At 40.5% G+C, this 144,179-nt stretch overlaps 1 protein-coding gene across 1 annotated transcript; it reads right to left on the reverse strand.

The window, feature by feature from the left end:
• Positions 1-36,366: 36,366 nt before the first annotated feature.
• HHIP (hedgehog interacting protein) lies at positions 36,367-120,609 on the reverse strand (the record flags this gene model as incomplete). The annotated part of the gene is made up of 13 exons (XM_084245707.1): positions 36,367-36,560; positions 38,996-39,144; positions 52,454-52,535; positions 56,088-56,218; positions 57,141-57,264; positions 59,394-59,515; positions 63,065-63,208; positions 63,920-64,093; positions 64,475-64,626; positions 107,340-107,541; positions 108,216-108,372; positions 114,477-114,669; positions 120,331-120,609. The coding sequence occupies 13 exons, from the start codon at positions 120,607-120,609 to the stop codon at positions 36,367-36,369; spliced, it is 2,103 nt and encodes a 700-aa protein (XP_084101833.1).
• Positions 120,610-144,179: the final 23,570 nt, after the last annotated feature.

A 144,179-nucleotide genomic window follows, 5' to 3' on the forward strand; every position in this document is an offset into this window, starting at 1 on the left:
AGACTTTTACACAATAGTCAGCCCGAACCTCAACAGCATCTGGCTGTCAGCTGGGAGCTCACTCAGAAGGGGCATCTCCAGTAGACCAATCATTCCTTTAGCCTTTAGAGCTGGGGCACACTCAGCTGGGACATGGATGAGCCAAGGAAATTTGGTGTAATTGCAGCAGGTTTCTGGATTTCATCTGGATTGGATGGAGGAGGGGCAGGAAGGTGGCATGGAAGGGAATTATGCAGAAGTTCAGGAAAGGATAAAATGTGCTGGAAATAAAAGGAATAAGCAACATCTGGAAATTGATTGAAAAAAGGCAACAACTGAAAGTGCATCTGGGAAAAGAAAACAGGACCCAGATTGCCACAGATCCAGGAAGACCAGGAGGGAAAGTTCTGCTTAAGGGGGGGTAGGCGGGAAGACCCTACAGCCTGGTGACAGGCACCAGGAAGCAAACACACTTGGCTTGGCTCCCCCACCAAGATCTCTCTATCTGTGTTTCAGCATACTTTCTGAGCCATGACATCTGTGTGGGAAGGAAGCCCAGAAGACCCAGAGATCCCAGTGGTAAGGAAAGATGGCATTGCTGGCAAGAAAACCTGAAAGGTGCAGCGTTAAGTGAAGATGCCTTCTGAAACTGATGGGCCACTTGTGAGAAGGCTATAAACTGACTACATGGCCTCTCTGATCGCTGCGTTTATGTCGTCACAGGCATCCATCTCCTCAAGGCAATATTTTCTTGAGTCCTGGCTCACACTGTCACCAGACTGCTCGGATATGGAAAAGAGCATCTTTTCGGTGTATTTATGGCATAACACTGAATTGCAGCTGCATCAGCACCACTACTTGTAAATCATGCTATCATCACCTTCTCCAATCGTGCAGAGTCAATCGTGACTTCCCCTCTGAATGGTCAGGCTGAAGAAGGCTTTGTACTACCCACTGTCCCTTGCTGTCCCCATTAGTCATGGAGGATGAATGTGTAATGCATCTTAAGATACCAAGTGATTTATCATATCAAATCTCTAGGGGTGCTGAGGCGAAGACCACCAGAATGGCTGGCTGGTGTTCCTTGTGGAGACCACAAGTAGTCTGGATTGCCCGTCGTGTTGGGGCTGTGGGGAAGGCCTGGTCATGTTCCTCAGGAGGCTCATAGCCTTCTTCCTGTTTAAGGACCTCAGTTGTTCTTTGGTTCTGATGACCCTTTCTTTTAATTCTTTTGGGAGAGGCATGTGGCCCACTCTGTAATGCCAAGCCTTCACATTTAAAGAAAGGACACTCTTTTACTGTACGTATCATACAAATCTGCGAAGAGGAGGCTGGTAGGGAAATCTATTTCCAAGGCATTTTTCCTCTAAAATGGCACAAGACACAGACGCTCACCATTATGATTTGGATCCCCCTGAAATGCATGTATTGAAGTCCTAAGCCCAGGACCTCGGTATGTAATGATATTTGGAGATAGGGCCTTTAAAGAAGTAATTACGTTAAAATGAAACCCTAGGGTGGGTTCTAAGCCAATATGATTGGTGTCCTTATAAAATTAGATTAGGACCACGTAGACACAGAGGAAGGCCACAGTGAAGACACAGAGAGGCGGCGGCCATCTATAAGCAGGGAGAGAGGATTCTGAAGAACCCAGCTCTGTCGACACCTTGATCTCAGAGGTCTAGCCTGCAGTCCTGTCGATGATAAATTTCTTCCGCTGAAGCCCCCAGTTTTGCAGTACTTTGTTATGGCAGACCTGAGAAGCTAATGGACTCACATACACCTGGATATATTTTTTTTGGATAAAGAAATACGTTCTCCCTGTGTAAGTGGGATATTAGGCAAATACTGAGTGTTGTAAAGAAAACAGAAATGGAACCAAAAGCCCCTCCAAGTTTTTCACATGACATAGGCAAGCAGCAGTGTGAATTCACCGGCCGTCACGTACATGTCGTCTTTATTTGAGTTCCCATAGAATCAGAACCCCAGACTGGGGTTGGAGTATATGTAGATATGGGAAGTGACTCCAGGAGGTCATGCAAGGGAGTGGAGAGGTGGAACAGAAAACCTGGGTTTAAAAGCAGGCTACGATGATAGGCGTCAGGGGCTCAGTCCCATTGGTGGACAGAGGCTGTGTCTCTGACCATCCCCCTTGAAGAGTGAGGCAGTTGGATTATTTACCGACCAACCCCCTTCATTATTGGTTGAGAGCTGCACCTGTGGCCTCCACCTCTCTGGTAGCCCTACTTTTCCTGCTCTGGCGGCCAGAGAGAATCTTCCAGCGGAGACTCTCACCAGCTTCCAGTCAATACTCAGCTTGCCTTGGACGAGGAGGGTCAGAGGATCTGAGCAGGGGGCTGGTGTGACATTAAACATGGGCTTTCTGTGTGCTAGTGTCCCTGGGCGAAGCTGTCCCTCATTCTTAGTCTGTGACTTTCAGCTGGTACAGACCCACCCTGTAGCTCCAGTAAGCCTGTGATGTACATCTACAGAGCTGGCCTGAGCTAACCAACCAGCTTGATTCCTCCCCATAGCCACCATCTTTGGCTCACAAATACCAGGCAGGCCAATAGAGTCTTCTCCAGAACCTCTGTAAGCACAGAATATCCTCTTTACCTCGGGATTTCTAGCTCCAAAGCCCAAGGAGCTGTAAGCTACCAGAGCAATCTCTCACCTCAGGTGAGGATCCTGAGGTTGAAGTAGTCATCCAGGAAAGCTGAGCACGAGAGGGCACATGGGACAAGGTGTATGCTTTTCATGCCCAGAACCCAGGCTGGAGTTGCATAGTGAGATGTGTCCATCAGTTCCCTTTGTTTGCTGAAATTATTTGATTGGGGTTTTTGTTATTTTTAACTGTAAGGGCTCAACTTTTTACCAATAAAGATATTTGTAAATCATGTTTTATGTTCATTTTTCTCCCTCATATTTTAAAGATATTAATTCTTATTTTTAAGTTATGGTAAAATATACATAACATAGAAGTTATCATTTGTTTTAACCTAGGTTGCCATGATAGAATACTATACATTGGATACCTTATATAACAGAAATTTATTTCTACGTTATGTGCTGACCCACATTTTGTTTATCCACTCATCAGGCAATAGAATTTTGTGTTGTTTCCATTTTTTGGCTTTTATGAATAGTCATCCTAAAATTTATATCTGCAATTTATATTCACTGCATGCTGTGAATATTTGTGTCCATGTTTCTGTGTGAGCATATATGTTTTCAGTTGTCTTGGGTCACTATCTAAGAGGTGCATTGCTAGGGCATATGGTAATCTATGTTTAACTTTTTGAGTAAGTGCCGAGCAGTTTTCCACAGAGGTTGCACTATTTTACATACCTACCAGCCATGTTCATGAATTTTTTAATAGTCTACATCCTCATTAACACTTGTATTGTCAGCCTCTTTAATTACAGTTATCCTAGTGAGTGTTAAGTGGTATCTTATGTTAAGTGGTATCTCAAATGATAGTTTTTATTTGCACATTTCTAATGACTGATGATGTTGATCATCTTTCAATAATGTATTTGGAGAAGTATCTATTCAAATCTTTTCTTTATTTTCAGTAGGATTATTTGCCTATTTACCGTTTATTATGAGTTTTTTTTTTAAAGTATTCCAGATACTATTGTTAAAAAGATTATTATTTTCCCACACTGAATGGTCTTGACACCTTTGTCTAAATCAATTGACTGTAGACATGTGAGTTTATTTCTGGACTCCCATTTTTATCATTGATCTCTATACCGTCTTATGCTAGTATCACACCGTCTCCTGGTTACTGTAGCTTTATAATAATTTTGAAATTGGGAAGGGTGAGTCCTTGATCTTTGTTTTTTTACACAATTATTTTGGCTGTTCTGAGTCCCTGGCATTTTAATATAAATTTTAGGATAGGATTGTTATTGTCACAAAAAAAAATGGAGACTTTCTTTGCCCTCAATTTTTTATTCTTAAGGTAGAAGTATAGATTGTTGATTTGAGGTCTATCTTCTTAACTCAGGCATTTAGAGCTATACATTTCCCTTTAACTGCATGCCATAAGTTTTGGTATGTTGTGTTTTAAGTTTATTCATCTCAAGGCATTTTCTAATTCTTCTGTGATAGTTTCTCTGAAACATTGATTTTTTTAAAAAATGTGTTATTTAATTTTTACATATTTGTGTGTTTTTCAAGTGTCCTTCTGTTTTTGATTTCTGACTTCATTCCTGTGGCTGGAAAAATATTTTGCATGATTTCAATCCTTTTAAATTTACTGATATTTGTATTGTGTCCTAATGCAAAATCTACCCTGGAGAATCACATACACTTGAGGACAAGGCATATTCTACTGTAGTTGTATAGAATGTTCCATAGATCTCTGTTAGGTGTAGTGAATTACAGTCGTGTTGAAGTCTTCTATTTAATTGTTGATCTTCTGTCTAGTTGTTCTATTATTGAAAGTAGAGTATATTGAAGCTCCAAGTTTTGTTGGTGTTCCCTACTATTGTTGTCAAATTGTCAGTGTCTCCCTTTAATCCTGCTTGTTGTTGCTTCATGTATTTTGATGCCCTGTTGTTTGATGCCATTGTCTTTTAAATCAGCAGGAAAAAATGAGTTACAAACAAAATTTTATTTATCCTGACTCTTACACAGTTACCTTTACATTTTTCTTCATGTAGATTTGAGTTACTGCCTAGCATCCTTTAATTTTACACTGAAGGACTCTCCTTCATATTTTTTGTAGAGTACATGATGGATTCTATATAAGCATATGAGTGACTATGAAAGTCACTAGAAATTGCCGATAAAATAATAGAACAATAATTGCTCCTTGTTACAAAAAAATTTCACATTCTTTTATTTTTGAACCAGTTTTAAAGGTTCTCTTGTTTTTAAAACTGAAAAAAAATTAATTCTTTTCTGTAAGAATGATGGAGAGCCGTTCCTGAATATAGCAATACTAATAATCAAATTATGAAAAGCACTTCAGTCTTAAATTATGAAATAAATTCTTTTTTAGATCAAATCTGGGTCTGTAAACAATGATGTTTATTTTAAAACTGAACAAATATTGTAAAGTTTGGAAAAAGTCAGAGAACATAATTCTCGAATATAAAGTGGGTAAGATTGTCTTTCATAACTCCTCTTCAAGTATTTTATACAAATTAATTTAAACTTCACTAGTGTTCCCTGGTAGATCATTTATCCACAGTGTTTGCCAGTAGATCACTTATCCCAGAGATAGGAGATAGAATTAAAGATGTAACTAATGGAGTCTAGAATCATAATTTTCTTACTAAAAGCAAACATTTCCCTCTGAATAGTCCTGGACCTTTAGAAGGCACTATAGGTGTTTGCCTGATAGCATTTGCATCAAATCATGGACAAAGAAGAATCTAAACTAGGCCTGGCACATGGGACGTGGCTGTCACAGAGTGGCTGTCACAGAGGCTTGTCTGTTGCAGTGTGCATTCATCTCACACTATTTCTGATCTTGCTCAGCACAGAGCTCCTGTGTCTTTGCCAGGAAGGTAGGAGGGCAAGTTCACCCCTTTAAGTCACTGAGGAAGTGGTTGCTGTCATAGCACATCTGTTGATATTGCTGGGCAAGCTTGCTTTGTAGATCTTACTCAGGAATAGTGCTTTGCTCAAAGCCTTTCTGGAGGGTTCCTTTTCAGCATGACTCATCAGGAAGTTTTCTCAGAAACTTAGTGGCTATCTGTGAGGTCTGGCCACTAATGATCTACCTTCCTGTTCAGGCAGGATATTTTCCCTTAGCCAACTGAAGAAATCCCTTTTATAAAGAGTCCTCCTGCTGAGCTTTTGGAGGATTAAATGCCTCGTGGAGTACCCTCCACCAGGGAAAGCTGGAATGGATTTGGTTTATTTCTTAACCCTGTGGAATCCATTTTGAAAACTGTCAACCAAAGCAGATTAACAGAACGATTACCAAAAGCTATTTGTAGACTCCACCTATGGTTCTGAGGCTGGAACTCATGTCTTTCCAGTTTTGAATGTGATGCATTTGGACAAGGAAAAATAAAACAACCCATTCTGGTGAATCTGGACACTTTATGAAAAGCAGGCCTAAAGCCAACACAGTATGATTTTTTTAAGTGAAGTGCTGTTGATAGAGTGCTACTTTTCTCCAGATCTCTCCATCCTGTAGGTTACCTGGTCTAGTTTATTTACTTCTTCCACTAGGTGGCAGGACTTTTAAGCAGTGTTAAAAATGTGTCCCAGAAAGTTCTCTGGGAACAGAGAAGTTAGAATTGTCAACATTTGATGCAGGTCAAGGAGTTTAACTGGATTATGCCTCGGGGTTTCTGTGATTACCTTGCTCTACATTCCTCCCTGTAATGCAGTTTATTTTTCCAGGCAAACAATGCATTAAGAATGTGTTTTTGCTTTTGGCATCATGTCTCAATTGCAGAAATGATTTTAATCACAGATCTTTGACTGAAACATCTGTGGTTTCTTGTTTTCAAGAAGAAAAAGGAATGTACTCTGGACTTGGAAAAGACAAAGGATCGAATCTTTCATTTCCATCAGAAATGGCAAGGGAGAGAGGATCGAGTGGTGGTGTTGGTGGAGTGTTAGTGCTTGAGCCTAAGTATGATGAAAATACATAAAAAGAAATGATCTTGAGCTGCAGCAGACACTACAAATGGAATAGAAAGTCAATTGCTTCTGTGAGCTCAGATTATGTGCATTATTGGGTACAAATTATGTTTGATTTAAATTTCGTCACTGAATAATGGCCTATTTGGCTCATGATTCAATGTGAGTGGCATTTGGGGTGAACCTGGCTAATAGAGAAATTAGTCGAGATGCTTTTGAAATCTTGTCCTCAAATGCAAGTGGAAAATATTTCCCCAGCTATCTGAAAATAAACTGGTGAAAAATGAAAAGGTCAAATGGTCATAAACTGCCTTGGCTTTATGTTACGGGCAGTTGTGAATAGCATCACTCACTCTCAGATAACTGGAGCTTGAGTTGCATGAAATAAGCCTTTGGAATTAAGTTGATGGGTGGTCTTTACTTGAGTTTGTTACTCTGGCACTTGGGTACCAATGCTTAATATTCATGATTAAATCCAAGGAGGAAAATGCTTGAAATTACAACCTCCTTTTGTGTTTGGAGAAGAATCTAGTTTCAGCCCAACTTTTCATTTAACCAGCATGTTTTAACCTTCCTTAACAGAGAAGGGGGTAGCTTTCCAAGTCCTAGTCAATGTTTACCTTCGGTTCACTTGCTATAGAATGTGACAGGTTTGCAGATGTGTTTCCAATACAAAGACAAGAACCTGTTTCTTTCCCTGTCCTGCAACACAAACCCTCACAAAAGCCTCTCTGGTCCAGATACAGCTGTTAGGAAAGTTCAGGCACAAAAACTCTCCAAACATGTAATCTATTGTCTCCTGGGAGCTCCTGTGAACGCCTGACTTTCACAGACAGGTGCCCTTATTTATAAACACCTCCCATGGAGGCAGCCAAAGGGGCAAGGTGTGCCTGTCAGCGTGAGTGATGGGCGCAGTCTGAAGGGGTAATGGGCGGGCTGGTGGGGAACTGAAACCCGAGCTGGCTAATCCCTGCGCGCGCGGGAGCCTGGAAGCACCCCGTGCCCTGCCCTGACTTTGTCAGAGAGGGAGGGGGTAGCTTGTGTATGTGGAGGGGGCTGGGATGAGGGGATATTTGGGGAGCTTAATCCCAGCCAGTGAACTTCAAAAAGCCCCTCGTGTCTCAAAACAAAGCTCCCAGGGCGGGGCTCTAATTTTCACGTCGGTGGGTGGCCCAGACCCACGACCAGGAATGCCTGCCATGCCTCTCCTTCCTGTTTCTTTTGCCTCTTGAATCGCTTTGGGTTGAAGCCAGGGGCAAGTAGCGAAAGATTTGTTGAAAAGATGGTGGTGTGAGTCTTCTCGGCCTGCTGGGTGGGATCCTTTGGTGGCTCTGGAGACAGGGTCTCAGTGTGTCCACACCGGTTCCAGCGGGACCGTCGTATGTTGGTTTCTGTCTTTGTACAAAAGAATTTTCTTTTCTCCTTTACTGAGAATTTAGGTTAGCATCCACAAAAGCCAGGCCTCTGGGCCTGATGTGTAAATAAAGTGTTCTGATGCCGTGACTTGGGCCTCGATTCCACTGATAAGCTGGTGGTCTGAGAGAGGAGCACAGCGCGAATGGGCTCCTCTGCTGTGGAGGAAAGGCTTTGGGCCTAGACACGCTGGTTTAAGTCTCTGCTCCAGCATTTATAATGTATAAAGGACCTATGTCAGAGAGGAAACTTCTTTGTGCCCTAGTTTTCTACCTAAGACAGGATATTAATGTCTCTTTTCAAGGGCTGTGCTGCGTGGTGAGGCCTGTGCTGTGTGGTGAGGCCTGTGCTGCGTGGTGAGGCCTGTGCTGCGTGGTGAGGCCTGTGCTGCATAGTGACTGGGTATGAAGGTGAAGGATTCTGGTCAGCCTGGGCATGTGCTCCCTGCTTTGGGCATTCTCTGTTGAAAGAAAACTAACTCAGAATGAGAAGGACACAGGTGTTACTTCTATGTGGAAGATAGAGAAACAGAACAAGGGTCAGATAAAGTCAAGCCATCCATATATCTCAGTGATCTGACTATAGCATTCAGGCTACAGAGGGGGAGGCGGGTGGGGAGCACACAGTGGGAGGGGGCCCAGTGGACTGTGGTGGAGGGCTACGGCGCCTTGGTGCCAGGCGTGGTATATGGCAGTGGACACTGAAGGGTGTGATGCTTGCCCTCTAACTCATACCACTGCTGTTAACCAATGTTATTATCGCAATAATTTTTTTTAATAAAAATGAAATGATGATGAACCACGAAGCAATGCTTCCAACGTGTCGACTGCTTGGCCGATTTTTCATCACTGTAGAAAAAGTTTCCTGGATGCATTTGAGTTTTCTGCTACTTTCACTCTCTTCTGGATGAAACACTCTGTACAGAAAGCAGCAGTTAAAGACAATGTTTGGTGGATGGGAAAGAAATAGAAATCTGAGTGGTGTCTTAATGAGGAAGAATTTTTTCCAGCTGTAGAACTTTTGCTTTCCCCCATTTATACCCATCTCTGAAGACAGAAGCTTATACCTTTCTCTGCAGAATTTTTCAAGATTTTGGTGTATGCTTCCCTATTTGATAGAAATCTAACTCTAGGGGTAATGGAATAAGAATAGTAGAGCTGGAATAAACTAAACTATTAATAAAAATAAACTATTCTTAGTATTAACATAGAATTTAGAAGGACTTTGAGAACCTAGCGATGACACACAGTTGGTTATGGCAGGGATTAAAATCCAGGTTATGTGACTTTTCATCTAAAACCCTGTATTTCAGGGCCTCCCCAGTGGCGCAGTGGTTGAGCGCTGGGTTGCGAAGCTGCCTGCGGCCTCTGCAGCTGGACACTGAAGGGTGTGATGCTTGCCCTCTAACTCATACCACTGCTGTTAACCAATGTTAACAGCAATGTTTGATCCCCGGCTGCTCCCCGGCCACCGGAGGAGGGTCCCGCATGGCGCGCAGACCTCTCCTGCCGCCCGCTGCTCCCCTCAGCAGTGTCCTTCGGTCCTTCTGCCTGCTCTGCTCCCCGCTCTGGCTCTGGTGAATTCTCTCGCCCTCCCGCGCTTCTGACTGTACCCAGTGCTTGTATGTATAAATAAATAAACAAACAAACAAACAAATAAATAAATCTTTTTTAAAAAAATAAATAAATAAAACCCTGTATTTCAGAAAAGGTGTTTCATCATAAGTGTTCGTTCCTTTGTTTCTTCTCTTAGTTGGTACTCTAGGTTGTCTGCAAAGATGAAAGGCAATCTTTTTCACTGGTCTTTAAATGGTCCTCTAGAGAGGAGGCTGGTGGGTTCAAGTTGGAAAAAAGAAGGAATCAAAAATGGTCTTTCCAATCTGGGATTCCCACGGCATTTTCTGTTTAGGGGCAAATAGCAGAATATTGCTTCTTGAGTTTGTCGTTTCTTAAATTTGGTGTTTATTCTACCAATTCATGAGACGCACAGCCTCACTGGTTAAGGGAGCAAGGAGCTATTCATCCAGGTTGTGGGAAATCAGAAGTGGTAGTTCTTGAAGCTGTGTAGGGAACTAGCTCTGATATGGATCTTTTATGATTGTTGCATGAAACTAAAGCAGGGAGATTTCTCGGGCTTTACAACTGCAAATTGAAGGTTGACAACCAGCCTCTGGCCAAAACCTTCTCTCTAACCTGTGTCCCGCCTCTCGGTCTCCAGCAGATGGGACAGCACATCTGCAGCACCGCTCGGAAAGGAGAATTTTGCCCCGAGTTTGTAGGTGTTACTTTTCCCATGGTTTGATTTGCCTGGCATTCTGTGTCTGACATTTTTTCCCGCTTTTCCTTTGCTAGGAAAGGAAGAAATAAGGAGCGTTAGTTGCTGACGAAGTCAAGAGGGCGCTGAGGCTGGCGGGTTTATTACTTTTGGCAGATGAGTGGTGTGATGTGGTTTTACTTCCTATTTGCCTTTCTAGAAACCTGGCCTCTGTTCTTCAATGAGTCTTCCTGGTCGGCTTATATTTACTAAAACAGAGTGAGTGAAAATCCAAAAGAAGGAAAGGAATTTTAAAAAGCAGATCCTGGAAGAGGCTAGGGAACCTATGGATAGCACAGAATAGAAGGGAGCCAGCAGGCAGGGACGCAGCCTTCCTGCCGGGACAGTGGCTGCAGGATCAGCCACCTCCTGTGCGGGTCACTGCACCTTGTCTGTGACGGTGACGACACACGCCAGTCGCACATGGTGGTGCGAGACGTCCCTGGGTATAGTGACTTGCTGCACACGTGATTTCATTGAAATGAGGACGGCGAGGAACACAGGCCCTAGTTTCTGAGCATTCACGTTCGCTGCCCAGAGCCGGGCCCCACAGTGGCACAGGCAGCCGGGGGCTCTGCTCGTCTGAGACCCTTGCTTTGAGCTCAGGTCCCAGGCCTCAATTTTTCTCATCTTTCCTAAGATAAAAGTGTGTCAGATGATCTCTGAGACTTCTCGGGGCACGTGTGTGTGTGCACATGCAAGTAAACTAGGGAAGGTGCAATGACGGTCTGTGACCCATTTCTGTGGAGGGGCTGATACATCGTCCCCCAAGGGAGGCCCCGGGGAGCGCCAAGGCTGGCTGGGCTCCTCAAGGAAGCCCCCGGGTGCAGCAGGCCCTTGGTGCCCGGCTCACACTTGGTTTTCAAAACCATTATCTTTGCAAGCATACAGCTAGCCAAAAAAAAAAAAAAAAAAAAATACTGCTTTCATCACCCCCATTTCTATTTTGAAACAGAAAATTCTCCCGGAAAAGATTTAAACGGGCGTGTGCGTGGCACATATTGGGTGGCGGCACCATGCGAGGCAAGTCTAACAAAAACAAGGACCCCTTATGGGGCGCCAGCAGCCGAGTCTTCTTGAATGTCATCCGAAGCCAGGAATATCTTCAATCTGCACGCATAGATGCTCGATATGTTACTTCAGAAAGCTTCTCCACGATGGCAAATACAGGCCGATGAGGAGCGTGTGTGCAGACAGGAGTGGGCGGCTAGCTGGGCTCAGGCGTGCACGGGCGTGGACCAGGGAAGGCCGTGGTGATCGAAAGGGCAAGTTGTGTAAATGCAAAGAGTAAAAAAAGAAAAAAAAAATGCAATGATAGGAAGTCTGCTTCTTGAGCTTGAGATATTTGAGATATTTGTTCACTTGACATACGCTTCAAGGATCTGAAACACCGGAGAGAGCGAACGTGAGGTGTCAGGGGAGACCGGTGTGGGGGCGACAGTGAGAATATTGGCTTTGGGAGAATATCAGTTTCTGAGCTTTGGGTTTCTAGATATATCTCTTCTTCAAGAAAAATCTGTAGCTTGTCATGGAGAGCTGCCTCTTGTTCCCATGCCTACTACCTGTTTTTATTTATTTCATTTTTAAATTATTCATCTTAAGGATACTGTTACAGAGCAATGTTTTTAAAATAAATTTTTTATTTTGGAGTTGTTTTAGAATTATAGAAAAGCGGCTGTGCCAGTATGGAAAGTTCCTAAATATCCCTTACTCTTTTTCCCTGGTGTTAAATGATCTTGGCAGATGAGACGAAACCAAGGAACCAGGACTGATATATTGCTATTGACTTGAACTAAACTCCAAATTTTGTATAGATTTCACCTGTTTTTCCACTGATGTCCTTTTTTGGTTTCAGAATCCAACCCAGAATTGAGCCTTTTTTTTTTTTTTCATTTTGGATACATTTTTATTATTTTATACCAGTTCATTTACATTTTAAGTGATACTAAGCAGCTGTCACCTCCACACTCTTCGTATCCGTACCGTCAGCCCCACAATACCCCTTTGCGTGAACTGACTGACCTTCCCCTTCCCCACCTCCCCTCACTCAGGGATGTCACTGCTGGAATTTTTTTGTGGGTCTTTCCGAAGATTCCAAGTGCTTCAGATCCCTTCTGCCGGCGCAGGAGGAGGCAGACTCTGTGCTAGCCCGAGTAGTTCCCAGGTGATCCCATTAAAATTTCACTGGAAGCCAACTCTTCATCAGGAAGGAATACTAAAAAAAGCCAAAAAAAAAAAAGGAAAAAGAAAGTAAATGCCACTTCTTAAAGACTCACCCTCCCTTTGCCCTGGAGTTAAAGAGAAGACCTGCCCTCCGCTTAATTTTTCATTTGGAATGATATTTAATCGGTCAGAATCTCACCTTGGGCAAGACCTTCATAAAGGAGCAAAGTGATTCGTTAATATCCTACATGCTGTCTATAATAGAACAAAAAGAATGAGAAAGAATAAAATTAAAGTGAGCCTCAGACGTGTTGCAGCGCCTTCTTTTTAGTTTCCCTTCCTTTCACTCCATGTTCTCCATGGGGACAGAGGGGCGGGGGAGCCCACGGGGTCCTGAAGTGGCAGGAGGTCCCATGTTGTCCTGGAGTTGAGTCACGTAGGGATTAGCTGGCCTCAGTTTTTCTGGCCCAGCCCTGATGGCCACCAGGCGTCGCCTGCCCCTCCCAAGAGCCGATCTCTGTCAGAGTCTGGTCTCACCACAGGAGCCTGGGCTGCCTCTGGGTCCGAGAAGAGGCGCAGGTGCAGGCAGTTGTCTCACTTGGTTTGGTGGTGGTGAGTGAAGGGGTCTTGAGGCCTTTGTTTATCGCCAGGCCCGAGGGACAAGGTCTCCTCTGCTCCTGTCACGAAGGCCTTTCTGGGCCGGCTTGGTGCTGACTCCAGCGGGCTCTTACTGTGTGATTGTTGAACGAATGAATACGTGAAAAGACAAGATGGCGTAGACTGTAGGAACACCGGCGGAGACAGGGAACACCTCTGCTGGCAGAGGAAGAGCGTTTGGCCCTCTAGGTCCCCCACCCAGGTGGCCTTGGCACTGGAAAGGAAGGAATCTTCCCCATGGCGGGGGGGCGGGGAGGGTTGGAGTTCTTCAGCTGTTCTTCTTTGGAAGGTTCCCTTCACTACCTCACACCTGGCTGTATTTCAAAGATTAATGAACAGCATCTTGTCAGGTTTAATATATTGCACTTGAGGAGTTTACTTTGACGATGTAATCATAAATTCCCTGAGCTGCGAATTACATCTTAAGGACTCAAATGAAGTTCTAGTGAGAACCGAAGAAACAGGAATCACCGTAAAATGTAAAAAGTGCCAGTTTTGAGAGAAAACTGTAAATTTTCTAGGACATTAGGTTTCAAAAGAAGGATTACATGCAGACTAAACAAAGTAGAAGTCATAAAAATTTAAAGACACCACAAAACATAACAAAAATAAGGTCCTTTTCAGTTATGACAGAATTCTAAAAGGAAACTTACACCACATTATGCCACCCAAGCAGAGCCATTAATTAACCTAATGAGAAAATATGTTCCATTTCCATGGCCAAAGCATGTCAGGAAGCCTTTGACATTTTAAAATAGGAAAGAGAAAAGACAGAAAGAAAGGCCATTGCACCATTCTAAAAAGCTTTAAATATTAACTTATCAGTTCAGGAAATCTGAGGTACTTTTGATAATATTCTCAATGACCCCTTGGGGAAATTTTTGCAATTGTTGCATAAATAAAATGTGGATTACAAAAGCAGTATTGGGAAAAAGAAGTTGGAGTTGAGGGAACCGGCAGGAAACGAAGGATCAGCATGTTAAGTGTGAGCTTAGCCACTGACCTTTGGGCAGAACTTCCCAAGTTGAGCTTGAGCAATGTGGAGAGATAAAGCCACGATCTCTCTCCCCCACCTCTACCCTTCTCTCCAATCCCAAAGTGACCTGAGGAAAGACCAGAGCAAAGCAGGGAGACATAAAAAATGTGTATTCTGAAACAAAACAACAAAAGTTCCAAAAGTCAGCCTTCTCTCTGTTCTCAGCATTTCTCTAAGTTCCCTGATTGGCGTTGCCGACATCCAAACCCAAGTCTGTCCTCTCTGCATGGCTCTCCTACCCCCTACTTTCTGAGCTTCAGTGCTGCAAATCGCTCAGCCCTGGTTAGTGAACCTTGAGTCTTGCCAGGAACTGGAAGTCAGTTTTTTCCTTCTGAGAAATGGAGATAATGGTATTTCCCATGTATTTCATGCAGGTTGTTTCAAGGATTAGTGAGGTCATGCGAGCTGAGTGCTTTGAGGTCTTCAGATGAAAAGGCTAAGGAGCCTAATATATCATTAGTCAGCACAGTCGGTTGCTGTGTAGTCTTGCACTAGCGCAGTTATAGTCAAGCAGTATTAGTCAGGGGTTTATGTATTTCTCCCCAAGATTACTCTTAAAACTGAAATTGCAAAGTGGTCCCAGTTGTGAAAGCTGACACCAAAGCAGGTATGAGGTGCTGGCCTGCTTCACGGCGTCCCCGCGGTGCTTTGTGGCCTGGATGGGCTCCAGCTACCACCTTCTCTGCTGACCTGTGGGGTAACCTGCCCCTTTGCACGTTCAAAGGTGTCAGTTAACAGAGTCCTGGAAGTCCTAGCAGTTTTGCCTCAAGGTCTGAGGTCAGAGATGTTTTTCCAGCCCACTTTGGGAAGGCGTCTAATTCTCAGCAGTCTGTGAAACTTGCCAATCATGGGGCGTCACCCATGAGGAGAAGAAATTGATGCTCTAGTTCACCATTTTCCAGTCTGAGATGGCATGTGATGACTCCACCCGGGAGACCCACGGGCACCTGAAATAGTCAAGGATGAACCCAGATGTCAGTGATTCCAGTGTCCCTTGGCCTATATGCACAGCTGGCCATGAGGAGCCCCAGCTTGCAGGATTGGGGACTTTCTCCAAGGTCATATCATCAAATCAGAAGATTTTTATAAGAGGATTGATGAGACTAATCTTTTCAAATATAAAGAAAATGCTCAAGAATTCATCTAGAAGTCCTATCTCGTGGTGAGGATGAAACATCTTGAAATGAATTTAAACTTTAAACTTTAGATTTGTGTTAAATATTATCACACTCGACTCTAGAGTTAGTGGTTAGTAGAGACCAAATTCCAGAGACAGTGGTTAAAGCTCTTTGGTTCAGCCAAGTGAGTACATTTTGATAGTATCTTGGTTCTCAAATTTCAGAGCCCATCAGAATCCCATGGAGGGTCCATGAAGCAGAGTAGGGAGCCTCTAGAATTTCTGAACAGGTCAGTCTGGAGTGACGTCTGAGAATGAGCACTTTTTAGCAAGTACCCAGGTGATGCTGCTGCTGCTGGCTGGTCTGGGGCCCATGTTCTGAGAACCACTATTCTAGGGGCACAGGGTATAAAACCTAGAGTCCAAACTGGACTCTAACTACACTGAAGGAGGTCCTGGACCAGGGCATGGGCATCACGTAGACACTTGTTGGAAATGCAGATTCCCAGGCCCCGCTCCACACTGTTGTATCTGAATCTGCTTTGCACAGACAACCAGGTGATTATTAGGGACATAAAGTTAGAGGTGTGACTCTGACCCTCCTGTATAATTATCATCCAGTCACCTGTGAATTTTTCTGGATTCTCAGGATGTCTTTCTCTCTGACTCATCTAAGAGCTCTGATTGAACCTGGCCAAAGACTCTCTGAAATCAGCTTAGCCCAAGAGTCTACGTTTGTCTTCTTCTTTATGTCCCATCAAAGTGAACTGAGACCTATAAAAATCAAATGACTTAAGTCAGTGGTTTTCCTAGAGGAGCCAAAGGCCCAAGGAGAGACCCCAGTGCTTCTGTGGTCGTGAGCCGCGGCGCTCCTTTGGAGCAAGAAGCCCACGGTCAGACAGTGCGTGGGAGTCTGCCTCCAAGCCCTGATGAACAATTCTCTAGAGTAGAAACGTCAGCTGCTCAGTGGGCTGGCTGCAGCTCTCTCCAGAGGCAGGTGTTCAACATCAAATAACACTGCCCTGGACCTGAGCGACACAGAGAGAAATGTAAATGAAACTAAACAGTTATGATAAGAACCAGTCGACCAGCAGATCCACCCTGCTCGGACTCATCCCCTCCCTGCACCCACCTACTTATTTGCTCACAGAACCGACATGCCTGGGAGTGGCTTTAGAATTTCAAATGCTGTTTTAACACCTCCCCACCCCAAATCTCAGAAATCAGGGCAAATTTTTTGACGGCCCGAGCTCAAAGGACTTTATCCAAAAAGCCCAGCAGATACACAGTTAAGGACAGTGTTTACGGTTCACTAAATGTGCAGATTTGCTACTAAATCAGAGATTTGGTGCACCTTTCCATTTATTCGACAAGTGTATAGTCCATGGGCAAATTACAAAATGAGTCTCCTTGTAGGGGGAATAAACGTGGAGGTAGAAAATTGGGCGGTAGGCTGGAGAGGATTGATGATCACATATCTTGGTCACCAGGAAACCCGGTAGAAAGTGGGTTGCTGACCTCTGAGATAGAAGAGACCGGGGCCACTGCCACGGCGGCAGAAGTGGTGATGGTGCCTGTGGTTCTGCTGTCTCTTGATGACCCTTGATTTCAGTTTCTGATGGACACTGAGGTCTGTTATTTGGAAAATGATCATCTACCAAGGGAGCCGTAGCCTGCAGGGAGAACCTTGGAACCAAGGCGGCTGGAGAAGTGTGCATGGGCTGGTGTTAGTGGCTTTCAGTCGCCTAAAGGCTTTCCATTGTGCTTAAAATAAAACCCATACTTGTCAGTGCCGCAAGACCTGGTAATACTTACCTCCTGCCTACGTCACCTCCTTCTTCCCTTGGCTTCCGGCACTCAGACAGCCTGGTCTCCATCTCCATGACCATCGCCAGTTCTGTCCTGCTCTCAGGCCTTGGTTTTTGCTTCTGCCTGAGATGCCCTTTTTCACACTGTCGCCATCCTGCTCCTGACATGGGATTTCTGTGGCCTCCCTGTTTAAAGTAGCTCTTGCTGCCAGCCACTCTCTGTGACATCATCCTGTTCATTCCCTTCTTAACTGTTCTGTTTATCAATTACTATGAAGCAGTTCACTCTCAAGCATGGTGGTTTAAAGCAAAAGCAGTCATTTCATCTCAGCTTGCAGTTCCTTGGGGTAGGAATCCAGGGAGGGCTTGTCTGGGTGGCTCCAACTCAGAGTCTCACACACTTGCGCTCAGGAGGTGACTGGAGCTAAAAGAGCTGAACGGCCACAGCAGCTGGCCTGGCCGGACATCATCTCTCCTGAGAAGCCTCCTGGTCTCCTGGACAGCTTCCTGGCATGGAGGCCTCAGGGTAGTCAGTTCAGAGCCCCTTACAACTATTAGCAAGGCTGAGTTTCTCCTGTAAGGAGGAGAGAAGCAAATTGCATCACGAAGTAAGATGGGCAGTATAAGATTCTAGTTTTGAAAAGCTACATATTCCTGATTCTCTTCTGAGGCAATAGTTAGGTTGTATCTTTTCGGGAGGGAATTTTGCTCTAGAAAGTTAACTGAACACATTATGCTTGGATCAGTATGACAGCGCCATTCTGTCATGGGCCCAGGCCACCTGCCTGCAGCTTTTCTGAATCTGGGTGTATTTTGGGTTATTTCGCCTGCAGTGATGTAGCTCTTCAACACCATAGTGAAAAGAGCAGAAATCTAGAACTGAACTGGCCCCCAGGTCCAGCACAGAGGGTGAAGTCAGGAGCTCATGACACAGACGGTCACGGCAGGAAGCCGCTGCTGGGCTGGTCAGGAATGCAGAGGCCTGGATGTGGGGTACGGGGTGTGGGAGTAGAGGGCGTCTTAGCAGTGCCAGGGAGACCAGTGCTGATGGGTGCCTGTAATAGACTAAGTGTAAAGTTCACCTGGACTCTGGAATCTCATCTCTTTCCCGGCGCCCCATGATCAAGAGGAGTGATCGAAGCCAAACGCTTGCTTTCCCTGGTAAGTGCTTTTAGCCACAGAGAGTATCGTCTTCTGTCTGGGTATTGGTTCTACTCCCACGTCATCAGCATTTTTTTTTAACATATTATAGATTTTAAAATTTTATTGCAAAAACAAAATCACACAAATACAAAATAATATATGAATAATACCATACAATAATGTAAGAAATAAATACCATTAATTTTCAGAAAAAGAAAATTAGTTTGGGTTATAAGGCTTATTGAACCAAATTGAATTTGTAGTAGTCTTAAAGTTCTTCAACATTTTAATATGCAGTAGTTAAGAGGCAGGGAATTATACAAAAAGAGTACCATAAAACCATAGTAGAAGAAATCTCTCATAGAGTCCCTTTAGCAAGGATTACTTTTGTTCTTTTTACCACGTCATCAGAATTTTAAGCGCGAACAGCCTGCCTTGTCTTTCCACAGGACCTGGGCTAGTCTTAGCAAACTTTTTTTTTTTTTTTTTTTAGAGGCATGTTTTATTTATTTATTTATTTGTTTGTTTGTTTTGTTTATACATGCACTGGGTACAGTCAGAAGCGCAGGAGGGTGGGAGAATTCACCAGAGCCAGAGCGGGGAGCAGAGCAGGCAGCAGGACCGAAGTACACTGCTGAGGGGAGCAGCGGGCGGCAGGAGAGGTCTGCGCGCCATGTGGGACCCTCCTCCGGTGGTAGGGGAGCAGCCGGGGATCGAACCGGCGCCGCAGAGGCCGCGGGCAGCTTCGCAACCCAGCGCTCAACCGCTGCGCCACCGGGGAGGCCCTTAGCAAACTTTTTACTAGTGGGTTGGTGGGCTCCTCCAGGTGTCCTTATCAGCATCTGGTAGTTGGTGCTTCTGGCCCTCATGTCGGATTTGCTTGTGTGCACGAAAGGAAACTGCATGAGCAGGGAACCTCCAGATTTCTTCTTCACCTTCCCTCTTCTCTTTGCTTCTCTTTCTTCCACACTTTGCCATTTTCCCGCCTTCCAGACCTTTTTCCTCGCTCCTCCTATCTCCTTCCCTCACTGCTTACTTCCTTCCTTGACTTTTTCTTAGTTTAGAAATGTAGAACTGGGTTTGTTTATTTATTTTTTTCCCCCTAAACTCTGGTAATCAAACTTCCCTTTCTCCTGATTTTTTTTTTTTTTAAGTCTAACATTGTAGTGGAGATCCATGAAGAGACCATATTAAGAGGAGGTCCTAGGTCAACACGAGTGGAAGAGAAACACAAGCTTCTAAGAAGCCAACAGAAGTGAATTAAGTCATTTCTTACAAGGAATCGAAGAAGCATGGAGGACACTCTTCACATTTATCCACCGGGGGGTGGGGATTGAAAGTAGGTGAAAATGTGAGTTCTGCTTCAGAACGATAGCTCAATACCTGGTAAGAGAAGAGCCGTAATCATTTCACCTGGTTGCCTATTTGAGGTTCAGCATGCCTTTGAAAACCCCCATGGGCTTCGTTTTTACCAAAGTTGGTAACATAGTGAATCCAGTTAGATCATGAGCAAACTTACCAACACAGTGGGACTGCATTGCAGTATGTGAAACTCATCATCAGAAGTAAATGTTTGAAAACAAGATAAGAATAAATATTATCATTAACTTGGCAGTCGTGTAGTGGGAGGCAGCATAAATACCTAGAAATTTGGAGCCATTAAGTCATTGTGATCCTAATTAGATTTTTTTAATGGAGAGACAAACTAAATAAACTCCAAGTGTCCCTGCCCCCTTCGCTCCCTACCACACATACAACCTCTATTGCCTATTATGCTGGGGAACCCCTGGGCCTGTTGGACTTCTCATGAATTGCAACTATCACCAAGGGACACTATTTTTAAAGTACTCTCATTGTATTATCTCTCAATGTTTGGGGAAAAAATGTGGCAATTATCCTTATAGCCATTCTTTTTTCTTTTCTATTTTAATTAGTTGTTTTGGTGAAGATGCTGTGCTTCTGAATTTGGGGATAATATTAAGCCAAGCGGCATAATAATTATGTTGGGTAATATGATAATAATCCAAATACATCTTAAGAATCTACAGAAATAAAGTAAATATAATTTGCTAGGGGTAAATGTAAGCCTTGCACTTGAATTAAAAAATCAACTTCAAAAAGTAAAGAGAATCACACTGAGACTAATGTGCAGCTTAATAAATTATTTAAGGAGGCTGCTCTTGTAGCTCTTGCACCCAGTCATGCAAATCAACAAAGAGAACTTTGGCAGCCACCCAAGAGCCCCTCCAAGCGCCGGTTGCAATTACCACTCCTTTGCCAAGCAACCGCTAGCTTGACTTTCATAGTAATTACCTCCTTGCATTTCTTTCTAGTTTTATCACCTAAATGCTCATCCTTACACACTATAATTTTGTCTTTCCCATTTTATAATCTAGCATCTCCCCTCTATCTACTTGATATAATATGAAATAAGCATAGTGATGATTTCTTCCTAATATCACCCTGGCCATGCCTCTTGAATATGACATTGGAAAGACGGCCCATCAGTGACAACGGAGATTCTGGCCTGCTTTGTCCTGCTGGTCCTGTATGCTGTCACCCTGCCTTTTGTCTAGTCTCAGTTAGCCTGGGCCTGGAACTATGAATACAGATTAATTTATGTGGCCATCCTGAACGCATGGATATTTAGTTAGAATAGCACATGACCTTGAATTACACGCTGAGGCAAAAAGAATTGTTGCCATTGCCATATTGGCCCCAGAACAGGGGCCAATATAATATAAGAATTCTCAGAAAGAGAATACTTTCTGAGGCACTCTCCCTGGAAGAACACCGATGCCCTCGTGGAAGTCAACCTTGAAATTCTGGGGAATTCAGTTTCAGTACCCATTTAGGGTTTTTCCTCCTACATTTGTCCACAGCATAAAAACAGTATTTGACTGAGTCTGTAATTCCTCCTTCTAGCAATTTGGAGATTACTTTTGAAAGAATTTGAGTGGTAAATGTAATTTCCTAGAGTTTTCCTACTCAACAAGGGGTCTGTTGGAGCAGCAACATTGGAATCGCCTGGGAGCTGATTAGAAATACTGACTCTCAGACCCCACTCCTTGTGCAGTGAATCATAAACCGCATTTTCACAAGGAACTCAAGAAACTTCAAGAAAGGACATTAAAGTTCGAAGGGCGCTGGCCTAAAAGACAGTGTGCTCATTAACAGGACTGCAGATTGGGGATCTGGGTGAGACTTCTAGCATCTTCAGTTTGGCCTCCTGGAGGTTTGGTGTGGTGCCTGCTTCTCAAGGTTTGGGACACTAGAGGGTGACATTGAGCTTCATAGCCAAATGCTCCCCAGGACACAATGGGACTCTCCAAGGATGGACTATGAAACCTTCTCTTGGCCTCCCATGTTACATTTACTGTTGTTGCGAAATAATGATGGACACATTTAGCAAGAATATGAACCAAGCACCTGTGCCGGCCCTTTACACAAATGGTCTCATTTAATCCTCAGAGGGGCTATTACCACCCCATTTTAGAGATGAAGAAATTAGGGCTTTGGTGGTGAGGAAATACCTTCATGGCCTCACAGCTGAGAAGTGACAGGAAGAGAGAGAGCCCGGAGGAGCCGGTTCTGTCTGTGAGCCTGAGCGCCCAGCCTGCGGCTGCTGGCCTCCTCTTTGCTTTCCCCAACAGCCCTCCAGGGCAGGCATAATGAGGTAAATACTATGACTCTTTTAAACAATTAAAGTAGAAGAACAAAGAGTGACATTAAAATTCCATACATTTTTAATGCACTTTCTTGGTGAGCAGGAGAGGGTCCGGTTATGTGAGCAGAGCCTCTTGTTACTCTGTCCAACACAGGATCCACCAGCCACATGTGGCTCTTGAAATGTGGCAACAGTGACTGGGAGCTGAATGTACAATTTGCTTAATTCGAATTAGTTTAACTTTAGATTTGGTTTTTAGAAAATTCTTAAGTTGTATGTTTATAGCTTAGGTATGGGACTATTCTTTCACCTGTCAGTTTTATGGAAACCCATTGATCCAGTAGATTTGATAAAATGCTTGTGTCTAAATGTATAGATAATGTAAATATAAATGGTTTTCAAAGACAGTGTAAAAAATGTTTTATGAATAATTTATATATTGATTTACATAAAGGTGGAAGTGATCTTACTGTGGGTACGTGGGGTTATGTAAGAGCTGTTCTTAAAATTGTTTTCACCTGTTTCTTTTTACTCTTTTAGTGTGACTACTTGAAAATTTAAGTGATACACATGACTTCCACAATATTCCTTACATAATAATATTGTTAGGTTCAAATCCTCACTATGCCACTCAGTAGCCCTCCCTTTGCTTGTTTGTAGAATGGGTAAGAGTACGAACCTCTCGTGGTTGTGGAGAAGATTCAGTGAGTTAATTTTGTAAAGTGCTTGTTGGATGACAGTGCTGCTTGTTGTATTTCTGCAGATCTTGCAAGCAAAAGCACTAAATGCCCTTGTTCTGAACTGTCTTAGTAAAGCTGTTGTGGAAGCAAACAACCTTGTAAGAGAGAAGCAGCTTCTCTCATGCAAAGATGGTGGAGGTTTGCCTACTGCCCATTATAAAAGACAAGGCATTCCAGTGCTCCAGGTTCCTCAGCTGTAACTCAATGCACTTGAACTCTGGTTCAAGTATCACCTGCCCTTTCTGTGTCACTCTGTGAGGACTGGAGCTCAGAGAGCTAGTTACTAATTATGGCAACTCCAAGAGTAATATCCAGTTCTTTTCTAACTCAGGAGCCTCGTGTCTTCCAGCCATGACATCAGAGCCAGCTAACTCGTTAGCCTCTCAGCACAGTGAAATCTCAGACCATTCACAGTTTTGACCATTCCTAGAGTAGATGCCCGACACTCAATATTACTATTTAGCGATAGCTGTTATTACTACTGCTCCACTGTTTCCATTTCCAATTACTACTGTCTTACTCCTTTTGGGTCCACTTCCATTTCCAAAGAGGTCTTTTATTCATCCGTTCTTTGCATCCTGCCTTGTGGTCAAGTTGCATGTGGTAAAATTGTGAGCTGAATCCTATAGATCAGCTCAATGGATCTGGTTTTTCTCTCTAAATATTGTTTCTTATTGCTCCTGAATTATTCTCTTCTAGTATAATTTTCTAGAACTGTATACAAAGGCATATAGTCTGTATTTTCTTTGTATTTTCTCTAGTAAAGAAAAGTCTGGCACAAGTCAAATGCCAGCTGTCATATTTCTATCCACCAATAATTTTCTGTATATTGTGCTATTTCTTCACTTGTTGACCCTCAGAGATGTGCGTACATATTATAACAGAGTGTAATTTCCATGCCAAGTGGATTTTGACTGCACCATAAATCTGCCCCTAGAGTTAAGAATGTTACCAGTTTTGATTAGAGGCCAATGTGAAAATTTTCAGGGCAAAGAATATGTACATTTTGCTATCTAGAAAAATTCCAGGATCAAGACAGAACTAAGTTAAAGGGAATATGAAACATTTCATCTCTAGTTATATATAAGGGATCATCAAACAAACCATTGCCATTTAAACACATATAAACAAACACAAACATTTTAACTGGACTGTCTGAATTGTCTTTAGCTCAGGTTTCCGAAGTAGCCAATGTGAAGAGACAATCTTTTTATGTTGGCAACTTATAATGAGGTCTGATTAAAATAAAATAAAATGAGCACCCATTTTCTCAATTGTACCAGCCACATTTCATGTGCTCAGCAGCCACTTGTGGTGAGTGGTTATCATATTAATATAGATACAGTACATTTCCATCATCACAGAAAGTTCTATTGGGAAGCCCTGCTTTTAAGAGTACTCGTGTTGTTGTGATTTATAGGAAACAAATGTATTTAGACATTCAGATGATTAAATTATATTACTCCTCTGTATTTGACAGCATCATCCACAGTTCCTGACTCATGGCTCCCCAAAGCCCAGGTATTTCCCAAGTGTTGAGAGTGTTCAAGTGGTCTCACGTTATGCTAATGAAGGTAACTTTTGGCAAACATCTGAGGAGGGGGGCCAGGTGAATCAAGCTTGTAATTAGAGGGGTGGGGAGTTCCAGATCTCGGGGAGGGGCGGGGGAGGAAGGTCTAGAGACTGAATTCAATTGCCAGTCATCACCTGCCAATAATTTGGTCAGTCAGGCCTGAGAAGGAACCCTCCATGAAAACCAGAAAGGAGGGGATCAGAGCGCCTCCAGTTTGATGCTTGGGTGGAGATCTGGGGAAGTGGCTCTCCAGACTCTTCTCCATAACTTGCCCTAAGCATCTCTTCCATCTCGTGGCTCCTGAGTTATAGCCGTAGGAGTAAGGCCAGGGATCCAGTGAGTAAACAGGTTTCCTGAGTCCTGTGAGTCATTCTAGTAAATTAATTGAAGCTGAGGTGGGATCCCTGGTGCCTCCGACCTGTAGCTGCTTGGCCAGAAGCACAGGTAGCAGCCTGGACTAAAGACAGACATGGTGCGAGGAGGTTGGTCTTGGCAGAGTGGGTCTGGTGCTGTCTCTTGGTAGAGTGTTTGAATTGAGCTGAATTCTGGGGTGCCCTGCTGATGTCTGAGGATTGCTTGTTGGTGTGGGGGAAGCCTCCACACACTCATCTGGAAATTGGGCTGGGAACCCTAAATACTCCATAAGTATTCAAATCAGCAAGTATATCAAGTCAGCAAGTAACTTGGATATAATTCTAGATGTTTATAATTCTAAGTAAGATCATGATATCTGGGCATGAAGATAAAGGTATAAGCCTTTCAATACAACACAGAAACTTATTTTTTCCAAGGTCTAGATATCGCCATTGAAATATATTTTTAGTGATATTTTCCTTTCTGGTTTTCCTTTTTCTCTTGACGAGAGTCTTTCCCAGTTTCCTGTTATTCCTACACTCTCTCTTGGCCCAGTTTTCATGGCGTCACGCCGACATATGATAGTTGTGGTGCCTGTGCTCTAGCAACCCAGTTCACGTTTATTTTGCACAGATAGATGCATTCCAGTGTACATTAAAATAGAGCACTTGTTTGTGTAATTATGATGCTGTTGTTGAAAATAAGAACAGCAGCTGTAGTGACGACAGAGGGCAGCCGGGCGTCCTGCTATGACTGACTCCCAGGCGTAGATACTCACGCCATGTGTGTGTCCATCCTCCTGAACTCAGCACAGCCTGGAAGTAAGATACCCTGTTATTGTTTCCTGTCTGGAGACAGGTGGCCATACTTCCATGTTTTCTTGTGTGACTTTTCTGTCTTTGAAGTGGAAACAATCTCAAAACCATGCTTTTGCGCCTGTCTTTTCTAGTGTGGCCTCGTACCCGCAGTGATAGAGTCACCGGGGACTTCAGTAGAGACAGCGTCCTAGGTCCCATGCTGTAGCTGCTGGAGCTTCAGTTTAGCAGAGCTCCAGGTGACTGGAGACACTGGGGTTTGAGAGGCACCAATCAAGACAATGAGAAGGCGCCCTTGGCTTGGAGGCTCAATGTCAAGGAACTAGTTGTTTTCCTTACCAACATCCTTCCGTTCAAGTCCCTGGCACCTCAGAATGCCCATATTTGGAGAGCATGTCTTTACAGAAGTAATCAGGTTAAAATGAGATCATCATTCAGAGTAAGCCCTAATCCAATATGACTGTGCCCTTACAAATAGAGGAAATTTGGACACAAGGGACAATTAGAAAAGCAAGTGGAAAGCAAGGGAAAAGATGGCCATCTGCTAGCCAGGGAGAGAGGCCTGGAGTAGTTCCTTCCCTCACAACCCTTAGGAAGGAGCAGCCCCGCCAATCCATGGATTCCAGACTTCCAGCCTCCGGGACTGGGAGCCTACAGCTTCTGTGACTTAAGCCCACCCTCTGCGGTGCCTTGTTAGGACAGAACTGGCAGGTGTATAGTTATGATGCTTCTGCAGCATGAATTGCTGTCCTTTCAGATGATTCTACTGGGCATTGATGCTGCTGTATCTGCCCTGAGTATGGTATCTCCCAGCAGGGCACCTACAGCCATTTTCTCCAAGAAGAAATAATTATATTTCTGACATTTGCAAAACTAGGCATTAAATACCCTGAAGAGGGCCTCCCTGGTGGCGCAAGTGGTTAGGCATAGCACTATAGGGCAGGCCACAGCCTCTGCAGCACAAGTTCGATCCCCAGCTGGACAGGGAGGAAACCACATGGTAAAGCAGACCTCTCCTGTCTCGCCCGCTGCTCGCCTCAGCAGTATATTTCAGTCAGTCTGCCTGTTCTGTTCCCCGCTTTGTCTCTGGTGAATCCTCTCACGACCTCTCTGCAGCTCTTGTATGCATAAATAGATAAATCTTAAAAAAAAAAAAACAAACAACTACTTCTTAGGCAGCTATGAGAATTTTAAAAATAAATAAATACCCTGAAGGGAGTGACAGTGCCTTCCTCAGCATGAAGAAAAGAATGGGCATAGATCAGATTGTGTTTTAGAAGTTTCTGGTGAGACCTGTAGGAGAAAAGAACAGGTCTAAGAATGAACCACTCCAGGTTGGGAGAGGCAGAAAAGGTGATTGAGAGAACATATCAGAGCCAGCAACAGAGAAGCACAGAGGGTAGCACTCCTGCAGGGGAGGAAGCTGGCAGACCAGAGAAAGTGAGTGAGAGTAGCTGTTATGTAGTCACCACCAATGAATGAAATGGAGTAGTTAATGGACTCCTAGCTAAGATCTGCACTGTCAGATCTGTAAGTTACATGGATGCTGGAATTAGCCATATCTAATAGCATTATCTGCTGGAGCTGGCTGGAACCCAAATCTCTCATTTCTTACAGAAGGAAAGTCCCAGTGCAGCAAGCAGCTTTCCCAGTCTCATCAGGCTTAATAATTAGTCAGAGATGCAAGCCCAGGACGCACATCTCAAGCCCTCGCCCAGGGCTCCGCACGCACCTGGCCTGCGCAGCTCTTGGTAGCTCAGATCACAGAAGAGAGTGTCTGTGATCACCTAAATGGCTTTACATGAAGCACATGGATTTTACATCAAGTAGTTTTAATTATAAGGCTATAAATATGTCAAAAGGATCTGACGACATCTTATTAAATTACAAGAGTGAGCTCAAGTCGGTTCTGATGTGGGCACATTCCCAAAAAGAATGAGTTTATAGTCCTGAGCTATCCAGGCTTCTCCCTCTCTCTCCCAGCCCCTTCTCTGTGCTTTTAAATTCTGCCTATTTGTTTTAATCAGAGAAAATAGTATATAGAATCAATCATACATTATGAAAATGCAAGAGTAATATTCATTGAAGTAGCTTTTCTTCCTTTTAGCCTTTATTTCTTTGAATGATGATAGGAGCTTTGGAACTCCTAATAGAAAAAAAAGTTGTTTCCCCCCACCCCATAAGTTATAAAAGTAGGTGTGGCTGCTCTTAAACAATAAAGCCATTGGAAATAATACATTAGCCTCAAAAATTTCTTCACATTAGTGTGAAGGAGCAGGTTTATAGAACACTCTCTCATATTAGCTGTCAGACTCCTGGTCAGACTGGCAGCTGATAGTTGCATAATATAAATGTGAGCTATGAACATTCTTAGTGGCAACTGTGTGAAAAATGGCCTTTTCCATTGGAAGTTGCCTGAATAATTAAGGTTGGGAGCTAGAACTCTCTGGTCACAGAATGTTGTGAGCCTGGTGGGGTTCAAGGTACAGCCAACCTTTGAACAACTTGGGTTTGAACTGCAGAGTTCTTGTATATGTGGGTTTTCTAGTAAGCAGATGATATACACTTATGCTGTGGATAAATACATGACTGTGAATTCATTTTTTAAATGATTTTCTTAATGTTCTTTTCTCTAGCTTAATTTTTGGGAGAATGTAGTATACACTACATATAACATACAACATATGTGTTAATCAACTGTTTGGGATTGATTGGCTTCTGATGAACAGAAGATAGTTCATAGTTAAGTTTGGGGGGATTTTACACTGCAGGCAAGTTGGCATCCCTGAGTCTGCATTGCTCAAGGGTCAACTTTGACAGTTTGTCCATGTGATCTCCTAAAGGAGCGCTCATGCCCCTTTGCAGTTCCACCGTGTTCTCTCTAAGTCACTCTCATTAACAGATGTATCAACCAGGATCTGGAAAAAAAAAAAAAAAGAAAACAGAAACCACTTCAAGTGCTTACAGCAAAGGGTACTTAATGCAGGGAATCGATGACACTATGATGGCAGAGCTGAGTAGCTAATGGAGGGCCAGTGAAGGAGCCTGGGGAGATTAGCAGCAGCAAGAACCCATTTCCACATCTGGGCTGTAGGCAGATCTTCCTGGAATAAGGATGGGTTAGGTCTTGATAAGCCCATTGTAGATTGAAAATATCGTAAGTCAAAAATGCATTTAATACACCTAACCCACCCCAGTATCATCGCTTAGCTTAGCCTACCTTAAATGTGCTCAGAATACTTACATTTACTTCTAGTTGGGCCAAGTCATCTAATACAATGCCCATTTTATAATACACTGTTGAATGTCTTGTGGAACTTATTGAATGCTATACTGCAAGTGAAAAAAGACAAGGTCATTTCCCCTTGTGATCGTGTGGCTGAGCAGGAGCTGCCACCCAGATCGTGAGGATGGTGCTGTATACTGCTTATCACTAGCCGGAGATAAATGAAAATCAAACTAAGTTTCTACCAAGTGGGCATTGTTTTCATACCTTTGTAAGGTCAAAAAAATCAAACCATTGTGAGTCAGGGTCTTACATTATTATTATGTTCCATTATTCATTATTATCTGTTACAGTATTATCTTCCTTAAGTCAAGTGCTGGAGCTGCTGATCCATCAGGATTCAAAATGTAGAAGCCAAGCCCTCCAGACACTTATCACCTTGATGGAGAAACCAGACACATGTAGGCAGCAGAGTGATGAAGGGCTAAGCCATGGGGCCAGATTCTTGGGTCTGGAAGGCTGTCCCGGAGGGAGACCTGGTGCTTCCCTGGCCACTGGGGAATGAGCTAGTGGACACGTCTCATGGTGTCACTCTGCCTGGCTTAAAACTCGAGAGGGGAGCCTGAGGCCAGAGACTGTGCAAAGCATCTTGCAATAGCTTTTACTCTCTTAGAAGTAACCGTCTCTTAGAGGAAATAGCTTTTCCTTTCAGTGAGTCAGAGACATATTTATCTGGGAAGAATGGAAATCTACATGAAGGTCAAACAATGTCAGGTTGACAAGTCAAGTTCAAAATGGCAGCTCTGACTTTGTATAAAGATTCTTGAAGGGTTCACCAGAAGCCAAATGGCGAGGTCAGAAGGTTCAGAGTATCCATAGCCACTTTTTTCATGTCCCTTTCCTTCTACATTCTCTTGCCTTCATTTTGGGCACTATGTACCCTTGGCTGTTCCTTTACACTCTCTTTTACTAATTTTGCTAACTTGAAAGGATCAGATTTAAGTGATTTACAATTGGGAATAAAAAATCATCATCACATCGTATGTCTGGCTACCTAATATGTCTACACAAGGAAACTGACCCTTCACATTGGCATATCATTTGGGGAGTAACATTTTAAAACTAGACCATGAGTAATGACAAAAGGTAAGAATGTCTTGAAGAAATAGTTGGGCATGGAATATTTTAAAATTGGTGTTTATAAAATCAGTATGATTATTTCATGTTTTTTTTTTAAATTGCAAAATAAAAAAATTTAAAATAGCACATGTGCATCTGGTCATAAGATAAAGTTTAATACATTTCATCACGTTAAAGGACACAAAACACAGCCAAATCTAACCAAATTTCAGGCATGCATTTACATAAATATATTAAATTAAGAAAAGAAATTATACACTTTAACATCCTTTTCACCTAAAAACATTAAATCCACAGATCAACAATAAAAACCAATTCTCTGCATTTACCACTTCAAGATACAATTGTTCTATTTTAAAAGATAACACAAATACACTTGTTAGAATTTATATGCATTATACATATATTATATATTACATAGATAGTGTGTATACATATGTAGTGTTTGTACAGATAGATAAATATATATACATGGGTGTGTGCACACGTACAGATACACACAGATGTACTTGAGGTCATCTGTACGATTATTGCTGGATTCTAATGTTGAGCTCAATTGGAGCTGGTTGGGTGTGAATATTGTCTTTGCTTCAAGCTTGTTCATCATACCCACTGGGCCCACAGCCCCCCATTGTAAACGTCCTTGCCTTGTCTGTAGCACGTAAAAATGCTAGGCACTTCAATAAATATTTGTTGAATGAATGAATGAATGAATGAATGGTTGAATAATAAAAGATTGATCAAAGAGAAATGCATGTTGTAACAACTTGGCTATATGAATCAGATTAGTTCAAAATGAACAGGGATTATCTGAGCCTATGACTTTGTTACTTTTCAAAAGAACATTGATGGCTATCTCAACTAGTACATGGGTTAATTCTCTTCCTTCACACTCATGCCTGCTTTTATTACTTGTTCCCACAGCCTGTCTGCCTCTTATAACAGAATACTCAAGCATGGATTGGTTTGGGTATCTTCTGTGAGTCAAGTATGGACAGACAGCCCTATTTGTTGACAACCTAATGGAATATAAACAACTCAGAAAACCAAATGCGTTAGAAGAATGCTGAAGGTAAGCATTCTTTAAAAATGGACAAAATTAATGACAGAAAAAGCCAGGAAAGATACAGGGACTTCTTATCACTTTTCTTTTATACTTATAATAATTTGACCTTTTTTTCATTGTAATGAGTTATTTTAAATAAATAATCTTCTTTAGCATGTTCTAAGGAATCAAGCTCCAAAAAATTCCATAGTTTCTCAGTATCATTTATCTTGTTACTACAGTTCTTGGTGAAATGTGTGTTGAGAAATGTCCTATGCATACAATGAGATACGGGAAATAGGTGATCTCTCATTAAGGCCGACAATTCGGTTTTCTATAATGGTATTAGAAAAGGGTTCTACTAGCCATGACATCTTAGTACCCAAAGAAATCTAGGAAATCATATCTGAGATTTTAAGAATATGAGGTAAAGAAACATCCAACATATAATTTGGGTATAAGCTATACCAAACCCAGTCACACATTGACTAGTTTGTTGATGAAAAAAGGAAATGTATAGGAATTGATTTCTAATTGTGAAGAAAAAGCTTACTTTATATTTAGCCATCATGAGTTTCCCATCACTGTTAACACTCTATTTTTCCCATCCTATGTGCTAAAATATTTTTTTACCTAGAAGATTATAGTCAAATAAGAGGGATCATCATATACTTTTTAATTTGCTTGTATTTGTATACATATATTTTGGATTTAAAGTAACATGTAATCTACATGTGCCAGCGAGATCCTAATGGAAACATGACTTGGTGATGTATATGAACTATAATCTTGGAATTCATATGGCATTGATATCATTGTTTTGGGTGAGTCATTGTGTAGTCTGGCTAAAAAAAAAAGCAATAGTAGATATTAGGCCTAATGCTTTATGTTGATACAGGGATCCTTTTTTTAAATTTTTATTTTTTCAGTTGAAATTTATATGACTTATACAAATGTCTAGGAGAAAGCAAGGTAAGTGATTAGTGTATTTTGAGTCATATTTAATGAAGAATTCAAGGGGCGTGCTGATCTGCTAATGAGCAGACCTCCCCACAGCAGCTAGGGGAAGGGTCACCAGGAGAAGAAAATGATGCACTACCCTCACTCATGTTATCATGAATCCATCTTGTGCCCCTACAAAGTTATTTTATGGTAATTTCCAAAATGTACAAAGGGGTATTTAAAGGAAAATGATAAAGATGGCTAAAATTAGCGCTTGGCAGGTCAGAGGTCATACTTTTAATAATTTTAATAGAAAATATTTCTTAGGTTTCCTACCTTCTTTAACATCATATTAATTATTAAAGGCATGACTGATTCATGATGGTGGGATGCAGTGTAAGGCAAAGGTATGTATTTCTTTAGGATATTCTAAGAAGGGACAGTCTGAAGGGATTGCCAGCATTCATAGTTAGAGGTCCGTCAACTTCCTGCAAAATTAGAACAAAATACAGAAAGTCTCCACAGAGATGTTTGTTGCTTGAATAGGAAACAGCTATTAGCTTTCCCAACTCTCAGCTCAAGCTCTTGGCTGGACTCTCCTGCACACCCTGCCTTGGCTGAATCTCGCTAGAATACCAGCTGAATGGGGCATCCAGAATAGTCACTTAAGCTTTGGGTTACTTCTTTCAATGATTGTAAGAGATTCATTGAATAAGTTCATGTTTGTCTACTGTTCTTCACAATAGAGTCTAAGCAAATGTGACACCAGGAGAGAGTATTTTTCTGGAAAATATAGAAAAGATCATAACCAGTAAAATCAATAGCAACCTACTCCAGGACATTTTCATTATGAGTGTATAGAGGATACATCTGTGGAGTCAAAGCTGACAGAAACAGAGGAGAAGGAAGAGGTTAAAGGAAAAAGGATGTAAGAGATCAGAGGTGGGTAGAGAGGGAGAGATAGAGGTGGGGAGAGAGAGATAGAGAGAGAGAGATGTAGGTAATTTACAGAGATGCTCAGAAGCTATTTTATGGATCAGCCAACTCTAACTATGGTGTATCTTACTTTTCCTGTTTAAAATTTGTTTCAAAGCTAAGAAAATTAGACTAATAAAATTTAAATCAGTGTGTGCTTTGAAAGACCCCAGGTACAACATCTGGCCGAATCTACTTTTAGTGTCCCATCTCACCTCTCACATGCAGTGGGTTTGCCATATAGTTTATGATTCAGAGATAAAAACAACATCAAATAGAAATATACTAACAACATCATTAGTACACTATCATATAATTATTATCCAATAAATAGAGAAAAAGGAAAGCATGTAAATGAAAAAGAGAATTGTTTTTTATTTAGGTCATGTGACTATGTTGATTCTGTAGACTTCTCTGCTCTTTCTTTATGAAATAATTCATTAATTTGAGAAAACCTCTGAGTATCATATGTGATAAAGTGAGCGATGCAGTTTACAATCGCCTTATTGAAATGCAATTCCAAGAATAAAAAATATAGAAGGAAGCATTTTATCATCGTTTAGTTTTCTTAAATCTTTCCTTCCTTCCACTTTAATTATGTGCCAATGCAGTTTTCTTCTCATTACCTTAAGTAACTGGTAAGAAAACAAGGTTCTATTAACCTGGACAAGTGTTTGATGGCAGAAAAAATTTTTTCTTACTCTTTATTATCACAACAGCCACTCATGTCAAATTGCCACCAAAGCTTCAGCTCTGGAATGCACTAGAGGATAAAAATGTACATTAACAAAAATTCTATTTCTTTATGTCATCTTTACTCACACATCTGCAGTCATCCCAAGGATGCTGTTCCTCCATTTTGTGTACTTTCTGAACTGAGTAGATGATGCCACTGTGTGAGGTGACAGTGAACCCTCCCCTAACTCAAACTCTTTCAACAATTCCAACCTCTCTTTCTCATAATGAAGGTCCAGTCACATATTTAACAAATCTACGTGAAAGAACAGGTCTAGAGGTCTTTTAAAATGATCACCGAGTTTAAAAGACGTAGCCTTCAATTCACCATTGCTATTTACTGGTCTCCCAGGAACAGAAAGAAATGACTCCACTGACTTTCTTTGCTTGGGTTTAATGGCCATGGATCTTTCTATCTTCTTTTTAGAAGAATTTGGTCTTTTATTCTAATGACTCACAATAGAAAAGGCAGTGACACCTGGGGTACATATGTTTTTCTCAGTCTCCTGAAGCTCTTTCACTTGGGAAAGGACTATATAAAATCTCTGAGTCTGATCAACTTAACGTAGATATTTTTAAATAAATAAGAGCAGCATCGCACCTTTTCTTTTGAAAAGATTCTCCTGGAAGAGACAGAAAGATTCAGGACGGAAGAAATGCTGGAGTTTTCAGATTTTTGCTGACTATCTAGCAGTAATCCTTATTGTTTTCAGTGAAACTATGAACGGGGGAACGTGTAATAAAACTGCACAATTTGACAGATTTAGACAGCTGGCTCCCTCACAAGAAGTTCACATTTGGTTAATGTCACCCACGTTGAATAAGGGACGATTAGATGGTAAGGTCCATTTACAAAAATGGTTGTCAGGACATTTTTTTTTTAATTGTAAAACTTTCTGTGATGGAATTCAGTAAAAGGGCTATGAAGAGAAAGCAACGGAAACAAAAGACAGCCATTAACCTTCCGAGGCAGGCGACTGCAGGGTTCATTGCTGGATCTGTCACACTGCTGGGCCAATGAAGTGTTAGGGTGACTAGAAGGGACCACCCCTTTCCTGGGGTAAGAGGGCAATTTGGTCTCCATGCTCATTTAATCCTGAGACTTCTTTGAATAGACTGTCAATTGAATCTAAATTGTGCAAAATTATGCATGCACTTTTTAATGCAGGCTATTGTTCACTAAGCACTGAACCAAGATTTCTCAACCCATTTCCATTTGGCATGAGGTCACTTGAAACTTAAGTAATCATATATGGAAGACAAGAACAGTGTACTTAACCAAACTCTCTACATTGTGGTCTCTCTGTAAATGCTCGCGGCACTTTAGTTGCAAATCTCTCGCTTTAAGACACTAGAGAGATACTAGTTATGAGATTGATTTTATTTTGTTTAGTTGGGGCCCATGTTTTCTGAGAGGTAAGGGGTGGGTTTGCAAGGTCAGCCTGCACTGACAGCACAATCTATGCTGCACTATGGTGTAGATGCTGTTGGGACAGATGCTTGCAGAAGAACAACCTGTAGTGGGTGTGTGGGTAGATGTTTGTTTGTTTGTTTGTTTTTTTTCAGTAGTATAATTTTGTTATCCAAATGTGGAATGCTGGCCTCAAAAACCAGTAAGAAAAATGTCTACCAGACTTTTTGCAGTTTTCTGTTTGAACGTGGCATTTCTTTAAAAACCTTAACAGAGCATTTACAGAAATTTATTCGTACATTGACCCAAGGAACATTTTCATTGAGTTCTGAAGGAACATATACATTGAAAGTCATCGTTGGCAATAATTATCATATTAAAAATTTGTACAAGTGACAGCTTACAGAGCCAAGATTTGTTAACAACGCGTGAGCTCTTCTCCAGTGGGGCTCGATTCACTGTGAAATCTGCCACATTCTAATCCCATATCCTCTGACAGTCTTGCTATGCTGAAAAGCACTTTACAAATGTTTAATGCTGGAATCTTATAAGGACTGGTTGTTTTCTTGCTTTCTCGTCCGTCGTTAATGATTACATGTTGGCACAAGGACACACTGCTAGTTTAGATCCACAGCACATTAAAGACTGTTTGCTTTCTCCCCTTCATTCCAATTAAGTTGGTGAAAAATGTAACTTTAGTATTTTACAGGACAGGGTAAAGGTGTTTCATCTAGGTGATGTCTATATTATAAAAATAAAATAAAAAATATAAATATGTAACACAAACCCAGTGCCTACTGTTAAATAAAAATATACAATAAAAGCAGACCTTTTAGAGAGATTGGTTTTAGAATATGCTGTTTGATTAAATTATGAAACACTTGAAAACAATTTGGGATTAAGCTAGTAACCGGGTTTCTCTGCCAATAAAAAGGTAAGTGTGTAAACATTCTGTAATTGGATACATCGATAGAAATGAAGATTACAATTTTATATCAAGTTACTCATTTAGAAATGCATGAGGGAGTTCTGAAACATTTTCTCATCTTATAGACCTTAATATGAAAATATTGCCTTTTTATTAGCTCCATCAGATTGCACAGTAATGTTTCAAAACTCCATTTAAGTTGATGATAGTTATTACAGACAAAATTCCTGGGAAGTAAAATAATCTCTTCTGGTGACATAAAAATTCCGTTATCAATTTACAATGGAATTTCTGTGTAAATTACCCCGCATAAGGAAATAGAGATTTTAAACACCCATCTGTTTTGCAGCCATGTGTAATAGGGGTCGTGAGTGTGTGTGTGTGTGTGTGTGTGTGCATACGTGAACAAACTTGCCGACATACACACACAGGATCTGCACATTTCTGGTTATTTTTAAATTAATAAACGAAAATGAAATCACAGGAGTGTGTAGCAGGATAACAGTCTTTCTTTTTAATGACAGGATAAAAAATAAATGCCCACTGGAAAGGAATATTCAAACAGTCCCAGAAACTATACAATGTAACTTGTTAGATCCAGCAAATAAGATGTCATGTCAATGATCTGATCAAGAATACCTGCCCTGGTCACTCTGCGGATGTTTCTGTCCACTTGTTCACATTGAGGACCAAGATATCCTTTTTTACAGAGGCACTTGTTCGGTCTAACACAGACTCCTCCGTGCCGGCACGCTGGCTCACATTTTGCTGGGAGGAAAAAGAGCAATAAAATCACACTCTCATTCTCTAGATCAGAAACAGTACTGAGGACGCAGCCAACACATATTTGACATAAAACGGAAGGAAGGAGCAGAAAGAAGAAGCCAGTCACAAATACTCCAGAAAAGAATAAACACAAGAAGGCAAGAGGCCTGCAGACCTACAGTCAGCAGAGGACCCGAGACCCTGCTTGACAAGCAGAGGTCATGGGAAGCAATTTCAGTCCCTTGCAGAACTGACCATTTAAAGTGAAGATTTCAGTTCTTTCAAACCTCTGCTTGATAGGGCAATTCCAAGGGAGGCCTTCCAGGTCACTCTGTGTCCCCCCAGCTCCTGGGCAGGACCGCCTCTCCAGTGCAGAGGACAGGACTGGTCAGCTGTGCATTTTGCTTAGCTGGAATGTCCATATGGACTCCCTGGCGCCCCCTCCCCTGGCTCCCAGGGGGTGCACAGTTGGGGTTTCCTCCCTGGATACACTTTGAAAACCCTTCCTGGGGCCAGCGCGGAAGGGCAGCAGAGGCTGTGCTGGACGTCCTTGCCAGGGTTACCCTAGAGCTCAGAACCTCCTCAGGACAGGGTTTTTAGCACTACGATGTAGGTGGGGAAAATTCGGTTTATGCTGGGGTGAGATGGAGCGGGAAGGCTGGTGAAGAAGCCTTTCAGAGGTGGAGAAATCTAGGGGTGCAGCCACTACAGGCAGAAGTCCTTAGGTTATCAGGGGTCAGGGGCGCTTTTATTTTTTTCTAGCACATTAGTCAAAATCCAGGGGTCTCTGACTGATACATGGAAAATGAAGAACAAGGAGAAAACAATTAGACTAATTGTCCTTTTAAATTTGTGGAAGTTGAATAAACTATGTGAGTGTGAGGAAAGTCCATGCTTGGGTCAAAAATATCATGGTAGATTATTTTCATAAAGAGTTGTGGTTTATCGTATATGTCAGGCTCATTAACTTGGTTTAGTGGAAAGAGTAAAGTATTTTATGGAAAGAAAACTTAATGTTAACACAAAGAATGTAGTTTCATTCACATCACACTATAATAATAATAGTTATTATGATTATTAACATCTGTTATGCTATGCATACCATATTTAAAATAATTGCCACCTATATTTGAAATAATTTATTTACTCTCAGTTTAAACATACTGTTCCTAAAAGACAATGATTTGTCATCTGGTGACTTGAGGGACTTACGAGGTTAGATAAAATGCAAATAAGGAATAAAGCAGAATGGACACTATGCAGGCAGCAGGGAGAGAACAGATACTGTCAGATAACAAAGGAAGCCTAGGAGGAAGACATCCCTAGGAATTAACATATCACTGCATCTAATGCTGATTCTCATGTTTTTGTCAACTGGAAAAAGGAAGCTAGACTGGATGGATAAAATATAAGCATTTTGTCTAAATAATGCATTTGCTTGATATGGAACCATTGTATTAATCAGGTAGTGTTAGAAGTGCTGAAGCAATTAAACTCACAATATATATTGCATACGTGGACTTTAAATGCTGGCTACTTTTTGTTGGACAAGGTATAAAGTAGACAAATATGGTTATAATTTTTTGAAACAAATACATGTGTAGAATAAAGAAACGGGCACTTATGAATGAAGAATAATGTTAAATATTAAATCGGAACTTTAATTTTCATTAGCAAGAGCCATGAGACTATTTGAAACAGCCACACTGTTACAAGCAACACGTTAAATGCTGGTTGTTCAATATGCACTTTCAACCTAAACACCATAAACTCTAGGTGTTATCTAATTTTCTTATTTCACCAAGTAGACTTTACATATTGTTACATGGAACAGAGGGAATCTCAAAGGGTGGAATAACCCTGGAGTAAATCTCCTTTGCGCTCTCTGAGCTGTTGTACACCTCGATGATATTTCACAAGGGGGAGGCAAAAATAATTTTAAAAGTCTCATAATTTTCCAGACAATTGCAATTTCCCCTTTTATTTAATAACACCCACTGAAAGACCCTGTTTTTAGGGTGCCTTAGCAGGAAGGCAAGCAGGAAGTTTAGGGAGGACATTTATGGGGTGTCTGGAAAATGCTGGGAGGGGCTCTGTAAACAGTAAGTCATTGGCTGGTGTGAAATCTCAAACCCAGGACTGAGAACCAGCTGGGATGATGGAACGATACTGTTTTCACTTTTTACTTTGTGAAAGAACTCAATTATTTAAAGGCCTTTGGTGTTTATGTTGAATTTATACACATGAATCATTTACCATAGAATATTGAAAAGATTTCATTTAGCAGTTGAGAAACAGATTGGGCATTAATATTATTGTGGAGGGGTCACCAAGTCCAAACCCTAGAAAGTTCTAGAAAAATAACCGCTGCTGAGTTCTTGCATTACTACCATGGCCCCAGGCCAAGTCTTTCAGGGCGATACAACAGAAACACTGACCGATTCTGCAGAAGTCCCCTTCCCAGCCTGGGCTGCAGCAGCACTTTCCCGACGGGGTACAGTAGCCATTCCGACAGAGCCCGGCACACTCCGAGGTCAGCATCTGGGCTGGCTGCACCGTGGCCCTGCACTCCTCAGGCACCAGAGGTCTGCAACACACACAGCAGTTCAAAGTGCGTTTGGTTGAAAATCAAAATAGGAATGAAATGTAGTGATTTTGTAGCTTACAAAGGATGTCTCTTGTTTTCTAAAGAAACCTTTCTTTTAACTGACTCGGTCAAAAAGATGGACAACTTTCTAAGAATAGAGTACACACCAGTGAGAATAAACTGACCTGGTTTTGAACCAAAGGGAACACATTAAACATTGTAAGGCACTTGGTCGTGATCACAATTCACTGATTACAGATGTAGTGATGCTATATTGCTATTTAACGTCAGGTAGCTAGTAATTTCTCACAACTGCAATTTAAAAAATAAAGACATGCAGATGTTTTAAAACTTTTTCCTCCAGATCTATCCACAATGTTAGAGTATCAAGAGAGGTTTCACTTGTTATTGGCATACTTGCCAGCCTCACAATCTAAAGGCATTCCTCCAAAGGAACCTTGTAATCTGAAAAGTCTGGGAATCAATTTTTGTTTCAATTTTACATTTCTTTTGGGGTACTTTTTTCCAAGACTTATTTGTTGTGTTTATGTTACTGACTCAGAGTTTAAACTCTTTACCTAAATTATGAGCCATAGAGACTTTGTATGCATACATTTGTCTGTGTGTGTATATAATGGAGGGAATTCTAAGTCATTCTGCCTAAGATCTAGGCCCTGCCGATCTATTTGTGGGTGTACTTATTTCATATATGGACTTGCTTATAAGACCGTGTGGTTGTCATACATAAACATTATCATTCCCTTAAGTCTTTACCTATTTTTCTGGGGGAAATTATCTTTTTTTTCTTCTAAGAAGTTGATAACTAACATTCCTCAGTTAGCATGTTCAGTAAAGTTTCTCCCTCTCATACACACATGCACACTTTTTAAAGAAATCTGATGCCATCCTGCTATGAAGAAAACACGTGCTAGGAGCAGAGAGCAGGAGCGTCTTACCTGCCAAGTAAGACGTCATATACTTTGTTTTAATTGCTCAACAACTGCCATCAATGAGGGAGGAACAAGGATGCCTTCAGAGGAAGATTTTATGGTTCTGTTTTTGAAACTAGAGGCTGCCTTTCAAGCAGGGTTAGGCTGGAATCGCTGTCACTAGGGCTCACGACCTAGCCTTCAGGGAAAAATGTGCAGTGGCTCAGCTCTCAGCAAGGTCACCTGTGCCACATGTGGAGAGAAGGTTCTTTCCAGCTAAGGAATGTAAACAAACTGTTCCTTCACCACCCAAATCACCAGGGTGAGAATGGCCCAAGCAGCTGGACTCCTTAAGTATCATCACAAAGAAGGTGATAATTATAGGTCAGAACCACCCCAAGAGCTAAATTATATAGCTTTCTGAGATAAGCAAATAATTAGGCCCTGTAGACTCAGTTTTCTTGAGCTAGATTACCTTGTTATGCTCCTACGCAGTAGTGGTGATAATTTGGGGCCTGACCTCAGGCTGTTTCTATAATGGCTCAAAACCTTATTAAAAATAAAAATAAGTGACTCTTTAGATCCTCTCTCCAATAAAAATCCCACTATATGTTGAAAGTCCTGTGTTTTGCAACTAATGGGACCATTCAGAAAACTGCCTTCACCTATTCAAATTCTTATTTAAATCTAGAAATGGTCAGTTTATGTAGAAGGTCCTGAAAGTATTCCATCCACAGAGCATATTTTCATTCAGGAAACATGAGTGATTACTTTCCATGTGTTCCCCAAGGGAGTCTTTCTGGAAGTAGGGGGGGGGGAGAGAAAATGGTAAACGTTATGCCAAGGAAGGCGAAGGTATTGCCTTCTCCTTCTAGAAAAACTCTGTCTGCTGTTTTTTCCCCGATAAAATTTTTATTTTGTATGTGAGGTGTGGGTGGCATTTTTGGCCATTAGAAGAGAAATTTTCGTAGAAGTCAGATCTTTCAAGTCCCAAACCATTATAGTGTCATGGTGAAGTGACTCTGCAGAGACTCAGCTTGCATGCCCCGCAGCAGGACAGTTTATGCCTGAGCGGATCTATCAAGAGAGGACACCACTAGGTCAAACAGCAACCTGGGGGCAAGGAAAATTTGATCCGTGAGCAGTGGGAAAGGAACTAGGCTTGTCGCTGATGTGCACCAGGGTAACTGGTCCTAGTTTCCCAGCTGATCCTCAAAACTAGATGTTTTCACTATTTTTCACCAAACACTTAGGTATGTGGAAACCCAGTGTATGGAGGGGGAATTCTAAGTTGTTTTGACCTAAGAAATAGCACCTGCCTTTCTACCTATAGGTGTACTTATTTCAATTTAGGGTTGTTTATTTTAGCTTATATAGGACAGTATGGCTGTCCTGTATATAAACATGATTCCTATAAGCTTTTATTTAAATAGTTCAGAAAATTATCTTTTTTTCCTCTTATAAAGTTGATAATTAACATTCCCTAGTTAGTACATGCCATACATTCTCTTTCTCTTTTAGACGTCTAAGCCTGACATCTGAAACTTCAGTATGGTTATAAACCAATGTTACCTCAATAAAAATCAGTTAAAAAATAAAATGTTATTCTTTTGGGGATCCTTTCACAGGAAAATTTATACAAAATATAGCTCATCTCTTAGGGGAGTGGGCTGTCTTACCCCCCATTCCTTGCCCAGTGAAATAAAAGCTGTCTTAAGCCAACGCTGCATGTTGGGACCCCTGCAAGTCCAGTCATTTATGTGAGCAAACACTGTGTCCTTCATGGGCAGAAGACAAAATATAACCCTGTTCCTCAAGGACCCCTGTGGGGGAAGACAGACACACAAGCACAAAAATAGAACGCGGGTGTGATCTCTGTTGTGATAGAGGTGAGGACGAGGTGTCGTGGATGTGACTTGACTTGTTATCTCTTTCAACTGCTTATATTCACTGGAGCTAGGAAAATACCAAAAAGGCATTCCATCCAAGACTTTAAGTAATTGAATGTATATAGTAGATACTCCTTTCAGACAAATATTTTCCTCTCCTCTCTTGCATCTCTCCAGGATCTAGAACAGTGTATCACATGGAAGATGCTCATTAAAAATCTGTTGGCTGAGTGAATGAAATGAGGAAGAATATGGGATTTGATAAGGGTGTTTGCTTCATTTCTGCATTGCCAAGTGAACAAATTAGGAATATATGGGCCATTTAAGGACCATATCATTAAAATCTAATTGCTATACTTTTACATCATAATACTGAAAACACTCACTGTAGTTTCTCTATTGCTTAAAGTAACTTAAGCCCTACAAAATTCTTCTAAGGCATGTTAAATTCATTTAAATGAAGCATTTTTACACTAATTATAATTAAATAACAGTTTAAGAAGTAAGCTAGATGTAAAGAGATACAATTGTTTTCTCTTCCAGCTGTGAGTTAAGTCAACATATTAAAATTGATTTTTCTAGTAATATACTTGGTAAAGCCTGACAAAGATTTCTGGGATCCCAACCATCCCTCTCAGCTCACTCTTTGTTCGAGTGACATTTCTTCCTCCCATTGAAAAGAGCAGGGTACCTTTACATGGAGTGAGGAAGAAATAGGATGAAGATGAGTAAATCTGAACTTTATTATTATTGTCATCTTGAAATAAACCATCTCATGTACCTTTAAGTACTACATCTATAGATACACGTGTGTGTGTGTGTGTGTGTGTATACACCAAGATAGGATCTAAACAAAAACTTAAGAGTATATAACTCATTTTTCAATCTTATTTTTATTAGACTGGAAAATTGGGTAGTTTAATGTATGGTCTAATAACAAACTGCTTAAATGGTTTTGTTCTTTTTTAAACTTTCGGACCCTTAGGTCTACTGGATGAAGTCCAAAGTAGCTTTCAAGATAGAAATTTCACCAGAGATATTTCAGTTTGTAATAAAGATGACAGTTACCCCAGAGTCCTCAAACTTAATTTAAATCAGAAAAACACATTTCCAAATCCCTTGACAAAATAATGGAACACTAAAAGACTAGTGCAGAAAATTACCCGACATTCCAAAATGCAAATATTTGCCTGTTTTTGGAAATTTAAGTCATTTGCTCAGAAACCTACTTGGGCTGGTTTTGTGTAGTAGCAGAGAGGCTCAGATACTTTCTTGAAATAAAGGAAGAAGTTGAGAAGCATAAGGAATTTATAAGCACTTCACACGTGATGACTTTTTGTGAAAAGCTAAGGTCTCTGGGTAGCAGGATTATGTATGGTTTTAATTTTATGATATTTAATTGAATAAATGAATAAATCAATGAGACATTTGTGCATGTGTATGGAAGCACAAGGATAAATCCTTACTTTGCTCTTTAGAGTAAGAGTTGCAGAAATCTATTGTGTCTTTTACAAAAAGGAAAGGTGTTGGTGCTGAAATTGTGCTAAGGGTCCAGATTTTAAATTCGTGTCATTGTAAAATAAGGTACATAGGTCACTCATTTATAAAATCCGATTCACTGGGGCTTTCAGAAGGTGTAATAATGCCTTCTCTTAAGCACCATCTGCGTAGGGCCAGGGTCTAGCCAATGGCCTGGCTTCACGTGACCACGAGTCCCAAGCTCTGCAATCTCATGTTGGGTGGGGCCTCCCCTCTCCACCCCCATGCAGAGGCAGTTTTGGTAAAAATGAGCTAAACCACGGACTGTGTGGTCTATGGATTTCCTCCCTTTGCAAGCACTCTGACACATACTATCACCCGGAGACTAACACCCAGCCACTCACAGACTACCACCAACACTCAGCACCTTTACCTAGAAGCGGGTGAGGCAGGTAAACTTCCTAAGTCAGGGGAGATTTTACAGAAGCCCTGCTGCCAGTGCTGGGTCATCCTTTAAGCTCATTTTATTGCCTTTGACCAAGGTCAAGGTCAACACAATCATGGACTTTCTTTTTCTCTTTGGTTGGGATAGAGTTCTTAAATCTGGATGTTGGCTGACTTTTTCCTGGGCAAGCAGACATCTCGCTTGTGCCAGGCTGTCCATGAGAAGCAACAGGTGTGTAGCAGATTCAACCTGACTTTGTGTTCAGAAGTGGCCATATTCCAGTCAGAAGAGAGACAGGGGAGTCTATTTCTGGGGAACCTTATGTTATGGATGTCTTGGTGACTTTCTGGCACAACAGGTGGGCATATACATCTGCTGACACAGTCAGGTGTGGGGTGCACCCAGACTGGGGTGCTGTCAGTCATCCTTAAGCAGTTCCTTCCTCAACATTATGTCATATAGAACTGCATAAGATCTTTTTACATATGTCCTGAGTGACCCTGACATTGGAGTAAAGGGAAAGAAAAACTCAAAGCATAACTCGAAACTTGTATACTTGATCACATTAAAAATTTATGCATATTTTTAGAATTCTAATTTAAGAGGTGTCAACCCAGTGTCCTATGCTATTTGAAGACAGGGTCTTAAACCACTATATTTCTCTGTTCTGAAATCTGCTGAAAAAATGGGGCTGGATGTCTGTTGTGTTCTCTATGACCAGTGCTGTCTTCATCTTGAGGTCTTCTTGGATTTTAATGCTGAGCACATGTGCACTCAGAACTAGGGTTGATTGACCTTAACACCCAGGCCAGGAGGGTCTGAGTGGGCACTAAACTCAGAAGGACTCAGGCAGGGGTGATTTGGTGAAATGAGCCAAGAGCTTGATGGTCTAGTGCTAATAAGTTTCTCAGAACTTTCACAAACACCCACTAAATTTTCTTCCATGGTTAAAGATGCAACCATAATAAAAGTGATAATGAATTCACTCAACACTTTTAATAATTTCGTATTCCACTTTATCCTCATGAGACAGACCTGGTCTTGTCACCCCCAAATTTAGAAGATCAGAACATGTGGAGAGAGATAAAGTGGCTTTTACACAGCTAGGTAATAGGACTCTTTCCTAGCCCAGCCCTTAACTGTTCCTCTCCCTCTAGGTAAGAAGTGGCAGGTCACCTGCAATCCATTATCCAAATGCCACCATCACAATACATAAGAATCTACAAAGGCGTGTGGGTAGACCTCATTCAACTTTATTATCTTACCTCAGTATAAATATTTTCATGGGAAAATTAGGGGATGAAAACATATACACCTAGATGATAGTCATCTGCTTTTAGAAAAAAATGCAAATGACAAAGTCCAGTTTTCTTGAATTGCCTTGGCTGTTGGTTGTATCATGTTTGCAGCGTCCTAAATTCAGAACTGGTCTATGCGATTATTAGTGGTATTAGTGGTGAGTCGAGAACAAATCATTTCCACTTGAATTCAATGTATATTATCCTGGAAAACCTTATATCCCACAAAATCACATGCTAAATATAATAGCGCTGATGAGAATCACAGGGTAGGAATGTGACACCCCCCAGGTCTTTGCAACTTTGTAACTAAAGCATGAACCCAAACAAAAGTTGGGGCCTTGGAGGCAGCACCGACTACCAGGGAGCAGGTTGGAAGTAGCTGGAGGTGGTCTCGGTGCAGATGAGAGATACAGAAAACAAAATGGCAAATGGCAGTGAAGCTTTGAACTTGGAGGATGTGCAGCCTGCAGAGAGCCAGGGACCCTACCAAGAGATGCTTCTGGGGGAGGGAAACCCAGTGGGTCTCAACACTGCTGAGAGGCTCCCTCTGAACGCCTGGCTGAGGATTTTTTCCTAGGCTTAAGTTCCAGCTATACTTTTTTGCAGAGCCACATAACTTCATGTTAAGCAGTCATCATTATGCAAATACTAGTAGACTGACTTAATCCTCTGATGTATCTTGGATTGCATTAATACTTACTCTGATGATTAAAAAATTAGGGTACAATAAAAGTCAGTGTCATTGCTTCCTTATGCAAAGAAATTTATATTTTTGTGTTAGAATAAATCTGTTGAGAAGTTTACATCCAAAATCAATTTTTTTAACTTAAGAACTTGATTTATAAACCACAACTAATAAAGATATTAGATACTAAATAAGAAAAGTCTGCAAGTGAGAAAATGGTATTTGAAATAACTATGATTCAACCTATTTCAGAAGATAAAGCCTACAGGATTTTTTAGAAATTACCTAAAAAGATTAAATCATTTTCCTACTCATAAAGCTATAGATTTACAAGTGTTTTAATTTTGTATCATGATAGCCGAAAATTTAAATACTCTTAAATGCTTTAAATGGTAACTAAAAAATTGAAAAAAGTTTCTCTCCTTTCAAAGAGCAAGAAGCATCACTTTAAATTCTCTTTGAAGACACTTCAGATGACAAATTCTCAAATTTTGATCTTATACTCTGATTAATTTGTCAATGTTGACAAAAACTAGTCATTTAAGCAACAGATTTTTTACTCAACTAAAATAAATTAGTAAAAAAAAGATAATACTTTTTTTCTTTAAAAAGTTTACCCTCCTCTAGAAAACACCTTTTTACAAAATTCATGTCTGTTTTATGCAAGATGAAATCTGCCTATATCTCAAGTACTGATGATATCTATTGATACATTGCCTTATAATAAAGTATAAAGTATTCAGCAGTGTAATAATATCAGACTTCTGCCATTGTCCCGTGGGGGAGAAACATGGAAATTAAAAAGAAATCCTTTAAAGAGTTTTCAACTCCTAACATGAGTTTCGTTTTGAAGAATATATTGTCATTATTCATATTCCCCACTTTGTCTTTTTAGTGCATGCCATTTATAAGTGGGAATCAATCAAATTTTATTGCAATCTGTACAATTACTCTGGGGACTGATAGTCCCCACATTCAAAATTGATAGTTTAAGAAAGACTGGAATTATTATATAAGGCAGAAAATTCCTCTGAATGTCGTGTCTCAAGGAAATACATATTTATATATAAAGTCAAGCATGAGCATTTTAAAAACGAGGTTATATAGATAACATTAAAAAACTGTTATACAATATTATGCATTTGTTTTGAAATAGGTGATGGCTCTATATGGCATTGTGTGGGTTACCTGAGTATATTTAAATACATTTAAACGTGAGTATAAATATATACAGAGATGCAAATTCTGGTAAAGTATGAATAACATTCTACTTCCACTTGGGCCATTACCATATATTACGCATGCATGCTCATCCATTCATTAGAAATTTGGACTTTGATCTAGTCCCACCTTTTGTAATTCTTTTTTTTTTTTTGGTTGAATAAATGCTTTAATAGATAGCTATATTAATTATTAATATATGAGTCTATTTTCCATGGTTACCCTTTTTGGGGATGAGTCAGTGACAGATTCCTTCCTTTTCTCCATATTCCCCAAATTCTTTACAACATCACTCTTTTAGCATATTAGGAAACAAACATAAATTTAAAAAAAAATCCAAGTAACTTAAGAGAAATCTATTTCCATAACCAGTAGATCTATCCTAAACAATTTATCTCAGAATTCAAGTCTGTGGTTTCTGGGGTTGAAATTTATAATGCTATCTGGCCGCTTAGAAAGGATTTGTTAGGTAAAAAGATATTGTGCCCCACGATATAAGAATATATTGATAACAAAATATAAGCTGGCAGATACATATAGAGCTATTTTTTAGCTCTATATTATTTTATAATAATAACAAAATAATAGCAAAACGTGGGACATGCGTCCTTGTCCTTTGGCCTTCCACTCTGGCACGCTGAATGGATTTTTATAGGGCAGAGACTTGTGCGTGACCTCCAGTGTTAAGAAATTCTGTCATGTTTGAAAACTAGTCCCTGGTGGAGCCCATGTCCCTGTTAATAGCCCGCGAGGCCAGCGGAGCTGCTAAACAGTTTGTGTTACTGTCAGGGTGGCCGGGAAAACACTGCCTGCAGCAAGAGGACTTGGCAGCTGGGTCAACAGGCACTGTGGGGATTTATCAACCTAGGGGGGCCACTTGCATAAAACTTTGACTGATGAATGGGGACTCCACTGGCTCCTTGGGCTAAAGCTGCTCTAGTATGTAGGGCTTTCTTTAGGGTGGCGTGGCTGCCTGCTGGCTCCGAGACACACGGGAGGATTCACCAAGCTGATTTCCTCTTATTTTTATTTTTGAAAAATACAAACAAAAACAACACTCTTCAGCACCTGTAGGGTGGCAATATTCAGGAGGAAAATGAACAAAGGGCGGGAAGTGGGGCCATGTGGGAGCAGGAGGCAAATGAGCACTTTTTGATATTGGTCACGGGGAGGAGCTGGAAGGGACATTTTTGTGAAGTGACCTCTGGAGCTTGGAATTTGCATTGTTAATTTATAGACCGCTGTAGGGCACGGTCAGTGTGACTTAGGTGGGTAACTGATAGGCGATATATTAAAATCTAAGACAGGGTACAGAGGAATTAAATCAACCTGACTAAGAATGACTTTGTTTTACTCCTAGAGAAAGCACCCTGGAGACATTTCAGAATCAAAAAAGGGTCATATTGTTTCAGTTCACCTGAAACAAAAATTAAAGAATCTATGTCCATATTGTAAAAAAATGTGTGTTCTGTAAAAGCGAAGTTTGGAAGGCACAGATCTCTGCTCGAAGGCTTGACTTTCCATCTCCCAAGAGCATTTGTTAGATACTGAAAAAATAATAGTGAAGAGCAAGACTCCAGGGACTTGCTGGTGTGCACACTGGGTAGTAAGAGCTCTGCAAGTGTCCATGGACACCTTTATCCCAATTTCGGAACTAAGGGAGCCTTAAAAGCGGCGAGATCACCTGAAAATATTTCTTGAATGAATGAATGAGCACTAACCAGTGTAATGAATGCAACGTGCTTTCAGGAGATTATAGTCATCTCCCCAGAACTCTACAGAAATGGGGCAGTAACCTACACGGCATCACCTGTATGTCACTGGGGGGCACAGGGGCACGGGGTGGGGAAGCAGCAAGGAGCCCTACACTAGGGGAGAGAGAGAGGTCAGATAATGGAGCCCCAGCCTATCAGGATGGCGTGCATCTGGTCTTGACTAGCCCCTGATGGCTCTACCTCGTGAATCTAAAATTATTGCCCAGGTGGGTGTTCCATGCATGGAAACTCATTTTCTGGAAACTGTGGACCAAAGGACTTCCCACACCAAGCCATGTAGAAGATAGTACTGGAGGCTTTGGGGTCCAGTGAGTTGACCCCCCATTCCTCCATGCAGCCATAGCTGGGCCTGCCCGGCGCTGGCAGAGAGTGCTCCAGTGTGTTCAGTGTCCTAACCTGGAGCTAAGAGTCATTACTGCTCTGCTGCCTTAGAAACTTGTTTCCTTAATTAACTCCTGAGTTCTAGTTAAGCCTTAGGGAGACTGGGTTGTATTCTCATTGAATTTGTTTTCCTTTTTTCATCATAAATAATGGCATTTGATTTTTATAACAGGCTATCTTGAAATTCCTTTTTGAGAAGGTTGCTGCTTGTAGATGACTTGAAGCATACCTAAGTGATTACATAACTTACAGCCTTAGATCAAACTGTCCTTACAGACGGAAGTGGTAATACTAGAACCTTGTCTGCTTTTGCCCTAGTGACTTCAGACTATTGAATATGGCTCAAACTTCCCCATCTTTCTTGTGTATGTGTATGTGTGTGTGGGTATGTAGGAGAAAGTAGAAAAACCATAGATCTTATGGTGAATCAGAATATAATTTCTAACTCAGGTAATTTAGAATATATAAATTTTATATAATTTGTTGTAGTCTCTCCCAGGGCCTTGAATTGATGCTTAAAAACATTTTGAAAGCATTATTCTCACAAGATTGGGAATGTTTCCACAAGAATACAATGAAACTAAGATTTGAATTTGAATAGATTTTTGATACAGCAAAAAAAAAAAATCTACATATTGCTTTTTCAGTTGATGGGGTTCTTTCTTCAAATTCCCTCTCAAAAGTTCCAGAAAATGTTTTGCTCTGAGGCAGACACCCTGAACACCATAATTAGCTTGTATTTCCAAAATAATCCCATTCACATACACTAAAGCGTCTGCTTATATAAACCTTCAGATCATCTAGGGAGAAATACTATAATAATAAACGTTGGCATCCAAATCGAAACAGCATGAGACTCCCAACAAATGTTTATGAAAACATTTGTTTTCTTATCGTCAGTTTAATTTTGAAGCAAATGCTTATGCCTGTGTACAAGGCCGCTGTCTTTGGAACTGTTACTCCCCCCACCTTCTGAAAACCAAACACACATCTTAAACGCGGCCCCCCACAGGACAGGACTCACCAGAAACAGGCACTATAATGAGAAGGCAGGCCTTTCAGGTATGTCACTCTGAGACCACCCTACTCGAGGGGGCCTTAAGAACACAAAGCCAAGGTCCCTGATGGCAGCCCTGGTAATTGGACACTAATAATGGATAGAAGGTGTAAAATTCACCTCGACTCACCGACAGACTAAACAATCCAGATGAAGAGAGAGATGTTTGTGAGGAGGAGGGAGAATTAATTATGAGACTACCAGGAAGCTTGTAAAAGCATATCCACTTTGAAAAACATAATGGACTAAAGATGATTATTTTGAAACTAAATGGCATTAGATCTGAGTGAAGTTCCTAGAATCATTATGAATCATCCAAATGCTATTATTTTACGAGTTAACATTAGTTTGGTTTTTGTTCTTAATATTGCCAATTTCAACAATCACTAGAAATGTCTGGTGTGGTTTTGTTTTTTTTTTTCACACATCACTTTGCTTTTCACAAAGAAGACATTGGTTTCACACCCAAAGAGGAAAAGAACCCCTACGGTGTAGAGATTCATATTTGTCTTATTGTGAAAGAAAATGTGTACCATTCAATGGAGATTGGGATTGATTTTTTTTTTTTTTTGCCCTGTAGCACTAATGTCAACTTGTATTTTCCTTGGGAAAGAGAATGTTTTCTAATTCCAAAGGAACTATGCATTTCTGTGTTCATTCCAGCACTGTTTATACTAGCCAAACTATGGAGCACTACCTAGGTGCTCCAAAACAGATGAGTGGATAAAGAAGATGTGGTATAGATACGCAATGGAATACTACTCAGCTATCAAAAATGATACACTGCCAATTGCGATAACATGGATGGAACTGGAGGAGATTATAAGTAAAATAAATCAAAAGAAGAAAGACAAATACTGAATGGTTTCACTTACTGGTGGACTGTAGAGAAATAAAACAAAGTTCAGATAAAGCTAAAATAATACTAAACTCTTGAGATCTGACAACAGAAGTGTAGGGAGAGGGATGAGAACAAAATGGGAGGGGGCACAGTGGACAGTGGTGGAGGACTTAGGGTGCTTTGGTGGTGGATGATAGGTATGGTGTAGTGTGACCCCTGAAAGGGTAGATGCTATACTCCTAAAACAAAAAAATTTGTAAACCAATGTACCTCAATTAAAAAAATAAAAAGGACAAGAACCTCCATTCTATTAGCCAGTGACTTTTTCAGAAAAATACACACAGCTTATGACTTACAAATAATATTTTAAAGATGGAACTAAAGTTAATGCTTTTAGTAAATTTTTTAGATTATTGAAACTTATTCTTCTAAAAGGGTCTTGAAGTTCAGGAACTGAAATTTGCAAGTAGTCTTCCAAAGATACTTTACTATAGGGAGAATTTAAAATCTGCATCCTGGCAGCTGGAGTGTGACAACAGCTGAGGTTCAACAATAGTTATACCTGTGTGACGACTTCCGTACTAGTTGTTTCTGAACTTATGACTAATGTCTGTTTGACAGGATCACTTTGGCAGCATCTGATGATTTAGTTTTTATCCATAAAATTAACAACTCATTCTGATTTAAGATCTTTTGAAAGCTGCGTGTGTGTTGAAGTTGTGATGGGTGGGTGGAGAGGAGCAGGGGCGAGATAAATATATTCTTTGAAGGAAGAAAACGTTCGACTCTTCCTTTTGCTGAGGGATATAACAGAATACTTCTGTTATCGTTTGCTTAGTACAGAAGCCTGCGTCAGGAGCTGTGAGTTTTCAGATAGTTTTGAAATGAGGCTCAGAAGTGGAATTTCCAAAGTAACTTATCCCGATGACCCCACGGGTGATCATACTAAGCAGCTGTCATGACTGCTGGATGCTTTTAGTTTCCTTAAAACAAAAGAATTTTTGCTTCCAGTATGAGAGCTGGGGCCACTTCCTCAAGGGTCTGAGGCTTCTGGCTTTTAACTGAGGACACTGAGGCCATAAACACACTGCTGCTCTCTGACGACAAGAAGGGTGGGCGTTTGGGTGCAGTAAGGTTCTCAGAGGCTCTGCTGTGGCCAGGTGACTCTCACTGACCTGAGCAGAGGGCCCCCCAGGATGCCACTGGGACAGGGCAGTGCTTACCTGCAGTCATCTATCACTAACTCGCATGCATTCTAACACCACAGGGAATATTACTTGACCGAAAGAAAATAACAAGAGCTCACCTTTTGGGGTCTACAATTTTGTAGAGTTTTCCATTATGAGTCTGGGTCATACTTTTACTACTGGATAGAATGTAAATTTCGCCTGTGAAGAGAGAAAGCAAATTAATTCACAAAATTGCAAGGCTCTACTCTCTATTGCCTAGCAGATATTTTATAGAAATAGATACTGTGTATTTATATTTTCTCTGTCTCTCTGCTTCTCTCTCTCTTTCTGCCTCTCTCCCTGTCTCTGCCTTTCTCTTTATTTCATATATATGTATGTTGACCCCTAAACAATGAAGGAGACAGGGGCATCAAACCTACCCCCCCATGCAATCGCAGGTCTGCATACAACTTTTGACTCACAAAACTTAATTACTAATTGCCCACTGTGGACCAGAAACCATACTGATAACATCAACAGTCAAGTTCACACGTTTTGAATGGTGAATGTATTCAATAGTATGTTCTGTAGTCTTACAATAAAGTAAGCTAGAGGAAATCATAGGGGAGAGAAAATACATTTGCAGTGCTGCGCTGTGTTTCTCCATACTATAAGTTTACAATGTGCTTACAAGGAGATCCTCATGTGAGTGGGCCCATGCCGTTCAAGCCCAGGTTGTTCAAGGGTCAACTGTAAATGCGTATGTACATATGTATGCATATATGTATATGGATGTATGTGTATGCATGTAGCTGTAACTATCTCTGTGTAGCTGCATTTCTTGCCTAAAGATCATGCAAGAGCTGAGCAGTCTAGCCATACACGTGTCTGGATTCTGACCACTTCTCTCTCGAGTGGAAGCCAGTCCTGACAGTGGCTGGGATGCCGCATGCTCTGATCTCAGTTGCATGTTTGCCCTCTCACTCACTTCTCTTTGGCCTCGCTGGCCTCTTGGCTTTGAACAGAGGAGTCAGATCCACTCCCAGGCCTTTCCCGGTTCAGCATCTGCCCCAGGTCTTGTCTCTGGCTCCTGCCTCAGGCTGCTGACTCTCAGCAGAGCTCTGTCTACTCCATTCCCTGCTCAAGTCTGTGCTTAAATGTTATCTGTCCTGACTGTACTGTTTAAATTGCACTTTTCCCAACTCCTAAACATCTGTATCCCTCTTTACAACCAGATTTTTCTCCAAAGCACTTATTACCAGTTGACATCCGTAGTTACATATATACCCATATAATACAAATATGTAAATACACACATTTTAAAAAAACATTCATTTTTTTTTTTTGGTCCTACTGGAAAATATGAAATTCATGTCTATTTGCCACTGTATCCCTAACACCTAGGACAGAACTTTACAAAGAACAGGTGCTCAATAAATATTTGTAAGATGAGTGTTGAAGGCAAGTTTTATCTTGACTTATTCTACCCAAATTTGAAAGATTTTGTTGCAAAGTTGAAACTGTTAACTGATAATTTGAGGCAAGATGGAATTAGGGTATTCTGTGCTAATTTTTTAAAAGATTTGTTTATTTATGCATACAAGATCTGGGGTGTAGGCCAGAGGTGTGGATGGTGAGAGGATTCAGCAGAGACAGAGTGGGAAGCAGAACAGGTTGATCTACTGAAATACTGGGGATCGAACTCATGCTGCAGTGGCGATAGCCTGATAGTGCTGAGACTTTAATCCCTGTGCCACCAGGGAGGCCCTTTCTGTGTCAATTTTTAACAATTTAAAGCAAAATAGAATAAAAATTTGGAATGAGAGAGAAGGGGGAGTAGAGCTGGGAGTTGGGGAGAAGGTGGCGGGCAAAGGGAGAGGGACGACAGAAATCCCAAGCCTCAGTCTCAACTCTGCCTCCCTAATTCTTGGTGCAAGGCTGTGCTCATGATGATGAAATACAGCCTTCTACCCTATTTGAAGAGAATCATTCTGGTTTATTACCACTGCCTCCGTGGAGTTCAGTGTATAGAATGGATCACCTGGATAGGGGTTTGTAAGCTGCATTTATGACTGTGTATTTATGAGGCTTTAAAATTTACTCAGTACTCATTGATAAAATAGTGTTTGATTTAGTTTATATTTCTCTATTCTACTCTATTATTATATATTAAGCAGAGCCTCCTACTTTCTTCTAAAACAAGCCTAAAACACAAGCAAAACAGAAAAAATATAAATGAAGTGGAAAAGCAAAGGAATTTAAGTGAAAAAATTAATATTTATTTCACCAAGAACTTTAGTTTACTTCACTTAAACCTCACAACAAACCCATCTTGATATTTTAGCTAAAAGCAAATACATAGAAAAAGAGACTCTTGATAACTTTTGATTCAAAAAATACAAGAACTTACTCATTTAAAAAATGACTGCTAATTAAAATCAGAGTTTTACATGAAAGCATAATTCAGTGAAAATATACTTATTTTTAATTGTGCATATATATGATGTTGTAGCTTTTGACAGAAGGGCTGTGTGTGCTTTATCTGTTGGTTTACGCCCAATATAGAATTCAGATGGACATTTGGGTATTTTTAACCAACGGTGGTGATGCTGATAGGATGAGTCACTTGTAGTAAAATTGAGAGAAACCAAAATGATTTAGTCACAAGGTCTAAATATTCAGTTCTAACTCTGCCACAAACAAGAAAATCTTAACATTTTAAAATCAGAGTTGCCAATGAGATTTAAATTTCATTACGGAGGATTAAGTGAAAACTGGTGTCTTTCTGGTTCTTTTGAATGGGATAGAAGAATATCAAGGGGAATTAATTTTAAAATGCTTTCAGTGCTATAAAAAGGACAGTTTGGACTTCTCTTATTGAAATCATTGAATTCCTGTAGCTCTGAAATATGTGCTATGCGTTTCAAGAATCTTGAATCTAGCTCAGGTGAATGGCATGGAATTATTGTGATAAATTCTCCTTTGATGTCAGAGAACCTAACCTATGTGTTTAGAGAAAATATTCTGATTTAGGTGGGAAACATACATCTATTTTCTTAATACAAAAATTCATCTCTGAGGCAAAAGGAGGACAGTAACCATATGGGAGGTTGGATGTAGTTCTTGAAATGGAGTCATAATGACAGATCCATGTATTTTATAATTTAAAATCAGTAGAATTTCCATTCTTTGCTTGATCAAATTCCAGTTTCTTTGATAACTTGCCAACAAATACATTTTGTGCTATCGGTAGATCACCAATGAGAAAATAATTTTAATCTTTTGGAAATGTGATCTTGCACAAATTTCATGCCCAGATGGGTAAAAATAATACATTTTAAAAAAGAGAGAATTAGGTGAGATTTAGATTACAATAATTTTTTTACTAACTGCAAGAGACATGGATACGTGGGACGGCTTTCAGATAGGAAATAGGAACAAATGACTCAGAAGCATCAAAAATATCTGTAGACACTTAAATTTTTCTTTCTTCAGGACTTAAAAATTCTTTTGTTCTTGCCGCCCCCTACCCACCCACTTTCCTGCTTTGCTACTTTTCTATATCTATGGTGGAAATAAGACTTGAAGAGCCCCAGCAAAATGGTTACTGGAAAAGAATCCATAGCTGGATCACCACCCATGTCTATGGTCGGTCACCTTTGCTGTAGGTTGCATTTCCAAAAGGGGAGGATGAGGGTGTTAGACTTAGTCTTCAGGGCAGAATACCACCTCTGGGTAAGGGAACAAGAATGGAACTTAATAGAACAGTACCTAATTCATCTTCTCCAAATCCCAGGATGTGGCCTGAAAAGTAACCTCTACAAGAGCCACCGCTGCCCAGACACAGTGGCTTTTCTTGCCATTGCTTGCTCACAGGACTTTGCTGGAGAGTTAAGAAATTCCTACAAAGAAAACATACCAGAAAACAACATTGAAAACATACTTTTGCATTAAAAAAAACACCACAATAAAATGTTCAGACTAAAACTCAGAATAAATTCTGTGCCACAGACCTGGCTTCTAAAGGGAAAAATAATAGAGCCCATAATGTGTGTGACTGTGAAAACCCATGTGGGGAGAAAGTACTTAAAGATACTATTTTGTTTGGAGGGGGGCACTAAAAGTACCTGAGGATGAGCAAAGCCCTCCCCTTCATCCAGAGAATGAAACTTCCTCTCCAGGACTAGACTCCATGCTGAGCTATTAATCAGAGAGAGGGGCAGGGGGAAGACCATGGAATCAGTACACTTTTCTAGTTCCTTTTAGTGACCAAGCACATCAGCTCTGCCAGATGCCTGCATGTTGGAGACTTGGAAAATGAGACTCTTCATTTGGATTTCACCATAGAGTTTTTTATAATTTCCCACAATGAAATCTCTAAAATTCAGGCCAGAATTTAATTTTGTACTCATCTGCCTATACAGGCAAATTAAGTTCTATTGCTTAATGTCCTAAAAATCTGGCCCAAACAAAAATTCTTAGGCTTTCGAGATAATTACAAAAATATTTATAGAACTCGTGTAAAACAATAGTTTTCAAATTACTCACTGCCATGGTAAATTTATATGAAGGATGAAGGGAAGAGTCTAAATAATATGAAAAGTCCATTCGAAGACTTCTCTTCCCAAGTCTGTTTAAAATGCATCTCCTAGAAAGTTCTTGAAACTCCCAGACATAGTGGAACTGAAAATAAATAATAATATTGATATGTGTTCCAGACCTAACCCTACGGGGAGACAAACATCTGAACATCTGGGGCAGCCTGACAACTAATCAATGAATGTATCATTTGATATATCAGATCATGGTATCAAGGAAACCTACCCGTTACGGTCTCCAAATACATAACTTCCATACAGTCTCTCAGACTGGCAGCCTCGGTAAACAAATCCACCAACCAAAGGGCCATTACTGAATGGCTTGAACTCTAAAAGTGAGGGCTCACTTTCTGGAAAGAAATAAACAGAGCATTAGATCAAATGAGACATGTTGTAAAGAAAGAGCAACGCAGGCCAAGTAACAATTGCTAGAACTATTGACTAATTTGCCAATGTGTTCCAAGATGCACAAGGTAGATCCTTACTATGTATATATTTTGTGAAAATAATTACTCCCATGGCTGAAATAGTATAAAATTTAAAGGGTTCCCATGTACACCTTAATGGAACAAGAATGTTTTGTAAATGCCTTCTGGTATTATAATTGCCAAGACATACCACATTTTCAATGAAATTAGAACTTGGATATATTGGAAATCATGGCAATCTACTTTAAACCAAAATACTTTAAACCAATAACACTTATTTTTTTTTGTAGAAGTGTCTTTTGTAGAAATATCTTCATTTGAACTATTTTAATATTTTTGTTTAAAGAGTTGTGTGGCTGACGAAACCTATTCCAGCTATTTCTTTTGAATTACATGTGTTGTAATTGTGTAGCTCAATATTTCCATGCAAGTCATATACTTGACTGCACATATGCTAATTAGAATGGAAAAGATCTAAGTCAGTTGCAAATTAATCTGAATTATTTACTGTGTGCTTAATGTCAAGTAGGTTACTACCACCAGGCAGTATTTTAGGCAAAAGCATTTGTGGAAAGACTTTACAATTTAAATTTTAATTAATTTAAATTTTAATTAAATTTTGCACCCCTCCCCCATGTCCTTATGGTGAATACATTATAAAAATTAGAAAAGATAAGCTCCAAATAACCAGGTCACTGGGAAGCAGCATAATTGACTGATTCAGGCCAGCCTCTCTGTAGTCAGGCTGACTGGGTTCAAATCCAGGTCCTGCCATTTTACATAACAGACACCGAGACTTTCTGTGCCTCAGTTTCTTCATCTGTACATTATGGCCAATAAGAGCGCATGTCACATAGGCTTGCTGTGTGGATGTAACTACAGCACTGGGCATGTAGTTTGTGGGGGGATTTGAGGTTCTTTTTTTTAGCTTTATTAAAGTATAATTGACATATGAAACTAAGATATTTAAAATGTATGTGGTGGTCATTTGATATATGTATGCTCTGTGAAAGAATTCTGTGGATGTATTTTTAAAACATAAATGTAGGGCTGTCAATATTGTAACCAGCTCCAGCTGAATCCCAATTAATGTGATTATAGAATTTAATATTCAGATATGGTCAGCATTCAAGCTAGTGACTTATTAGATTTTTTTCAAGCCACATTATTCTTTGGTTGGCTTTTAGAAGATGCATATACACACACACATACTACCTAAAATTAAAAAAAGTAAAATAACTGGCTACCACGTGAACTAACACAGCTGCTTCATTTCTCATGCTAAATAAATATCTCTGTTGAATGAGTAAATAGAAAAAGCAGTCAATTTAATAATCTTAATCTATTATGTTCCCTGAATCAAAATAACCTTTGATATATTGCTTCCTCTAAAAAAGAGTAAATACTAAAACATTGAAAGATATTAAGTATTCTAGACCTCATTATTATCCAATTTTACATCTTTCAATATGTATCTCCAGATATTCTAGTAATCATATTATTAAAAATAATATTTAAATGTCTCATTTCTATGACTAGAGTAATATGTTTTTACAAGTTATTACTTTGTTTTCTCTAAAATAAACACCTGAAAAAATTACATTCTTCTTTGAAACACATAATTTTCCTATTTGCTGAGACTAGCAAGTTGAGTATTGGGAAATTTCTTGTCTTTAACACTTGGTTTTTCCCCTGTATATAAGAGATTAAGACAAGTTCTCCCTTATATATAACATAAATGGATGTTATTCATCATGATTCACAGATGAACAAAATATAAACTGCTAACTTTTGAAGATCCATTAAATTTTTTGGACCTACAGAGCACCATTCAATTCCTGGGAAAGGTAATTAACTAAATGGAACCCCCAGGGCTTGTAAGAATCACTGGATCTTTCAAAAGTGAGCAGTTTGCTCGCCTGCCACTGTTCAGTGTTTTTATGCTCTCCTAAACACTCCTTTTGCAGACCATTTTTTCCTCTTCAATTAATATACTTAAATAAAACAAAACTGCAATTAAAGCAGAAATCAACAAATTAAGCTCTCCTTACCATAGTCTTTTCCCTTTATTATCTGTAGGATTCTGGCTGATGATCTGTTCTTTCCATTGGAGTCTGAACAGAGTATTGTTAGGTTGATGTTTATATCGGTGGGATGTCGGTCCACAGCACATCTACATAACAGAAGGGGAGACACTCAATATCTCCTACCTGGGGATCTTCCAAGGTCAGAAATGGGGATTCCTAACATAGGAACCCTTTGTGGGGTGGCAAGGGATCCTATGGGCTACTGAGTTCAGATGATCTACAAGCTGCTACAGGGAACATGCTGAGGTGTTTGTTGACTCTGCTGAAGCCTAATGACTCTGGAATGTATTTCTCAATTTGTCTTGGTTTCTTCCTCAATTAGGAAAGTGCACACTGACTTACAACATTTATTATTCTATTGTTAAGGAACAGTGTATGTATAACATACTGGTAAAATATATGGAATAAGAATCAGCAGCAATATCAACTCACATCAACAACACACAAGTAGTCTTACTTATATTATCAGCTTTGTGTTTTGTGCATGGAATCATTATGGCTAAGGCTCAGGTTGCTCTAACAAAGGAGAATAAAGCTGGCCCCTCCCCAGCCAAGGAGTTCTTTTACATTGACACTGATTTCACTTTGTGTTTACCCCCAAGGCGGGGCCAGAATGTTTCTGTGAATTAGGCCATTGACTATCAACTCCGTGAGGACAGCAACTGCTTCCAACTTTTTTTTTTTAAAGATTTATTTTTTATTTTTATTTATTTATTTATTTAATTTATTTATACAAGCACTGGGTACAGTCAGAAGTGCGGGAGGGTGAGAGAATTCACCAGAGCCAGAGCGGGGAGCAGAGCAGGCAGAAGGACCGAAGTACTGCTGAGGGGAGCAGCGGGCGGCAGGAGAGGTCTGCGCGCCATGTGGCACCCTCCTCCGGTGGCCGGGGAGCAGCCGGGGATCAAACCAGCGCTGCAGAGGCTGCGGGCAGCTTCGCAACCCTGTGCTCAACCGCTGTGCCACCGGGGAGGCCCGCTTCCAACTTCTTGATCACTGTATTTCTGTTACCTACTTCGAAGTCAGCAGTATAAAGGGAGCTCAATATTGTTGAATGCCAAGTCAACTATTGACTGATCGTGCAGAATTGGGGTGGGGCGGGGATGAAATTGAATAATGAAATTTTTGAAGTTCTCACTAATGTGGGAAACAGTCTTGCATTGTTTTTAGGTTTCTCAACCTTGGCATTACTGACATTTGAGGACAGATAATTCTTTGTTGGGTTGGGGAGGGCAGTGTGGACTTTGTCTTGAGCACCATAGGATGTTTAGCAGAATCTCTGGTCCCTAGATGTCAGTAGTAGGATCCCCTCCTCCTACATTGTGAAAATCAAACAAGTTTCTAGACATTGCCAAATATCCTCTGGGGGCAAAATCATACCATTGAGAATCACTGTTTTAGTCCAATCAAATATATTAATGACTTAAAAACCCAACCCAGCCCAACCCAACCCAACCCAACCCAACCCTTGAGGTTATTAAATAAATTAAAAAAGAAAAAGGAAATCTGAGAGTAGATTCTGGGGCTTAAGAGACATTAAGAGTGATATTTAGCAATTATTTAAACAAGAAGGAAACAAAAATCTTGGCTCCACATGATTCCATTCATAATGGGGAAACGCTAAGCCTGACCTGCCAAGGATGGGTTAGTTGTTCTGTGACAACAGTCCCCTTATTGTCCTCTTTTATTCAATGATTCACAGAATACAATGCCTGGCAGCGACGATGACACAGGCATGCTCTGATTTCAGGAGAGCTAAATCCACGCAGGATGAGAACATGTTTCTGTGCTATTTTTTGAAGATGGAGAAACGATGAGCAAAAAAATTTGATCTGTTTCTAATAAGAAAGAGTAAATCTAGAAGGAAAGGCCCAGTCCCCCAAAGATGGAGTTGCTGGGAGCATGAGGTTGAATTCTGGCTGGAAACCAGCTTTCCTGAGAACCATCGGACTCTTTAGTTTCTTATGTAAAATGGAGGCCGGTGAGTGAGACTTATCTTTGCGATGCTATCATGATGGATACAGGTCATTGGGCATTTGTCCAAGTCCACAGAATATGTACCAAGAGGGAACCTTATGGAAAGTGTGATTTTGGTGATAGTGATAGGTCAGTGGAGGCTCATAGATTTTAACAAATGGATCGCTTGGTAGGGGATGCAGATAACAGAGAGGGTGCTCTGGCATGGGGACAGGAGGCACATGGGGACATTGTATCTTCTGCTCCATTGTGCTGTGAACTTAAAAATCGTTCTGAAAATTAAAGTCTTTAAAAATAAAGGGAGAGTGCCTGATCCAGCTACTCGAGGGAACTGCTGAGAGTCATAAAGAGACAGTGTGTGCAAGACACTCTGTTCAGTACTCTGCACCAGGGCGCTTAATACAAGCTTTCCTTTTAGCCAGTAATTATTTTAGCTTCCTTTTGGTTTGATTTTTTTAAAAAAAGATTTATTTATTTATGCTTATAAGAACTGGGGTACAGGCCAGAGGTGGGGGGTGAACAGATTCACCAGAGACAGAGTGGGGAGCAGAACTGGCAGATTGACTGAAATACACTGCTGAGGGGAGCAGAGGGAGAGACAGGAGAGGTCTGCCGCACCATGTGGATAGCTCCCTGGCCAGCGGTCGAACTGCTACAGTAGTTGCAGATAGCTTCATAGTGCTGACGCTTAACCCCTTGCTCCACCAGAGAGGCCCCTGTTTCGGCTTGAGTAAGCCTTCCTCTGCTTGATACTCTTGGAAGGATGCGAGTTTTTCCTTTAGGCCCCGCTGCCTGTAGGAGGCAGGACCACAGCTCAGGCATCCTGCCATCATCAGGCCTGTAAAGGAGCTAGCACCGTGTTTTTGCACCAAGGGTCCAGGAACCCAGGGGAGGCTGCACCAAAGCACCAGTGGGATTGCAGTGACTCAGGCTGCAGGACTTCCAAGTACTGCTTTGTGGTGCTGCAAGTCTCGAGCTAGAGGAATGGAATGTGACAGCTTCCTCCACATCCTGAACCCACCTTCCCTCTTCCGTGTTGCACAGATTTTAAGATCTGATGAGAAGCCAAAAAGGAAATGAACTGTAGACTCGGACTTTGATGGAGGGGAGATGAAGGGCATGAGGGATTATAAAAATAAAAAGTTTGAGAAATACTCACCTTGCACATAGTGAACACTCAATAAACATTACATAGCAATAATAACTTCGCTAGTAAGTGAATGAATGTGGCCACGTGTCCCCTTGTCTGTGTAACAGACTGCAGATTGGATGCAGGCTTCATCTCAGAATTGCTACATGCATTTTTGATGTGTACCTGGAATTTCTCTCTCCGTTCCTTTCAGCGTTCCTTCCTTGATAGTTCACTACGGTCACGATGAATTCTTTTCTACTTCTTGTTTTTATGTAAAAAATGTCAATATTTAGCTCAACTCCTTACAAACTGATAGTGGTCTGACCTGATACTGATATTTTCCTGGTCTAAGCTGCCTTCTTCATCTGCTTCCCCCAGACAGGAGAAAGGGTGATGGGATAGCGAGTTGGGGTGATTTTAGAGGCACATCCTCTTGCCGCTTTTTGTGGGGTGACCCTCTTTCCTACCCAGCCCCCTGGCTACCCAGCTGGCTTTAAAGCAGCCAGGACCGAGGCCGTGTTCTCACCTGCCTGGATCGTGGAGGCCGTGGGCGAACACCTCGGGAGGCTGATTGGTGCTGTTGAAGTGCGGGTTGCTCCTTGGGATGGAGTAAGGCACGTTGCACGTGTCCGCATCCACATCCAGCCGAAGCACCGAGCCTGTGAAGTCACTGAGAAATGGCCGGGCCACATGAGTGTCCGGTCTTGGGACACGGTTCCCCCCAGCGACGCTCAGGAAGCGAAGTCGAGGTACAGCTCCTGGCTGACGACTCGAATGAGAAGCGCGTGGCTTTCTGCACCTGATCTTTATGCCTTCTCCAATCCATGTATTTTCTGCCCCCCCAAAAGCTCCCCGGGGCCAGCATTTGCAGGCCTCAGGGGGTGCTTGCTTCTCCCACCCTGCCTATCAGAATGGCACCCCTACAATCCGTGCTGGGACAGCAGCCTAGCAACTTTCAAAAAGAATGCATTAGTCTAATACTGGATTCCAATTCATCTGATAATACAGACAAGGATAACAAATGTTATGTCACCAAGGTGCTGTAATTCAATGGCAGTTTTTTTTTTTTAGTTGCGGTGACATTTGTTTCCAACACTGTCTGTGATTGAGAGGCTCCGGATCCCACCTCCCCAGAGGCATGTCACCACCACGGCGCCCACAGGCCCCACCCTGGCCCTCCGTGCCCCTTCTCCTGCCTCCCCTTCCACCCTCCCCTCGTGGTTCTTACTGGTTTGGTTTTGTGTGACCCTTTGTTTCTCTGTATCCCACATATAACCGACACCATCCAGTATTTGTCAAGGACAGTTCTAAACTCACTAGCTCTGACCCTTTTTCTTGGCATTTATAGCACGTTCATACCAAAAGGAACCGGTTGTTTTACCTCAGCCCATCCATCTCTTCCATGTCATCCAGCGTGATCATGCCGTCACCGAGGATGATGTAGAGGAAGCCGTCGGGGCCAAAGAGCAGCTGTCCCCCCAAGTGCTTCCTGTGCAGCTCAGCTACTTCAAGAAATACCCTGGCCGTCCTCAGATCCACTTGATGAGGGTTTTTTCTGTATTGTGGGGTGGAAACAACACAGGATTGTTAAAGAAGCAGGAGCCCTCACCAGCAAGGCGACAGACACAGACAGGGAGCAGATGCCCGGCTGGCCGGTGAGGGAACACAGCCTTGACGAGCAGTTCCTAAAAATTACTGGGAAAACTGTGCTCTGTTCTAAGTTTCAGAAGTAGCATTTAAGTAGAAAGATGATTGAGGAAAAGTGCCAGAGCGTTCATTTTCCTCAGTTCTCCAGGCTGTAAGCGAGACGTAGATTGTTGTTTAATTATTACCATCTTATGGCTAATTACGTGTAACTCCTACACGAAAAATTATGAAGAGATAATGAGAAAATAAGACGAAAACACATCCCTGCCTGGGTGCCGCTCAGGGGTACCTGGAGACGGTGTACTCCACCACTCGAAGAATGTGGTCGTGGGGGCCGATCGCCCACCGTTCCTGGTTGGTGGTGTAAGACACATACAGCTTTCCATTTTTCTTGTAATTGGGATGGAATGCAAGGCTTAACAGTCCTCTTTCATCTCCTCCCTGCAGTCAAATGAAAAACACAAAGAATCGTGAAGTTAATTATGTTCTTTATTGTGCTTCCACTGGAACCCCGAAAGAGTCTCTTTCTTTCTTCTGGATAATCTTTGCCCAAACTCTTTTCTTTTCTTCCTTGCCTACTGCACAAAAAAGGATTATAAAACATTTCACTTTGTGGTACTCTTGAAGGGTTAGAACAAGACAATTGTCTTGTGGTTATCTACGCGCAGGACTCTTACAGCACTTTTGTCGAGTGATTTGTGCATGTAATCTTGGGAAGCTAGGAAGACAAGTTTAAGTGCGGTGAAGAATTCTTTGCTGGGTTACTAGGTTGCTGTAGTTCATAGAAGACAAATAAAAAGGTTCATAATCAGCAGTCACTTCTAATTCAAGTCTCCAAAACCTAAAACACAGTGTGGGCTGCCAACTCCCACTGTCTTGGCAATATGTTTAGAAAACAGTTCAATTGCTTGTGTAATATGTAAACCTTTGTTTTACCCTGGAGGCATCGACATCAGTTGTCACGACGATGGTGGTCTTTCATCACAGCTAGGTAATAAGCAGCCTGGGCCTATCTACATAGAAGTGATGTATTTTTACATGTATCCCTGCCCTGCGTAGTTTTTCCTTATAGAAGGATGGAGACCTGGGAGAAGAGCTAAAAGCCAGGGCCAAGATAGGGGTGGGAGGGAGCAAAACTAGGGGGAATAGGAGATACTGAAAAATAAAAGAAAAACCCGAAACAACTTTCTTTTGTTATTACATGAATGTCAAGGATTGTGTACATTAGCCATGCCAAATGCTGTACCAATTAAAATATCATCATGTTCTTAAATAGAAAGGCATTTTATCTTTATTTTCTGCTAATTCAGCTTGATGAAATTCAATATGGTCTTAACATTTGTTTTATCCCACAAGTAGTCTCGGAATTTCTATAATGAAATCAAAGTGTCTAAATTTATCTCGATCAGAGAGCAAAGTTCATATTCAGCGGCCAGGGAGCATTTCCTGTGTAGTCTGATGAGTTAGTCACAATGGTGAAAAGCAAGACGTAGAGATTAAATGCTGCAGTTGCCTCTGGTACATCATCCTATATCCGCCGTTTCATTAAACATCACAGCGTCTACTAGGGCAAAAAGCTCTAAGTTCCTCCTCAGAAGTGTTAGAGGAGAAAAAAAATCTCTAATGCTGCAACCTCTTTGCAAGGTTGTGCTCGGTAATGAAGCCCCTCGTGCTTTTGTCCCCCAGGACAGCATGTGCTTAGCATTATTTGTAGTTGTTATTCTGTATGGATTTGAGAATTTATAAAGTTTTAGGCATCAAAGTTCACTTTTAATAAGCACAGTCTGATTTATTTCCCAGATTAGAGGAAAACTGCTTTCAGATATGTACTATTCATATAAACATCCAAACTTCAACAGTATATAAGTGATAAAGTGCATGCAAATATCCCAGAATTACCAAATCAGTATTCAAATGTCAAAGGAGTCAACCACTTCATCTGCATATCACCATAGGCTTAAATTTAATCAAAAGAATCACCTCATGGAGGGGCAGGACTGATGACTAGGATCTATGAACGCGCCTGTTTTTTGGATTCTCTTGCTATGATGATTTTAATATTGATGTGATGTGGCGGCTCTAGGATTTTCCACTGAGCAAATATCTCTTGCCTATCTCGTGAGACACAGAGAGCTGGGATGTGTCACTAAGATTCGATTGTAGAAAAACATTGCATATTTAGACCTCCTTGTGGGGTGTATAAGGAAGCCTAGGGGTGGGATTTAGTTTGTGATTAATTCCTCTTCTGAATATATTTCCCTCTAACGCTGGGAGCGCAGAGTAAGTAAGGCATGCCCACTTCACAAATGTTTGTGTTCATCTATAAGAAGCTTTGGTTGAAAGTAGTTCTTTTGTAGTTTTTAATCGAATCATTTGGAACACAATTTGAGTTGGATAGCAACATGGTTTCAAACCATGCTGGTTGCCTTTCAGGAATTAAGAATGTAGAATGCAGGCACTGTAGACAGATGGGAAAAGAGATTTAAACAAATCCTCAATAGGAGATAATCTTTCATTTTGGAGATTCACCTATTGCATAATGAATCTGGGGTCATCCTTGACATTTATTAATGTGTCGAATATAAAAACAGAATGAGATATATGAGTGAAAGGAACTATATCAAAAGAGCCACCTTAAAAATGTCAGTAATTTTGAATTTATCAGGTTATAGGATTTACATTTGATGAATCGTTTTGTATGATTTCATAATTGTTTAGTTCACTTCCAAATGCAAATGCAAAGTGGTGTTCTGGTTGATCTAAAAATGACTAATTATTTTTTACTCATTTCAGAGAACTATTTTCCTAAGAAGCTTTAAAAAAAAGTATTAAGTAAGTACCTTGGGTGTATCTCAAAATTAGTTTAAATGATATAACACAACTCCTAAAGATTCAGGGATATCAGGAAGGAGGGATACACTCCGGAGGTCAGGAAACTGGCCTGATGGGTTTTGTTTGGCTCAGATAAATTTCCAGAGTTATATTGTTTCTTTGTAGTGTGTTACTGATCAATCATGATTTACCTCTCACATGCAAACCTATCCTTGAGATCTGAGTTATTTCTCAAGATTTCATGGAGAAGTAGGTGGATTGGCCATGAAAGGTTAACTTTGGACCAGGGCCAGTGGAGGCCATAGCACAGGAAATCCCACCAGACATTTGAGGCCCCCAAGCCTCCTGAGATTGCTCCAGGATATTGGTCCAGCCTGAGAAGCCAGTGTTGGTGTGTGGAGGCAGGACTGGCTGTTGACCAACCCTCCCTGATCCTGCTCTTCCATTCTATTGTCTTAGTCCCCTCTAACCAGGTTGGGCTCCATGTCCACAGCCTCCTTCTATTCATCACAGCCTAAGCACTGCCTCCTTTCCTTTCCCTGTTTCAGCCTCTGATCTCCAGCTTCAGAGGCTCTGCAGAAAACCCTTATGCCAACATTACTGACTCCCTTCTTCTTCCTTCCTATCCTCTCCCCTCTTTGTGTGAAGCTTTATAGAATTAAAATCATGGACTCTTAGAAATGTCAAATGATTGAACTGTTTCTAGTGTGCATCTGGGGAGAAAGACTCTCCAGTGATTATTAGTTGAGCCAAACTGGTTGAAAGGGAGAAAAACACATGAATAGAATGGCTAATGGAAGTCGTGGTCTTTCAAAAAGACATGGATTTCTAACATTAGACTTTTGAAAGCTGTTAATCCCATGTGGAAAGCAGTGATTTGTCCAATTATTCATATTATACTTTGTACTCATTATTAATATTCTTTGTGTTCATGTTGTGCTTCTGGGAATGTACATCACTGCTAGAAGCAAATGGACCACAAGTCATTTACAAACAACATTTTAGGGTTTGCTCTGTTTGGCTAATTTGTTCTCTCTGTCTCTGTCTGTCTCTGTCTGTCTCTGTGTCTGTGTCTGTCTCTCTGTCTCTGTCTCTGTCTTTCTCTCTTGCATTAGCTCACTGACCAATGCCCTACCTACCGTGAGACCTTCTCTTCTCCTCTCACCAACCTCCTAATTCTCTGAAGCCCCACACCAGACACAAATCACTGCTCAAAATCAAGTGGCTGCATGATTTGAAAATGTTTCCCTTTACACTTTGGAACCTTGGGATGGGCCCAGGCTTCAGCGTTAATCAGAAACCCTCCTGAGGTACTTTGTAAATTAAGTTCACAGTATGCCACTATAGTTCCCACTTGGCTTTCAGGAGTAATTTCACAGGCTGACAGCAGAGACCAAACCCCCAAACAGAGAGCACTGATGACTTTAGTGTAAGTGCAAGGTCAGATCTAGTCTTAGAGTTTTGGAATAAACTCTTCTCTGGGTGAACAGATGAAAATTAACCAATCTACAAAGAATACTCCTTTTCTTTGAAGAATACCAAGTAGCTATGCAGAAGAGAGGCAATCAGGGCATGATTATAGCAGAAAGCATTTTTTTCTTTTTCAGAGAAATTGTGGAATATTATTTGAAAGTCTTTTATTGTGATACTGTTTGAAAGAAAACATTCTCTTCATACTTTCAATGTGGTTAAGATTATTTTTTTTCTGATTCCTGGCTTCTTTAAAATTTGCCTTAATTTCTTTCAAGGAATGTCAACTTGCAGATTTTAGGGAACAGAACTGGGCAGCACTGAATGGGATTCATCGTTTCTTTTAGTGGCCTAGGGGGCAAGTCACTGGCATCAAGTTCAGGAGGCTGGAAATGGTCCTATGGTCTTGAGAAAACAATGAGATATAAATTAAATAATGCAGTGCTATGTTCAAGATCTCCCTTGTTCAAAAACAAGTTTGTATTTAACATTCATTCAACAAATATTTATTGAGTGTATTCTATATGTTAGGTGTTATGACTGGCACAAGGGATAAGAACTAAATGGGGCTTATACAGGAAGCAGTTGGAAAGGCAAGTGTTCGGTGTTTCTTCCCCACTATATATCTTCATGATGCTCATGTGGGCCATGCAAGGGGTTAAACAATGCTACGTTATTAGAAACATGCATGATCCAAAAAATGAATAATAAATAGAGTAACAATGCACTCTAGATAACTTTCAGCACTGAGGCTAGTGTATGAACACCTAAGGTTTCTCTCTTATTTTGTTTTGACCATGTTTTGAAAGGCCATGTGGAGCATTATTTTCTTCAGAACTCCTGGAAAAACACTGCTTTGCAATAGTTCTAAAAGTCTCAGAAAAGGAGTCAATCCCTGAAGGTCCTGAGTTAACTTATGGGAGGAACTGCATGGGTTGGTTCTGTGCTAAAATGATAAATATATTTAGGCTTTGTCCCTAGTTTCTGGCACAGAGCTAAAATGACTGGACTTTCCAGAACAATAGGAGAGTCTTTTGTTATTTCTCCTGAGCCCCTATCAAACTTACTTGAGTTTATGCTAATGAGTGACTCTTAGCGAGCCCCAGAGAGCCGCAGAATGGGGGCCAGGAGCCAGAGGTATGAGAAAATGTGATAGGAAGATTGGAATGTTTAGTCCCTCTGTGCCCCTTCCTCCCACTTACACAGGAAACTTCCAGGAGGAGAGAGGGGCTGGAGGTTAAGCTCAGTCACTAATGGCCAGGACTCAATCAATACGCGTATCAAAGCTTCCACAACAACAGAGTTTAGAGAACGTCTGGCTTGCTCAACATTTTGAGGTGCTGGGAGGGTGGGGTGTCCAAATCTCTGTGCTTATTTTAGTAAATATGAAATTTAATTCCATTTGACAATATAAGATGTATATAAAATAAAACATGAACATACATACATAAAATGTTGTGACTAAGATCACCCCTTAGCTTGCCCTATGCATCTCTTCCATTTGGTTGTTTAGTTATGGTATGTAAAGTACTTTCCTGAGTTCTGTGAGTCTTTCTAGAGAATTATTGAGTCTGTGGGAACCTCTGAGTTTGTAGTCAACAGTAGAACTATGGGTATCCTAGACATCCTATTTGTAGTCTTGTGAGGGTAGTTGATCCCTTAATTTGTGGGGCCTAGGCTAACTCTCAATAGTTAGAGTCAAAATTAAATTGAATCATTTGACACACAATTGGTGTCAAAGAATTGGTTGGTGTGAGAAGAAAAATTCATTTGGGGTCACAAAATACCCCATGTAAAAACCCTACGAAGTTCCTTAATGCATTTCCTTTTAGGAAGAAAGAGGAGGTCATGATCAGCTCTACCAATGCCGTTGAAGTCAAAGAACACGTGGTATATATTTGGTAGTCTCCCTTTATACAAATCTTACTTGGAACTTCACATTTTTATAAAATGTTTTGTATCATTTTGTTAATTACTCTTTTGGTTTGATCGTTCCTCTCTTGATCTCTGAGGATAAAATCAGCACCAATACACTGAAGACCTACTCCGTCAACTTCCAGCAAGGTTGGAAGCTGTTAGAAGGCACCCAGCCATCCAGGTTTTTAGGAAGTGTCTCATGGGGTATATAATTTCTGGTGCATAGCAAAAGGCTCATATCATATCTGTTTTTAGAGACTGTACACCTTATTTTCTAAAGGTAGTAAATGCAAAGGCAGTCTAGAAGATTCCAAATGGAAGGAGGACACATATTCTAGGTAGATGCCATCCACCTGAAAGTCTACTGGCTTTCTCCAACAGTTCTCTTGCACATTTTTTTCAAACATAAACAAACTGCTCTGGGTTTGGGTTACAGTCTACACAAGGAGAAGATGTTAGAAATGGTTATTTTTTTAAGAATATAGATTCCCAGTGGCTTCTTATCCCATATATGGATGATCTTTTGACATCTGGCACCCATGGGGAAAGTGTATATACATATCAGTTATATACTTAAAAACTATTGTAGTCACAATATTTTATGTATCTATGTTCATGTTTTATATAAACCTTGTATTATCAAATGGAATTAAATTTCATGCTCACTGAAATAACATTGCATTATAACACAAGTTTCAGGCATGAGCCATAGAAAATCAACATGTTACATTATGTTAATAATGTATAAAATGTATATACATTAGTACATATTGTGTATATTATAGTGGCATGCACAACATATGTAACACATACTGTACATACTACATTAAGCTCACATAATCAACCCAACTTTATTCTTCACCTTGCTGTGTCCTCTTTGTCCTGAGTTATCTACTTCCTCACCCACTCCGCCCTTCCTCTTCCCTTCTGGACTGAACTGTGATATTTATAAAAAATTTTTAATATGCTACCCAAGGAATCCAATGTGGTAACAGAGAATATCTTGAACACTAGGGACTATTTGGCCTAATATATGTCAAATGTTAATAATATTTATGTTATTCCAAAGTTCAGTTCACCAAAACATTGTCTTCAAAGAACAAAATACTTCAATAAAATCAAACTGTGTGAAACATCTATTTGAAGTAATCTAAAGTAACAAAATAATAAAACAAGAGAAAGAATAAACTCTTCCCCCAAATAAAATCCTACCGCTAAACACTTCAGAAGAAGGAAAATGTACAAAAATGTTGGTAACACTTAGAGAAAGAGAAGTTCTTTTGCTCCATCTAGGCGACATGAAAATAAGTTACAGGTTCAACAAAATCATAAGAATATCCATGAGAATTAAAAACGAGTAACAATGACAATTTTAAAAAGCTTTGTAACTACACTAGACTCTTCTATGACAAGCTACAGGTTTAATACCTATTGTACCTTAGATTTTAAAATGTAAATATTTCTAGATTGAACTATAAAAGTGCAAAAATATTGGGCTACAACATTGTTAGAGCAAAATGTAAGACACATAAACTAGCAACTAGATGAATTTACTAGGCTGTAAGCTTCTTGAACCAAAGACTTGATCTTGGTATGTCTGGTGTCTTACAAAAGATCCCATCTATAGTGGAACCTGGTACCATGTATTGAGCTTTTACTATGTGCCAGGAACTATGCTAAGTAAATTGCAAGCATTTTTTTTGTTTGTTTTAAACTTTATCACAACTTTAGAGTGTAATGCTATTTTATTATTTTTATTTTCTGAATAAGGCCTCAGAAGGGTAGCAGCTATAAGCAGCTTGCTCAAAATGCAAACTATCATGTGATACTGTTCCACCACATATTTCTAATTGAAGAAATGAACACGTAATGAGTATGTTGCATTGCATGCCCTCATCAGCACCCATGGTCACGAAGCAGGACTCAAATAGTCTAAATGAGCTCTCCAGAGCTCCACAAGGGGGATAAACTAAAGCTTCGATCTCAATTATTTTAACACAGTTAACTTAGGTTTTAAAACAATATTGTGCTGGTAAACCCACTATTTAGGAAAAGAAAAATGTCTTGACTTGTTTACATTCTGTGATGTAAATATCTCACCAATCATGGCCCATTTCAAGCTGGTGACTTGATGTCACTGACGTGGTTGTTGAGAGATGAGACCAGTCAGCTGTCAAACGTTCATATTTCTATTCTCCTGACTGCTTTCTCTCCCTCCCTTATTATTGTGTTCTGTTCTTTTCCCTCCTGCTCTAAAATTCTATCACAACTGTTCCTTCGTTTCAAGGTGAAGCATCTAAATCTTTTTGTAAATTAAACAGGGGGGGTTAAATAATTAAATCATTCATTAAACATGATAGAAAAGGTATTTCTTTGTTTTGTTTTTTTTTTAGATAAAACATACATAAAATCTAGTAGCCCACCCAAAACAGAGCAGAACACACCACAATCCTTTCAAAGAGTCTGTTGGGTTACTTAATGGGGAAGAGGCCAATTAAAAGTGCTTGGTAAATAGCTTTCCTTCCTCTTGTGAGGTCACACAGATCATCAAAGGAAGCAGTGAATGTAAAATCATTTCATAAATTCCAATGTGCTATTTGAATTGAAAATACAGTTATTTATGACAGTGGGCAAATTCAATTGACCCATACAATAATAAGATTTTGGGAGTGTGATTTTAAATGTAACCCTATATTTCTTTTTTAGAGCCGGGGTACAGGCCCGATGTGCAGGAGGGTGAGAGGATCCATGAGAGACAGTGTGGGGAACAGAACAGGCAGACTGACAAAATACACTGCTGAGGGGAGCAGCGGGTGAGACAGGAGAGATCTGCTGCACCATGTGGGTTGTTCCGCGGCTGGCGGGGATTGAACCAGCACTGCAGAAGCTGCAGACAGCTTCACAGCGCTGCGCTCAACTGCCTGAGCCACCAGAGAGGCCCGTAACCCTACATTTTAATTAAAATGTTGTGGAATGCATTTAAATGATGTAGACACTTTTATCTTGCTGCCTACCATTCAAAGAACTTTTGGACTTCAGAAAATTGCAGCATGGAAAGGCACAGTGACGCAGCTAGCGCCAGGCTTACCCCGTAGTATTTCTTCAGGAGAGTTAGATGGTATGTGTTTACCACTGCCTCATTACTGAATATTTGCAAGGTTGGGGTAATCTGGATTTTTATTAAGATTTGAAACAGACCTGCTTGGCCATAGTCTGCATGTTCCAAGCTTAAACATAATTCTTTAGCAAACAAAGAAAAGAAATAGGAGAAACAAATCAACCCCTGTTTGTGTATGGTGTAATAATATGGTAATTCTTCCCCACCAAAAACAAATGGCAAAAATGCACTTCCAAGATTTATGATAGAAAAATATGCATTCTTGATATTGGCAAATGACTGAGAATTACTGCAGAGTGATGTTGACTAATGTAATACATATTTATATTTTAAAAGTATGCAATTTAGATTCAAATTTGAATATCCAATTATAAACTAAGGAAGAAGATAAGACTATTCAAGAACTAAGAGAGCATACCACAGTGATGGAAAAATAGATCCTGGGCCTCACTGGTGGCCTAGGGGTTCAGTCTCAGTGCTATCACCTCTATGGCCTGAGTTCAATCTCCGGCCAGGGAGCTAACCCACATGGCCCAGCCTGTCTCACCCAATGCTCCCCTCAGCAGTGTATTTCAGTAGATCTGCCTGTTCTGCTACCCACTCTGGTGATTCCTCTCACTACCCCCCACACCTCTGGCCTGCACCCCAGTTCTTCTATGCAAAAATAAATAAAATCTTAATATATATACAGATCCTCAAAAGCTAGGTGAAGAAAGAATATATTTGTTTATGTTGGGCAGTTTTCATTTTTCCCTCTCTCACTTTCTCAAGGATTTCCTTCTTAGGATCATGTTTAAAGTACAAATATTTAAAAAAAAAAATCACATTGGCAAATATTGGCCAAACTTGTTGGAAAAGCAGATAATTCCTTTGGAACAAGGAAGTAATTTAGAAAACACACTAACCTCTTCAAATCCTATCGTATATTTTACTTAACAAGTAAAAAGGTATCTTACTGTTTTGTAACTTAGAAATATTCTTCTTAGAAAGACTTGGTCTATAGTGAAGTAAAATAATTTTTCATAGTTTATTAATAAAGATTGTATAGATATAAAGACTATAGACTTGTATAACAATGAAAGTCAAAATTTTATTAAATTATTAGGAGTATTACGTTATTAGATTGAAAACTAATGAAATAAAATTGACTTCACTGGCCATCTGTAAAGCTAAAATCTGAGTCATAAAGTCTGACCATTTTGTTTTAAACATTAAAATATAAAGGACAATAAAGTATAGCTTCTTAAGAGTTTCATCTGATTTATATTTTGTAGTTTATTTTCTCCTGTCAAAAAAATGGGAGTTTCAGGGTCCTTTTAATTCAAAGAAAAAATATCCTAATATTAAGGATAAATGCTTACCTCTAGCAAAGTATAGAAAATAGTTTTCAATGAATTCAAACTCTTGCTTTCATAAAGTTTATATTTTATGATGTGTGGTTAATACAGTGGTCATGCAGCTAAAAACATTATCTTCATCATATGTAGAAATATAACACTAGGGTAGTTGAGTTTCTTAGTCATGTCTGTCCACTCTTTGCCATTATGTATTTCCTATTGTTACTACAAATAAGAACTCAAATTGACTTACATGAGAACAAACATCAAATAATTAAGTAAGATTATTGCTTTGAAAGAAACCTTGAAAAAAAAAAAAAACCCAACAGTTTAGACCACCAAGGAACACTAATAAATTTAAGAAAATATGAGGTTTCCTCTATGTGACTTCTTTTGAAAAGTTATGCAATAGATTGCTGGAACTTCAAGGTCATATAAAAATTATGGCACTTTTAAAATTGGTTTTCTGAGTAGAGTTTGTATTTACATGATTTATATGTCAATTAAACTTGCAATTTACCAAAGGAGAAAAATCAAATTCTTTGAATCTTTGATATTATTTTATAAAGTGATTCGAGGCAGAATTCTAGCAACACAGCACCATGGAAAGACTAAAAATGATCCATCTGAACATTCATTTTTATATTGGAAATATTCTTATTCCAAGATATCATTAGTTACACATCAACATTTAGAAAACAAACATTTGCTGGACCTCAGCTCTCCAAATTAAATAGTTCTTTCTTATATTTGATATATTACATATTTGTAATAAATCTGAATAAAATTAATATATTTCTAAAAGATGCATCTTCAGTAGAGTTATATTACAAATTTAAATATAATTTTGCAGTCCCATATTTTCTGTGATCAAGAAAGTATGATGCTATCCCATTAGATGGACTCCAAGGGTTGACACAGGAACTTTATTGCCGCTTTGCAACATAATGAGGGACACAGCAGTCGTGGAGCAGGTTTGCAAGGCAAGGCTCTGCTACTTGAGCAGAAGTTCTTGAGCCATTATTGAAAGCATACGGGCTAGTAAAAGCTGATCATGCGACGGTAGTATGAGGAATAAGGTCCGGAGGGTGGGATAGGAATGGGGGACAAAGTTTTATGAGGGACAGGGAAGGGGGCATCGTGACCATACGTCAAGAGACATTTGCATCAGCAAAGTATGGTGTTGTCACAGGCGGAGTTATCCCGAGACTACCATGGAGACAGTCACATAATCAAGTCACAGCAGCCTAGGCGTCCCCAGGCCTGCCTGGAGATAGGGGCTACACTCCCTAGGTAGTCAAGGAATGTTCTGCTGTGATTTCTAGGTAGCAAATAGGTCACAGTTGCCTGTGAGTGGCCAGCTCATAGGAACCCACATCCAAGTATGGGAACTGTATATATAGGTACCTGAAAAATCCCTAGGAGGACCAGACTAAAGATAGGAAAGTAATTACAAAATCAAAATAGAACATATGAAGAAAGAATAAATGGAGGTCTTGGATTTCTAAAGTTCATAAAAGAAAACCTCTTGTGTACACCTCACTTGCCTTAAGTACATGAAAATTTATTTTGCAGAAGATAATGTCTGGCTATTTACTGTTCCCATGGCTGTTCCGCCACTGGGGAGGTTTTCGATGGAAAGCAAGCTCTGTTCCCATAGTATAAATGATGGAAAATACACTTTAAATATCTGCAGATACTATAACTTGGGACCAATAGGTAGAATGTGGTGGAACTTCCAATACTCAAATTGCATGAGATTGTGTTCTTAGTTAACTGAGGAGCCCAACAGTGAAAGACAGATCAGCATTTCTTAATATGTTCATAAGTCAACATATATGAATTTGATAAAACTGATGGCTATTTAATGCTCCCCATTTAATTTGTGGTATCATCGTGCAGAGATAAGTTCTCGTCCTCAATCTCAAGACTAATGAGTGTTTATAAAGGTTGCACCTTCCTGAGTGCCAGTACTGCTCCCTTCAACACCTGTAACATCATTCCCATCTATCCTGACTCTCTATGCAGCTCTCCCACCAGGACTCCAGTATCCAGCACCTGTTTGTTCGTGTTCAAAAGCACGGGCTCAGGGGTGGAGATGGCCTTGCTATGCAACTTGTCTCCTCCACTTGTTCGCTTTTTGACAGCAGTTATTTGGCCTCCCTGTGTCTCAGTTTTATCACCTTCCAATAGGGGCATTTCCTGCCCCCGCCTGTTAGGAGGTTGTTAAGGAAGGGGTGCAGAATGGTCCCCACCCACTGCTGGAGTCCAACAAAGGAGGGCCTTGCTTGCTGTGTGCCATGTCTATGCTATTTTGTTCTAGTTGGGGAAAGAGACTTCAAACAAGTAAGCCTACAAATAGATACAAAATTAAATTTTGGAGAGGCCCATGAAAGCAAAGTCTAGCTGGTTATGAAAAAGCGTAGTTGGAAGAGGAAATCGGAGACCATCTCTCTGAAGATGCCCATTCAGGGTGAGCCTTCAAGGGGCCCGAGAGTGAGAGGGAAGAAAGAAAACAGCATATCCCAGAGATACCTTTTGTGAATACTGAGGATAAATTTTTGGAAAAAGAGACAGCTAAAGGAAGAACACAAACATGCACACTCTCCCATTCTCGCTCTGGATTGTGGAGAATCTCGGGTGGCTGAGGGCCAGGTCCAGACATTGGCTCTAGATGGGTTCTCTAAGCTGAAAGCTGGAATTGCATCCCTGCTTTGTGACTGTTTGACTTTGGAGGGGTAATTTTGCACCCTATTTTTTTTTTATGAAATGTTTGATTTTTTTCTCATTGATCATGTGTGACTGTGACTCTTGGGATGAGGGCTTGAGAAGGGGCTTCTCTGGTGGCACTTAGTTATTTTGTGCTATTTGCAGCGAAGCTGCTTGGTTTACTGCATATTTGTATTACTGGAGATAAAATAAAGGAACCAATTTTAAAAGACCCTCAAAGGCTTTTAAAAGACCTATAAAAGGCCTTAAAATTAAATCTACATAGACTTATTTAATTATATAAAGACACTCATGCTTGTACTTATATGTAATTAGTGACATTAAAAAAAGAATATAAACACAAACACATTAGTGAAAGGGACAGATATTTTTAAGAATCATATGGTCAGAAAAGCAAAATCCAAAAATAGCAGTTTATCAGACTAATTATGGACACAAAGATCAGCACTATGCCTTGTTCTGCTCTTTCTTAAATAATTCCAGATTTAAATTGTTACTCCTTAAGTCTGGATAGCGGGAATTGGGGAATCAGAAAATCTGAAATTACCTATCAAGATTAATATGGATAATATAAAATATTTAAAGAATTTTCCCTACATTTATAATCAAAATATAAGGTCCAATTGATGTGAATATTAGAAATCCAGCTATCTGATTATTATAAATATGATAGAAGTTAATTGGAAAATTAGCAATCTTTCCATTGTATGATAAACAGAAGACTACCACAGATACAGCTATGATTTTTTTGATAACTGCCAAATATATAATGAAATACTATTTTGTAGAATACTACACACCATCCCAGAATAGTCTAGAAGCAGGAGACAGCAGTGCCCTTAATGCCGCCCAAAGCAGGCTGTTGAATTGGTTAAAACACAGACGAATCTGTTTTCTTTGAATCATGCGGTTTCTTTTTTTTTTTAATAATAAATTTTATTTTTATATTCCCCATACAATTGCAACCCCTCCATTCTGACCCCAATCCCTCCCCTCCCGCCCCCCACCCCCCAAAAAGTGTCTCTGGTTCATAGTTTTTTGTTGATTTTGATTTTCGCTTTCTTATAGTTATTCATTTTCCTGGTCCCTTATTTAAGTTTTCTAGATTCCTGCTGTGAGTGAGACCATCCGGTATTTTTCTTTTTCTTTCTGGCTTATTTCGCTGAGCATGATCCCTTCCAGCGCCCTCCATGTTGCTGCAAATTGCATGTGTTTATCTTTTTTGAATTGAATCATGCGGTTTCTTAATGTAAAACTAAATGGGGGTAAGGAGCCCATGGACTAGAGAAAAGGCAGCTCATTTCTTTGGCTATGAGAGTTTTGTCGTTCCATTGGCTCTGTCTGATGATAAATAGGGCCTCACTCCACTTGTTTTACACAGGTTTATAAAGAACAAATCCATCATTTCACTTTGCCTCCTTAAAGCAATAACAAAATGCTCATCACCTAAATAATAAGCCTAAATAACCTAAGAAGGAACACAAGACCCTTCACAAGATAGCCCAACCTCTTTCTCCAACTTCTGCCATTTTGTCTCATGTGCTGTTGTTCCAGCCACACTCGACTTTATGTTTCCTGGGTCGACATTATGTGTCCTGGGCTCTTAGAGCCGCATACTTTTTGGTTATTCCATCTGTTTGGAAGTTCATCCCCATCTAGTTGTTCTAGAATGACTTTTGATCTTTTAAAAGGCAACTCTTGCTCTTCTGCAAAGTCCTCTCTGACCCCAGAATGATATTTCTTCCTAACATCTGTATGTTTCTAGGATATCTGCTATCACAGAATTGGGTGGTGATTGTACCTACCAGGTTCCCTGCCACATAAAGCCATCTTAAATGGCAGTCAGATCTGATTATCCCTCGAGTGCATCTCAGTACTGAGTCCAGTGAATGACACTTACTAGGCAGTCAGGTATTTGTTGAGGTTATAAATGGAAAACTTTTAAACCTGTGCTCCATTTCATGTCTCACATATACCTAAACTCCATGCTCTTCTAAGACTCAATTTTGTCAAATAAGTCATTAAAAGAATTTGTTTAGAACATGTCCTAGAGTAAAGTTCTAATTAAAAATAGATTATTACTGACTTCTATTGGTATTGGTAGAGCAACGACACATATTGCTAAAACCGTATAATAAAGTTATGAAAAGCCTGCTGATATGAATAAGAAATGGTCTACAAAATATTAGTGTAAATTGTTTTTTAAGTTGTAGATTAATGCAAGTGGTAGTTCAAATAAAAGGTAACAGTTAAAGGTAATTATTCTTCATCATCTGTTTTAAGAGACGTTTTGCTTTACTACCATGATGCTTTTTCGTGATAAAAGTGGAAAAGAAAACTAATGGTGTATGGTAGTCCCAGAATTACTTCCTCAGATTAATGTCACTAGAAAACATCAGGTAAAGTATTAGGGGATAACACTAGACAATTTGTTTTTCTTCATCACTACTTGTCCAGAACTTCAGAGCAAAAACACTAATAAAAGTCAGTCATCATTATGATGTCATTCTCATAATTTCCTTAGAAATAAACGAGCAAGTACAAAAAATATTTATAATGTACGACATCATCTATGTGTCTTTCCATTGCTTAAACTTTGGGTTAAATTTAGTGAGGTTTCCTGTTTGTTATAAAGAACAGCTTCGGGGTGAAATATAATACATTCAGAAGAGCCCTCTGAAGTCAAACTGCTCAGCGCATGTGCGCAGGCGCAGCCTGAATGCCGCAGACTGAGGCAGTTTGAACCCAGCAATGTGTAAAAAGGCTTTTTCATTTTTGCAACTCAGACTCTTTCGTAGGCATCTGTCGATCACAAAAATGGCTTTAGTATCTTAGAACAAGTGCCCAGATGCTATCTGGCTCCTGGCCTGGCCAGGCTCCAGTGGCATTTCTACTCAGAGACCTTACAGCTCCTACTTTAAACCCAAGAGACACCTATGGCCTTTCTGCACATCCATTGTACGAGTAATTACAAGTTATGCAGAATTATGCAGAACTGGGGAAATGGGATGTTTTGTGTGTATGAGACTGGATTCTCAGCCTTCTATTCTTACATATAACTTCTTAGAGAATGAATTTCCTCCTTTATCATTCTGCAACTCTTTCACTGGGCAAAGTAAATGTTGTCTACTAGGCCAGTTTGACATTTAGCATGTGCCCCGTGAAGTGTCCTTTGGAGCATGAAATGGGCTTGGGAAAACCATAGAACAGAAGCGCCTCTGGTTTCCTCAAGTTCACTAGAAGGGTATAAACTTCCTCCCTAAGTTCCAATATGTAGCCTCTCCACTTATCTTGGCAGAAAAAACACACACCCAGAATAGAGAAAGGCTTATCTTACCACACAGGTGAGCGTTTTCCCCAAAGATTGGCATGACTAATACATTTTCACCTATCAGCTACCTGGGACTTCAAAACGGGAGTTTCTATTAATTCTACAGAAGGACACTGTCAGTCAGCATCAACTTGGGGCTCTTGCAGCAAGCCACCTTCTGCTTCTCTCCATTTGTATTGTTCAAGGTCAAACCAAAGGGAGCTCTTTTTCTACTTCACCAGACTCTTCCAAGTTGGACCCATACTTGGGAACAGAGTAGGAGCAGAAACTTTCTCTGAGTCTCTCTTAGTTACTTTATCATGTCATCCTTGTGGAAGACAGCAGACTTGGGGATCAGTGTTGATTCTGGAGCAAAATATCTTAAAATGTTTGCAGGTTGGATTTTGAGTGAGTGTTTTTTGGATAGATTTTGTATGACTCTAGTGTCAGAGATACATGAATTTGAATCCTGGTTCCACCAGCTACTAGATATTTATCACTGGGAAGATTACTTAACTCTTCTGCACATGAATTTCTTTACCTATAAAACAGGGATAATACTATCCAGATTATAGGACAATTGCCAAAATGACATGGAGAGTATCTTGCAAAATATCTAAAATATGGAACTTTAAAAAGGTGCATCCTCTTTTTGTTAAACAAGTTCAAGTTGAAAGGTATATGCAATAATAGTGTAAGGTATCAACTTTAGCTTTAATCATCCTGAAATGGCTATCAGCCAATAGCAAAAACTATGTCAAACACTGTTAGGTGCCCAGAACATCAAAAATAACTACTTCAAATAACCTTTATGTGTGTGTAGTAGGGAAATGACATAGTTGATGGTGGAGAAACAAAGACACCAAGTAGCAACTTAATATAGACTATTGAAGCTACTGAACAAGAGTGGGCTTACCCTTTCCTGTGCGAAACTCGCTGAATCTTGAGCATACCAAATCAAAGTTCTTGGGTTCTATTTGTAGTAGACTGAATATCCTTCATCAGGTTGGTACAAGTTAAGCGGGCATATAGCATTAACACCTGTTTATAGTTAGCACATTCATGTAAACCAAAGGTATGTAGAAGACCCCATAAGAGATGATGTGACCAGCACCACTCGTGAGGTCATTCTTCACACCAAGTGGCAAAGGAGGACAAAGGAGTCCTCCTTTAGCCTAGAAAGTGCTCTATTTAAATGAAAGCAACACTTACTGAGCTGAAGCCTTCCTGGACACACGAAGAGACTATTATTAGGATATTGAAAAAATTATTGCACAGATGGCTGATGCTTAGACAGACAGACATGAGCTGCTACAACAATCAGCTGTAACCGTTAATAAGAGTGCTGACCAAGTAGAACAATTATGCAGGGACAAATCTGTGGGATATTACCAAAGAATAAATCATCCTTGCCCTGCACACTTGATCGTTTATTTTAAGCCAATCTGCCATGGAGGCTAAGAGATAAAGGGCAATGCCTTGAACAGCGATGATTTGGAAGTAATTCCAAGCTAACCATCTTTCTTCTCCATGTGTAATCTTTCATACATATTTTAAGAAATATTTGTCCCTGTGATGGGTGAGGCCAAACCATGGTCTTCTTGGGAAGCTCTGACAACTACCCAAGCTGCTTTGCTGCGGTTGTCCAGCAAACTGGTAAATTGATGTTCTCATTCTTTTGTTGACTTCTTTCCACTCAGAATCATTTACATCTTTAATAACCTCTTAATAGCCTATAATTGAATAGGAGTTACTAGAAATTCTATTTTTAAGTACATTTTCATTCAGATAAGCAGAGTGAATATCTTCCCTATCACTTCTTTCTTATGCCTTGTTTTCAATATCTTCAATGTGTTTAATCCCCCATCCTAACTCTAACAACTCTTCCATCCCAGGACAGCATACCGCTCTGTTGAAATATGATTTAATATATTTAGGATCACAGAGAACAAATTTGTATTTTAACTAGCCTTTGCCCTTAAACTATTTTTTTTTTTGGACTTTGCAATGTCTCCCCAAAGACTGTTTCTCCCTGACTTTCTGGCTCTTCAAAAAATTCCTTCTCTTTAGGTTTGGTGACATAATAACTCTTCTTAGAGCTTCCCCTAAAGGATACTGAATTCAATTCTATTATGGCCACTGTAATTCAGTGGGTCAGCCACACTCGCTTCCTTAACCAATTCACATGCTACTCAAGGCTAATCCAAGAGCAACCTCTCTTTATGCTTCAGCAACAAACTGTTCCAAGAAAGCCGTTGTTTATAGTATTGAGAAACTGTTCCTCCAAGCCACATCCCAGTGTAATGTTCAGTTGGCAACAAGAAGGTTGTATGTTGTTCAACAGGGAAGTCTGCCTGCCTCATTCGACCACCCAAGAGGGCAGCAAAAATAAGTCACCTAGTAAAGGTGGTCTTTTATACAAAGGTCAAACAGAACTTTCCTGGAAACTTTGGGTGGACTGGAAAGTCCTGGCTTAATATAGCGAGCTGCATAATTTAACATGGACTCAGTTTTACGGTCTAAGTGAAGCTTACTGCAAGATCAGTGCATGCTCGACTCTGCTTTTTCTTTAGGGATTAAAAAGGAAGGAAAGTGAAGTAAGATGGCTTGTGGCAGATCTGGCTTCCTTATCCTCACACAGCCCTAGATCACCCCACCAACTCCCCAAACGCCTTCACTCATGGTTTCTTTTTTCTTCTTTCATTGGCAATTGTCTATAGTGACAGCCACCTGTTTTTCTTGATTGAAAGGAGGAGAGCAAAAGGAAGAGGCTTGGTCACCATGTAGCTTGTATCCGGCACCAACACCACGGGCAAGTTCATGGAGAGTCCTCCCATTTTTAAAACGCTTTGGATTTTAGTCATTTCACTACCATCATTAAGGTCATTTTCACCTCTATTGCATGATACAGGCTTAGTCAATGATGGGGTCTGGCATAGCTAAGGGAGTTTTGTAGTTAAAAAATTTAGATATTGAAGGTGGGCATACATCCTGGTCCACCTGGACACGGTTCTGGTCTTTGTTCTAGCAAAACTGGGACAAGACTCTGCTTTCACTCTCGTAAGCACCCCTGGTTGGAGGAGAGACAAAATGGTGTTCCTTCCCTGAATGCGTGCTTCCACTGTTGAGTGGGCAGAGGTGGGGAATGCTAAAAGGACACTTTTTGATGAAAACCACAGTTTTGCGGGGCTGGTGGTACCAAAGGCTGTGCTGCAGGGAGAGACATCAGCAGGGTCTCTGTCCTTGGGAAGCTCATGGCTGACATGGGGGATGATGCCAGTGCTAGGTGCTTGGAGCTGCACTAAAGGCTGAAGTATTCCTGGACTATTTTGTATTGTGCGGAAGGTCAGCATCACACACAGTGCTGCCTGGTTAATGGCAGGGAACAGCAGTATAATCCCAGGTCAAGACAATGCTGATTTGAAATATGTGTACAAGCCAATGTGTGCCTATGACTAGTGGAAATCCTACCTGTCATTGACTGTGGAAAGTTAAAAGATGCAATCAAGAGGACCCATACCACCACTTTCCGCTTGTCCCATCAATAGCACTCTCAAAAATAGTTCTGTGTTATTTGTCCCCAAATATATTCAAAGCACCAAGAAGTATAAACCATCAAAAGCATTACAATTCATTGATGCAGGATTAAAATGTTCATTTAGAGAATATTCAAATTTTTCAAGAGATTCCTCGCTTTGTTAAAATATTATCATAGCAATGATTATATAGGGTCTTCAAAGATTTAAAGCAAAATAATTTCTCAGAGAGGAATGTACTGAGAATAACCAATTCACTACCTACATGTGGCATTTGGGAACTTTTTGTTAAGGAGCCCAGTAAGTATTTAAGGTTTTGTGGGTCATAGATTCTCTACATAGTAACTACTCAAGTCTGCTGTTTTAGCACAAAAGTAGCTACAGATAATCTATAGACAAATGGTGTGGCTGTGTTCCAATAAAACTTTATTTGTAAAAATAGGCTGCCAGCCAGATTTGGTCTGTAGTTTTGCCAACTACTAATTTAAGTCATTACCACATAGTATGTCTTAAGTATACTTTAGTCTGGTCCATAAGCGCTGTAATATCCACATATGTGGAAGCAGTTGGTGTAATATATTACAGGGTTTAAATTCAATTATTTAACTATAATCATAAATTCAATTTCCAGGAACCAGCCTTTATTACTGCAGTGATCTTTTGTTAACTCTTTAACACTACTGAAACAAAAAAGAAAATGATGTAATTAACTCTGTTTTTTAAACCATGGCTTGACTTTTACTTTCAGAAACTCCTCATAAATGTCATACTTATCCTTTATTTTTTCTATAAAAGTGATGAATAAAGTAAATAACATTTTTTCTGGTCATTTATCCTAAGTTAAGATCAAAATTGAGAAAATATTTTGTCTCCATTTACTCTGATCCAAGGTTCTGTATTTTAAGAAGAAAACAAGAAGCATTGGATTGCATGTCAATTGTCTAAACAAATTAATAAGGTTTCAAAATTCTTGAACAAGAACATAAAATCCTATGATCTGGCAATGGAGCTTGATTCTGGAAGTTACTACTTTAATGTGGTCCAGATTACAAAACCAGAGATTTGTTTTCCCCGTCCATCCCCTCTCAGGTTTTGCCTTTTTTCTCTTTTGATTTAAAGCTCTCTTTCTGTCTCCAAACCCCAAAATTCTCGAGCTATCTCCCCATCAGAATCTGCACTTGAGAAAAGAGCTATTATTTCTTCACTAAACGAAAAAACTGCTAAGGATAAGAGTCCCCTTTCTCAGGGACATTTGCATTTTAACAGAGATCAAACTAATAAAAAAACTGACGGATGGTCTTTAAAAAATACATTTCATAATCCTGTTTTTGGAAATACAATTTTAACTTCATCTTCATGTCTTGTGTCTTTCTTTTTAAAAAGATCTCGTCTGTATTTCCTTTCACACACTGATCATTTTCCTGAAAATAACTCTAATCATCAACAGCTCCATAGCTGCTGTTTCGTGTCTTTCTTCCCTTGAGAAATTTCATTGAATTGAAATATTATTGAGAAGTGAAGGCAATTCTCTGTTTTTTTACTGTGATATTTGGGGATGTTTTGAAAGAAGGAAATCTAAGCCAGAATGAGTAACAGTCGCCATGTAGACCTTCATTTTGTGTTCATGGACAAACAATGTATTTCCTTGGCCAAGCATCTCTGGGAAAGAAGAGGGCAGGCTACTCTAGCCTTCAGGGTGTGTTATGGTCTGAGGCTTTATTCAGCCCTGCACGTCTGCTGCTTCCTACTCTAATATCAGTTTCCACTTCTCAGTACATCAGTCTCTAGAGTGTCCTCTCTCCAGCCTCCATCTTTCTAATCTACTCTTCACTGTCACTCAGAAAAGGAACATTCTGGGAAAAGTAACAACAAAACATCAGCCTTGTTAGGTAATGAAGATTAATCTCACATATAATTCAATGTCAGAATGGCTCTGGGTGGCTAACCCAGGCTCAGACAAATGATTTTGTCTCCAGGCTTCAGTGTCGTCCAGTGGAGAATGAGAGAGCAGGGTTAAATGAGTCCAAAGGTCCCTAAGAGTTCGAAAGGCTTTATGATTTTATCACTAATGCACATGATGCTTAGTGACAGCACTTTTCTTTGAAGTTCACAAGCCATTTTTGCTTCATTTTGCTTTCCCAGTTCTGGCCCTACAAGTTGAGGGTCAATTAACTGTCAGGCGAATGAGTCGCCAGCACACCGAGCTGAATCGGAGAGACCCACCTCTTTAGGGCTCATTTTGAAATCCAAAAAGCTTGGAAAGGCAAGCGCTATTTTTATAAGTTTAGTGCAAATTTATTTGCCCTCAAGACTAAACATGAACTGATGTGAAGCAGTGCATGTCTTTCCAGTAAGTACTTTTTATTTAACTCAATTTCCAGAGTTGCCTTCCCAGTATTCTGCGGATGTATTATAATATACATATTCATATATATATGTATATTTACACACACACACACACACACACACACATATATATGATGAGGCACTACCTCAGACCCCAGTGGGACTGGCAAGTAATATGTAATATGTGACCACACTGGTTTAGTATAAATCTGAAAACCCCTGAATTCTAACACTCATCTAGTCCCACAGGCTTTGTGAAGGATGTGGGGGTGATGGCAAACCTGATTTATTTCTAATGATGACATGGAGACTACAACATTTCAAATTGTGCATCTAAGAATAGTGCTTTGTTGTTTTTCCATTTTTCATAATATTGTCATGTACATTTTTGAAAACTGGGTAATTTTCACCATCTAGCTTAAAAATTATGAATGAAAATATTCAGTTAATAAGAAATCCCCATTCTTTGTTATGGATAAATGGAAATTTTGTGCATTTTGGTTTACTGTAGGTCAGTATGGGTAAAGCAATAGTAAATATATGAACAAATAAATGGGGAGATGCTGACCCTGTGAAGAACAATTCTGTGGCACAAATACAAAAGCCCTATTTCTTCCTCCTCTCTCTCATTTTAATACTAGAAATCTCTATCTGAATTCTATAATGAATTCATGACAATCTAGCAACATATAAAGACAGAACTTCTGGATTTCCCCCCCTTTCTTCTGGCTCAATTAGAAGTTCAGCAAACAGGAGCTTGGCGAATGAATCCATCAATGGCTGAGTAACAACCGGGCACTCAGTTCCAGCCAAGCAGGCCACAGCGTTTTTTGCAGATGTACAGAATACAGGGACAAATGCCCTACCTTCCTACACAGAGACCTTCAGGAAATAGATTTGTCCTCTGAGCTGAATTCCACAGCTCCATTCCCTTTTTGAGCAAATAGAAAGTAGTTTTATTACCATTGTAGTTAACAATCCACCTTGACCTTCCATCAGGGAAAAGCCAGTTTCAAAGAAAAATGCCTCCCCTTCATTTGACATAATCAAGTGGCACAAAGAACAGTGTGACAAGGGGTCAGGTGTGAAATAAAGCAGAAGGGTCAGGTCATTTCAACTCTGTACAGGAGCAAATGTTGCTTTGAGAAGGCCTGGCTAGGACAGACAGCCATAGAATGTATGCTGAGGCGTGCACACAGTGGGAGCGCACGTGGCGTTTTAGACAGAGAGCAGGGGAAGTCTGGCATATACCAAAGCGATACTATTCCTGTTTAAAACTAAGGAAACAAAAGCCAGCTATTTGCTTTAAAAAGAAATTAAGTTTTTATTTTTGCATGCTTACTGCATGTAGTTAGACGTGATTTAAAGAACATGTTTAAATGTGACAGAGGCTTCTGATGAGAAAACAAATGACTAATTGAAAGATTTTCCTGTTTGAGATGAAAGCATGCATGTTCTTGGGTCAAGTCAGGATTTGTGCTTTTTAAACTTTCGCTTGCTTTCATTTATGTCAATTACCAAGAGCAGATTTAATATGCATCTTAAGTACCTAGCAAAGGTCTACCAGCAGGCTCATGAGACTATTCAAAGTGTAAAAGAAAAATAAGCAAAATTTGCTCTTAAAGGAGCATATTAATCACACCAGTATGACTAAAGACAAATTAAAACACGTCATACTTGTGTACCCAGGTTCATTAAAGGCATGTGATGGAGCTGCACATCGTGGGAAAGAAAAAAATGTGAACCTCAGAACTCTAGGTGCAAAATTTTCCCAGTGACATGTAACAAAATATGAAACTTTATCGTTAAAGGTTTCATATTCTCAATTAAGCACTTTGAAAGCAATTCACTAAATATTTCTGCTATTCTTATAGGTTTGCATGCAAAAATGTATAGCGACTCACTAATAAATATGATTCATGGATAGAATTGAAATAGAAATTTTACGAAAGTCCCTCAAAACAAGGACAGTGGTTATGTTGTTGTGTTCCCCACAGGCCTCACTCTCTTTGGTTGGGAGCGGAGTCATATTCTACAACCTAGAAGTCATTAATCAGGTGTTTTGATCCCATCGCTTCTGGTGGTTCAGCAATGCTTTCTCAGGCCTATCTAATAGGTAGATGGCATCCAGGTACACCTCTTGGTCTAGGTCTCTTAAAAATGAAAGCGGACATAAGCAGAAGCTAGAATCACGTGAACATTAAGAAAAGGTCACGCTGATAGGTATATGGCACCAACGGGAACCTTTAGTTGGGTTGCTTTATAAGCCTGGACCATCCCTAAACTAGAACACAGAGGAAAACCCAATAATAAGTAGCCTGGGGATGAAGGGAGGCCGGGTTGAGTACTAGAGGCTTGTGACTGATTTGAAGCAGCCTTATTTGCCCGTGAGCAGTGAATGTCTGTTGTGTCAACTGCCTGGTCTGCACCCTCTTCCTCTGGGAACAACCCTCTGAAATTCCTCTGGGGCTCAGTGCTGTGCTGTGCTGGTCTCTGCCCTGTCACAGCAGAGCATGCTCTGGAGTCGGGAGCCGCACCAGCGGTTGAAGCACTGATTGGAGTCTGAGGAAAAAGCAGCTCGCAGCTCTTGTTCCTTTGGATTTGCTAAGCTGGTTAGTGCGTAAGCCTGGAGTTGCTAAAATCTGTGCCACAGGAAGGAAATGTGCCCATGAACCAAGCCAACAGGGGAAGCCAAGCCAGCACAGAGGAAAGAGGCCGGGAGATGTTTGATTAAGTCCTCCTGAATCGACTTTCTGTTTTTTCTCATGTCTCCACCCCTTGCATTTGCTTTTCAGTTCTTTCTGGAGTCAATTCTTTTATTATTACTATTAAATTGAGGTAACATTGGATTCCAACACTACACACGCGTTAGGGGAGTAGCCTCACACCTCAGATGGATGTCACCGCACACCCTCCCAAGACCCCAATAGTCCTTTATCCTAGGCCACTGCGCCCCTTCCTCTTTTGTTCCTACCCCACTGTACCTCCCCCTCTGGTAGCCTCACTCCTGCAGGCATATTTCTAGGGATTATATTGGTTTAGTTTTGTCAGTTACTTTATTTCTCTACATTGCACACTTGAAATCATCCTGTATGTCCTTCTCCTGATTTATCTCACTCAGCTTAATTTCCTTCAGCTCCATCCACGTTGTCACAAATGGCAAGAGCTCATCTTTTTGAATTTAGTTCTTAAGCTGCCCTCCCCTTCATGTGAGAGGCCACAAAATCCCCTGAGGGGAAGAAGGGCAGTCACAGCAACAAGAAGAAGCCGCTGGTTCTACAGGGGCCTTAGCCTTCATTGGGAGCCCAACTGTCCTTGCTGTCTCCCATACAAAGGAACCCAGAATCCCACGCTGAGTGTAGAAGACCCTTTGTGGGGACTGTCTCTTGCCTCAGTCTACAAGTCCAGCCTGACTCCAACCCCTCCATGAGGTTTCCTGCTTCATGAAAGGCTCTTTTCTGCCAAGCACTATAAGAGGCACCATGCCTCGGATGATGGCGTGGCCAGTTCTTTCTTCTAGGATTGTCCAGACTCTGTTGGTGGCATGTAGCATGTCATTTCTGCTCCTGCTTTAGGCCTGAGGGTCACATACCCCTGCCACTTTTCCTGTTCCCCTCTATCCGCTTCTGATGCACTCGGATTTTCCTGTGGGGTCCTACCTTCCACCCCTTCCACTCCATGCTCTGTGTTTTGGGTTGAGACCCAGAGATGGCCCCTGTCCAGTGCCTGACACACATGAATGTGTCTGCTGGTCCATGCTGAATGGTAATTGAAAAGCAAGGCTCCAGAGAGTGATAATGTGGAACAGGCTGCAGTGGTTGAAACCATTAAGGTTAAAACCATTCTACTTCCATGCAGAATTTATGAGGAAATCGAACAAAATGGCACCAAGCACACAAATAAAAGACACCAACCCTAGCTCTCCAGGGCATGCGTAACCAACAAGTGCTTATTGGCAGGGTGAAAATAAGCAAACAGCCCTGACAATTTGAGTATTAGCGGCTTAACACGTCCCATCTGTCTTATCCTAACTTGTTTTATTTCATTAAATTTTAACCTAACTTGCTTCTAAATTCACCTCGAAACTGTGAATTTAATGCCATTTTCTCATGGAAAACTTTGGAGGGTTATTAGCGAGTTATTTCTGTAGTCTACTTTACTATTATTGTGTCTCCAACATCCCAAGATAAATGATTTGGAGGGAGGGAGGAAGCACGTTCTGTGCTGAATTGGTGAAGCACAGGACCGTGAACCCCTCACATCAGTGCCACCAACTTGCTGTCGTCCCCCATCCTTTAAAGATTCGCTCTGTGTCAACGGCTCTTTTACCACTGAGTTCCTCTCCTGGGTGGCAATTAAGCTATATTTAAAACTTACATCTTGTTTATATATGCTCTTGAGCCAGAACCTTTGGTTTATAGGAAAGAATTTGCTGATTTCTTTCCTTTCCCACTAAAAAATTACTGAAGTTACACTAATCACTTCTACAACTGCATATGGCTGACCTCCTCAAAGGGTTGCTATCAAATGCAAAGCTTAGATTGCCTGGCTTTGCTTATATTACAATCTGAAATATAAATCAAAGAGATTATAGAAATATTCTACCTTTGGTCTGTACATTTCAGTACCTAAACACTGTCTGATTAAAAATTAGGTGTGTAATTTTTGGGAAAAGTTTATCTTGAGTAATATTTCATCAGTAACAGTGTTCTATTATGTGTGTGTGTGTGTACTAAATCTATATTATAATATTCCTGATTATTATGTATACATATAATGTGAATTACAAATTTATATGTATACATGTACAACATACTTATTTTTAAATCATATAACACTCTTATAGACAACAAAACTGAGTAATGAAATATTTTTCTTTAGTAAAGAATTAAAAATACTGGTTCATTCTATGTCATACAAAGCTAACAGGAAAAGAAGAAAAATTAGACATTCATGAAACTAAAACAGAGACATCTGGGCCCACCTACATTATGCCCTGATCACTAGTGAAACTTAATCCTCTAAAAAAAGTATTCCTAAAGTTTTCAGTGTGACATCATCAAATAAGGATATATTTCTTTTCACAAAACTGAATCTAAACTCCTGTGTTTGATAATGTTGATGTACATCACCCTCAAAAGAACACCGTGAAAGCTACTCCTAATGGAGACAACACAAAAATTGACAGGACTTGTTTTCCCTAAGTATTTCATTTAAAAAAAGGTGTATTCTGATGCAATATCTTCATTCATGTTTAATGACTCATAAATTTTCAAATGCCATAGTAAATTCAAATTAGCAAAATTACAGGTATTACATTTTCTGCATGTCACCCAAGGCAGTCCTCACTATGAATTGGTTTTGAACTCCTTTACATTTCAACTCATTAAATATTTGGTATTTAAAATTAAATTGTAGAAATAAAAGCTTACTGGCATGCTTCATCTGGAAGTTTCACCACAAAGTGAGGTTAGCACTATCTTCTGGGTGCAGGGTGTGTGTGGGGGCCCTCTTTGAATATGACACCCAGACATGTGACTCAATGCCTCTCAGAAACTTAGAATCAGAAATGCAAAGGTCGGATGAAGTTAAAGGTCATCCCCCGCGGGCAGGAGGGGCCAGCTTCCCACCAAGTTTCTAGCAGATCTACTTCCCTAGGACACATCATAAAAGTAATTTACTGACAACTCACCTTACCAGAGGTCATTTGGGGCCTCAAGTCTTCTGGAATTCACTTTTAAGAAGCATGATTAAGTGGGCACAACGATTGGCCCTGAAGAATTTATGCTGAGAACAAATGTCTGTCAGAATTAAATTCTTTGTGTGTGGTGGCTTCAGACTTAAAAAAGATGTGTGCCTGATGAAAAGCACATATATCTGTTCACCAAATTAAATCTTAGAATGAATATTGGTTAATTGATTTATTAGGTTTTAAAAAAGTACTCCAGAAATCCAAACAGACAACACAGTCTAATAAAGTGGAGACTGCATTTACCAAGTTAGTTAAATTCTTTTCAGTCTTTTCTAGTCCAGTTCTTTTCACCCACTGGAGGGGGGAAAAAAACACATTCACATTATTTCAAAGAAAAATGAAGATGCAGTTTTAAACCAAGCCACGAGTGTTGACTTCTTGTCAAAGTTTTGCAAGAAAAACTATTTCCTGATTAAAACAAGTCTCCTGCTTTTACTGTTTTTGATAATTTTGACCTGAAATATTTGGCTTACTATTAGGTCGAGACGACTTTTGCACATTAAAAAAAAAAATCACTGAAAAATAAGAGTGCATTGAGCAAAATAAAAACAGATTATGTGACACTGTGTGTGGGTGCAGCTTACTCTATACAGTGCATGGAGACGAAGCTGCTACTTTCAATTGCACAGCACACATCTCAGTAATAACAGGGGATGAGGCATACAATTTCAAGGAACACCCACAATGAAAATTATTCTTTCCAAATAGAGAATTGTTTTGGAATAAGTTAGGTTAATTGGCACCATGGGATTTCTCTCAAGGAAACAGAGCATTGAAATCCTTACATGTGCAAGCAAATTGATCAAGCCTTACCCTCTCTCCTTTTCAATTTTTCACATCTAGTTTACTCTCTCCACAAGCAAATTAACTTTTGTCCATTCACATGCAGGTAGAAAAGGAGATAGGGTTAGTTTTTTTTTTTTTTTCCAGTTTAATTTACAGCCTAAAGGCTGATTACATAAAGGAGGTTCAATTAATAACAAAGAAGCAGCTCACAAAGGATAGCTGGGCATATTTTACTGTTGAGAGTGAATTATAGGTACTTTATAAGTAAAGCTGGTATTTTATAGTCTAAACAGTGAGAAATTCTCTACAACATTTGTGTGTCTTTCTTACTTGAAGGTCACACCTTTATATCCCATTGTCATTTAATTCTCTCTGACTTCAAGATACCTGGATTTTGGCCTTTTATATGCTAAATCCAGTTATAAATGTCTTAAAAAAAAAAGCATATTTCTTCTATTTAAATGTGCATTTCCCAAGGAGGAAAAGTGTGTGTGTGTGCACGCGTGCGCGCACAGATTGATGGCTACTGTGTTCCTGAGCTGTCATTTAAGCTGTGGCACAGTGAGCCCTCCTCTTTATATATAACCACTCTGATATTTTCCTGCAATTTACATCTTTTTACCAGAACCCATTAACATCCTATGTTGCTAATATAATGGGTTTCAAAATTTGTGCTTTGAACTATGGGAAAGAAAGTATAAATTGAGTAAATACATGTGTAGAACTGCTTACATTGAACAGGGTCCATTTCTAAATATTCATCCAATATTTATTGACCTGCTGAAGGTTGGAAATAAAAGGAACCTTGGCTATAACCTTGGTTATAGCCATAACCTTGGTTATGGAGTCTCCCATTTTCTAGATGGAGAGTTAGGCTGGAATGGTCAACAATGGGTCCTCAGCACAAAGCCTGTCACAGAGCTGGCCTCCAGTGCCTGTGTCCTGCCTTCATCCACTCACACCCCTCCTGGCCTCCTAGTCTATTCTCAACATGCCACTACCTATCATGTTTAAAAAGTAAATCAGATCACGTCCCTCTTCTGTTCAAAATCCTCCAGTGATTTCCCTACTTAGAGTAAATGCCAAAGACCTCATCAGAGGATCTGCCACACCCTTCTTGTCCTGTCAACCCCCACCCCCACTCCACCCCCACCCCATGCCCACCCCCAAGCCAACACCAGAAGCTCAAGTGTGGTGCCAAGGGCTCTTCCCTCTCTCAGCTCGGCCCTGGTCTCCTCCCCAGCACACTGATTACCGCCTGCCTCAAGGTCAGGGACATCTCCACTTTGCAGCCCAGCTTTAAAAATGCACCACCCGTGCACTGGTGTAACAGCTAAAATAGAAATGTGTTTCTGGTTTAGCAAGAGTCCTAATCCTGCCAGTTGATAGTAGAGATTTTATACTTGCCTTTCTCACCGTTTCTTAGCACAATTTGAGAATATGTTAATCGCTCTTTACTATGGAAAAAGTTTACTGAAATCAGACCTAGAAAAACCCTTATAATATTTTCTTCTGAAATGGATGTGAGAACTGTACATTTTATAATAGCATTATTTATCCAGTTTAATTCCAGTAGGATGTCATGTTAATTTTAAGCTGTGATTAATAAAAACATTTCTTCGCTCAAAAAAAAAAAAAATGCACCACCCTGGGGTGCTACACCTTCAGACCCGATCCCACCTTACAGAACCCAAGCCGCATCACATCCAGTTAGGCATCTTCCACATGTTTAGCTGGAGCACGGGGGACTCACAGAGTAGGGAGCACCTGTCTGTGAATGGGGAGGAGGCCCCCATTCTCTGCGCCTCTAAGCCAGCAAGCAGGAGGGAGTTCCTGTGTACTGGGAGTGCTTGTCTCTCCCATGATTCTCAAGGAATCCTATTCCAGAGAATAGAATTTTCTATTTCACAGAATTTTAGCAGCAGAAAGGACCTAAGTTATCCTTAGCTTAGTCCTCTGCCTTCAAGACGAGGCTGCAAAGATCCCAGAAGTTCAGGCGAACTGCTAAGTTTCACTGTACTGGCAAGGCTGTTGCTCAGGTGGTCGTGAAGAGTCTGAAGCTCTGGTCACCGAGCATCGGACCTCACATGGCCCAGCAGAGGCTGTGACAGGGTGTGACACCTTAGCCATCAGCGATGTTGGCGATTGATGCTGTCACCAAGTTTCTGATAATTACTGACAAAGGAAGAAGCTCATTCCATCAGCCATGCCTTTTTGGTTGTGCTGAAATTTCCTCTGTATTGACATTTAATCAAAGTACCAAAAAAAATTTAAAACACACACACACAGTCCTTTCTTCAGCCAAGGAGATACTGTCTTTAGACTGCAATGAAGGAACTTAGGCAATCATGGGGCTATGCCAACGACTGGGTAAATCTTTTCAGCACTAGCCACATTATGCAAGCACAAAATCCTAAGGTCAGCCGCAGGGGGAAGTGCACAGAAACTCCAGGCATAAATACATTATTAATATCATGGGGTCAATATGACCTTCCAAACCCCTGGAGATAACAGCCACCTTTGATGGCTTCTGTTCCAACCCACAGTTGGCGAGGGAAGGAGCTGCGTGGTGTTTTCAACCTCAGGTCAGGAAGCGAATAGAGGCCAGTCACTGATTAGTTAGGACAGATGTTTGGTGACTGTGTGTGGAGGGAATTGGGGCCACTTTTCCTGAACAGGTGTGTCATATCCATCCACAGAAAAGCGTGAACTGTGGGAAACTCCTCGCCAACCCTCAGAGAAAGGCTAAGAATTCTGTAGGCATGAAATTTGCTATCTTTTTCTGCTCTAAGAGTACTGCCTGCCCTTTTCTACCCCCTCAACCCCCGCCCCCCCATCTTCCATTTGTACTTCTTACAGTCTTGTTTTTTCCCAAGGAATGTTGAAAGGTTTCACTGTTGGCCAAGGGTTGTCAAAGCAGATAGGTTTCCACTAAGTCAAAAGAACCCATTTTGACTTAAATGGCAAACGTCATTTTATTTAAGCTTATGATCCATTTGAAACAAAGGTGCTCGGGAGAAGAGGCTGGTTTAGATACAGCTCATTAATATTAAAAAAAGAAAAAGAAAAGATAAAGTATTTAGCTACTCTTTTTTTTTTTTTTTGTGGGACACTCGCTGGTGGCGGGGAACGAACCAGTGCTGCAGAGGCTACGGGCAGCCTTGCAGCCCAGCGCTCAACCGCTGCGCCACCAGGGGAGGCCCAGTATTTAGCTACTCCTAAAGAGAAAGCCAGAATCCTCAATATTTGAATATTTGAAAGGACAGTTCTTTTCTCAAGAAGTTTGTGACCATATATAAACCTTTAAGATCCTTTGTCACAATGTGTTATGTTATGTTAGCTTCAGTTTATTGGTTTCAGTTCTACCATTGCAATAAATGATTTAAAAATGACTTAAACTACTAGCATTGAGAGAATTAGTTTTGCTGGATTTAGACCAAATTCCCTCATTTCCTTTTTTGTTCTGATCTTCTCTCAGGTATATATGGTGGAGTAATTAGCACACCTTTTATGCTAAGCAATTAATTACCTTTTATAGATATTCTGTGATTTGAAGTTTAGGCCTGTGGAAAAGCACACTATCTTTAAATGAGTGAGCGAATGAACTTAGAACAAGATGGTAGACAGCATGCCCAAATGCAGTAGGGTGGGAATTCAGCAAGTGGGAGATGCACATTTTACCTCCCTTCTGATGACAATTCCTGAGAACCACTGAGACAACAGGCAGTGTCACCTGGCATCTCACAGTCACACTCAGATTGAAAAATACATGACTTAGAAAAAGATTTTCTCAAGCCTTTCTCATTACAACACATTACAGAATGGTGTCACTAGCTAGCACCTTATTTTTCAAGGTATATTTGAACTGAAAATTCCAAAGTTGGTTTTAATTTTTAGGCAGTGATCCAGTTTTTAAAACACTTTAAACAAGTCCCCAGTTTGTGACGACCTTGATGCTCTAATAATAGTTCAACATGATCGCAGACTTTACAGACAAAAATAACTAAATGCCAACGGATAAATACGACCGACAAGCATGTTAAGATGCACAGGAGTAATTGATAACACATTTATTGCATATACATATTATAGCTGGTCTACCTAAATCTATTGTATAAATGTAGAAGTGAAAGAAGTTTATTAAAAACAAAATACCATTATAAACACACTCCTGATACTGGCCCTAGAAAGGGAGGCACAAGTCAAAAAGCAGCATGCTGGACTGTGTAGGAAACTCTCAATCAAATACTGAGTTAATGTGATAGGAAAGTGTCTATTGGACTGGAGACTACGAGGTAGGCAGTTAAGCTCTTTCCATGGATGTATCTTCTCTTGCACCTGATCGCCAGCTCGTCAGCTTGATAACTGATGTTCACTGTTACTAATGTTTAATTTTGAAGTCATCCCTTAAAGTTCTCTCTACCCTGACTTCCTGATACATTTTACTGAACATAAAATATGTTGGGGAACGCACTCTCTGTATCATGACCTTACAAGTCAAAGTGACAGCAAGTTTGCCCAATTGCTTCCTTCCCAAATCCCAAGGTTCTAAGTCTGTGCTTTGAGCAATAGTTGCTCGTGGCAAAAGTATGTGCCTTCTTTGTTTTCAGTTCCAGGATATTTCCTTTGCAAATCCTACAATGTATTAACTCTGTGGCAGATTGACACAAACCATGTTCCAAAATAAACACACAAAAAGCCCTATATTACTAGAATATCCCAGTTGAGAAAAACTACTATGAAAGCAAGGAAGTTCTGATGAAAGGTCGCCGCCCACGCATGGGTCAGCTGCTTGGAGTTCAGTCCTCATGGGGCCTGGGTACAGTGCCGTGGACGGCACACCAAAAGGTGGTGCTGCCAGTGAGAAGGTGCTTCTTCCTCTAGTTGCACATTTCTATAAAATTATATTCCACTTTGGCTTTTGGAATAAAAAACAACACTCTGCACATCAATACAACTTTGTTTCCATGGCAATGTCACATAATTTTGGTGCAGACACTAACACTCTCACGGGATTTCCACCAGTCCTCATGCAATCCCAGATTAAGGGGCCTGTTCAGTACCTGTAAACCCACTGATGGTGCTTGGGGATCATTCTGAGGGGCTAGGCAAACCCCCCCCCCCCAAGACCTTCATGTTAGCATGAGAGATGAGAATAGCCAGGGCTCACTAAATACACCAGATTCCAAACATATGGTGCTACATGTGACCTTTGTTCTCTCCAGCTCACAGATGAAGAAGCTAAGCCTAGACAGAGTCAACGACTGGCCTGGCTGGACAGGCCTGGTGTGGGTGCAGCCAGGGAATCAAGTTCTCAGGCCTGAGAACTCCACTGTCTTGCCAGCCAGAATTAGTGTGCTAATCCTAACTGTTGCCAATGTATTTCTTGCACACACCCCTCAATCTGACCCGCTACGGAGAGCTGCTATGAGAAGCTTCCAGCAGAGAGCACTGACGTAGACAGTGTGGCCTCAGATGAGGGCCCTGGAAGTCGTGGCTAGCGCCAGTCAACTGTATAAGTTTAGGTGGTTTACTTCACTTCTGTGAAATGAGGCTTTCATACCTGCCTCCCAGGTTACTGTAAGGATCACGGAGCTCTCTATGGAATAGCTTGGCAAAGCTTGCTCGTAGTGGTGGGTATGATTAGTAAGAAGGAAGACCAGGGTATCCTAACAACCCAGCTTCCTTGAGACTGTGGTCTTGGGAAAGAAAAGCCACTGAGTATCTCTAAAAGGGTGCTGGGCTGCCTTCCACCACAGAGAGGTGCCTGCTATTGTCATCCAGCCCCTGGAAAGTAACATCACCTGCGCTCCCCAATAGGGCTTCTCTTTTCTCTTTCTAGTCAGAAGTAGTGCCGGGGGTGGCCATGTTCAGGCAGGCACCTTCTCTAGTGTAAGCTTCTTGTTTTTTTTCACGTGTTGTAAGTGATAATCACAGAACTTTGAGATGGACAGGCTCCTTTTTCTCTATCGTTAAAATGCAAAGACATTCATTTACCTCAGCTGTGACTAATGGGACAAAAATGTGGGAGGGTGCAGGTCTTTCTGTCCTCAACTGGAGGGACCTTGCCTGTGCCCCTTCAGTCACACTTCAACAGAGAATATGATGCAGGATGGAAAATAACTTACAGATTCAACTGGCTGAAACTGGCATATGTCACACACGTGGCCTGTATGCATTTATAGTTCTTGAAGCACTTTATGAATGGATTGCAAATGCGAGCATCAAGAAACTAGAACATGAAAATTAACGATACCAAACAGAAAATGACGCTGAGATTATTTCACATCACCAAGGGGACTTGTTGGTTTACAAAAATAATTTTTCTGTGGACAATCACAGTAGATTTAAAATGAGGTTAAGCTTATTTGAAAATTGCAAACAACATGAATTTTCAGAGTACGGGGCATTTTGATCTAAAGTGTCAGCAACACTCAATAAAATATGGTTTAATACCATATCATTACTACCTAGATACACACACACACACACATATAAAATGACTGCAGCCTAAAATTTTACTCGCAGATCTACATTTTGTTTATTTTTAACTTAATGGTTTGGAACCAGATTTTTAAACTATTGAAAGAGAAGGTATTTAAAAGTTTTTATTTGGGGAAGACAATTTGATTCACTTTCTATCACTTTTAGGATACATGTATTTAATGGTTATACCCAGCATTCTAGCAACTCTTTTTCAGATGAGGTTTAATAGCTTTTAAAATGGTGATCTTCTATAGTGATATTTGCCAAATATATTTTATTGCATTCTTTCAACCGGACCAATGCTTTCTTCTAACCTGAATGCAGAGTCTGCATTTAAGCATGCTCTAGTTGGGGAAAAAACATTCTGGAATGTTTTTGCATAATGATATTTTTAAAGTTTTGAACCTATCAAATGACTACTTCAGAAGTGATTAAACCCCATCTAAAAGAGAATTTCTCTAGCAGTAGGAGTAACCATTAAATGCATTTATTCTCAAAGTGATAGAAAGTTAACTGACTTTAACTTTGGAAGCAACTTTGATACATGGCCCATTTATCACCATCCATACGCATGTGTGTGTGTGCGCCGGGTTTCCAATGTTACTTTTGAAAAGTAAATTGCTTTTCACTTCTGCTCTGACTCATTTCATTCGAACAAAAATACACTAACATTTCACAGGCTGCCAGCAGAATGCAAGTGAAAGACCAAGGAACATGTGAAAGTTTAGTTAGGACTAGGACAGACTTCAGGAAAGTAGGACATCCACCCCAATGGGGACGAATCCTGCATGTGATTTACAAGTGAGTGAAGTCGGAGGAGGCTGCCCTGCTGGGGCTGGCCCCATGCACCCCTACATGCTCTCTAGCTCCTGGGCACCCTGGCCACTGTCTCTCAAGAGCCCACCAGACGTCACCAGACAAACAGCAGCTTTCAGCCTTCTGTATTCTCCTCCCCTGGTAAAAGGACTGCTTCCAAAAACAGCTTTTGAAGTGAGGGTCCAGTCAGGTGAGAGAGACAGGAGTCCGGGTGCACTTGTTCCAGTGATGGACAAGGCTTTTGGCTTTGCTGCCTGTGGCTAACACTGCTCCACCCTCCCACTGCTTGCACTGGCACCTGGGAGCCCTTGAGAGCACTGAATGGACTGGCAGGGATCGGTGCTTGCAGGTCTCACAGGTGCACCAAAGCTGGGGTTGATTTTCAGGTGCTAGGTCAGCAGAGGAGACTGGTAAATCACATTTAGAGGGGCTTTTGGGGTGCCTGCCACTTTTCACAAGTGTTTACAGCTCTCATAGCTAACTCCTAATTTTAGGTACAGGAACTACACCAGATCCTGCCAATTTGCTGAGCACCAGATTCCAAAAAGGAACCCAAGTAGGCAAACCACATTAGGTGAAGTTGGCCAATGAGAATTGTTGAGTTTTTTTTAAAAGATTGATTGATTGATTGATTGATTGATTTATACAAGAGCCGGGGTATAGGCCAGATGTGTGGGAGGGTGAGAGGATTCACCAGAGACAGAGCGGGGAACAGAACAGGCAGACTGACAAAATACACTGCTGAGGGGAGCAGCGGGCGCGACAGGAGAGGTCTGCGCACCATGTGGGACCCTGGCTGGCCGGTCGGGATTGAACCGGCACTGCAAAGACTGCAGACAGCTTCACAGTGCGGTGCTCAACCGCCTGCACCTCCAGGGGAGGCCCAGAATTGTTGAGGTTTTTAAGTAGCATTTAAAAAAAAAATTCTATCAAGAAGAACCCCGAATAGCCAAAGCTCTCCTGAAAAAAAAAGAAGGGAATGGAGGCATCACACTCCCAGATTTCAGGCTATACTACAAAGCCATAATCATCAAAACTGCATGGTATTGGAACAAGAACAGACACACAGACAAATGGAATTGAATAGAAAATCCAGAAATAAACCCACAGATTTATGGTCAACTAATATTTGACAAAGGAGCAAAGAATATGCATTGGAGCAAAGAAAGTCTGTTCAATAAATGGTGCTGGGAAAACTGGGTTGCTACATGCAAAAGAATGAAGCTTGACCACTACCTCACACCATACACAAAAACCAACTCAAAATGGATTAAAGAACTAGACATAAAACCTGAAAACATAAAATACATTGAAGGAAATATAGGCGAAACACTACGTGATTTGCACATCAAAGACATCTTTACAGACACATCACCCAAAGCAGTGATAGTGAAGGCAAAGATAAACAGCTGGGACTACATCAAATTAAAGAGCTTCTGCACAGCAAAAGAGACAATAACAAAAACAAAGAGAAACCCCACCAACTGGGAGAACATTTTTGCACCCAACACTAATGATAAAGGACTGATCATAAAAATCTGCAAAGAGCTGATGAGACTCAACAACAACAAAGAAAATAATCCAGTCAAAAAATGGGCAGAATAGCTAAAAAGAAACTTCTCTGAAGAGGAAATGCAAATGGCCAACAGGCATATGAAAAAATGTTCAACATCACTTGTCATCAGGGAAATGCAAATCAAAACTACCATGAGATACCATCTTACACCAGTGAGAATGGCACATATTAAAAAAACTAGCAACAACAAATGTTGGCGAGGGTGTGGAGAAAAAGGAACTCTTCTGCACTATTGGTGGGAGTGCAAACTGGTCCAACCACTATGGAGAGCTGTGTGGAGATTTCTGGACCTACTAAACATAGAGCTTCCATAGGATCCAGCAATTCCACTCCTAGGTATTTACCCAAAGGACACAGAAACATCAATTCCAAAGAACACCTGCACCCCTATGTTTATAGCAGCACTATTTACAATAGCTAAGCTTTGGAAACAGCCCAAATGCCCAAAAATAGATGACTGGATCAAGAAGATGTGGTACATATACACCATGGAATATTACTCAGCATTCAAAAAAGATAAACACATGCAATTTGCAGCAACATGGATGGCGCTGGAAGGGATCATGCTCAGCGAAATAAGCCAGAATGAAAAAGAAAAATACCGGATGGTCTCACTCAGCAGGAATCTAGAAAACTTAAATAAGGGACCAGGAAAATGAATAACTATAAGAAAGTGAAAATCAAAATCAACAAAAATCTATGAACCAGAGACACTTTTGGGGGGGTGGGTGGAGGGAGGGGAGGATTGGGGTCAAAATGGGGGGTTGAAATTGTATGGGGAATATAAAAATAAAATTTATTATAAAAAATTAAAAAAAAAGCAAAAAAAAATAAAATAAAATAAACTCCTAAGATTCACGCCACAGTAAGGACTCAATGAATTATTTTATATTAAAAATGACTACAAATTTTAAGAATAAATATAAAATAAATGTTGAGGGGTGAAACAAAAAGAAAAAAAAAGAAGCTTATATGCTGCCAGAGTTAACACATCACTCAGAGTGGACAGGTGAGACGTGTAGGCCAAGTCAATGGCAAAAGGACAGGACAAATGACAAGTGGTGTCCAACCATTTGCTCCCAGAGGCCATTTCACTAAGGGACTTGAGCAGAGACTGGGCAGAAAAAGCATGTAAGTGACTCAGAGGCCCTGCTCTATGTAGGTGTGTGGCTCTCCCATTGGCTACCCATTGAAATCCCCCAGAAAAGCTTTAAAAACACTGGGTTCCCACCCAGCTATTCTGATTCAACTGAGGTGATAGAATTTTGGAAAGGTTCTAGATTATACTGTGAAGTCATCTTGAGAACCACAGGTCTGTCACTCCCCAAGGACTTCAGACAGATGTATTTGGTTCTACACTTGCCACAAGTTCTGATTCAAAATTCACATATATGCTTAATTTAAAGATTTCAAATTGCCAGTTTCTTAAAGACTTTTTTTCCCTTGGAGATATTATACATTTTTGTAATTTCCTTCTTTGGAACAAAACAGCAATAGCAACAGCAAAAACCAGCGTGCAGGCTCCCCCTGCCCTCCCCCACAATGAAGATGTTCAAGTTTGCTCATCAGTCGGACACAGGCATTCTTCACACTGTCACTGTTAGCGGTTAGCTCCTACACTGCCCCATCACCAAAGAGCTATCAAATCACTATAAAATTCTAAAACATATTTGATTCACTCCGCTTGACAATGTTATAATTTTGTAATTATAATATTGTCAAGTATATAATCCGTCCTCTAGGTTGGAATCAACTCTTCTTAAATGAAGTGACAGTTGAAACTCACATGGTATAGCATTTATTTCATTAATCCAAGTCCACATTTCATTTCCTTTAACAAAATGAAGACAGTTTTTTCGCTCGTGCTTTGCAATTTTGCACATCACTTTTGCCCAGTGAAATGCAGACAGCTAGCATGCTGGACTCTATAAATACAGGCTGTACCATCTGGGTGTTTAATAACAAGACATCATATGCATAGCTTCCATCCAGACCCACTGAGGGAATGTATCCAGGTTTCCTGCATGATGGATTCTTTGCTGATGTCTCAGAAGATCAGAACTTACAGAGGTTTACGGAGGCCAACCAAGAACTGACCAATCACTGTCAATGCTTAACTGACAATTAGCAGGAAAGGAATCCAGTTTCCTTTATAGCCAGCATTAGCTTTTAGAAACTGCTGTAACCAGGAATACCTCTGTATGCCTGATTTAATATACTCATACTGGTCATTAATTAATGGCATGGGGGAGTCTCCACTGTGGTTTGTCTTGTTTTCATGTCCACATATGAAATTGGGGCTGAGAGTACATCATTAATTCTGTGGTCTGAGTATTGCAGTCTGTACTTTAGCTTGTTAAGGCAGCTCTAAGCTCTGTCTTTGAATCTTAAAACCAAAAGAATAGAGAAATGATAGATACAAGGGTTTATGAAAATCCAATTTGCATTATTTATGTAAAATATTGTTGACAAAAACAGAATATTGCCAAGAACACACTACTCATGGATCTAAAGAAGCTTGGAAAAAACTACTGTGAAATGTTTTCCCTACAGGACTTCAGAAGTCTCCGAAGAGCCTACCACAAAATTCAGTGGTATTTTCAGCTCTTGAATGTTGGCCCCACACCAACAGTAGCCTCTTCTAACATTTAGCTTCTCATGGGAGTTCCATGGGCATTAAGAGAAAGGCCATTTGTAACATAACCTTAGCTGATAAAGATGTGGTCTTGTTATTCATTATACTGTACAAACTCAAATATTCCCATCTTACTGACATCATGGGAATAATAAATACTGAAGGAATGCAATATATTGCACTTTAAAATATATAATATTATAGATTCTACGATGTATGTAGAATAATGGATTATGAAGGACTTCTGGATGGCCCAGAAGTCCTGGAACTCTCCTAGGAAAGAAGGGCCAAAGGGGGTTTGGGAAATTCCTGGAGATGTGCCGAACACATACCCAGCAGTCATATCTGGCTCATATGATTTTATCACATAATGAAATGTCAGAGAAGATGAAGTTCTGTTCAGTATCCCTACGTTGAGCACACACAGAAACCAAGTAACTCTCAAGAAACCCCAATGAAAAAGAAGACATTCTTTTAACTGAAGTAGAAACAGAAACACCAGTTTCTCACTTTCATAACGAAATTTTCAAGTAATCTAAGTCCCTTTCTTACACCTACATTTTATTATAAATATCTTTTGAATATTATCTTTTTTTAAATCAAAAGATATTTGAAAACTATTTATTAGTCTTTCAAGTGCTTGAAAACGTTACACTTTAGAGTAAATTGGTGCTGTGTGTCATGGTGTATGCTCTTACATTCAAATATGCTCTGTCGGTGAATGAATACCAAGGACCAAGTGATAGAACGTGTACAAGAACGATAAAGGACATTATTTATGATGGTAAAAAGAAAATGATGGAATCATCACAAATGTCTCAGAATAAGTAAATGAAACACCCCAAAGAGATTAAAAACTCAGTTTGGAGGAAAAGTTTCCACATCTGGGAATAGACTCAAGTCATATTGTTAAGTGGAATAAGGAGGCTGAAGATGTATATATGGTTTGCCTTTGAATTTATTTTAAAGCTGCTTAGGAGAAAGCCTAGTATGTTCTTCTTGTGTGTTTCCACCTTTGTTAATAGGGGCCTGTATTTCCTTTGTATTCAGGAAAGATTCACTTAATTTTAATATTAACACTGGAAGAAAGTGTACCAAAACTCTAATAGTGATACTGTTTAATTGATGAGACTGTAGGTGATGGACTTTTGAAAGTACTTCCCCAATTTTTCCTTTTATAGAAAGTGCATTTAACTTTCATAGTTAGAGAAAATATCCTGCCAGTGAGCAGATACGCTGCTGCCACATCTCTACTCTTTGCTCATTAGGCTCTGCTGTTGGCAAGTTATCGGAACACACCACAGAATATGGAATACGGAATGTATTTATTGGACTCTGATGTGCAAATCACTAACGCTTCATTTTAAGAGACTATTGATCATTTGCTGTGAATTCTAATGAAAAGTTTTACTGGGAAAAAGTTGGAATTACTGAGTTAAATGGCTTTTTCCTAATCATTGATGACTCGGTGCCAACATGCTTTTCCTTAAGGACCCCACATGTCATACACACTTCTCTCCTGCAGTCACAGTCACAACAAGAGCTGGAGTTTGGCTGACCCCGATAAGATGGCCATCCCTGTGTTCTCACTGACCCATCCTAATGGTTATACAAGGCAGCCGCTGAGTAGACATCAGGAACATATCTATGTTTTTTTTCTGACTGACTTCTGCTTTTGAGATTCTGGCCTATGAGTAGAGCTCAAAAAGTAAGGAGTTTAATTTTATCTGGGTAGAAGAGTGCAAATCCTCCCTTCATTTTTTTCCAGGGAAGAAATAAAAAGGCTAGCCAGTTCTTCCCAAATCATACTGTTACTTTGCTTCATTCCAAAATAGCGAAGAGCCATCTGACAGGTCTGAATTTTAGAACACCGTTATTTTCTGTAGCAGCCCAGTCAATACTGAGCTGTATACTCCCATGAAACAGATTTGACAATTTTATCTACATACCTACAGCGTTATTTAACCCGAGGCCCCAAATTGGAAAAGTGGAAAAGGCAATAGATGTTCCTATAGAGCATTAAGATGGCTAATTAGAGATAAAAGTATTTGACTTACCTTGAAAACTCTGTACAGTACAAGGAAGGCACAGTATAAGTAACATTTTTTTATGACACAGACTCAAAACCTGATTCAATGAGAGAATAATTTGCAATCGCCACAATAACCCAAAAACCTGTTTCCACTAGCATATCCTGATACACAGTTCTAAGTAGAATGCCTGTTAAAAAACATTTAAAAATACATTTTATAAAACAAAGAATTAAATTGTGTCAGTTACATAGGGGAGACGTCAAAACATCAATCTTATTGCCCTGCTTAATAGTCACCAAAGAGCATTAAAATGTTAATGTCATTGTCTCAATGCAGTTGCCATTACTGTTCCCTTATGTTGTCTCCTTAAATAGTCTTTGATTTATTACAAAGATTTAATATCTTCACAGAGGATAACGCTAAAATAAAATCAACATGGCCAGAGCAAAGATAAATAAAATTTAAAAAGCCAACCTTTATTCCACTCTGAACAAGTTTGTGAATGTCCAAATAAGGCTCCTTGAAAATTTCTCCTTCGGGGGTGAGTATCTTCACGAAACCCTCCTTTTCCAGAATGAACAGCCGGTGCGAGCCGTCCCCACTGTGCACGGCCCCAACAGGCTGGCGCAGTCCACTTACAACCTCCTGAACACAGAAGCAGTTGTGTTTGTGCTTTCTAAACAAATTAAAGAAAACCAGTAAGCTTTGCTTGGGATGAAGGAGGAGAGGCACTACTGGGCATCTTTTTCTAAATACATTTCCCCGGAATCAATGGCTTTGGAACCACGAAGCACTGCTAACCTCAGGTCACATTATGACTCAAGTGATTCTTTTAAATTCATTTCAATGGAAGCAAACAAAGCAGCCTTCTCTCAGAAAGTAAAAGAGAGAATCAAAACAGGTATGTATTTTAGTTTCCTGAGCTCACCTCACTTTTCAGTGACTATAATTAAAATTAGCTTTACTCCCAATCATTAAATCTTACTGAAAGGCACTCGGAGAGAAAGTTCTAAGGTCTATTTATAAAACTCTGATTCGCTAATAATAATTATGCTGAATATTTCCATTGCACTAAGCTAACACCAATTATAAAATTCAAGTTTAAAACGATACTCATAAAATTCACATGAATCATAGAGAAGCCAAGCTCATAACAGTAGATTAGTAGCCACGCATTAGAAGCATTTAAGCTAATGTGATCGTAGAGAAACAAATGATTAAAAAGGAAAAGAGAAAGCCATCTGAAGGACAGAGCCTGCTGGACACAAGCACAGTGGGTTTGTTGTCAGAAATCACAAGATTTGTCAGTTGGGTTTTTTAAATGGTTAAGGAGCATTTATCGTTATGAACCTGGTGATGTCTTCTACTTTGTCGTACTCCTCCATCTGGTCCAGGTAGTTCGAGGCTGGCCCTCTAATTTGTTTTCTTGGAAAATCCGGAAAGCACAACCCACCATCTTTTCTTGCATAATAAAAGCAAAACTCCTCAGCAGTAGTTTGAAGGAAACCTTTGAAAGATATAGACAGACTCATTAGACATATTCAGCATCGTAGTAAAATCCCCCTATTGAAAAGATACAATAGTGGTAGACAATTTTTAAGAACCATACGATTAGTCTGGGAAAATACACAGACAAAAAGAAGAGGAAAGAATACAATTTTTTGGCTTGGCCCTTCCATTTCTTTTTTTCAAAACCAAAATTTCAGAATTACATTCAAAGTGAAATGACAACGTATTGGGTATTTTAAAAGGCTCAGAGGACATACAACACAAACCCAGCATCAACCTGTCACTTACTGCACTGACACTATTCTCCAGCTTCCCCAGATCATTTCTTCTCTACAGTCCTAAATAACCCCTAAGAAGAACAAAGTAGAATCAAGAAAGAGGCCATCAAGAACCATTGTATAATCCTATTGTACTGTCACTGACATATGATTAATAAATCTAAAGACTATCACAAGGTTATCATATGCCTAAATAAATGATCGACTCGCTGTTATGATAAAGTAGTGAATTGATGCGAATCAATTGATGCAAATAGTGTCTGTTTTTCTTCCTGTATCTCACTTGCTGGAGGCAATGATCATTTTGTAATACAAAAATTATATTTCAAATATCCCTTCAGTCTCCTCAAGCAGAATAGTTGACCTATCACTCCTCACTGAAAAGTAAAAAAAGCAGAATAAGCCAAAATAAAAATGTAAAATCAACTTATGTAATAGAACATGAAAGATTTTTTTTTCTTACACATCAAGAATTTTAATCAAATAAAACAAGCTATATTGGACTAAATGAGAAGAGGGCTTTATGACAAAGAAAAAATTCAACATCACGTTTACAATAGAAGTTAAGTTATTGTGTGGGTTCCTATGAGCTGGCTACGAGCTGGCCACTCATGGGCAACTGTGACTTATTTGCTATCTGCAAATCATAGCAGAGCATTCCTTGACTACCTGCGGAGTAGAGCCTGTATCACGAGTCAGGCCCAGGGACACCTCGGCCGCCATTGTCCTGCTTACGCGACTGTCTCCATGGTGGTCTCGGGATAACTCTACCTGTGACAACATCATACTTTGCTGATGCAAATGTCTCTTGACATATGGTCACGATGTATCCTTCCGTGTTCCTCAAAAAACTTTGTCCCCCATTCCTATCCCACCCTCCGGACCTTATTCCTCATACCATTGTTGCATTATCACCTTTTACTAGCCTATATGCGGCAACAAAGTTCCTGTGGCAACTGTATTGGTTTGGGGGAGAAGGGCCTGTTAATGATCCGCTTCCAAAGTCTGATGACTTCTGTTCTTAGTGACATTGCTACCAGAGTTGATCTAATACAGTGCTCTGTAGTAAATCTGTATTAAATCTGGTAGCTTAGCTGAAGTCCAGAAGTTGTGTAATGAATCCAGGTTTGCAAGGATTCCTAAGAAGTGTTTAGGGGACAAAGCGAGTGAGGATTATGAACGGAACCTGAAACAGACTAAACGTTTATTTTCTGTGCGCTTGACTGAGGTCCCTCAAACCAAAAACTAACCTTAGCATCTGAAGGTTTCCGAGTGGCTCACATTTTATGTGCACTTTGACCTCACTTTTGGGTGAGATGTATCGCTCCTAAATTTCTGAGGCAGACTCTTCAAGGCCAACATCAGACTAGGCTTTTGGGAAACATCTCTTTGGGAAGTAGGCAAATGAGAGCAGACATCCTGGGGAGCGGGGGTGTGGGAGGAGGCTGGGGCAGGGAGAGGAAAGAAAGGAGGCCTGGCAGCTGAGAAGGATGCTCCTGGGATGCTTCTTTTCTTCCTTTGAAAAAAATTCTGGGATTAGAAATTGGGGTGAGGAATGAAGCCTGAAGCCACATTTACTCATCTTCAGCAACTGACTGTTTGCAAAAGATAGTCTTTCCCTTCCATTCTTTTATGGCTAAGTATATATCAACAGGTGAAAAGTGCCTAGTCCGTTCAACAAGTCCGTTTGAGGTAAAACAGAAGGAAAACGGAGTTACTAAATTAAACTTCACACAACATACAATTTTAGGCTAGATTTTTGTGATATGTGTGTGTGTGTATATATATATATATATATATATATATATATATATATATATATATACAGATACGCACACACACATACATCAGGCAGCAAGATCTCCATGCCAATATTATGCATGAAGGAAGACTGTCCTATTAAGGATATATTTATAACAAAATGTGTGAAGAGAAATTTTGTTTTCATGTGATGTTTGCCTGTGGGGGGTCACAAAAAAACTTCAAAGCATAATTCAGAACTAATTTCAAGTGTGCTTTTTAAAAAACGATCTGTATCCAGCATAACAAGCTGTAAACCAATACCATCTTAAGAGGAAATGAAGGAACAATGCTAGTGGCTGATTCCATTTTGTAATGAATTATTAGCTGGGGACAAACATGAGGAAATAAGAAATCATTTTCAAATGAGTGCGGATTCATAAACTCTATGGCTGCAGATACCAGGCACTTTGAGCAAATGAAGTCATACACATACAGTGGTAATAACGACTTTGTCCTAGCTTTTTCACAGATTGTGGACAAACTGAATTATTGAAGGGTGAAGGTATGAGTCAATGTGGAATATACTTGCTTAAAAATATGGTCTTTTTTAAACAATGATCATATTTGTATTGAAATGTCCCATGCTTTTATTAACATTTACCTTAAGTGATTCGATTTTGCGAATAATAAAAAATAAGTGATGCCTTTCTGTGGAGAGCTGAAAGGGACCCAGTTTGGGGCCACTGGGCTAACATTTATTGTCAGGAAAAATCTAATTTACCAAATGGTAGGTTCCCCCACAACCCTGTCTCTGGAAGAATACACCAGAAAGCCTTTGACTGAGGAGAGTGTGTGTCCCTCTCCCCCCACGAGTTACCATCACGTGGTCAAGTCTATGAATGAGGGAAGAGCTGATTGTTCCAACAGCTGCATTTTTAAAAACTCCCGATAAGTGATGAACTATCTTGGACCGGTAACTGTTCTCCTGGCTCATGAGTCCAATCCTCTTATAGCACAAATCGCCACAGACCCTGGGTGCTTGGGCGGTGGGAGAGCTATGGTGACTACAGCTGAGGGGAGAAACCCCACACTGTCAAAACACACTAGCAAGGATGTAAAACAATGGTGATTCAATTAAAAAAAGACACTGACAGGTCGATGCAGATTCTCTGGAGTGCTCCAAGCTCTGGCCTTTCAGCTTGGATGCTAAAGCCAAGTTCTTTTTCCTCATTATATACATTGTTCCTCATGTTAAGGAAAAAAAGAAAAAAACAAAACACAAATTATCTCAGGAAGGCCTGGACTGGAGGGCATCTTCCACAAGAATGAGTAGATTTTGATGCATCCATCCAAGCTTTCTCCTGGGGGTTAATCAGACAGATGTGCAAGATATCTGACCTGGTCAGAAGTGCCTCTGGACTAGAGGAACTCAGTGGACTCAAACCCTTGACCTTGGCCTCATTAGCCACAGGATTCAACCCATTGAACTAATTGTAGACAGAGAGTTCACACTACAATCACCTACAGCTGAAGAGGTAACAGTGGATGAGTGATAAAAATCACAGTGACAGTGAGGATGAAGGTGAGGCAAGGGGTGGAGATGTCCCTTTCTGTGCTTCCTCAGGGTGTGCTATGCTGGCATTCAGCCAACAGAATTCAGGCAGGAGAAAAGACCTGTGGTGCTGAGCAAGGAGTTTCTGTGTTTTTCTTTAAATAAAATTTTGGTATTTTTAGAAATTTCAAGTTTACTTCCCTATATAAATCCACAACTGGGGAATGTTAAAATTAATATAAAAGTAGTGTCATTTCACTCATTGTTTAACTTCTTTTCTCATCTTTAGGGAAATAAGCACATTATGAATATTTCTGAACTGAGCTTTACTAGAAAGTAGCTATCTTTCAGCTACACATATATTCCAAAGTGACCAAAGGTCTCTTAATGCTGTAAAAGTCAAGCAAAGGGATAGATCATGTAATATTTATTTCCCGATATGGTGGGCAACCGGAGTGCAAAATGAACATGTCATAGGGAGTCTTTTCTCTCTCTTACCCCCCTCCAGGATTCTTCTCTTAGCAAATACATCCCTTAGGGTCCCTTCCTCCCTGTATTTTTTATTTTCAGGAAGATAAGATTATGAATAAGAATAATCAAAACATAGTTCCTCATAAAAATTCGTTTCCATCACAAAGTCACTGTTTTTCACAATTTTGAACTTCAGAGAAAAGTAAACCATTCCAGTAAATAGACTTAAGAAGGTTAAAAAAAATTACAAATTGGCTTTTAGAGTAATATCTGAAATAGGAGTGTTCTAGAATTCTAATGAGCCTTCTGTGTCGGGGGTGCAGGCTGAGGGGGGTATGACCCCTTTAATTTATCATACTTTAGGAAATGGTAACCTACCTGCCAGCACCAGCCTGGCTAAGGAACTGGTTACCATAATGCAGAGGGTGTTCATGACAGCTCACTTTGGGGACCAACATTTAGAAGGATGATCAGCTTGTCCACCAGGCAGACAAGCCCTTCTGCTCACAGCCACAGCCGGCTAGGCTGTCCCTGGAACCCACTTGGCTGCCCTGCACCAGGGCAGCGTGGCTTTCATCTGGTTATCTTTCCAGGCAGCCTGGGTGGCCACCAAAAGCACTTGACATCTTGATGCGCTTCAGCAGTTTTACACATATACAAACTTTGTAGAAAAATAAATGTGTCATTCGTCACCACATATGTTGATCTGGGGAGCGAGGTCCTTGCCATTCTAACTCCTGTGCTGTTTGCTGTGCCCTCTCTTTCAGAGGATAGGGTTTTGGGGTCTGATGAAGGCTGTCCCCCTCCCAAGAGATGAATCCCCAAATCCATCATAGTTGTATTGAGCTTGAGTAGATAGAGGTAGATGAAAATGCAAAGGCCTCTAGCACTGTCAGCTCTCAGAGGGGCAAGGCAAACCTGTGAGACTTGAAATCCGCAGCAGTCTTGAGGTTACCTAATCTGTTATCACTTCTCCCCCAGCCATGGAGCCACCGTGACTTATCCTACTTTGCTTTGGGGAATGTCATAAAGAGGAAGAAACAGCTGGTTTTTAGAAAAGTCTCAGAGACATGGCTGTAGTTTCTAAAGACAATAATAATATTTTCACAAAGAATGGGTTTAGGTACATGTCATGGTACAGCAAAGGAAGTCAGCACCCCTAGTCAAAATGTTTTCTTAGGGTATTAAGAGAACTCTAAAAAATACAAATCTACACTTTTCTGGGTCAGAGAAAAGAATTCTCTCAGTGCATCCCGCAGTTCTTAAAGCAGTCTTTTTATGGAATGCCTTTAGTCTTATAAACTGTTAGCTTCAGTAGATTTGTTTGTGTGTGCCTTTGCCTAACTAAACAGAATCTGTCTCGTTAAATTCTTTTCTACCTCTGTTGATTCCTCCCATTACGGCAACCACAGCCAAATCCTACAAACTTTTGATGGTGAAGTAGCCAATGCCCAAGGATCTGGATGTTTATGAGGGTCCAAAATACACTGGTGACCAGGTGTACTTGTGACATCGACCCTACCAGCTTCTTGTTGCACAGCTTAGGCAATAATGCTCCACTTGGCGATGACTCCCCTATTCCTACCTGCTTCCCAGGGGCTTGGGGGTGCAAATGAATCATTATGGGGAAGGTGCTCTGTCAGGCATCACTTTTTTGGATTTCTAATCATACTTTAAAAGTCAGGGGCCAATCTGTCCTTGGCTTGGTGCTCAGTCGTGTAGAAGAGGAAACCATCTCGATATTGACACCGATGGGTAAAGACAACACCAACAAGAAACTTGGGCTGATAATCCAATGGGTGTAAAGATGACCAACTGTAATATCAGCTTAACAAGAAACATCAAACTTTGCAACCAAACAAACATACCATTTGTAGACTGAAATGACCATAATTCCTTGAGCAGCATAAAGAGTTTCAAATTCGGGTAAAATGGGTTATTTTGCTTGGCGAGATAAATTTTACCCTCTCATGAGCCAGCATTTAAGAACAGGTATCTTGAAAAGTATATCCTGCAGGAGATTTTTTAATATACGCTCCCTTTATTTATTATTTTTACCTGGAATATGTCCGCGGCAAGTATAAAAGAATTCTTTGCAATAGTCTTTACAGAGCAGGGGGAGTACAAGGTCTCTTTCCAAGGCTTCTCTCTCAGGGGAGTGGAACAGGCTTTGGGAATGAGGCGAGCAAAGTGCACACTTGATTTCCTCCAGTAACTTCCCACATTCTGTGTTGTTGGTGACAGAAAAGATCTGAAAATCATAAATCAGAAAGAAACTTTTTTAGCATGTGAAGTTACGTTGAGGTTTTTGATGGCCCCCTCCCTTGACCATGTGAGTAGAAAGGGGATATTAGCCCATGCAGTTGTCAAAGAGAATAACCCCATCCCAAAACCCAGATGTCTTTATAAGGATCTAAGTTAAGTCTCCTGGGTTGGGATGGACAAGCCTGCAGCAGGGATGCCCCAAAGTGGATCTGACTCTTCCAAGTCAGTCTGTTGATGTGTTTCAGGCGTGAACAGTCAAGTGACAATTATTCTGAAACTCTTTAACCTTTATGCCTTCACTTTGCCTCACTGGGTATATACAGACCGATAGACCTTTGAAGTTCCAAATACCTTTTTCCATTGTAGGGAAAGCAAACCTTCTCAGACCTGGCTTATTTGTGTCTGAGGTAAAAATCTATTTCGCACCTAGAATTCTTAATATACCAAACCACGGTTGTTATTTAAATGACGTTTTAAACTTTCGATTAATTTTCAATTTATAAATTACACTGGGAAAGCTGCTAGCTTGGGGGAAATCTCTCCCTTTCAAGTTCTATAAAAATTCTATCTGAAGCGGAATCAAATAGGTTTAAGATCTATTTTTGTTATTCATTATATCTTAGCCAGGAAAAACTTTCTAACTAGCTCCTCAGGTATGTTACATGCGTGAATAAACACAGTGTTTAATAAAAGTGCTGCTGTATAGTACTTAGTGAGTTTTAATGAAAAAGACATACTTTTCTCATTATTAACACAGTATTAAGTCTTTCATTTTAAAAAGACCAATTTGGGGGCTATGAGGTTAGTAATTTGTAGATAAAATGGCCTTGGTGTTTAGCACGAACTCTAAAAGGCTGACTTCAGGCATGCCTCTAATAAATACAGAAGACAGTCTTGAGACATGAAATGTAGTACTGTCTAAATCAACGATTGAGTTTTCATATTAAAAAAACACCATGATGGGACTGAATTTGATGCTTTTCCCCAGTTTATAGAATTATATTTATACGTATTTCCTTGGAACCAGGGACTGAATTAACATTTTAAACTCTAGATCATTGTTGGAAGCAAACATTTCATTCACAAGTTGAGGTTCTAATTAGAGAATATCGTGTGACTTCTATTTTTTTTTTTTTTTTAGGATGGAGATATTCTGGGTGATCACAAAATCTGGATCTGAAAGAACAGAGCAATTAAAAAAAATCACTGAATACAAGCATGCTGAAATTTTAGCATGCAGTAATTAAAAATCTAATAGAAGCTACCCCGTTTCAGAACAATACATGATGTGTTCTAACTACCTCCAACATTGAGAAAAGTTATTAGTCATAATTTTATTTACATTTTTATTTTTATCAATTTATTTAATGAAAATTGCTTAACTGGTTCAAGTATTTTTTTCTAAAGCAAACATACACCAGACACTTAGAATTTGCATTCCAAGAATGTTTTAAATGTCTTTTATTGTCCATCCTCTGGCACACCTCAGCAGATCTGAATATTAATACTGTTCAACTTTGCTCCTTTTGTTTATTATATAGTCATCCACTAAGCACAACGGCAGCATGCTGAAGCCACCTCTGCTGCCTGAAAAACTGGAATGTAATTACCTTTGGTTCTGTGGAGAATATAGGCTTGTTTCCATTTTTATAGCTGAAACAGACTGATCCCCACATACTCTCCCAGCTGCTATCCAGGAAGAACTTGATTTTAGTGCCTAAAGAATTTTGTCTTTTACAATTTTTGGAATGTGTCCTGGCCACAAGCTCTCCCATCCAAAGTTTCAGAAATGGGATTCAATAAATTATCTGCAATCAAGTAGAATAATATTCTTTGTAAAGCTGCATGCTGTTCCAGCCCAGAGGATGGTAACATTTTGCTCTGTGTGAGGTCTGCAGTGTAAATACCTATTTGAAGAGAGATAGAGCTATCATTCTGGCTGTGCTTTCAATGAACCAATAGTCTTACTGAAGTCAATTAAACCGACTCAGCCCAAGCTGCAGCCCTGTTTTAGACAGATGAGTACTGGGGTATATAGGGTGCTTTTTCTTCTCTTTTGCCAATAGGTCTCTGTCCTTAACTTGATGTCTGACAGGGCCATCAACCTTAAGAAGAAATTTCAACTAATTTCCTGTTTTGATTTTAAAAAGCCATCCACAAAACCATGCAATTATAGTGGTTTAAATGAAATAGACTTTGGAAATCAGGTGGAACTTGGAACCATGGTTACAGCATGCCTAGAGAGGATTGTGGCTCTTGCTGACTAATTTATAACATCTGGCAGGTCATCCTTTAATCTTTAGTCACACGAAAGTAAAATCCATAGAAGAAAGGTAAGATAAATACTGGACTACCCAGCGAAGCTGGCCTACAACGATAGCTTATCAACCAAGAGAAAACGGGTGACAGAGACCTTCTGTATTTCTCCTTATTTATCAAGTAACTTAACAAAGAGGATAAAGAGACACCCACATGGGTTCAATGAGCGGACAAAAGGAGAAAATACATGACAGTATATTAAGATGTCGCCTTAAGATCAGTTGGGGGACAAAAAGTTATTTCTAAAAATCATATGCCGACAAGGTTGTTCAGCTGTTGGGTAGAACACATGTGTCTCTGGACTATAGCGCTGGATTATGTCATTAGAGAGTTCAGTTTCAATTTTAGGCTAATATGTAAATAGATCATTGTACTAAGGCAGCTGTTAAAGGGACCCCAGGATGAGTTATTTGTTTAGTTGGATGTGTTCAACAATAGCCTTTGTCCCTGAAAGAACCAGAGCAAACAAATGATTGTAAAAGGCACACTTGAAAACAATTACTTTTCACCCATTCCTTGACAGCTTTGGCTGTGAAACCACCCAAGGTAGAGAGAGCTTCTATGCCTTGTGGCTACAAGTTAAGTTTTAGAAATGGGGGTAGTTCAGCTGGTTGCAGATTCAATTTGGCTAATGGGAATTAGATACTTGGAGCATGCTGTATTTGGGAGTTGCAAAATATTGCTTGGACAGTATAACTTCCTAAATGTTGGCTGTCCTGACTTGTCACGGTAGTTAACCATCTTATTAGAGTATGCAAAATGATTAAAATGTACCCAAAAATTAAAATATTACAGCATAATAACATAATACCAGGGTTAAATGATTGAACTCAATGCTAGTTCGTTGCCCTAAAGAAAATATGTTTGTTCAGAAACTGGAATTAAATTGCACAATTGAACATCCTCAATGTTCCTGCCTACTTTTGTACTATCTGTTTGTCTATGAAGTTTCTTCCCAGAGGAAAAAACTACTCCTGTAGTTTTTTTTCAAAAGTTGCAGAAATCTTTCTGGGGGGAAATTTTGTTTTTCATAAACAAAAAAAAGGGCCCTTTCAAATAGCCATCATCTCTCCTGTACATACATAATGAAATAAGACCCTAACATATATTATAAGCCAGGAAGGCTTAGGGGAAAAAAGTGAAACACTGAAGTTTATTATAAAATAACATGTTTTAAAAACTATTAAAACTTGAGAACTAACATAGGTCAAGAATGCATATGCACAGCTATATCAAATCTCTGTTTTGAACAATTTGAGTATTGTTGGTTTATAAACCACTTGTAATGGAACCAGCAAAGTTTAGTGTACCAAATTTAATTCAGACACATTTTCCAAATGAGTAGGGGCTTGTTGGAGATTGGGAGCGCATAAAATGAAAAGGAATGTGGATAGCTAACTTGGCAGATTGCTTCCTAAAGAATAATTTCTTTAAAAAAATTATATAACTTCTTTTAAGAGTTATAACTGCTTTCAGTCCAGCTGCCCCTCCCTCCAGCTCCCCTCTATATTTAGTTAAGAAAAAGTTTTCAGTCCCCCCCTGTCCTGGAAGAGTTCAGTATCGCAGGGGTCTGCAGATGGCGCATCAGTAGTGTACACCGCATGCAGGGAGGCTTAATGGCAAATATTTCTAAACGGTTCTTGGAGGTTCCTGGTTCTTTGGGGCTCCTGGTAAGCCCTGCAGATGATGTGAATGCAGCTATTTTGTAATTTAATTCAATTACAACACGGGAGCTTAATGACATTGTTTTGAATAAAATGCTGGAATATCTGATCTCTGAATCTCAGGCTAATGCTGCATATGGTAAGAATAAAGAGAGAGTTGCAGCTGAAAACCTGCAGCAAGACAGTTCTCACTCATTTGGGAATAGAGGGAGTTGGACAAATGCTCCCTCAAAAGGCATGAACATTTGGACAGGGCTGGGGACTGAAAGAGAATGATGTTCTCTGGTTTCACCCATTAGTGAACCAACTAACAAACACAATGGTGTTGTTGTTATTCTTTTGCCATAAGCAACAGGACTCTGTGTGTGGTAGCAGTTTAGTGGGGAGCAGGATAAGTCGACCCCTTTTTGTCCTATTGATTTTTTCCTATTTGCATGACTTGAGCAAATTAAATGATGCAATATGGCTTTTTGTTACAAAACAAAGTGAGAGATACCACCCAGACACATATGTTGATTCGTAGGAGCTGTTTACATGAGAATAGAGTGAAATCTACCGTGAACTGAGCATAAAAATTAGATTCAGCCTGGGTATTTTTTTTATTATGCCTGGGCCAGCATGACAGAAGCACAAGTTTTTCCAAGAGTCTCAGACCTTGACAACTGCAGTGCTGTAACAGAGGAATTCTTAATTAAACCTAAAATGGAGAGAGGGAGGGGGCGCAAAGACACCTGATTGTTTATTTCACGTGCAGTGATTGTTAATGACGTGGTCCCTCCCTTCACCCCCCACCCCGCCCCCCAGACTTTCCTGGGAGTGCAGAGGATAGTAGGCATTACTGCATCTCAGGGCGAGAAAGACGTTGCAAACTCAAAATTGAGCCTGTCTTTGCACACAGCCCACACTATCTTCCCATTTGCTCAAACTTCTCCACACAAGGAAAATGTAAATGCCATGACTCCGGGTCCTAGAGATCCTTCTCGACAGCTAATTATCATGCAAAGTCAAGTTAAAAACGGTACAATCTGAGACGGAGAATCGGCTCAGTTTTCCGTGATAAATACGCCTCCGCAAAATCTTTTCGCCAGTGTGTCGGGTGCTTCACTGGAGACCCAGGAGTCTCCTTTCGCTGCTTAACTGCTGCAACGCAAGACATTCCCCGACTCCCCCGTCGAGGCTGGGGACCGTAAACCAACCGTGCTTCAACATCCTTTACGATCCAGCCCTCTCCCTCCCCGAGCACGTGGAGAAAAAGGCACAAATCTTTGCACCCCAGGAAAATCAAGCGGAAACCACAGCCACCTTCCTGGACACTTTTCCGCAGCCAATGCCTGTTGGATCCAACACACAATTGGATCCAACACGCGCTGCTCATCGCGCCTTCATCGCGATTCTTTCCAAGCAAGTGCCCAGCCCCGGACGCGGGTACCACTGCAGCCTCGCTGTTCCGAGACAGGCGCTTTGCGCAGCATCCCGGCGCCGAACCTCTGCGCACCCCGCGCCAGCACAACGGAGTCCCCCCAGCACTCAAGAAAAGTTCCCCCAAAGAACTCCCCAAGCAAGTTCCGCGCTGCTCGGCGCCCCGGCACGGCCCGAGCCCCCGGGAACCCCACCCAGCCGGCCCCGCCTGCCAATCTCGCCGCGCGCGCCCGGCGTGCGCCTACCTTGGGATCCAGGCGCCCCGGCCCCGGGCTGTCACTCCGCAGGCAGCAGGACAGCCGCGGGTAGAAGCCTCCGCACGCCAGCTCTCCCCCGCTCAGCAGCTCCAGCTGGGACATCATGCGCCTGTCCCTCCTTTTCAGGCGCTTCGGGGGGTTCCCATTCAGGCACCTTCTCCTCCTCGCTGCGCTCCCTTCACCCTTTTCCCCAAACTTAGCATCTCCTTCAAAGAAGCCCAGCGCCACGGCCAGCAGCAGCAGCTTGAACGACAGCATCTTCAGCATCGTCTGCCCGGCGCGGCAGGGGCTGGGCGCGCGGGGACCGGGTGGGGGGACTCCGCTGCCCGGCGGGGCTCCGGGGCGCAGCCCCAGGAGGAGGTGGCGGGACCCTAGAGGCCGCGGGCAGTGGCGGGGGCGCAAATCTGTTGAGCGATGCAACTTTGCAAAGAAGAAAAGGCGAGGCGGCCGGTCCGCGGCCGGGGGGGAGCCCGGGGAGCGAGCGCGCGCCGGGCGGGTGGCACCGCCTGCAGCCGTGCCAGTGTCAGCCGGGGTAGGGGCTCGCGGCGGCGGCGGGGCAGGGGGCGGAGGAGCCGGAGGGGGCCGAGGCGGGGGCCGCCGAGGAGGCCGCCCCGGAGGCTGGCGGGTCCGCGTAACGGGAGCTGCCCAGGTGAGACGGCGGCGGGGCGCGGGGCGGCGGCGGGGCGCGCGCGGGGCTCTGCAGGATGCTGAGGTCTCCTCTGCCGGCGGCTGCAGCGTCTCGCACAGCCTCTCATGTTTCGCTCCCTCTTTTCTTCTTCTTTTTAACTAGCGCGCGGGGAGGTGCTGCCACCGCGCGCCCCTTGACGTCACCGCTGCTCCCGCGCCCCCGCCCGGGCCGGGGGGAGGGGAGGGGGCGGCCCCGGCGCGAGCGCGTCCCCCGGGACCCGGCGGGGAGGGGCGGCGGGCCGCGGCGGCCGCGGGAGGGGGAGGGCGCGCGGGGCCCCCGGAGCCCGCCCCGAGGGCGCGGAGCCCGGCGCGCGCCTCGCCGGGACGTCCGGCTGGGGGCGTCCCCTGCCCGGGTCCGCGGAGCCCCGCCGGGCGCGGGGGCGCGGCCGGGGACTCCCCACCGCCTCCCCGCTCCTGCCCCAAGCCCCTCGCGAAACCCCAGGTGCCCGCGGCGAGCTGGGACTCCGGGAGAAAATGAGTAAGTGGAGGCCGCGGCGGGGGGGCGAGTGTGGGGAGAAGGGAGGGGCCCCTTCAGGGCCTCCCCACCCCGCCCCGCGCCGCGCCCCGCGCCCCGCGCCCCCGCCCCGGGAGGATGAGCCGAGGGGGCTGGGGCTGGCCGGGCGGGCGCCGCGACCCCGCTCCGCTCCGGCGCGCACGGACGCCCACGTCTGCCTCGCGGGGATTGTCAGAGGGAAGCTCCAGCCCGCGAAGGTCTTCCTTGGGGTCTGGTGTGGGGGCGCGGGGCGGGGACACCCCAGGGGGTGCAAGTCGCCGAGGAGGTTGCGATCGTCTGGAGAGCACCCCCACTTGCCCGAGGTCCCGCGCGCTCCCAAGGGCCCGGAGCCGCTGTCAGGAGGGTTGGCCCCCGCCGGGGCGAGCTGGCCCTGGACCCCTGGCGAGCGCCCCACCTGAGCGCCCCACCGGGCCTCGCTGGCGCCTCCCCGGGAACGTGGGTACCTCGGCCCACCTGGGGCCGAAAGAAGCAGTTGGCCCGGGAATCCGCGATCTTTTTAATGCAGGGGGGCGGGGAGTCCCAGGGAGACTCCGCAGGGGTGCCCACGCCGACGCGGCGGCTCTGCAGGGAGAGCTGGGGCAGGTGTGCAGGGTTCCGGAGCGCGCCGCTCTACCTGTCTACCTGTCCGGGCACAGGAATCAATGAGCCGCTACCCCGGCCAGACGCGGGCTGCGAAGGGTTCCCCGCGGAGCCCGTGCGTGAGCAAAGGGGGGTCTGGACGTCTACGGAATCCCGGCAAATTGGCGTGAGGACGAGCCTCTAGCCCGTTGGCCGCAAAATGTGCTTTTTGCCCACTTGAGGATTTTACGGGGAAGCTGATTTTCTGGTAGATAGATTTTGAAGAGGTGATAAGGCGGTTTTCCCATTTTGGCAATGGAGGAATGTTCACCATATTTGGGTTTGCTTCGCTTGTTGGAGGTAGATTAAACTAAGCCGATGTGGAAGTTGGTGGTGCTGGAGGTGGGTAACTGATTAATGACCTTCCAAGTGGCGGCATTGGCTTGATAAGGCATCTGCCCCCTTTGCTTCCTGGGCCTCTGGGCTGTCTTAGTGGAACGAGATTTTTTTTTCCCAAAAGAGGTGTCCGATTTGAATACCCCCAAAATCTGCTGCATTATTTGGTCCAGCTCTGACTCAGTCTGGGGCCCTGATGATGAATTTGACATTTCTGCCCGTGGCTGTTGTATACACCAACTTCTGTGTACACGTGATCACAAATTCTGATCTGACACTTTATCTGACGTTTTCCCTACTTTAAGGACTTTTACTATGAAATAAATCATAGCGCGATAAGAACTTTAAAACTTTGAATTCTCATTTAATAAACAGATATTGAGATGAATCCCATCAAGATTAAATCACTTACACCACCATCTCATTTAACTAGGTAGTTTCAAAAACAGGACCCAGGGACCCAGTCTTAGTTGCTTTCCACTCTCCAAGGCTTTATCCCCAAATAGCAGCTTTACCTTCTTTTTCCAAAATAAAAATCCTTTTAAAAATTATACTACAGTGGTTTTTAAGCTCCCAGGTTAATTAATGAATTCATCTTAGTAGTTTTAGAACAGGCCTTCCTCATGGTTTGTAGTTCAAGACTAAGACACTAAAAGGATGTTAACTCGGTTTCAAAAATTATGCAACTGTTAATAACCCAGGACCCTACATTTCAAGATAGTTTATGAGGTTACTGCAATGAGAGCTGCTTGTCTTCCTCACTACACTGGGAGCTAGAATTGACCTCTGTCGTGAGCGTGGAAGTCCATACCTGAGCTTGTATTTAGTGCCACTGATAGAATTTCCAAATAGTCACTAAGTGAAGCCTATACACATACGGAGGTGTGACACTGTTCTCCCCAAATTACCTAACTTTGTAAACAAATGGTAAATCAGTAAAATTTGATTCAATAAGAAGGGAATAGTCACTGTGCAGTGTTTTATACGTGTAAACTAACTTCTGGTTTCTTTGTTGCAGAGGGAAATCACAAACTCATCCACCACCAGATGGACAGCCTCGCTGTTTAAGAATCGAGAATCAGCATTGGGTTATTTCCTAAGATTCAGTCTGGAAGGCGCAGTTGGAGGCTGCACAGTCCTCTGACCCTTACATGTGGAAAATGGCTCTTTTCTATGGGGTCTCCCATCAGAAGTGGTGAGAGCAAGAGACTCATCCCTTTCCATCCAGAAGTCAAATCAGTTTTTTAGCCAGGAGAAGTGCTGCTCAGGGGTGGCCAGAGCTCTGTCCTGCCCCACCACCACTGAGCAACCCCTCTGGGGGTTCAGGCTGTGCCTGAACAAGGGCACATCACCCAGGCAGCAGCAAATGTGGGAGCTGAACTCCTACCCGGCCTCCAGCCCCCAACAGAGTATGTGGGTACAGGGCCTTGTCTACCCAGAGAAGGTGCCCTCTGCAGGCTAGTGGCAATTCGGACTGTTCTACCCCCATAGCCCAGGCCTAGCCAGGTGTGTTTTTCTTACCATGGATGAAGTAAACATTCTCATGAGCAAATTATTTTTATCATAAAAGATGAAATATTTGACCCTACTTGAAATAAACTGTATCTGTAAAACTCAAACGGTTCCCATGGATGTAAATTATGTGGGTATGTATTTATATATGCCTGTATATATAGTTACATGGAGGCATAGTCCTATGGGTAGGAGATTAGCACAACTTAAATTTGGTAAATAGTTATTCACTTTATCCCGAACCCCATCACTTCCGCGCCCTCATGCCTCCCTCCGCCTTCCTCTTAACCTCAGAGGCCTCATGACCTTTATTAATGCCCCCTAGGTTTTATAAGAATCCTTTATCAAGTCATCTGCTATGTAAATGTCCACTATATGTTTTTGTCACTCTGACTTCATGTCACATAATTCCCTCAAACTTCTTCCATTTGCTACAAATGACTGCATTTTTCTTTCTGTTAGCTGAATAGTACTCCACAGTGTGAATAGACCACATCTTCTCACCCGGTCATCAACTGATGGACATTTAAGCTGCTTCTACCCTAGATGTTGTAAATAGCGCTGCATAAATGCTTAAAATAAAACTATTTTGGTGTTAGCTATGTATGGATTTCTGACTTTTCACAGAAATATGTACTATTTAATTCCATTTCGACAAATATATATTAAGGGTCAGGCACAGTGCCAGGATATATACATATATTCAAGATTATATTTTGAATATCCTCACCTAATTTATATTTAGAAAGAGCTTCATCCTCAGATTCTTTATCTTCAACATCCTTTAAAAGAGATGGAGACCAACTGCCTTTCCTCTGTATTTTTTATGTCCAAACTCATCGTATTCACCATCATATTCTTCTTTTTCTGTGTATTAAACATGTTCACTTTCATTAAAACCATGGCCGTGTCCTGCTCTTCTTCTAACTTAGGAGTGTACTCAGGAGTATCACACATGTTACCCACTGATCTGGCCCCATTCATGTTACTGCATGTTTTATCCCGCCAGTTATTGCCACCTAATAAGCCTTGGCTCTTTTCTGCAAATGTCTTTCCTATTTTAGTGTCCCCCAGTTTTCATCATTTTATTTTATTTTATTTTTTAAGATTTATTTATTTGTATGCAAGATCTGGGGTACAGGCCAGAGGCGCAGGAGGGTGAGAGGATTCACCAGAGACAGAGTGGGGAACAGAACAGGCAGACTGACTGAGGGTAGCAGTGGGTGTGGCAGGTGACGTCTGCTGCGCCATGTGGGTATCTCCCTGGCCGGCTGGAAATCGAACCCACGCTGCAGAGACTGCGGACAGCTTCTCAGCGCTGTACTCAACCCGCTGCACCACCAGGGAGGCCCAGTTTTCATCATTTTAACGTCAGTTGTTTTCTCCTAGTTCTTTCCTAGACTACGCATCTAGTACAGCTGGTTCTTCTAATGAACTTTATGTTTCCACATTTTTTTTTTTTTTTTGGTCAGGGCAAATCCAGTCACCGCCATTGATTTGGATGCTGGAATTCTTCTTCAACATCTTGGACACTGCTTCCATCATCCTTCTTTCTTTCTGTATAATCTTGTACCACATAACTGCATTTTGCTCAACAATAGAAGATAACTGCGTATAGGATGTTGGTTATAGCATTTAGTCCGGGTATGTCACAAGCTTGACCATTTAAATCTGTGTAAGTACAATCTATGACAGTCACACAAAGACAACATCACCTAACAACACATTTCTTAGGCCTACTCCTGTTGTTAAGAGACGTGTGACTGTATTAAAGCATATTTATTATAGACAGCATATAATTGCATTTTGCTTATTTTAGCCAATGACTTTTAAATGAGGTGTTTAGGTCTTTACATTTGATGTGATTATTGAGCCACACTATTTTTTTTTAGTTGTTCCATCTATTCTTTATTCCCTTTTCATTCTATTCCATAAAAATTTCATTTTTTTCTGTTATTGACTTATTAGCTATCACATTTTCCTTTTTTAGTGCTATTTTAGAATTTGGAATGTCTTTAACTTTTCATAGTGTATCTTTAGTTAATATTGCATCACTTCTTATATATTATAAAAGTCTTAAGCAGTATATTTTCATTTCTTCAGCCTAGTCTTTGTGCATATATAAATTATTAATTTCAGTATATGTATTTTTTTTTCTTAAGACAGATATTTATCTTCTAGAGGGATTTAAAAATCGAAATAGACATCTTTTGCATTACCTACACACTCACCATTTCTGATACTTTTCTTTCCAATTTTTATCTGGTATGCTTTGCCTTCTCCCTGAAGAATATACATCAACAGTTCTTGGTGCTGATTTTAATTTCAGCTTTGGTGTGTCAGCTTTTGATATTTTTGTTTCTGGTTAATTTTTGCTGGGTATAAAATTGTGGGCTGATAGCTTTTCCTCCTTAATAGTTTAAAGATGTTTTTCTATTTTATTTTTCCCAATGAGAATTTGTTCTCTTAGTTTGTTTCTTAATGTATATAATGTGTCTTTTTTTCTGTGCTTGCTTGTCTTATTTTCCCTTTATCAGTGGTTCTGAAGTCATTAAATTCTAATATACCTTGCTGTAGTTTTCCATGTTTCTTGTATGTGGGGTTTTTGTTTCTTTGATCTATGAGATTATAGAGTTTATCAAATTTGGAAAAATTTTAGGCATTCTGTCGACGATATTTTCTTGCTCTCCTTTAAGGACTAATTTTAATATATATGGCCACTTGAAAGTATCCCACAGCTCACTGAATCTTTCTTCATTTAAACATTTTTAGTCTTTATTTTCCCTATATTTCATTGTATCCTTTTAGATAGCTTCTATATCTTTATGATATAGAAGATATATCTTTAAGTTCAAGTTCATCTTTAATTCTGCAGTGTCTAATCTTCTGTTTATCCCATTTCAGGTGGTTTCTTTTTTATTTCAAGCAATGTATTTTTCGTCTTGAAAAGTTTGAATTGAGTCTTTTAAAAAAATCTATTAAGTCTATACTTGATCAATCTTTGCATTCTTGAACCTATAGCATATACTTATAATAACTATTTTAATATCCTTGTCAGACAATTCTATCATCTCTCATGCCCATTCTGGGACTGTTTCTACTCAATGATTTTTCTCCTTATCAGGGTTTATGTTTTTCAAACTTTTTGCATGCTTGATACTTTTTAAATTAAATTCCATACACTATGATTTTTTTATATTAAAAGAGTAAATTATTATATCCCTATAAGTATGCTCATTATTATTATTACATTATATTATATTCCTATAAGTATTTTGAACTTTGCTCTGAAGTGCAGTTAAATTACTTGGTTACAGTTTGATCTTTTCAAGCCTACTGTTAAACCTTGTTAGGTGAAACCAGAACCACCTTTAATCTAAGGTTAATTTCCTCTATTACTGAAGTAATTCCATTGTAGATACTCTACCCAATTTTCCTTGAATTATAAGATTTTTCCCTCTGGCTGTTTGGAACATGAACTATTCTTGACCTGTCTGAGCTCTTAATACCTGCTTCTTTCAATTTGTTCTTTCCCTTTCTTCAGATAGTTTCTCTACAGGCATGTGCTACAAACTATGAAAACTTGAGGGAGTACCCTCTGAGTCTCCATAACTATCTTTGCAGTAGTTTCCTCTCCAGGACTCTGGTTTTTGAACTTTGGCTCTTGGTCTCTTTAGAGTCCATGGGTCTCTCAACTCAAGATCAGTGCCTGATTTTGTTTGGAATCCCTGCCAAACCTGGAAAATATCTGGGCAGTAAGCTGGGATGGTCATAGCATTTCCTCTTATTTGTTTTCCCTCTCTTGGGGACTAATGTTTTCTGCTAATTTGCTGCAATGCCTGAAAACATTGTCCAGTTTTTTAGTTTTCATTGTCATTATATCATTAACTGTTTGGTTGTTTCAGGTGGGGTAGTAAATCTGATCCCTACTTCTACATCGTGGCAGGAAACAGATGTCTCATAATGTCTTTTTTTAGAAGGTTTTTTATAATCCATCCAATTTATTAAACAAATTAGAATATAATAGGCCCACTGAAGGGTTCATTTCAATTTCTTATCAGCCTCTGTTCATGTCTTTCCGCTTCCTTAGACCTATCACTTCATATAATCTGTATTCTCACAAAGCAATTGGCAGGAGTTTATTTCAGTCTTTTTCCACTTTTGCTCTTCATTATGACTCATGACCCCCTTTATTCCCCCTCTTATTTCAAACCCTTTTAGCTCTGTCCTCCATCTTTATTTCCAGGGCCATATATGACCATCATTCTGGGGAACTCTGACTTTTACATTTTTTCCCCCTCACACTTCTACAGTTAACTTCTATAGCTACAGAAGCAACTGTTACTTCTCTTGTTTATGCATGACATCGTGTTAAATTTATTTAGAAAACACACAAAAAAAACTTTCTTTTCTTCATTTTTTTCTCTTTTCTTTTTCATTTTTTTCTTCATTTTTTTTTTTTTCTTTTTGCCTAGAGGGTAACACCTGGCCGCTGTGTATTTGGAATATAAGGAGGGAGAAATCAGCCACAAACTTTCAACAAGGGTTTCTGTTTTCATCCTTGAGTCTGTTGCCCAAGTTCTGAAAGCAGCATGTTCCACCTTTACTTCAGGCTCTCCAGATTCATTCTGGACAGTGTCTTTTCCTAGCCTGCTTCATGGACTCCACCCCACTACTCATTTTCCACCTTCGACAACTGTGTTGAAATAGTTCACTCATTGATAAACTCCCTCTTGTTCTTTTTACTGCTCTGTGTTTACCCCTCCTTAAACTGGTATCTTCTTATTTTAATGGGATCCTAGGAATAAAAGGAGATCAATTTATATGCTCAGTTTGTAATCTTGAACTGGTACCAATTGCTGTTTAGTTCCTAAAGCTAAGTGTTGAGGTTTTTTTCCCCTATAATTTACATTTCATTCTTTAATTCACTCTCTTGATCAATTCCATTTCCTGAATATGTGGCTTTTCTCATTTCAGTAACTCTGATCTCACCTGGTTTCTCTCATATTTATCTGAATTCTACTCCTCAGTTTTCACTTCCTTTCTAGATCCCTTTACATGTTTTTATACCCCAGATTTATAGTCTTAACGTTCTTCCCTCGTTCATTTACTTACCAAACATTTCCAATTAGATAGTCACTTAAGATTTCGAACTCCTCATAATCCCAAGTCTGACTTGCCATCTTCAGTCCTAAATCTCTCTTTCCACTTCCACCTCCTGTCTCAATGGACAGTCCATCCATACCTCTACTTATCAAGCATGAAATTTAGAAACCAGGTTTACTCCCCCTTTCAGATGCAATTGACTTTGATGTAACTCCTCAATATTGCTCAGACGTATTTCCATCATCTTGCCATAGCTTCTTTTATTTCTATTGTTTAAAGTATCTATCAGTGAAAAACTTAAACATAGTAAAATGTAACTGTCACTTCAACAACTACCAACATTTGGCTAATCTTGTTTCATCTGTGTTCCTTCCCTTATTTTTCCCTTCCAGAGTTATTTTAAAAAACAAGTTCCAGATGTCATATCATTTCATCGGTAAAAACTTCAGTATGCATTTCTAAAAGGGAAAGATATTTTAAAACATAGGCACAAAATCTTTATCATCATAAAATAATAACAGCGCTTTAATAATGTATTCATCTATCCAGTAAATGTTTATATTTCCTTGGTTGTCTCATAATTTTTGTTTTTACAGTAGATTGGTTCAAATCTGGAACTAAGCAAGAACCACACACTGCATACGGTTGACATGATTTTAGGGGTTTCCCCTCCCTTTCTGTTGTTCCTTTCCATTTATTTGCTGAATAAATCAGGTCATTTGTCCTGTAGAATTGCCCACATTGTGGATTTTTCTGATTACATCCACATGCTGTCTTAAAAATATTTCTCCATCTCAGTATTGGCTATAAATGCATATTTAGATCTAGAAGCTTGATTAGAATTTTTATAAGAATACTCCATGGATGGTCCCTATTTCATGTCAGGGGTCATATGATGTATAGCTGTTTCTCTCTTTGCAATGATAAGATTTTTAGTGGCTTAGTGTATTAGTATACTAATCCATCAATTTAAAAAATTATTACAATCTGTCATCTAGTGGTTTTAACAGCTGTTGATGCTCATTGTCTAGGTCCATTATTTATTAGTGGCCTATCATTTCTTACCAGCTTTACTGCAACCATTTCTTAAGGTTCCATGCATATAATCTCTTTTCCCCAACTCTACCTCATAGACCCACTGCCACCAAGTGGACTTTTGTATAACACAAATCACTTCATATGATTCTCTTGCATAAAATTCCTTAGTAAATTCTTAGTGAATTCAGAATAATATCCAAAATCTTTGACAAGGATGTACAAGGACCTGCTCACTTGCCTACTACTTAATTTACATTTATAAATGCTTGCAATTTTCTAAAATAGAATTCTTGTAGTAAAGGAGTTATAAAAGGTTGGTTTAGCTTTTATGAGAAATGAAAAATGAGTGGGTGCACTGCTGATATATAGGCAGATGGCAGGTTAATTTTAAGTGACAGTGTCTAAACTGAAGAACCAGAACATCAGGAGAGGTCTTGACCACAAAATCAACGTGTCACATTAAAGGTCACTCCAAAGAGTGTTACTCCAGGGCAAGAAACTCAGGAAGTGGATGTAGGACAAGAAGGCAATGACTTTTGGAAAGAAGCAAAAATTTTATTTTCGTTCATTACAGTTTTATTGAGATATAATTGGTACATATAAATTTGTATATATATTAATGTGTACAAGGTAATGATTTGCTACAGCTATGATACATAAGTATACACACTATGAAATGATAACCACAGTCAAGTTGGTTAATAATCCACCATGGGCCTCCCCGGTGGCGCAGCGGTTGAGCGCTGGGTTGTGAAGCTGCCCGCGACCTCTGCAGCGCCGGTTCGATCCCCGGCTGCTCCCCGGCCACTCCAGAGGAGGGTCCCACATGGCGCGCAGACCTCTCCTGCCGCCCGCTGCTCCCCTCAGCAGTGTACTTCGGTCCTTCTGCCTGCTCTGCTCCCCGCTCTGGCTCTGGTGAATTCTCTCACCCTCCCGTGCTTCTGACTGTACCCAGTGCATGTATAAACAAAAAACAAACAAACAAACAAATAAACAAACAAATAAATAAATAAATAAATAAGCATGCCTCTATTTAAAAAAAAATAATCCACCATTTACATAGTTACCTTTTTTGTTTTGGGTGTGGTAAGCAAAATTATATTTCAGAATCTACTGATTATAAATTTGCCAAAAACAGTACATTTGTTGCTTAGGCTGTGTCTCCTTTTCAAACTTCATTCTCATGACACTATCTCTTAAAGATGTCATGTAGATATAAATAATTGTGTTTTCATTTATGAACCCATTTAATAGAAAATTCTTTAATTCTATACCATTTAATTTAATCAAAATCAATTATTTTGCTAGATATAATTCATTATAAAACAGCTTTTTAAAATTGCATCTTAATTATGCCTTATATGTTACATGTTACATTTATTACATCAATTCAACTGAATAAAATTTTCTTGCAGGATATAAATTTCCAAAGAGCAGCAGTACCAATTAGCAGATGGCATTTTCATGAGCTTCCTTACAGAGTAGTTGGCCTTTACTAAACATCTACAATATCTAAATCATATCTGAATCATGATGGAAGGATGGGATCATGTCTGAGTCAGATGGATTTTATCTGCAGCCTCCTCTGCTCTGGCCATGATGGCAGGGCCTGTGACCAGATACCGCCACCAAAGTGTCTGTTGTCTCTGAGTCTTCAAGACTGTTGATGCCTGTTGAGCATCCCAAACTCACTGATTTGCTCTCTGCACTTTGACTGAAGCCTGCACTAGTAACAGGCTGAGCTGATAGAGATCCCCTGGGCTTCTGCAAGAGGAATCTTTCATGTTGGTTTCTTAGGATGGCTGGAAATTGTGTCTCTTGGAATGGAATCTTCTCAGTTCAAACTTATTTAAAAGCAAGTGCCTTATTTGATGGTAGTGACTTAAACTGTTATTTTTATAGTACATGCTAGAATTGTTCTTTAGTGACTATCAATTTCTTATAGTACCTGAATCAGCTGCAGTGGTGTAATTTGCTAATACATTTTCCTTCAATGGAATTGCAAGAGTGAGCTAATGGGACCAAAGGGTGTGCAGTAGTGGTACTGAGTTATAAAATAATGGAAAACAGTCTACATCATGAAATTACCTCATAAACAGAATGATCACAACTGAGATGATTCAGAACTTAATGATTACATCAAGTGAATTAACTCATTTGTATCTCAACTCTTCGTAAACGAAGTGAGAAAGTATAATACCTTAACTATGTAAACAATTAATAAAAGATGGAAGACATTAGAAATTCGCAGAATTGAAAGCCCACACAGCTATAGAATTAATTACTTTTGTGTGCATTAGGTGTTTTGGAAACTAAGCATTAATTTTCTGGCTTTGACTCATATCAAGACCACCCTGTAGGAAAGTTTAATTCCTCAATGTGTATCTATTTATCATTTAGCTAAATGTTTGGCAACTAAACCACCAAAACAACATATGCAAATGAACATTTACTAATGATTGAATGAAAACATTTTATTTCTAGATATGTTTAATTTAAGAGTAATGTAAAGTATCAAGACTTATTTATCTAAAACAGGCTACCTTAATCATGATATAAAATTAATCCTCAAAGCACTAAGCTGTGTAGAACTTGGCAATTTGACAATAAGGCAAAATACTTCTTTGAAAATATGAAAGAAAAGTACAATACGAATCTAGTTAGAGCAAACCAAAATAGATGGTCATTTGAACACTTTCAAATAAACATTTAGAACATTATTTATCTTATAAATAAGCATCCTGGAGAAAATGCTGTGTTACAAAAACCTTTATCGTATAGTTTAAAATGTGGGTTTGCAATAGTCTTGTGGTTATTTGGTCTGGAAAGAGACAGATATATTTGTGAAAGAATGTTCTGACAGACTGAAACAAAAACTTAGCGTTTATAATTTTGGGCCAAAGAAATCATTACATTAAAGGCAACATTATATCTGGTTTGATAGCATGTGATATAGTTAAAAAATTATTTGTGTGGTGTGGTTTGAGACCGCAAATTCTGCCCTATTCTAACAATGAATAGCACGTAGCCTTTTATTTTCAAAATGAGTGGTTTACTTATAAAGAAATTCTTCAGATCTTTATTAGAAATATGTCTAAATTTTATGTCCTGCCTATGGGCATGTAGTTCTGTAAACATTTTCATTTATTAGTAGTTGTAAACACCTGGGCATTTTGTAGACATTTTGACATGCATAAATTTAGAAAAAATGCCAATTATGAGAAAGATTTCTAACTTTAAAATCTATTTGTATTTCATAAGACCATAAGTCCCACAAGATAAAACCTTTCAGTGTTTTGGCTTATTTACCTTATATCACATAAATGTGATTTTCTATTTATAATACCTGAAAAATACATTCTTGAGCATCAACTAGTTCTTGAAATATATTTGGGGAATTGTAAGTGTAAATTCACCCAAACGTCAGGATCCCATATGCTTTAAACCAGATGAAAATTTTCCTTTTTGCTAAAGGGATGGAGAAATATGGGTTTATTCTGGAGAGCATGGACCCAATACGTATCGAGCCAGGCTTGATTTTTCTATGTAAAGTGATCTTATTCTAATCACTGTGTGGGCCTTGTTTATTGCTTGTAAAGAATAGCTTAAGATGATTAATAAGCACCTGAAGAAAAATGGTTTCCATCCTGGAAAAGCATGAGGCTTTGCCTGTGAGCCCAACCCAAAGACCAGCAGTTCATGAGGAAGATAGTTCTAAAATAAAATCTTCATTCCTAGTTAGGAAGAGAAATTTTAAAAAATGTGTTGTTGATTTTGTGAAGCATGGCGATTGATTTAGTATCTCCTCTGGGGAAAAATGAGATCATATTCCTGAAATTCAGGGTTGCATTCTGTAAGTTTGTTATCCAGCCTTATGTCTTTTCTTTTCATCTCTGCTGGGATATATGGATTTCTCCATTTATTTTGTGTTATTCTATTGGTGAGTGGCTATTTTTTTTCATCTTCTAGAATTTTCTCTATTTGCCCTCCTGTGTATCATTCCCCTCCAGACTTTAAATCCATTTAATCAATAATTTTTGTGAGACTGAAGTTTCTGGTGTGAAAAGCCAGTAGAAAGAGATGGTTGTGCCTCACATCTACCAGGGGAGTGATAAATGTTTTGCATCCATCATCTCATTTAATCATTGTAGCAACCCTACAATGAAGGAGGCACCGTTTATCTACAGAAACCACAACTCAGGGAGAAGAAAAAATTCCCAAGACCACAGAGCTGGTGGATCCCAGAGATATGGTGGTAACACAGGCACCAGCGAAGACCAGGCACAATCCTTTCATTCAAGGAGCTGGGCTGTGATTCCTGTTTTACCCTAGACACAGATATTCATCTTCATCTTATCAATCTGAGCCCACATCTTCTTGCATTTGCCTGCCTAAGAGTGCTCCGTACTTGGTGGTATCACGTGTCCGTCGTGGGTGAACTTCATCGCGTGACTTCTTGGTCGTGGTGGAACAGACGACGCAAGCTGTTTCTTTAAGTTCTCATTTCCACTAACCCTTTTCTTCCTTTTACCTCCTCCACCTATTCCTGAGATAACACCCTGAGCTCTGTCATCGCCCGCGGTTTGACATTCCTTTCTGACGAAGCCTCTTTATTAATTATATTTACTTTGTAATAATATCACCACAAACCTAGCAGCAGTTTAAAACAAAACACATTTATCTTCTATGAGTTAGGAGTAGAGGTTTGGCTCCAGGGCCTCTCAGAGCTGCCGTAAAGGTGTTGGCCGGGACTCTGTTCTCTCAGGCCGCGCTGGGAAAGATCTGCTTTCCAGCTCCTGTGCTTGTTGGCAGCCTGCAGCTTCTTTGGGGCTGTTGGGCTGAAAGCCTCCGTTTCTTGTGGACTGCTGGTCAGAGACCCTCTTCGGTTGCTTCTCACAAGGCCCCCCACACAGGTCAACTCACAGCCTGGCAGCTGATGCCTGTGGGGAGCACGGAGAGTGCACGTCTGTCCCTTGGTCCTAAAGCCTTTGTAATGTAATCCCCCCATCCACGCCCCCCCCCCAACCACGACCACCCGCGGTGCTTGCAGTGTTCTCAGAAGCAAGCCTCAGGTCCCGCCCATACCCAATGGAAGAGCACCAGGAGGTAGGTGTCATGGGGTCCCCTAATGTCTGCCTGTCTGCACCTCCTCTTACCTTCAAGGGTTCCTCAACTCTTTCTGCCATGCCTGGGCTTCCACCTCATTTGACTTTCAGGGCAGGTGATTGGTCTTCTTTATCCAGTTTCCATGTCTCTCCCTGTTCTCCTTCACTCCGAGTTCTTGCTCCGGTATTCCATGTCCTGTCTTGCGAATAGTCTGCCTTCCTTGACCCTTTGCCTGTTGGCCACATTCACGTGGAAAGTCACCAGTTCTAAAGAAACCTAGTGATTCGCCTCCCTTCAGTCTAATTAAACTCAAAAGGTTCTGCTGTACACTCATGTTCACAAATTCCATGCGACTCCACAGTGCGCCGGCCTTACAGGGTTTTCCCATTCAGTTTATTCTCCCACTTTCCATGACTCTTCTGAACTTTCTTCTCTCTCCTCAAAGCTCTGAGCACCTCTCTCCTTCCTCTTTATTATCAGCATGTGGCCTTACCTCCTGTGTGCTGCATAAACAGACAAACCATCATTGCTGTTTCCCTCGACTCCCTGCGACCAGGTTTACAGACCTTGTTCCTGCGTGATCTTTCCACACGCAGGATCTATCCCCCACAGAAGTCATCCCTCCACCTGAATCTCATCCCTCTTTTAACATACAACTTCAGCCTCTTCATCTTTACTGGCTCCTTGTCAATCACATTTAAGCATGAAATATTTAAGCCTTTCCTTGATTCCATGTTCCCCTGTGTAACCAGGTTCTTATCTGTCTTTTCCTGATCACAGCCTGACTTCTCCAGAGTTGTGTATATTAACTTGTCCCTTACTTTCCACTGGCTTCTCGACCTGCATCATTCTGGCTCCCGGCTCCAGTGCCCCTCTGAAGCAGGAGCTCATCTCACCAGTCAGTTACTCTACCTAAATGATGTTTTATCAGTCATCAACTAGCTTAGTTGCTTAGCAATATCCATAGAGTTGACCTTTGTTTCCTTAAATTATTCTTTTCCTTTACTTTTTCACATGAAGATATAATCCAGTTTCCCATTCTTCTGCTGTTTCTTCTCCATCTTTCTAGCTATTCTTCTCTACTAAACCACTAAGTGTTGTTATTTCTCCAAATCTTATTCAAGGTCCTAATCGCCTCATCTACACTGACCTCTCTCTAAGCAATCTCATCAACTCCCGTTGGTCACAGCAAATCACAGGCATCAGGTAAGTACACAGTCAAGGTCAATCCTCCCTCATGGAATTCCATAGCATTTTCCATACATTGCTTCATAGGGACCATTATTATTGTTTTACTATTGGTTGACTAGTAGTTATTTTTGTTAGATGTTGGCAGAAGAGAGATAATATTCTTCTTAGTCAAACAGTTATTTCCTCAGTGGCTAGCTAGTATCGTGCTTGGCACATGGTAGGCATATTGTAGAATAATTGTGGCCAGGGCCAAACCATTACAAACCGATCCAGAGGGGAAGGTGGGTTGCTTTTCTAATTTTATGAAGTTTAAATGAATTAAAAATAAAAATCAAGATTTGGTTAATGTCAAGTAAGAAAACAATGTAAATTATTGTATACCCCCTAATTAGCTGTAATTAAAAGCAATTGGAGATATGATAATTTTATAACATAATGGATCTTCTTATCCACGGTAATTAAGAACAGATTTTAATATTGTAGACCTTCTCAATGAAGTGATTACTGTAACACTCAGCTATAAATTTCTTCAATATTTTAAGATGCTTTTGTAATTTTCCCCCCTTTTTAAAAATGCACTCTTATTTGAGGAACAGAGAGGCTTATGAGCCCATGTACATTTTTTCCATTTTATTGTACCTACAAAATAGGAACATAATCATGTTAATGATAATCTTTTAAATATGTGAGCTGAATGAAAGTGATATTTTCGGATCCCCTGGGAAAGATTCAGGGGAAAGGGAACATAAAAATCCTGCTTTTAATATATGTTGTGAAATTGCTGCAGTCATATTCCCTGATAGCTTGCTGGTCGTTAGCTCAGCGGGCTTCTGTATAACGTCATCTGCAGGAGTCCCTGTAACTCAAGGACAAAGCTTCATATAAGGCAGAGAGAGGCTGGCTAGGGACCTGGGAGGTTGGTTCTAAACCCTTAGACTGTTAATTTGCTTTCTGGAAATCTCGTCATCCGCAGATGGGTCTGATCTTATTAGTAACTGGACAACCTCTTCAGGGCCAAGTGGCACATTTTCTATGCTTCTAGGTTGGCCTAAAAGACAAGACATGCCCCTGTCATGGGCTCCTCCCCCAGGATGGTTCTGCCATCATGTGAATATAGCTCTCTCAAAGAAGCACAGGCTCCAGAGCAGGTAGTTTAAGTATTGGCCCCTTTTTCTCTCAGTGGCTAGGAAATTGTTTTTAAAATCAATGATAGATTGAATTTAAGCAATAATAAAAACATTGACCCATTAGAACCTTGGAGTCAGCACTCCAATTAAAGCAAAGGTAAGTTTTCTAGGAATTCTGTCTTCTTAGCTGTTATTAATATTTTCATAAGGAAATGGTGCCAGAGTGGAAAAGATCTCTTTTATATATTTTTTTGCATCTGCGTATTTACGGGTGCATAGCAGTAGCTATGAACAGAAATCTAGTGAGGTGAACTTGAAACTTTTGCACAATGAAAGATGCCCCTGGCTGCTGATAGTTTCTTAACTGATAGTATTTCACACTTACTGTTTAGATCTAGACTGATGTCTATTTAGATAAAACAAAATGGAGGTGAGTTGCCATTAAAACACGTGATCAGGTCAAGCTCAGCAGCTCTTGTCGAACCACAAACCACATGGGAATATTTTCGCTTTATGTTAGCTCTATTAACTAATATCCATTGGTGAAATCAGATTTTCACATTTAGTGTCATGCTCATAATACATTTTTTAGAGGACAAAATATAGATTCACGCATTTAGAAAAATAGTGCTTATTGGTTCCCTAATGATTCTGTTCCTTATGGAGCTGGGGGAAAGCTTGGAAAATCAGAAGAAATTAACTGTTACCTTTCATGCATCAACATGCACGTTAAGTCATTTTGTATTGTTACCTGAAGAGCAGAGTCAATGCCAATAAGAATAAAGAGGGATGTTTTCAAGACAGTTAAAAAGAGTTGGGTTTTTAATTACATTGTAAACATAAAGAATAATTTTTTTTTATAAATTTTATTGTTATATTCCCCATACAATTGCAGCCCCCCCATTCTGACCCCAATCCCTCACCTCCCGCCCCCGCCCCCCCATAAAGAATAATTTTCAATGGATACGCAGCTGAAAGAACCTTTAAAAGTCAAAAACAAAGACGATGCTTGCCTGTCTCTGAACCTTTAAAAGTCAAAAACAAAGACGATGCTTGCCTGTCTCTCGGCTAGTAAGTAATGTTGCTCTGAATGAGGGAAGCAATGAGGGACAGCAAATGGGTGGAGAAAACCCTCCTGACTCTTTGCTTAAATGTTTTGTGTTATGAAAACCCCCTGCATGCTTTTTCTCTAAATGAAGTCCTGCTTAATTTAAACCCATGGGCATTTTCCAGAAAATTTAATAAACACATGCTTTCCTGGCCAAAAAGAATTCTGTGCTATGCAAACAATGAAGAGAGCATGACAGAAGATGCAGGGCGTCTGCTGGGCCAGGGCACAGTTCCACCCCCCGGGTAGCTTGTCCACGCACAGAGCTCCTTGGGAGTCAACGAGAGGAAATTAATGTGCCACCCAGAGCAGAGAAAATTGAAATGCGCTGAATTAAAAGTTTGGATCATAAAAGTCACTCCAAGAAAATTCTTTGAATAGGGTGCCAACCAGACTCTGGTTATATAATGCTTATATAAATCTTATTTTTTATTTCTTAAAGGAAATTTTGGTTTTTCTCAGAAAGAATAATGGCACTGCTTAGCACCCCCAGAGTACAATGTGAATAAGCTGACTTTAGGAATAATTCTTAATTTTTTTTCTGATTAGAAAATAAATACCTTCTCCATATAGAATGTCTGGGTAATACAGAAAATCACAGAGGAGACAAAATCAGGATAGTCTCACTCTCCACCCCCAAGCAGATAATATTTTGACATATGTATTTAAATAGTGTGTAGTTTTTGTAGTCCTAATGGTACCAAAAAATGTGAGTGAGTATATTTGATCTGAAGGATGAGTATGTAGCACCTTTGAATATCAAGGTGAATTTTTTTCAACAGACACCTCAGAATGTATAAAGACAAGGCAGCATTGTACCTTGCAATTGTTACTTGGAAGACTAGACATTACCCTGCTGATGTTTTCTTTGCTCTCGAATTTTAGTGTCACTTTCTTGGAATGATCCTCAGAACCATCTTATGAGCCAGAAGACAAAATCATCTTATCATTTTATAACCTTTAAAAACAGTTCCTTTTTCTATATTTTAATTTTATTTTTCAGGTCATTATCTGGATAAACAACATAGAGCTACTTGTAGATTCTATGTGAGAAACAACTGTTCTTGACTTATTATGGTTTTTATAAGTGTACTTAAGGTTGGTTGAATCTCACTGTTTCTGCTAATGCGGAGTGATGCGTCGAACTAAACACACCAGCGTTTCCTATTAGTCACTGGTTTCAAACTGTACACTAGATCTGTTCCCGTCACATTTGCTAAGGAGCAGCTTAGCAGTTACAAGACTGACAAATTTAAAATTTAATGTTCAGTTCTTTTTTCCTTCAGAGTTTAGTCATTCAAGGCCAAAGTTGCAAGACTTTCTGGAAAGACTGAGGATACAGAAGATTACATTGGCATGTCTTGGTGAATGGCATACAGAGGTGGTTGTGAAGTAAAAAGATCCAGTGTGTCTGGCTGAGTTGTAGATTATTTGTGCTTATATCGCTCACTCAGTGAGCGATAGATGTAGTGGTTGGCTGGTGAAGAGTCTTAAATTTCAAGGTCTCCCTCTAAGGAGGAGATAGGCGTGAGAGACACTAAAGCGAACTAGGGGCGTGTTGAAAAAAAGCTCTTGAGTCATTTCAATATTCAACACTTGTGACTGCTGCCATCTTAAACGCCCCTTTGTGGGTGTCTGTGGGGTCCTTCTTACGTATCTCATTGCATCCTAATGGATTTTATTCCATACGTCAAGAATTCTCTACCAGTTTTCCTCGGGTGTGTGCATGAATTAGTCATGTCCCTACCTCATGGAAAGAGAGATTACACGCTGTTGCTCGGGCGGGCATGGCAATACAAGGCAAGGATGTTAAAAGACTGATGATGGAAGATTGGAAAGGACCTGCATTTGTAATGTATCACCACTGCTGCTTTAACTCCGCTTGGCATCTGGAAAAACGATAATGGTCGTGCAGTTTTTCTTTTCCTCTTGACTGGGTGACTCAACCCTGCGTTGTCATCATTCCCATTAACAGTCGTCTTCACATGATGCAAAGGTAATGATGGCAAGGAGTCTCACCCAAGACAACATAAAGCAAAGATAAGACAATAAAAAAAAAAAAAAACTTTTGCTAACACACAAAGTAAAAGTGAATCTGAGAAACTTAGATGTTCATTTTTTCTCAATTTATTCCTGTTACTCCTTCAGCCCCACCCCTTAATTTTCTCCCCTTCCAGAGGCTGTCTTCTGAATGAAAGGGTGGAGGTACCAGGATGGTTTGGTGAGTGATGGCTGTGGAGTCTGTCATGATAATGTCACTACTGTGTGTGTGTCTTCTGGAATAGTCTTTGGAAATTATGATGCCATTATCCAAGAATCTCCTAGTAATGCAAGAATGTCATGTGTGGGGTAGTCATCTTGTTTAAATTAGTGACACCCTAACAAAACTAAATTATTTTATGAGCAAAATTATTGCCAAGCACGAGTATTTGAGTATTTTTGGTTAATTTGCACTTCACTGATTCAAAAGATGTATCATTACATTTCTTTATTAAATGAACCAAAATCATCTATCAACTTAAGATGTATCATTACATTTCTTTATTAAATGAACCAAAATCATCTATCAACTTAAACTTGGAAAGAATAGGCACACTCATGTGCTTTACCAAGGCTAAGTCTTAATTGTCTTCTTTTCCAGAGGGTTCTTTAAGATGCAAAGAGAAAATTTGCAGCTTCATAGTCATTAGTGACATTCTAGAGAAGAAGCCATTTGATTTAATTAAGCCTAATTTTGATCACTTGGGCTTTTTACTATTTTATCCATAAAATACCAAGATCTGTGAATTTCCCTGTGTTGCATTCTAAGGATAATGGTGTTTTTTTCCAAGTATTTATTTTTCCAAGTATTATGTGAGTTGACAATCCCCTCCTTTGTGCTGCCACCTTGATTGTGCTGCCCACATTATTTTGCAATTTTTTTTTTGGTCTCTTCTAGTGAAGAGACAAATATATACTTTTCATAAACTCAGGGGCTGGTCTGGTCCCTTTCATTTTTCACGTGAAACGTCCTTTATAAGCTATCAGGAGGGGAAACAAGGCCGTCCCCCTTCTCTGCCTGAACTTGAAACCAGACACCCAGGGTATGATTAAGACCCTGCTGTACTGTGGACAGATGATAGCTAAGGATTTGATGACGGACTCCTAGAGCTCATGGGAAAATAAGTTCAAAGAATAATAGAGCTTTGCAGAATTTGTGTGAGGAAGGGTGAGCAGAAAACTGTTGGATCATTGCACAGTTTACAATAACCTAACCCCTCAAAACTCAACACTATCACACACCCAGACATCCACCACTGTCTTCCCTCAGTCAGCCATGCTCAATGTGGCTGCTGTTGATTCGAAGGGGCAGGTGAGGGAAGGGGAAGGGAGGAAATGTATCTAACCTGAGTTGGATCAATCCAATCCTCTATCACAGGAGAGTGAAATTGAGATTCAGAGACAACGTTGTTAGTCTCTGCAGTGACCAGAAGTGATAGCGTGTCAACCAGCGAGCACTGGGGTTCCCATCTTCAACTTACTGAGAAGCAGAGACAGCTGGTTCAGGAAGGGAGGATAAAAATAATGACTTGATGAAGAGAAATGTGAGCACGAGAGAACCAACACTTTCCTAAAAGCTTTTCTAGTCCTTGGTTTCACCCCTTCAAGGTGCCTCACTAGCTTTGAGTTCCCTGAAATATGTCTGTCTAGTTTCACAAATTGCCTCCTTGGGATGAAGCTGGTGTCATCACTAGGAGAAAGGGGGAATATTCCAGATCCCTGCAACTGCTGCTTCAGGACAAAGGGACCAGAACCCAGTCCTTCCCTTCTAGGTGTTGTTTTCGCTCGGTCCTTTGTTTGCATTCCTCGGGCATCCATCTCATCAGTCCGAAGTGAGCATTCTGGCAATGTTGTTTCTATCACTGCTATCAAATCACGTTCTCTTGCACTGGTGCTTTCTAGAACACTGCATGTCTGGGCTACAATTTAAATTATTGAAGTTTATTACAAGTTCGTTAACTACCCCAGGTATTTGAAATCTGTTGTTGCTCTGAGGTCTCCTGTTACCTGTAAGAAGCTCAGGCTGGTGAAAAACATTTTCTCCCACATTTTTAACAGTCAGAAGCTTATCTGGGTTTATAAATCATCTTCATAAGCAAATAGAGCCTTGGTATTATATTCTTTTTTGTAAAGGATTTATTTATTTATGCATACAAGAGCTGGGGTACAGGCCAGAAGTGCAGGGGGTGAGAGGATTCACCAGAGACAAAGTGGGGACCAGAACAGGCAGACTGACTGAAATACACTGCTGAGGGAAGCAGCGGGCGAGGCAGGAGAGGTCTGCTGTGCCATGCGGGTAGCTCCCTGGCCAGCAGGGGATTGAACTCATGCTGCAGAGGCTGTAAATAGTTTCACAGTGCTGTGCTTATCCCCTTGCACCACCAGGGAGGCCCATTGGCAAGATATGTTTCTATGTCTTTTTGTGAACCACTTCACTTACATAAGATTGGTCTCTTTTCTACATCTGGTTGAGATATACTCTTAAAAAAACCCTATCCTTTATTACCAGTGAATCTGATACAGGAGTGATATATCCCTGAAGGGAACTATTCTATTTGTTCTCTAGACATGAAAGAACACACTCTCATGTGAATTCTAATCCTAAGAGATCCTAAACATATACCAACAGCCCTTTATTTTTGCAATAGCTCTAAATATTAAGGCTAAAATTTAAAAAGTGATTATAAAATTCTTCATAGTAGACAAAAGGTAGCCAGCTACTCACTACGTATTGGATTTCTTCTTTCTCCATTGATTTTTGGGCCACACTTCTCCCGGGGTCTGTGTTTCTGCAGATCTAGGGAGCAGAGGCACCAAACACCTTGCTTTCAGAATATTTTGTCCAGGATGTCTGTAGTGAACAAGTAACTTTGGAAGATACAGTCTCTCCCTCCAGAGCAAGGATGTGTTTGCTTGCTACCTAAGTAAAATAATGATGATGTCTCCTGCTGGGGCCATGATCAGGCTGGCTCACAGTTCATTAGAAAAGATTTGGCCTCCCTTCTCTCCTATAATACACCAAAGAGATGTGTAAGTGTCTATTTACTGTGTGGGTACTGGGGCATGGGGAACCAGAAAGAAGGTGCTGATGGTCCATCTACTGCTCTTGGAGTAACCAATTGTCTTTGCTGCTGCTGCCCAGAGTGCGCTGCTTCTGCCAACAAGTATGGCTCGCCTGTGGGTGAAGTGTTGCAAGCAGGTAAGGTCTCGGACCCTTCACACTGCTTGGCATTGATTTTCTTTTCTTTTTTTTTTTTTTTAAATTTTCTAGAGGCATGTCTTATTTATTTATCTATTTGTTTGTTTGTTTGGTTTATACATGCACTGGGTACAGTCAGAAGCCGGGAGGGTGAGAGAATCCACCAGAGCCAGAGCGGGGAGCAGAGCAGGCAGAAGGACCGAAGTACACTGCTGAGGGGAGCAGCGGGCGGCAGGAGAGGTCTGCGCGCCATGT

Source organism: Talpa europaea (genome assembly GCF_964194135.1).
Source record: "Talpa europaea genome assembly, chromosome: 10".
Lineage (NCBI taxonomy): Eukaryota > Metazoa > Chordata > Mammalia > Eulipotyphla > Talpidae > Talpa > Talpa europaea.